We start from the raw sequence: 144179 nt of genomic DNA on the forward strand, positions 1-144179 counted from the left end.
TTCCTCCAAAAGTTTTCTTCATTCCTTGTGGAATCTAAGTTATTTAACACCCCCCCCCCTCCGATTTACCCAGGATATCAAGATATAAATTGAATGTATATGTAGGATAGATTTATTCATCATGCATGCTGATAGCTTCCTCTACTCACTAATACATCTCCCTGGGACTTATTACTATCTTACCCACAAACAACTAAAATCTCTCTCTCTCTCTCTCTCTCTCTCTCTCTCTCTTTTTCTTTTTTCACTTGAATGTTAACTTTCTTCTTTAAAAATTTAATTTGCATCCAGGAACAGCAGAATACAGCATTAGAGCAACATGTTGTGCAATCAGATTAACATATCATGATAATGGACACAAATGTCAACAATCCTAGGCATATATAAACAAGTTCCATTGAATCTGGTAGGAATTATTTTTTCTAAATAAATATGCTTAAGACTAAGCAAAGAGCTCAAGCAAAGTGAAGATACTTTTTCACAAATATAAAATTACAGCATGCAGTCAGAACTGAGGACAAATATGAGTAGAAATGTTTGCTTACTCCTTTCCCTCTTCGATTATTATTTTGAGGGGAGGAGGTTGCTCAAAGTTACTTCCTGCAAGCTGTTTCTCACAAGCTACATGGTGAGAGAAAATATGGGTATAATCCTGGTTATAAATGGGACATAAATCATGTAATACAGTTTTCAGTCTATTCCCAGAATCAGTCAGATGTACAAAGTGCTTAATGGGCTAGCAAATAAATTCTGCTGAAAGGTGTTTAAGAACTAGAGTTGTGCAAAACTTCAAAGGAGTGCTTCAATTCAACTAAACATCAACTGAATCATTCCATCAAAGCATATTTGTGAATCAAAGCAGGAAACTCTATTAAAGCAGTGAATCAAATCAGCAACTTCAAAGCATTTCATAGCCTTTCAAAGCACTTCACAGACTTTATGGCTTTTCTGTTGCATTGGGTGGGGGGTGCTACAGACAATATTTAATATTGCAACTTAATCCCATATATGAAGATGAAATGGAAGATCGAGATTTGTGACTTTGCCATTAGTAATTGATCAATGAGTTTTATCACCTTGTTAAATTTGCTACCTGTCAGAAAGCTCATCTGAAGCAACAAAGCTAACATTGCTTTTGAGTTTTATTCTCTTTTTCAGATCTCAGTCACAAAGAGAGTCATAACTTTGCTTTCTTTTTTGCTAATGTTATACTTCTGTGCCAGGATAGTGGGAGTTTATTCACTCTTTAGCATTTTGAACAATGGTATCCATTGGGTGCAGGATCTAATAGTCAAAATGACTGACACAGCATCAGAACCAGTGGTTGGATTCATTCTTTTTTTACTACTGGTTCCTTTTTTAAAAGTTTTTTTATTTTTTTAAATTTTACACATCTCTTCACGTGAGCAACATGATTACAGATTATAACACTTGTACATAGTAATATTTTCATTTCCATTAATCTTATATAATATCATTTCATATCATTCTCCATTTCACTCATCTTTAAATAAATTTACATTTCATATTTCAATTCATTAATTCAATATCAATATCATTTCATCCACGCATAGGTTTTCAATTCTTTATCCTTTATTATTTCCATTTTCAGCTTACCCTATTTTATTTTACATTACACATCATTATTATCCTAAATTTTCTCTAAGCCGATATATAATAAACAATCTAAAAAAAGTAAAATAAAGTCAATATTTTTAGAATCCACATGGTATTTTTCATTCCCCTACTTTAATCACAATAAAATACTCTCATTGTACACTTCTAATATCCATTAAATAATCAACTGTATATATTAAAACGTATATATTTTAAAGTATCTCCCCAGTAAATCACTAAAATAACTTCTTAATATGTCTAATTTTATCTTTACTTTACTTATAATCATTAATAATCATATTTTTTCTTCCTTTACATTTGCCAAAGTTTATCTATATTTTTAATTCATTTCCATTCCCCTGTTTTTAATCCTCCAAAGAAAGAGCTTTATAGATATAAAATCCTAAAATATTTCCCGGCAAGTTTTAGACTAAATACCAATATACATTCCCTTATAGAATCCCTAACCCTTATCTCTAAATTTTTCAGCTTTATTATTTCTTTTAATTTTAGCCAGATTTCCCTTTTCTAAGTTTCCCCAGTCTTTCTTCTTTTTCCTTCTGGTATTATTTTTATTCCTCTGCCTATCAGCCATGTTTTCCCCCACCCTTTCCAGTTCTCTTTTTGGTGGTTTCTTCTTATATAATTCCTTCTTCTTCTTCTTAGTCTCGGAAGCCTTATTTCTTTTATTTGTTGTCTCCGTTATCAATGTCTCTATTTTAAATCCTTTTATATCCTTTGGCAATGATCCTTGTTCTCCATATTCACCCTGGGCTGTTGTTTCCCTCTTCCAACTTATCTCTGAACTTTCTTTGTTCTTCTGCAAGCTGCAACGCCATTACTTTACTAATCACTGTGTCCAGAAACTTCATTCCTTCTTTTAACATATCTCTCACAGTTTGCAGCTCCGACTTAACTTCTTTGCTTATTTCTTCCATTTCTTTATTAAAGATCAAATTTTTCTATTATAGTCCTTGCCAAAAGTTTCTGTTTCTCTCACTTTCTCTTTCTTCTATTTTCTTGTCACAGTCAACCTCTAGCAGTCCCAGAATATTGTATTCCTTTATATTTTACTATAGTCCCTCTTTAAAAAAAACACTTCCAGGGTTGTTGTTGTATTAATAATCTTTTATTCCATTTCTTCTCTCTTTCAAATATTTATGCGACCAGTAATTCTCCATAAAAACATAAAAGAGGAAAATCTTTAACCATTAGGTGATGCTCTATATCACTTTCTTTTCAAAGTTTTTTTCTCTTTTCCGTAGTATTAATGTTAATTTTTATCCATTCCAAATAAGTCCAGCATTTTATCCAATGCCTAATTAATGTCCAATTCTGTATATTAGTTCAAATTTAATGTCTGATTTCATATAATTCTTTTATTTCCAGTTTTTCCTTTACCTTATATTTTCCTCTTACTCTCCATTCACCACTATCATTCTTCCAAGCAAGGACTCTTTCTTTCCGCTTTTCGGGGTTTTTAAAAAAAAAATATTCAAAGCCTTTTATCCAGTTACACACCACTCACCACTTCCACTTTTCAGCACAAACTTAGGTCCCGGCAGCTTCCCGTCTTCAGGGCGGACATTAAACTGCCACTTCTCCCTGTCTTCTAGGGGAGTAAATACCAAGCCAGGGAGGGGAGATGCAGTTCCCCTCAACCCATCAGGTGGTCTCCCCCTCTTCCCCCACCCCTACAAGGTGGGTCAGATGGTTCTGGTCCCTTGGGGACCCCTCCAACAGGACAAGCATGGATCAAAGCCATGCATGATCGTGGTCTCTGGTCCGTCTTCAACGGAAACGTCACCGGAAGTATAGTTTGTCCTCATATGGTAGCCTCTGGGTGGTGTGCAATGCCCACTTGCAGGTCTCAGAAGTTGTGTTCTACAACTTCCGAAATGTTTTTAATGTATGGCAAAAACCATATGGTTGGTCTTATACCTTGTTTCTTTTTTTCTCTTCCCATCATGTTGCACAGACATCTTGTAATAAATAATTGTAGGTACCAGTGGTGGGATTCAAATATTTTTACTACCGGTTCTGTGGGCATGGCTTGGTGGGTGTGGCAGGAGAAGGATACTGTAAAATCTCCAGTCAGAAGTGGTATTTGCCAGTTCTCTGAACTACTCAAAATTTCTGCTACCGGTTCTTCAGAACTGGTCAGTAACCTGCTGAATACCACCTCTGATCAGAACCCAAGTATGATTCTTTTTGTGTGTGCCTCACTGTCATACTTACGTATAAAGCAACAGACTTGATTCTAAAATAGCATCCACCATGGTCTGTTTTGACGTCTCCTGACCTCACATACACTTTTGAATGAATACAGAGTTAAGGCTCAGTAGTTTAATATATACCCCTGGAACAAGACTTACTTTGATACTCTGTATGATCAAGTTAAATTTAGGCTATTAATGTACACTAATATTTATAAGCCCTGGGCTAAATGTATATTGCTTTTAAGATGTACCGTATTTGCCGGCGTATAAGACGACTGGGCGTATAAGACGACCCCCCAACATTTCCACTCAAAATATAGAGTTTGTTATATACTCGCCGTATAAGACTACCCCTCTTCCGCACACCTTCCACTTTTGCACTTTTTTTTTTTTTGAGGCACTTTTGTGGACCGTGGAAACGAATCCCGTGAAGCCGAAAGGAGTAGCCAGCCTTCAGGCCGATGTAGGCGGGCCTCCTTCTCCCAGCTCCCAAGGAAGCGAGGCGCTCAGCGGCCTCCGCCGCACCGCCGGGCTCGCCGCACCGCCCGGCTCCGCTCAGGTATCCGGCTGGGGCTGTCAGGAGTTGTTACCACTGGCGTGGCTCGCGCAGCTCCAGTCCCATGTTGCCTCGGGAAGGGAAAGGCAAAAGGAAGAGCCGCGCGGCGCTTTGCAATGGCAGCAGCGGCTCCTGGTTTTGCCTTTCCCTTCCCGAGGCAACGCGGGACTGGAGCCGCGGAGCCGCGCCAGCGGTAACAACTCCTGACAGCCCCAGCCGGATACCTGAGCGGAGGCCGGGCGGTGCGAGCGGAGGCTGGGCGGAGGCCGGGCAGTGAGCGGAGGCCGGGCGGTGCGAGCGGAGGCCGGGCGGAGGCCAGGCAGTGCGAGCGGAGGCCAGGCGGTGCGAGCGGAGGCCAGGCGGTGCGAGCGGAGGCCGCTGAGCACCTCGTTTCCTTGGGAGCTGGGAGAAGGAGGCCCGCCTACATCGGCCTGAAGGCTGGCTGCTCCTTTCGGCTTCACGGGATTCGTTTCCACAGTGCACAAAATTGCCTCGGCCGCGGGCAGCCGCAGTGCTTCCCAATTACTATTTGCCGGCGTATAAGACGACCCGGCGTATAAGACGACCCCCCCACTTGGAGTCATGTTTTTCAGGGCAAAAAAGTCATCTTATACGCCGGCAAATACGGTAGTAATGCTACAAATGTCACTTACTCTGTGCCAGCCTTTTTCTCTGTCACCTTCCTATCTCTGTAGCATTCTCTCTAAGGCACTTTCAATGTGGCTCATTATCTATATGGACCTCTTACCATTTATTTAATGTAGGAATGGAGGACATTTTCCCTACCCATTCTCAGCCCATTACAAAGGCATCTTGCACCTAAGATCCAACTGCTGTTTTTCTGACATAGGTTGTCTTATGCCCTTTAGAATGGATGTTCTGCAGCACTTCACCCAATCTAGCAGCAGCCCAGCTCCAAGTGGTTGTAGCACCTGCCACATCTTCTTTCTGGTACCTGGTACCTGCCTTGGGTAGCCATTTTATCTTAAACTGCCAGGCTGCTAGATAATCTGTGAGTGGCAACAGTTATGTTATGTTTGGTTGTTGGTTTGAGCTCTGAGCTTGGCAATTTGGTTGCAAACTTTTCATCACCATTCAAGGAGATATCATCAGTGGGTTTTGAATTGTGCTTGTCTGTCAGAACACAGGTTTTTAAATACCTTTTTGTGAGATACAAATTAGTCTGAATGATGTTTGTCCAGATATTTCTGAGTCATGGTCTGATTTCCTACTGTTTGATTGGCTGGCTATTGTTGCTGGGCTATAGCATCACACAGACCGTACTTAAAAACCAAAGACTATAGCCTGGCAGCAACAGCCAGCCAACAGTCTTCCCAATGTAAGATTAAAAGTTACAATTAAAATGGGCCAAATACAAAGATTAAAAGGTAGCAGGTAGCACCAATCTATCCAAGTGAATATTCCTTCCAGGCTGAATTTAGCTGGAAGGTATCCCTATTAAATAAGAAAAGATATTTCCTCAAATATATTGCCATTTCAATCAGCAATGCTAAACAAGTGGAAAGGGCAGTTCAATGCTCCCTCTTGGAATGCCGATTAAGTGCACTTTCTTAGAATTCCCAAGGGTGCACTTTTGGGGAAGAAAAGAAAGGTTTTCCTACATAAAAGTCTCTGAGGGGAGGACTTTGTGCATCCTCTTCCAACAGCTGACTCTGTATGTGATGTTCTTGGAAATGAATTGCTCCTTGGGTTCAAGTAACTGCCTATGTGTTTATTCCCAGCTCAGAAATTGTTCTGGTGATATTTCTTTCTAAATGTAGGAACATTATTCTTCTGTTTATGTGAATCTGGACTGTTACCTCTTGCTTCAATGTTATGATGAACCTACAAAGTAATTGTTCTCTATTGTGTTGATTATTGTAGTATTGGAGCTATGGTGGTTCTATAAGGAGAAAAAAAATGTGGGAAGACGTCTACAATTTGGGAAAGCAATAGAACAACAGTACAGGGAACAACTATGCTACAATTTGGGAAAGCAAAGGAACAACAAATTGAGGCCTTCTTTCCTGCAGGAATAGCAAAGGCAAAATGTTGGGGAACCACCAAGTACATCTTTCAATGACTGTAATCCGCACAGAGCACCATTGCCAATTCACTGCAATTCAGATTAAAATGTTTGAAATTGGCTTAGAAAAAAAAACCACAGCAGCATGGGAGACAAGTTGTCTAGGATGCAGTGTGGAATTGACTTAAATGCTTTAGCCTGCTTCTACTGCCTGTGCTAATCAACTAACCGAGTATGTTACTTTAGTCAGACTTCCTGACCCTTATTTTACTAGAGGAAGATAAGATCATCCTTGATCCTTATTGGGACTGCAGAGTGGGAAAGGTTAATATTTGCATGCCTTTTCTTAAATGCACTTAGAAACTAGCACAATACTTTTCTTTTTTTATTCACACTCACTGTATTATATAAAAGGAGTCGGGGTTTTGCAGCTGTGAAACAATAAATTTCACACTACAGATTATTAGAAAAAGGAGTGGTGATAAAATTGTTCAAGCCTTAATGGTGTTATATAAATCTGTGGTATCACGTTTTTGGCATACTATATTTGTGCTGTAGTGCTGGAAAAGGTGCCAAAAAAGAGCAATAAAAATTAAGGTGTTGGAACAGTTTCCTTAACAAAGAAACGCTAAAATACTTAAGGCTTTAAAAATAAAAAAAAATTACTAGTATAATATACTAGTAGTTTATAGAAATAAAGATACATGGTGTGGATAAAGTGGAGATTTTTTTCCTCCCTAAAGTAGAACCTAGAATCTTCTGTGGGAAAGAATGGACAGCAGGATGCATAACAAACAGTAAAAAATATTACTGCACATATGATTTAATTGACAGATGTCCTGACATAATTTTTGATGAGGGCCACAAAACGGCATGATTCCCGAGGGATTAGAAAAAGTTTTGGATGATAGAATATTTGTCATGAGGATAATGTGTGGGGAGAAACTGTGAGGGATGCTATTGCATTCATGCCCTGCTTGGAGACTTCTGGGAGACACAAATTTGGTCCTTATGAAAATGCCATTTTTGATTAGCCATTGTGTATCCACTGCAGGATGAAGATCTATTCTGCATGTTTCCATCTAATACAGTCCTAAGCTTTCTACTACCAAATGGCCCACAATACTTGCTGATATCGTCAATCCATCTTGTTTTAGATCTTTTTCATGGATGCTCTTTTTTCAAGGTGGATCCATTCTATGACTGCCTGAGTCCACATTTAATCAGTTTTTCTTGGTATGTGACCAATTGTTACACAAAAGTAACAACACTCAAAAGTAACTCAAAAGTAACAACATCCACAAAACAGGAAATGCCAGATATCCTAGCGGAGAAAGAATCAAGTGCCATAAAATCAATGAAAAATGGCAACGCTTCAAGAAATGATTTTGTTACTGTTGAAATGGTGAAAGGTGGAAGTCACAGTTTACACAAGATACTAGCAAGATGCCTCAGAAAAGAAAAAATACCTGATGCATGGAAAAATGATGAAGTGATTCTTATATACAGGAAAGGGGCCAAGATGATTTAAAGAACTGTCGCCCAATAAGCCTTTTTTTTAGTCATCTACAAGGTTTTCATCAAAATCAGCAAAAGGAATATTGATAACATGAAATGATGCACAGCCAAAGGAGCAGGCAGGGTTCAGAAGTGGCTACAGCACAATGGATCACATCCACGTTGTTCAGCAAGTCATTGAAAGGCACAACAACTATGCCATGCCTCTGTGCATGGATTTCATTGACTACAAAAAGGTGTTTGACTCAGTACTCCAGCAAGCAATAATTAATGCCTTACTCAGCCAAGGTATAGACTCTGCTTACATAAACTTACTACAATCAATATAAGAAAAAACAATTGTGACAATTTGCTTTAATGATTTTAAAGTGGGAATCAACATAGAACGAGGTGTATGACAAGGCAATACAATATCACCTATCCTTTTCTCAGCCTTACTTGAAGAAGTATTTCACAAACAATACTGGGCAAAAGATGGAACAAAAATCAATGGCACCTATTTAAATCACTTAAGATTTACAAGTGATGCTCTTCTCTTCTCATAAGACCCAGAAGAACTATGCAAGAGTTGCACAAAGCAGGAGAACCATTTAGATTGAAAATAAATCTGAAAAAGAGCCAGTGTATGTTTAATAAATTTACAAAGTGTGTGTGTGTGTGTGTGTGTGTGTGTGTATCTGGAGAAGAACTAGACATAGTAGATGACTACATATGGCTTGGCCAATGGATCTCAATGGAAGGTGATACAAAACAGAAAATTAAATGGTGCATTAAATGTGGTTGGCAGGCATTTAGCAAGCTAAGCATAATTTTCAAGAACAGCCTCTTCCTATGTCTGAAGAGAAAGGTTTTTGATCAGTGTGTGCTACCTAGTCTATGCTGGTGAAACATGGACACTAACCTCACAATCAATACAAAAGCTATGAGTGGTGCAAAGTACCATGGAAAGCTTGCTCAGCATTATAAGACAAGATAGAAACACCTGCACATGGATTAGAGAACAAACAAAAGTGTATGATATCATCAAGAGAGTAAAAGAATGGATTGTTATAAACAGAAGTAAAATTCCAAAATCTATTAGGTTGTCTTCATAGGCTACATTAAGCCGTAAATTTGTCATTTTACATTTAAGCCTACATGTTCTAAAACTCTAGTCTGTAAAATTAATTCTTTATTCAGTTGTGCAAACCCAGAAACGTAGGATAATAAAATAAGCCATGTGTGATAATGTCATAGAAGAGTAACATCAGCTAAGACTCTTGGAAGGAAAAAGAATCAGGGAATAATTCAGCTTTCTACTAAAAAAAATATATTGTGATATTATGAATTTTATGAAGTTGAATGAATTTGTTTATTAATACAAAGTTCCATATGTAGTAAGAATCCACACAGAGATATGCTTCTTTTAGAAACACCATTCATTTCCACTGACTATCTTGCATGGAAATTAAGCCCTTATTAATTGTAACTCTTTTAAAACATCTTGTTGCTCAGAACTGGAAATATATATTGTACAGCATTAGTTTCTCACATTCTGATCCATTAAATGAATCTTTTCTCTGTAGCTGAAAAGCTACATTTTGAAATTAATGAGAACAAGGATGATTATAATCCTGTTAATTGAGAAAAATATCTAAGATACTGATTTGTATTTTAACTGCTATTTTCTGTTTGCTTATACCAATGTTCACACATCAGGAATATTCTTTATAGAATGATAAGCAGTCATTCAGAGTTTTGCTGTTCTAAGAAATCATCTTTCTGGGATTCAACAACTTGGTAAAAACATCTGAACAATCATTATTGATTACCAAAAACTTAATCTTCAAGTGTAAAATATGGATTCAGGATGTATTACTGCAATGAATACAAGCAAGCAGTTTCACAAAAGCCAAGCATAAAATTATATACCATCATCCTCATTTTAGCCATTGTCTACTCATTGCAGGATGAAGGCTTCTTCCACATGTTTCCAACCAATATGGTCCTGAGCTTTGTTTTGTCAATTGGGTCCACAATACTTGCTGATGTTTTCGATCCATCTTATTTTAGGTTTCTTTTGTGGATATTTTTTATCAAGTGGGGTCCATTCTATGACTGCCTTGGTCCACCTGCCCTCAGTTCTTCCTGCTATGTGGCTCAAAAGTACTAAAAAAAATTACTCAAAGTAACAACACCCACGAAAAAGGAAATATCCTAGTGGAGGAAATATCAAGTGCCATCAAATCAATGAAAAGTGGCAAAGCTTCAGGAAAGAGCACACAATAGATACAAACTCAAAGTAAACCGCACCAAACTTGATTGCAGGAAATACGACTTCAGCAATAGAGAGGTCAATGTCTGGAATACTCTACCCGACTCTGTAGTTTCTTCCCCAAACCCCAAAAACTTTAACCTTAGACTGTCTACTATTGACCTCACCCCTTTCCTAAGAGGTCTGTAGGGGCGTGCATAAAGCGCACCAACGTGCCTACCATCCCTGTCCTATTGTTTCTCTTATTCTTTTATTTTTCTTATATGTACCCATTTCATGTATTCACAACTATGTATACATTTATACTTATTATCTTGTAAACAATTGGCAAATCAAATAAATAAATAAATAAATAAATAGAAATGACTGTGTTATGGTTGAAATGTTGAAAACATTTGAGACGTCTCAGAGAAGAAAAAATATAAGACAAGATAGAAAGACCTGCACATGGATTAGAGAAAAAATAAAAGTATTATTGTGGTCTGCCAACAGCCTGTGGAGACAGCAGCTGAATCGGACAGTGGGGAAGAACATGGGCAAGTCCGGGAGTCTGGGGAGGACTTGGACAATGGTCCTGTATCCAATACAGAGATGGGGCCAGGGCCATCTGGGAGTTATGTGCTGACTCCGGAGCCTCCAGAATCTGACAGCAGCGAGTCAGAGGAACAAGGGGAGCCTGTTCCCAGTGTATATGTGCTCAGAACTGCCAGAAGGCAAAAGCAGTTAAGACAAAAGGGGCGACTCAGGAGTAAGACTTGGAGATGATTGCCCCTCCCATAAGATATAAAGGAAGTGCAAAGGGAAAGGAACCTTTGCAGGAAGCAACGTTGTTCATTCTAGTCAGAACAGTTTGGAACCTGAAAGCTTCATGGTGAATTTGTGCTCCGTTTGGTTTTGAAAGACTAATTGGTACTTTAGACGTTGGCAGCACTTCAAGGTGCGTTCTTATCAGACTTCTCCCAAAGAACTTTGGAAGACTTCCATGTGACTATTTATAACTGGTTGAACTCATTACGGGCTGTGAATGATGATAATTCACAACCATTGAACTAAAATAAAAGGGTTTTGGATTTAAAGTGTATTTGTTGGTGTTCTCGGGAAGCCTTGGTCAAAACAAGTATACGATATCATCAAGAGAATAAAAGAATTGAAAATCACCTATAGCGTACCATAAATCTGATCTAAGTTTCACAATTCATTTTAAGATGAATTCAATTAATTAGTATTATATGGGTATTTATTCATTAGATTTTTTAAATTCCATCTTTATGTTGTCTTTCTCCACAGGAATTGCCCTTCCTATGAAAGAATCCAGAGGCCAATAGGAACCCATCTAGATGGGGGCATGAACCAATTGATTTCCATGAGAGCCTAGTTTAACAGTTATGAACACCAGAGCTGAGGGGAAAAAACAGGTGGAATTGCAGCAGTTGGAATTGCAGAGTTTCTTTCTGAAAAATTGACTTTTTTCTGTTGTTCACTTCCTTCAAGGATAAAGTGTCTTGGTTTTTTCAATCTCTCATATAAGTCATTAATAAAAAAAATTAAGTTCAGGACTGAATATTTTGCTCTTTTCTATTTATTGAGGGTTAATTGATTGATTGAAAATTTTTATAGCCACTATTTGATGGGTTATAATCCTAAATGTCTTACAACAACATGTAACTCACAAAATTACACAATAACACTATATATCCCATCATAGTGCTACAACTTATTTTGGGTACTCTTTGGCTTTATCAGAATGCATGAGCATGGATGTCTTTTGTTCTTCAGGCATTTCTTTTTAAAAAATAAATAAATTTTATTCAGTTTTTCAGTTTAAAAACAAAAATCTCTTTTTAGTGGACAACATATTTCCGGGTGATCACCTTTACATACAAATATGACAGCAATTATACATTCATATATGGATACTTAATTCTATTATTACTTTTTCCATTCCAAATTTTCAATAAGGAGAGAAACAAACACATTAATTCTAACCTCTTTCATTAATCTCAATTGAAACATCTTTTTGTTTCATTTCAATTATTTCAAATACAATCCTTTAATATTTATTTTAAAAATAAACAATAAACAATATGTATTTGCCTAATAATAGTAATAGTAAAGTTACCAATGTCTCTCCTTGCTTTTAATAGTCTATATTAACTTATTAATTTAGCTGGTTCTTTAGTCTGTCATATTCCCTTTCCATTACACTTTTTTTTATGGATTCTAAATTAATAACACACACAAACACACACACAAAAAAAAAACAAGTATAGGTTTCCCCCCTTTTACTATTTTAAATGTGACACCTTCATAATTAGAATATACCTTTATTCCCTCATCTTAATTCCCAATAAACCATTAATCATTACATCTTTTCAATTGAATTCCGCAGCATATTTTCCCCTCTTAATTTTTAATAAGAGTTATCAGTATCTATATTACCCTATTTTCTAAATATTTTTAGTTGCAGAAATATTCTTATTACCCCTTGTCACCCTGCAGAATCCTCTTTTTAATTCATCAACCATTATCTCTGAAAAAACAATTTCTTTTCAACATTTTACTATTTCTGTATTTCTTTCTTTCATATGCCTGTTTCTTACTGCTCCTCCTCTCCCTCTTTTCCCCATATCTTTTCTCATTCCAATTTATATCCCTCTCTTTCCTTTCCCCTTTTCTGCTGGGTCTTTCTGCCTTTCCTGACTTCACAAGTATTCCCTCTTTTGATTGCCTTCTTAAATCTCAACTTTTTAACCCTCCTTCTTTCCCCCACTTCTTTATAACGTTCTTTGTTTTAATTGTCTATTTAAAATGTCTTCTCCTTGAGTTGACTCCTCCTCCTCTGAAGCTCTTTCTTCTTGTTCTTCAATCGCCATTTCCATTTTTTCTAGGATAGAGCAAAGTGATTCGCCTCTTTCCTGTAGTAATTCTCTCATATTTTTAAGTTCCATTTTTAATTCCCGAAGAGATATCATCATTACACACTCCTATATTTTATGATGGTTAAAGTCCACAAAGAAAAAAACCACTTTTACTTTCCTTCTTTCTTCTTTCAGTTTTCTAAGGTTCTCAGTTATTCCAGTCCAAAGTTTATACCAAAAACGTTTTCTTTTTTTTCTTTTTTCTGGTTCTGCTTTCACTTTCTAGAATTCTTACTTTGTTTCAATATTTCTGTAATGTTATATCCACACAAGTTCATTCAAAAACAGGATGCTTTCCCTTTTATTTGAACCAAATTTTTGTCAAGAGGTGACACTCTCCATTATACAAAGTCTTCACCTTTTTCCCCTATTTTTTTATTTAAGGTTTTTCGAACCTCAATATTCCAGCACAATCCCCCAGGAGCTTGCTCTTCCTGAGACCATCATCTGTGAACTATCCTTAAATATCACAATTCGATTCTTACTACGTTACAGAGCACCTGATTATGACATCGAACATGTAAACAAGCTAAATACATTACTAACATGGGCTGCATCCTGCCCATACCCTTTTATCTTTCTTGGTGATTTCAATCTACCTCATATTGACTGGACCCTAAATGATTGTACAACTGAAATCATACACACAACCTTCTACAATGCTATTACAAATCTGGGACTGGAACAACTAGTAACCAACAACACTAGACTAAACAACTGCCTCGATCTCATCTTCTGCAATAGTTTGAATTTAATTTACGGAATACAAACTAAAGAACCCTTTTCCAGTAGTGACCACAATATGATTGACTTTTGTCTCAACATACGTCCACACAAAAATCACCACAATGATGTAATCCCCAATTGTAACTTCAAAAAGGCAACTATGATCTTATACACAACGATCTCTCATCCCTTGATTGGCAATCTCTATTCACTGGATGCAATACTGTTGAAGACCATTACAACATATTTTTACTTGAAGTCAAAAGAGTCATCAAACTATATGTACCAACAACAACTCCCAAAACAAAACAAAAAAGCAGATTACCCATATCAATAAGGAAACTTCAATCCAAAAAGAGATCACTCTGGCGGAAAAACAAATCTGGTCACGTTGCCAATTTCAAAAACCGATACAAAAATTTATGCCACCAGATAAAGACCGAATGCACCAATTATCACATTAAACAAGAGGAAAACCTTCTAAGCACCAATTCCACCCATGCTTTTCACAATTTTGTAAACAACAAACTAAAAGACTCAAGGTCCATCCCTCCCTTGATAGGACCTGATGGTAAAGACTGCAACGACGACACCATTAAAGCCAACATCTTTAACACATTCTTCGGCTCAGTATTTGTAAACAGCAATGGATCATGCCCAGTATTTCCTAGCCGTACCACAGATAACAACAATGATCTAATACATATCGATTTCACAGAAGACAATGTTGAAAAAGCACTACGCAATCTAAAACCATCTCTATCTATTGGACCGGATGGAATATGTGCCTACTTCTTAAGAAAGCTATCCACTGCCATAGCCAAACCTCTAAGCATAATCTTTGAAAAATCTTTCAGAACCAGCTCCTTGCCTAACCTATGGTCACAAGCCACAGTCATCCCCATCTTCAAAAGGGAGACCCAAGCCTAGTTGAAAATTACAGGCCAATCTCCTTATGCTGCGTCACCTGTAAAGTCATGGAATCAATTATTAACCAATCCATCATCCTCCACTTAGAGACAAATAACCTACTCTCCAATAAACAATTTGGTTTCAGAAAAAAACTATCCTGTAATCTGCAACTCTTACACTGCAAAAACATATGGACGACACAACTCGACCAGGGCAAAGCAATAGACGCAATCTACATAGACTTCTGTAAAGCCTTTGATTCAGTGGTACACGACAAACTACTCCTAAAAATAAAATCCTATGGTATCTCTGGACAACTGCATAACTGGATAGAAGCATTCCTGGCAAACAGACAACAAATGGTCAAAATCGGGAGCGTCCTATCAAATCCAGTACCTGTCAATAGTGGTGTTCCCCAAGGCAGTGTTCTAAGACCAACTCTCTTCATACTCTACATAAACGACCTCTGTGATCATATTAAGAGCAATTGCGTTCTCTTTGCTGATGATGTAAAGCTGTTCAATACCACAGACAATACTGCTACCCTACAAAAAGATCTTGACTATGTATCAGAATGGTCAAACAAATGGCAACTTCAAATCTCAACAAATAAATGCTCTGTCTTACATATTGGCAAAAAAATCAGAAAATAAAATACAAGCTGAATAGTCAAGATCTTGTTGATGACCCAAGCTCTGTAAAGGACCTTGGAATACTCACCTCTAATGATCTAAGTGCTAGAGCCCACTGCAACTACATAGCCAAAAAGGCATTAAGAGTTGTTAACCTAATCCTACGTAGCTTTTTCTCTGGTAATATCACACTACTAACCAGAGCATACAAAACATTTGCTAGACCAATACTCGAATACAGTTCATCAGTCTGGAACCCACATTACGTATCTGATATTAGCACAATTGAGAAAGTCCAGAAATATTTCACAAGAAGAGTTCTCCACTCCTCTACTCGTTGTAGAATACCTTATGCCACCAGACTTGAAATTCTAGAACTAGAAAACCTTGAATTACGCCGTCTTCGGTCTGACTTAAGCATGGTATATAAAATCATACATTGCAATGTCCTACCTGTCAATGAATACTTCAGCTTCAACCATAACAACACAAGAGCACACAATAGATACAAACTCAAGGTTAACCGCACCAAACCTGATTGCAGGAAATACGACTTCAGCAATAGAGTGGTCAATGTCTGGAATACTCTACCCGACTCTGTAGTTTCTTCCCCAAACCCCAAAAACTTTAACCTTAGACTGTCTACTATTGACCTCACCCCTTTCCTAAGAGGCCTGTAGGGGGCGTGCATAAGCGCACCAACGTGCCTACCGTCCCTGTCCTATTGTTTCTCTTATTCTTTTATTTTTCTTATATGTACCCATTTCATGTATTCACAACTATGTATACATTTATACTTATTATCTTGTAAACAATTGGCAAATCAAATAAATAAATAAATAAATAAATCCAGTCTCCAATTTGTAAACTTTGTTATTATTATTCTTTGACAATCTTAAATCCAGCTTTATTTTATGCCTGTTTATTCCCAAAATATTTTAGTCCAATTTTGTTAAATCTTTAATTCCAGCTTCTTCCTTTCCCGGTTCGAAGCCTCGCTTAGCTGTCAAAAATATTTTCTTTTTTTTTCTCTGTCCCTTTGTAATTTCTCCGCTCACTTTTCTTTTCTTAAAAATTCTATGTTACCTTAATCCCGGGGGTTTAGTTGTATTGCCCAGTTGTCCCGGTTCAGATGTTATCCACTTCTTTCTTCCCTCCTGCACAAAGCTTAATCCAGCTGAGTCGTCTTCTTCGGGGTGGCCATTTTAGACCACTGCTGCAGTCGTCTTCGGGGGAAAAAACAACCAAGCCCAAGGGGGGAGATGCGGCTCCCCACAATCTGGCTTGCTACTTCCCCTTACTCCGCTGCCCCTCCAAGGCAGTTTCAGCCCCTAATCATAATAATTGGGGCTCTCCGACGAAAGAGCACGGACGATAGCCGCAGAGAGTTGCGATCTACCGTCCGTCAGTGAGGAGGCTCCGCCTTCTTCCCCATTCTTCAGGCATTTCTAAAGCTAGCTTCAACTACTGAAATCTTCCCATGCAGGACTTTAAACTATCTTGATAAGCATTATTTTATTAACACGTGAAATTAAAGCTAGTATGTGATAGCTTACACACTCTTTGAAGTTTTCTGTCTTTGGTATAGAATGATCTCATTCAATCTATTGGGCACTATGTTTTTTTCAGATTTGTTGGCATAGTTTGGTTAATCCGTCACATAGTTCTGTTTTATTGCTTGTTATAGTCCAGTGATGGCAAACCGTTTCGGCACCAAGTGCCCAAGCCAGAATGTGCATGCATGTGCGTATGTCAGAGTGCTGGAAACACAAAGACCAGCTGGCCGGTGCACACATGCCTGTTTTAGGGGTGTTTGGGGGGGCATTTTTATGCGCTGAGGCGCCCTTGAAGACCAGCTGGTCTTCGTGCACTGCAGAATAAAGGTTAAAGATGCATCAATTTAACATCTTGCCAGCCCACAGACTTTTTTTGCTACTTGATATGGAAGACAACGAGCATCTTGTTCTTCAAGGACCAGTCTTGCCAAACATTTTGCTATGCCTCTCTGCTACCGTTTACTTCGCTCTGCCCAGAGGTGGCTTCATTCGGCAAGCATGGGCCTAATCAACCACTGGATTTGACAGGAAAGAATACCAAAATGAACACTACAAATCTTCCTTGTGGGCGAGGGAACCAGGGACCAGGTTATCTAAAGGACCATCACTTGCCGGTTGCATCCAGCTGACTCGCTAGAGTGGAGACGGAAGGAGTGTTGCAGGTCCCGTCCCCTGAGGAGATACATCTGAACTGAAACCAGAAGAGCAGCTGGCAATGGCTCGCGTGCCCACAAAGAGGGCTCTGTGTACCACTTCTGGCATGCATGCTGTAGGTTCACCATCACGGTTATAGTCCATCAATTCTTTTAGCATCCAACTTGGCCAGAATGCTAATATAACTTCATCTTCTAGTACTAGAGGTTCTTGCAAGTAGAGAATATCTTCTAAGATATTATAAACATTGATATCTGTACCATGCAGAATTTCAATAAGTTCTTTCCAACTTTGATAGAGCTTCTTTGAATCTATTACTGTCTGTCCATTAGTAGATACCAGTACAAGTTGGAACCTCCTTCTGAGTTCAGAGATCTTTTGGGAAATCTTGGACAATATCAACAACTTCCATTTCCAAAGAGCATCCAGATCATTTCTCTCCTTTTTGCTTTTTTTTTTTTTTTTTTAATTTCACTGATTTTCTAGCTCACCCTAAAGCCTTGTTTTAAGTCCAAGCATTGGTTTGTCAATCAGGGAGAAATCCTTTTAGGGAATGGGCAAGCTTCACAAACTAAATTCTTCGACAGCAACAGAGTATTAGCAGGATTTATGTGTGGGCAAGGATTTCATGCTGAAAGGGTAGCCAGAAAAGGAAAAGGCTTAAAGAGGACACGATCTGAAACTTGACCTTTCTGCTCCCTCCGCCATTCTCCCCCCCCCCACCCCATCTCCTTCAGGTTTGGGAAATAGATCTGTTCCTCTCAAAACTGACTTGTAACCTGCCCTTAGGTCAGGTCACTATAGAGCACCAACAAGATCATCCAGAAGCTTGTGTGCGTGTTTCCAAGCATGTATGGGTGGGTGCATTTGGATATAGGGGGAAGCAAAAGGTGCACAGTGTTTGTCCTTACAGACAGTACAATCAGTCGCTATAAGAGAGAAGGGGCAATGATCTGATGGGGACTATGGAGTTTCCAAATGTTCATAGTGCAGTTGCTCTAGAAATGCTTCTTGTAGTCCAATCTGCAAAGAGACACACCACTGCTGTGCATAAGCTGCGGGAAGAGAAACAAGGGGGAAGCCTTGTCCTACAGCAAAACCAAGGTAAAATCTCTACATCTCCCTTATCAAGTGTTACCTTAGCAGAATGAGGGGATTAGGGAATCAAAGGAAACAAAGGTTGGGTTTTTTTTGGGGGGGGGGGGAGTTGTTTGTTTTGTTTTGGAAATATATCTGGATAAACAAGAGTTTAACCAAAAAGGGGGATATTACTTAGTCTTTCACTTTTTTCTTTCATTTTTATTCTTTTCTGCTAGTCTTTGGATAAAAGCTACAAGTTGTGTGACTGTTTTAATAGTGTGTAAAGCGGCACATGATTCTCTGTATCGCAATGCAGCTGGAAGCAATTCAAGCACAGAGCACAACAGAGGACTAAGTGCAAAGGAACTCATTGTGGCTACTGTTGCAAGGATTACGAATGCAGATAGTCCTAGCTCCATGTGAGATTTTATCAGAGCTACCGGATCGGCTCTGTAATTTTTTTTCTATATCTTTTTATCTACCATCTGGATTTTTGCAGCACAGGCCTCATAGTCCTAGATTTTATAGCATGAGATTCTGTACCTCTAAAGTATGATGCAGAAATCACCCTTAATTTGAAAACAAAGCCAGTGTTGGAACAGACTGAAATGGACAATGATTCAGTAATTCTATTTCCAGCTGCTGCTATAATAAAGAAAGAGAAGAAATATTTCATGTGCCTATATAAATAAGATTGTATTAGTGTGCATAGTTGTGATTAATAAAAGGGATATCAGAATAAGACATTTATAGCTTCATTCAAATCAAATGGTTAGATTGTGTTTTTCAGAGGGTATAAATTTTAATAGTGACTTAGCAGATTTTTACAGTTGTTGCTGCTGCTATTTTGATTTTGGAATTAAGCAAAGCTTGCATTCCTATTTGTTAGTTAATGGATAATACTATTCACTGATTAAGTGACGTGCCACTGAAGTTTATATAGATTTCTCATATTCATTTTACTTCATAATAACTTTCCTGGTGAAATAGTTTAAGGTGAAAGGAAGTCCAATCAACCAGAGAAATTCATAATTGATCAGAAACTGGAACCTAATTTTCTTTTCCTTAACCATTAAGTCACATAGGTTCCTAAACCTTGTCCTTTTATCAATCTTATTATGAATGGTACACGATGTCCACAGGGTACAGTAAAAAAATCTCACTTAAAAAACAGGAGAGCTTTTATTACAGAGTTGTGATTGCCATCTTGGCTTTTTTGATCATACCCTGTAGGGGTGATATGTGTTTAAAAAGAATTAAAGCCATGGGGTGATAATTCAGTGGTTTCACTAGAGGTAATGTTGCTGGTTTTTTTGTTTGTTGTTCTTATGAGAAGGGGAGGGGGAGAGACGAGGAGGAAGAGGAGGAGGGAGGAGGGAAGAGGAGGAGGAAGAGGAAGATGACAGAAAGAGAGATGGAGGGAGAGAGACTATTTGAAGAGTGGTGGCTAATTACACAAAGTGTTTATTTAACCTAACAGAGCCTTAACATAAGGATTCCATTCAGAACTGGACCACAGAACTGGTGGACGAGCATGCACACGCACAATGTTACATTTGTAAAAGTGGTGTGCACACATGAAACTATCCTCTTCCCCCACCCCACTTCTGCCACCTCTGCCATATCCACTGGTCCCCCAAGCTGGAAATGTTGCCTTAACATCTTTATTTTTAAGATTAACTTTGCAAAGTGTATAGATTTAATATTGTAGAATCACAGGAACAAAAGCACCAACAATTTGCTGCTGAATTTCAGCAATATAATCTGCAAAACTAAGGCTGGGACCTTGGGCTGGTCATCCTATCTTTTAATCTAATAATCTTTAGTGGGACTGTTCTTAAATCACCCTCATACAGTTTCAGACATGCAGTTGTGTATGATTATCTAAAACTGAGTAAAGTTTTGCCCTTTGTCACACTATTAAAACCAAAGCAAGGCGTCTTTCCATGCACAGTTAAAACAGCTGTGTTCTTAAGAAATCTTGTGTGATTGAAAGGCTTCTCCAGTTGCTTTTTTGTGTTTTGTACAAATATATTATCTGCAGGGCTAGACACAGCTTCTCTTGTGGATACAAGCAGAGGCTATGCACTCAAACATGTGTGGAAACAACTGGAAAATATAGACTTTTCTAAATGATGTGAGTGCTTTAATCGTTCAAAGAGAATGCTCTGCTCATGTTATCTCTTTCAAATTTCTTGCTTAGCCCTAAACATTTTTTTATCCACCAGATAATTCAATTGTGGAATTCACAGCCAAAATTATGTCAAAATGATAGCACTTGCATGAATGAGATGGCAGTCTTTGAATTTGATATAAAAATGAAAATAAATAAATGATGTCATTTGGCAAATAGCACATTATCTAGTGACATAAGTATTGATTATGGTGACATTTGTGACATGACAAGAAGATTCATGGCATAACAGGATAAATCAGAATGGAATAAAAGTGTGCTTACCTAGCCATTCCAGTGGCTGTGTAAATAACTAATGAAGAAAGGCTCATAGAATATTGTAGCAGAAAGATCTTTAGTAGACAAGTGAAGGGAATTGAAGCAATCGCCTAAGAATGCTTCTTTATTCTGTTTTTCTATTCTGCCAGTAAACAGAAGAGGAAGCAAAGTGCTGGTCTTATATAATATGAACAGACTCTGTGTTGGTTTGGGTCTGTTGTTTATAAAGAAGTGTAGTGTATCAAACCATTCTGATGTTCCGTCAGCAGCTGATTCAGCCATCACTCTCTGTGGTCTGCCTGGGTCAGCTGCAGCAGGCAGGATCAATCAAAGCATGCTAGGCTATGTGTGTTTGTTGCCAAACAAGGAAAATCCATAGCGATGGACACAGTGGAAGATTTTCCCTTGAGCCAACACATTACAGAAATGGTCCACAGGAAGATTCTCTTATTGTGCTTTCTTGCCAGCCTTTTGATTACAATAATAAAATCTAATACAAACTAAAGTTAAAGAAAAATTGAGCTTCAGGCATCAAGTCACAAGAAGTAGGTACCAAGTTCACCAGGAACATCATGCAAGTTCATTTCTTAGTTTGATTGTAGGGATTTACGTCAACTTCCACCACTTTGTAAATAGTTCCCAACAATTTTATCTGCATAATTAATTATCAGAAATCTTCATGTGCTTAGTAGACATAATTAAAATGCACCTCCTCTTTTATGACCTATTTGTGCAATTTGATTGTTAACCAAAGTCCACCGTTCAAAGAACTTGCCTATATTTGCTCAGCCTAGCACTATCACACTTTAAGGATGGTTTATGGTTTGTTTTTCTGTCCAAAAATGATACTTGGAAGGAAGAAAAGCAGGAGAATCCACCAATCCTTCTTCTTAATTTGACCCCATTAAAATCCTAAGGATTCCTTAGCCTTGTTATTGAGGAAGAATAGAAGTCAGCAATTAAAGTAGTACAAAATATGCACAGCCAGGACAGAAGAGCCATGTGGTCTAGTCACTAAACAAGGCAAATTTAAGAAGTATAATCCTCGACTATAAAAAAAAGTGGCTTACCTCAAAAGCAAATCAAATGTACTATTTTAATCAAAAATACCATTTTCCCCTGGTAAAATTAATAAAATAAAATTTATGCAATAAGTTTTGACTACCACACTAGTTGCACTAGTTGTTGCCATGCTTTCACTGCTGCCACACAAAATTTGGTTTTTGTACTGGTCATAGCATAGTTTGATCCTGAAAGAAGAGGATTAGCGTAATATACTTTTGACTTAGGATGTACTGTATTGCGTCAGGAGCAATATGTAATCCTTAAACAGATCCCCTTAAAAACTGCAATAAACAATGCATGTTGGATGGTTTCTATTTCCTAAGCTTCATAAGAACAAAGGTGTTCTGTTAGTAAGTGTTTGCTGAATCTGTTCTGTAATAAAGTCAATAGAAATATACTGTGCCTAGCTTTAAAATAAACACCTTTCTTAACACAGGGAAGTTTAACCTGTGTGGATTGCCATGTGCCTCTCACTGTCAGGGTGGGCAGTTCAGGAAGGGGTGCTAACTTTGGTTTGATATTCAGTATCATTCAACCTTTTAAGGACTGGTGTTTTTTTTGGGGGGGTCAAGCCAGATGCCAGATGAAAGCAAATCTGTAATGAGCACAGAGCACCCCTGTCTTTGATTTACTGTTGGTATCCATGATGAGAAATGATTGCTCTTCCAAATTAATAAAACCAGGCCATTAAAGAAAAATGTTACTTCCAGCCAATTTGTAATAACTTACTTCTATTTTGGGCACTCCTGTTCTCAGGTCTACCTACTGTGTCAATTTGGAGAGTAAAGAAGATGGTCTTGTCAGTGTATTGGGGGGGAGGCTGGCTGACAAGAGGTGAAAAATATGAAAAATATTTTAAATCCAGATAACATTTGGAAGTGGCTTAGGCAAAAACCAGGAGGAAGACATACAGCAAATCAGGTTTGCAAGGTTCTATCATTAGTATAGCCAATCTCAACAAAAGTAGTTTTGATGTCTTGATGGGTCTAACCAATGGGACTGACAACAATCTTGCAAATCTGATTGTATTGGACTTAAAATATGTTTACACATTTTTGCCCTTGCCACAGATCTTTCATAACTCTATCAAGGTCATCTTCCTTACTTTTTAAAGTTGGGATATAGCTGGTAGTATGGATCTTAGACATTTTCTTGGTGTAGACTCAAGAGTTTTTCTACATAAAAAGTCCCACCTAATCCCACAATTTTACGGATGCCATATATAGTTATTTTAGAAGAGTACTGTATTTAAGGAATATTATTGCCTACCCTGTTATGATCTTTGTAGATGCAGACACATTAGATCAGGGGTGTCAAACCAGATTTCATTGCCAGATACATCAGAGTTGTGTTTGACCTTGGGCAGTCAAGGTGGGTGTGGCCAGGGAGGGCATAGCCAGCTCAGCATCCCTCGTGTCAGGGACGCCTCTGGTATCCTGAGCACTCTGCCAAAGAAAGCTGGTGCCCAGGCTCTGATTTTGGCCTGGATGGCCCCCTGCAACCCTCTGCCAGTGAAAACAGAGCTCAGAAGGGCCACCCGCTGGCAGAGGCACTGTGGGCTGGTCCTTCATTGTTTCTAGGGCAGCCCCGAAGGCCAGATCCAGCCCTCAAGCCTTGAGTTTGATACCCCTGCATTAGATCATTTGAATATCTTTTCCAAGGCCTTCTTCACTACTTTACCAAGTGATACTCCATGGAATATTTCTGACTACTTGTTCCTTGCTCCTCCTTCCTGTTGGTGGTGGTTCATAATAATCAGAAACTGCCCACCACTAAATATCTTCATTGTTTATTCTAAGGATATAAAAATCCATAATATATATGAATTATTTTGCTAGCATGTTAGCATATTTTTTTACCAAGAAAACCACAAAGAGAGAAACAAGTCATAAAACTGAAAACAGTATTACAAATGTTATATGTCATCTGATTTGGCTCTTATTTGGCTCTTTGGATTTTAGGAGTAACCATTTTGTAATGAAGAGCCAGCTTGATTCAGTATGGTTGCTGAATAGAATACATTATGCAATATAGTCAACATTTAAACTATTCAATGTGTAACTAACTACTGTATATGTAGCTAGGTGTAAGTAGGTAACTTGTATAAACTTCAATAGTTTCCAACAGAGGAGGAAATGCTGCTCCAGGACTGATAAGATTGTTTGGACCTTGTACTTTTTCAGTATAAGTATTTTTAGCAGACCTGTGATAGTCAGGCAGCAAATTGTAACAGGCAAACCTCTCGGAGACAACATGGCTGAGACAAGGCCAACCCAACCCAAGAATAAATGCTTTTCCTGGATAATGGACATTGCAAGTAAGACTCCTTTTCTCTTTTCTTTCCCCCACCCCCACCCTTCCAAACAAATCTAGCCTCTTACTGGATTGGGAAGAGGACAATTGCATCTCTGTGGAGGAGGGAGTTCCAGCTATAGTAGAAGCTGGTGGAGTGAGAGGACAAGAATAATATTAGGAACAATTGTAAAGGAGACTTGGATTAGGTCACCAAGAATTGCTGACTAATAGCACAAACAGTCTTCTGCCATAGTTGACCAGTTCCTGGAAGCAAATGGAGGGATTAAAGAACTAAAGAGTCTAATGGGAAAACATATTAATAAGTTAGATGAAGAAGCAAACAGCAAAGCTCACATTCCAAAGCTTACCCATGATGTTTGGCCAGCCTGTGTGGACTGAGGGCCTCAGGGCAGAGAGGATGTGGTGAAGAGGATGGTCTTGCAGAGACATAGAATCTTACTGCAAGTTGCTAACACCCTTCTGTAGGTGGCATAACAGGAGAGTGATTTTGATCTCTCTATCCCAACTCTCATGCTGCAGGGTATATTCCAATGAGCTAACAGATATTTCTTGGCTCCTCCATAGACAAGGCTGCAAAAGAATATTGCTAACCTTTCAGAAGATTGTTCTGCATCAATGCTATTCAGACTTGAAACCTCCCTAAAGAAACTTTGTATTAGGCCAAGATGGGAAAGTTTGTATTTGGCCAAGATGGGTATTTCACACCACCCAAATTCAGTCCCTGTTAAACTGGGGCTGAGAACCAAGACAGTGAGGGAGGTCGACATCCCTTGGGAATTGCAAAATATTAATGGCCAAACAAACAATCCCTCAACTAACGTTAGAAGAAAAATAAGGACAATAAAAAAGAATATTTAACCTACACAATGGAAAAGTTCAGTTCATGGATGAGAGGAAGAGTTAGTCCACCAGTTTGCATACTCTTTGCCCAAGAGAACATACGAACGGAGATTGAAATAATTGGTCAAATGTTGAGGTCAACAACTAGTGCAACAGAAAGCTTGAATGTTTTGCTTCCTTCTGGCAGTTCCTATGTGGAATTGCTATCACGTCAGGCTTCTGAAAGCATTCAAGCCCCAATAAATAAAAAGAAAAGGTGCAAAACAAAAAGGAAAGGAAAGGGACATCTAACAGGACTTAACAGTACAAGTCCAAATTAACCATTCAGTAGAACAACTAGACAAGGAGAAGGAAAGCCGGAGTACCCGCTCACCTGAAGAAATGTCAATCTTAGAACAAAAGTAGAGGAACACTGGCAATCAAGATAAAGAGGAGCAACAAAATTTGCAACTCACAAGGAGAAATACCAAATCTCTCAATAACTGTCTCTATGGGAAGCATAGTTAATATTGACCAGCTCCAATGTCAAGTTGACATCCGGAATTCTTACCACCTAGCCAACCAACCAAGCCAGACCACCTTGCCTCCAGGAAACCCATTTCTGACTTCTGAAATCGGCATATGTGGGCCTGATTGTGGTAGATTGCAGGAGGGATAAAGAAATATAATTTTATGTCATTTTATTCTATTTTACATGTTTATGTATTAAATTATTGTATTTTATCCTATAACTATTGTTTTTTTATCCTATTCTCATTTTAAACTGTTTGCTTAGAATTTTATGGTAATATGTGCTTGAACCTGTACGTTGATATGGCCTATAGGCTAATAAAAAAATAAAAATATGTAATAGTCTCCAAGGTCAAACCTTGGCAAACCACCTTGTCACAACAAAAGCTGAGAAGAATCAAATTAAAGTTTTGCCAGTTTGCTTAAGATTAAAGACGAATATTATTACATTTTTACAGATCAAAGCAGAGTTCAAGAAGGCATAAGGCACACTTCTTATTCATTTGGAACAAATAATAGATGTTTACTACAAAGTATAAATATAAGCTGAAGATTCTCCTCTGCACTTTCTGTTAACAGAATGCCTTGAACTTAAACTGCAGGAGTTTCATTCACCTTGTTGTCCTCATTTCTTGATAATTTTTTTAACTTTCACATAAATTAGGTGTGACAAACCAAAACACTCAAGAGATATTTAGAAGTATTTTGTATATATTTCAGTAGGCATTTTTTTTTCTATCTTGGGAGCCATAGGATCTGTAAAGGCTTTTCTAACCCACTACAGATCTAAGGACTAAGATGAAGTGTAGTTGGAATGCCTTGATAAAGATAAGAATTTCCAATGGCAGATTCCTGCAAGTTGAATGAGAATCAGCCTGAAGAGAATATATAAGTAAGGAATTGATTAAGGAATTGGAATAATCTCCCAAAGGAACTTCTGGGAGAGCAGTGAATTTTAAGTGTGAAATGTATGTGGTAAGATATTTAATGATTTGAAACAAGAAACTAGAGATATATTTGTAAAGTAATGGCCAATGCTTTTGATGATTGAATTGAACTGAAACATGAGAGCCAAATGAGATTATTATGGTGATTTATTACAAATGGCCACTTCTTGGTTAAGAAATCGTGGCTTTCTATTGTCCCCAGGAAAGCTTGCAGAATTTTGAGGTTAACAAAATTAGAAATAAGATTTTACAAAAAATCTAGGAAGATAGAAAAAGAGAGAGAGGGCAAAGTAGGCAGGGGAGGGGAGGGGAAGAGGGAGGAAAGAAACAAGCAGAAATGAGAATTAAGTGCACTCAGTAATCATTAAATGTGGGGTATAGTTATGAGGCAACAATATACAACAGTTAGGTCTAGATCCTATTTGTTTCTACTCACCCAATTTCACACTACTTCTGTCACTTAATATATATATATATATTTCTTCCTCCAGGATGTGTTTTTTGCAAGAAACAAGTAATTACAACCTGCTCGCCTCAAGGTAGGTGGCAAACTATTCACAAATGAGTCGCTAGTTCCCTATGTTTCTGCAATTTTCATTCCCTAGAATAACATAAAAATTATGAAGCACTTGAAAAGATTTGGAAAGCAATAGAAAAGTCTGTAAAGGCATTATAATTCTGTTCATATATTCCACCTGAAGTGGAATTACATTTGTGTCAAAGAGATGGGGTTATGCTTCCTGATTTTATTCCATTAGTTCCCAAGCTTCTCTATCCAGCAGGAAGTTAACAGAGAAAGATCGTGCAAAATTGTATTGGCATTCAAGCACAAGCAAACAGAACTTCCCCTGGAATGGTTGCTGGAAAGATCAGGGCTGATAGATTCAAGTTCACCTTTTAACATATACTTTTTCCATTCAACATGTGGACAGTGGCCTTGTTACCCATGTTTTTAAAAAAATCAAAAGCTTGAAAAAAATCTTAAATTAATATGTTCCTACATTAAAAGGATTCCTTTAGACCTGAATTATTGAAGTAACCAAAGCAGGTCAACCTGGAACTGTATTTTCTGTTAGAAAATTTTTCTTATACCAGCTCATATCAGCTATGAATCTTATTTTAATGCAAATGGGAGAATTGTTTATCTTGATGAGACCAAAGACTCATTTAATCCAACATTCAGTCTCCATCCCTGATTTACCAGATGCCTGTAGAAAGTGTAGCTTCCTGAAAATTGAAGTGTCAACTAAAATTTGAATGGGGTGAATTTGTTGGACTCCTGACATGAAGAGTTGTAGCTCAGTGAGACATGCTTATAAACAATACTGGGTTCTATCTCCAAAATCTTAAAAAGAGCTGGAAAATACTTATGGTGGGAATCTTGGAACACTCTCACCAGCCATAGAAATCGATACCTGCATTGCCCAGAATTCCCAGATTTTGAATATATAAAAAAGTAGGATCTTTGTGATAAAAAAAGTAGGATCTTTGTGGGAAAACCAGGAACTGCATATCCAAAGAATGCCCAATGGGGGCAAGCTCTATTAACATTTAAAGAGGTCTTGAGGCAGAATGCTAATTGAAGCACCCTGATTTTCTTTATTTTCATTGAAATCAATAACTTAGTTGAAAGGAGGATAAGAGAACTCAAAATATTGATATTATTATTACAATAATTACTTAGTTTATCAGTTCTGCTAGCCTGAAGGAAACTTACTGATCCTACTGGTCAAACATTGAACCATATTTTGATGAAGGCTTTTTCCATTGATGGTCTGTGGTAATTATGTCCCTTAAAATATCCCATTGATAAAGAACTGTAATAAATGGTAGATTGTTGTATCTGCATTAGAGTTAGCAGGACCATCTTTCACCTTTTTGGCATTTTGAAATGTGTGTGTGTCTGTGTGTGTGTGTGTGTGTGTGTTTGTGCGTGCACCAGCAGAATATCTTTAAAAATTGCTCAAGACACAGTGTTAAAGAAAATTCTGGTCTATTTTGTGGCTGAATAAATGGGCAGATGATGCCTAGTTGAAGAGGAAATAAATTTTATTCTGTAAAAAAACAGCAAAAAAACAGCTGTGGAAGGTAGGCTACAAGGTTAGGAAGCTAAGGATGGTAGTACTTATAGTAACAAAGGGCTTTAATTGAAAAGTGTTGGACTTTGATGTGAAGTATTTTAGATATGTAAATTGACATGTTTCTTTCCTGGGCACAAGTGAAATCCATGTGAAGTCCAGGAGAGGAGGATCCATTCCTTGTTTTGTGGTGTGTGTGTGTTAAATCTCTTCCTTGATGTGGAATTTTATTAGGGGCTTGGTCTCAAAGTGAAGTATTGTGATTTCTTCTTATCTTGAAAGGGTTCCATTTTATGTTTGCTTGTCAGTGCCAGCTGATCTCCTGGAGAAAGTCATTTAATCAATTGCAGCCCAAGGGTCAAATGCCAGCAGAAAAAGCTTATTTTATCTATAAGCAGTTTATCTATATCTTTATTTGAGGTTGCTGATAGATGACAGGTGATATGTGACCTCATTAAGGGATGTGTGTGTCATAGGGGCTTTTTTGTTCCATTTGGAGGATATAAGCATTTTTCCATTTTGACTCTAAAAGACTCCTAATCCTGTTTGCAAAGAAAAGAGGGGCAAAGATATTGCACACTGTGTAACAAAAAGTTTGCCTGCATTTGATATAAACTTTATTGAGGCCAATGAGAACCAAAGATCAGACTTGGTAATACTGCACGCACTTTACCATAATTTTTAAGATTTCATATGCTTCCAAAATTGAATATGCTTCCAAATGGAATAAGTCAAAGCTATACATATCTATAATCTTGTTTCTTTTCTGGAAAGACGTACAAATGGAAAATAGTAATGTCTGTACCTTATATAAAACTCTATGTATGATAGGATAATTATACCTACTTACTGTGGCCAGAATTGACAACTGACCTTTATTCTCCTTTCCAATTTATGAACCTTCAGGCACTTTATTCTTTGTTCCCTGCTATCCCAATCGCCTCACACTTTTTCAGAAACCTTTTTGCCCAGGAAACAAATCTAATAAGCATAATTAAGGTATATCTCAAAGAGAAAGGATTCACCTGTAATAGAATGAAGGGGGAGGAATACCCTTTCCTTCTTCAAAAGAGAAGGAAGGACTGACAGAGCAATTACTTGGTTTCAGTGTTTGCAAAGGCACTACAAGAAATCCTAAAATACACCAGTAAATGCCCAGAGGCTCTCAGCTAAATTTCCCTGTTTGATGAGGAAATATTAAAGGCAAGGAAATACAGCTGTCATAACATGTTTTTAATTCTTGCCAGCATTTTATTCTTTGCAGCTCTATTCTGGGGAAAAAATGAGCTGGACTGAGATTGATCCTCTAATATATTTTTTATTGAAAACAAGAAGGTGGCATAGTTATATAAGAAATCAGTTCCTGAAAAGTAATTCTGTGTCTTTTAATATCAAACAAATCAACAGACAAATGAACAGCAATCAAAATAATAGAAAACAAACAGGATCTGAAGGAACTTTAAATAGTTGAACAAAAGGTTGATGAACTTGTAAAATGAATAAGGAGGCAGCACGCACTGCTGCTCACCAGCTGCCCAACCCCATGGCTCTGGCGCGGCCCTGGCAGGATGAGCGGAGGGTCCAGCGGGAGGCGCCGCTGAGCTCCGCCAGGCCGCGCCAGAGCCATAAGGGTTGGGCAGAGCTGGGAAAGTGAGCCACGGGTGTGTGCGTGCCTCCTCCTGCCCCTCGCAAATCTCGCACGGGCGGGCCGCGGCTTCCCCCACCACTCAGCAAGCAGGAGGAACCGGCTGCAGCCCTCTCCTCTGCAGCGCAGATGTTGACCTTGCGGGAGAGAGAGGGAGAGATCCTCTCGGCGAGCGCCTTCCCCCGCAGCCCTCCGCACGAAAGGAGGACCCGCCGGTAGGGAAACCGAGCCGCGGAGGCGCTCCGTGCAGGTGCCTCCAAAGGTAGGAAGGACGGGCTGGCGGGCGCTAACCTCGCCTGCTTCTCCCGCGTCGGGCTAAGGGTGGTGGCTGTTTCCGCTGCGAGCGGCTCCCGCCTGGCCTTTCTTTGAGGTGGAAAAGGTCACTGGGCTGAAGGGACCGGCGCGTCAGAGGCGCGCAGTGTAGGGAGGTCGGGAGGAACGGAAGAGGCCCCGGGAAATTAGCTTCCCCACGTTATGGGCTGCCCTCTCGGGCAGGGGAGGCTTTGTAAAATAATTCCGCTTTACCTTCAAAGCAAAGGGAAGACGGGCGGCAGCAAGGGAGAAGGGAGAAGCAACGGTGGAAGGTCTCCCGATATAAAGTGCCCCACCAACGCAGGCAGCACCGTATCTGGGCATGCAACAAAAGTACTTCCTAAGAGGCCGCCTCCGCCGCACCGCTCCAAGTGGGGGGTCGCCTTATACGGCAAGTATATAACAAACTCTATATTTTGAGTGGAAATGTTGGGGGTCGCCTTATACGCCCAGTCGTCTTATACGCCGGCAACACGGTATGTGAACCAGAGTTATTTTTCTGGCTTATGCCTGCATGTGTATCTATCTGTACAGGTTGCATCTTACTGTGAAAATCTATGGGGTCTTTGATGCTCTCTGATGATGTTACCCAGTTTGGATAATGAAAGGTCTGCAACTAAATAACAAGCTCAGAGAGCACCCAGGACCTCTCACTTAAATCCTAAAATACAAATATTCTCCTTTATTAGTACTGTGAAAATCTACTCACTATAGAGGGCTTTCATTCTCCCCCTTCCACTGTTTTCTTTATTGTTCAAAGGCTGGGATGTTTAATGACAAAGTGAGGTGGAAGAAGTGAATTACTCAATATTGGATGGAAGTTGTCTGATTGAACAGAAATTTACTCACACAAGTTTATGCTGCTGCCTAGTTTTTCCCAAGCTTCCTCTTTCACAAAAGTTGTCAAGCATATATCCCTGCCCTTTCCTGTAATTAAATGACCTCAGGTTTGGAGGTCACCTAGCAAGTTGCATTGGGGAAAAAGGGGTGTGGAACTGCCTTTTCTATGTATATTTTCACTTTTTGTATCTAAGGGATAACACATGTGTGTGCCCTGCAATCTGAAGTGTCTTTTCCAAAACTCAATGACCACAAAATTTTTATTTATTTTAGGAACCCAGTCAATAGAAGTTTATAATAGTAATTCTACTACACAGTTATTTGAGATCTCCTCTGAGAAAGGTAGGTGGCTAAAAACAAGTAAATAACCAAATAAAGTAAACAACCAAGCTCAGAGAGCACCAAGGGCCTCTCATTTCAATCCTGGGCTACAAATATTCTCCTTTATTGGTACTGTGAAAATCTACTCACTATAGAGGGCTTTCATCCTCCCCCTTCCACTGTTGTCTTTATTGTTCAAAGGCTGGGGTGTTTGATGACAATGTGAGGTGGAAGAAGGGAATTACTCAATATTGGATGGAAGTTGATTGAACAGAAATTTATTCACACAAGTTTGTGCTGCTGCCTAGTTTTTCCCAAGCCTGCTCTTTCACAAAAGTTGCCAAGCTCTTATCCCTGCCCTTTCCTATAATTAAATGACCTCAGGTTTGGAGGTCACCTAGCAAGTTGTATTGGGAAAAAAGAGGTGTGGAACTGCCTTTTCTATGTATATTTTCACTTTGCATGCTGTGCAATCTGAAGTGTCTTTTCCAAAACTCAATGACTACAAAATTATTATTTATTTTAGGAACCCAGGTGACAGTAGAAGTTCATAATAGTAATTCTACTCCACAGTTATTCAAGAATATCTCCTCTGAGAAAGGTATGTGGCTTTATAAAAACAGGCTGCCTTAGTAAAAGAGAAATTAGTTTAAATCATACTATATTAGACAGCTGGCATTACACAGTGCTTGTATCAGAAAATCCTTATTTTATATCTGCATATTGCTAAGAAATCACTAGCTGGTTTTAGCCAAACTACTCACTTTCAGCCTGAATTCCCCTTTCTGTAATATGACAATAATGACTTACTTTATAGACCAGTCGTAAAGCTGACAAGAAGTAATGTACGTGAAATGCTTTCAGTAATTGAGAGCACTATATAAATTAACAGTACAGTACAGCACAGAAAAGAAGCTGATTCTAAGCAATTCCTCCCTTTTAAAAATTTGGTTCTAAAGATTTATAGGTAGCCTATGTTTCCCAATTAAAGAAACGAATTAGCTTCAAACTAATTTGCAAATAGATTATTAGGGCTGTACTCCTTCTCATTAAGAAATCAATTCTATGAGATATGAGCATATTCTAAGTGGTCCGGGGGTCCCTGCTCAACCATCATGGATTTCGATGAAATTTTGTGTGAACATGCACACATGTCCCCAATGAACATTGGTAAAGTGTTACATTTGCCAATGCAATACTTGCACAGACATAGTCATTTGTGTGACCCCATACTGCAGCCTTCTACAGTATGACTGTGAGGTTCCAGCAACTTTGAGACATAATGTTGTTGACAGAAACAAAATTTGACCATCTTGTACAACTTTTTGTGCTCTATTAAACAAAATAATAAATACATTTTCATGAGCAATCTCCATCTAGAGCAAAGTTGGCCAAAAATATTGCGGCTCAAAAAAGGTTAAAGTTTGGCTTTTTATATTTCCCGAAGAAAAGGTATGATAAACGTGAAAATTTGTGCATAATCACGGAATTTCCGGTTTGTCGGCTTTGCGAGCGGTAGGGATTCGCGAAGCTGCACGATCCCTGCCGCGCTAGCCATTTTTGGGGCTCCGATCCGAAAGAGTGCGGAGCAAGGCTGCCCTGCAGGGGCAGCTGAAGGTAGGGGGGATCCGGAAAAGGGTTTGGGGGTGCTGCAGACTCCCTCCCTGGCTGGCAGAACCCCCTTTTACCAAGACAGTGCAGCGGCGGTCCGTAATGGCCGCCACAAAGAAGCCGGCAGCTGGGCAAGTATGCGCAGGAGGAAGAGGAGAAAGTTTTTAAAAGTGAAAGTCTTCTTGATCGATCCAGGACTCTAAGATATATTTAATTTAATTCCTGAAAATGATGGCTTTTTGGATGATTCTTTCCACAAGAGAAAATAAGCGGCAATTCTGAGGTGCTGAAAGGAAAGTTTACTCTCCCCCCCGACGGAATTAATAAATGGATATTGAGAAACCTGTTTTTTTTCAGATAAAACTAGCTTTTTGGGACAAGTCGGAAGGAAGAGGACAAAAAATATATTTATCTGGTTGGATTTTGTTGGAGGAGATGCCTTAAGGATTTGAAAACAGAAATAAAATCTTAATAAGGCTTCAAAACACAGATTTGAATTTTCTTTTTTCCTTTGTCTGATACTACCCCTGGAAGAGAAAGGGGGAATTTTGGCTTGGCTTGGATTGATTGAGGATTGTGGACTTTGGGATTGTCTTAGTTTTCTTTTGGAATATTTTGGTTGGTGTGAGAAGAAAGAGGGAAAAAAGAAAAGAAAAGATCTATAATGGCTTTTTCCTTTGAGGAACTGAGGGATGAATATGAGCAAACAAAAGCAGCCTGTAAAGATGGTATGGAAAAAGCTTTTCTATTTTTAGAAATGGCGTTGGTTAACTATGAACAGACAATACAGATGGAAGCAGAAGAACAACAAGAAGAAGATGAAGACGCCATCTTCAATGAATCCCAAAATTCATCTAAGAAAGAAGGAAGGAAGAAAGCGAGGAAAATGAAGGACTTAAGATCTAAAAAAACATTTAAGAAAGAGAAAAATATGATGCAAAATAAATACAATGATAGCAAACAAGAGAAAAAGGGAATACAACAGAGAAGGGATGCCGGCAAGACAGAGGTTAGAAGAAGGGGGGGTAGGAAGATTTGGTGGGGGAAGAAAGAAAGGGGAAAGGCGGAGAAAAGCCACAAAGTTTTAAAATTAGATGGGAAAAGAGGAATCTTTTTTAGGGATAATGGGTAAAGCATAAATTTTCTTAAAAAAGATTCTGCAAGGTACACAAGATGGTATTGTAACATTTGTATTAGAAATAGAAAATTAGAATGGCTTAAGAGTTAATAAGAAATTAAAATGTTGATTTTTAAAATGTAATAAAATATTGAAGGGAAAGGCAATGAGAATGCTATAAGATTTATTATTTAGATTTATTATTTAACTACGTATTTAGGAGGATATTATGTATTTAAACATTTTTGATTTTTTACTCTGTTTTTATTGTTACTAAAAGTAAAAATTAGTAGATAGAATGTACCAAGCAGAATCAAATTGGGTATTAGGTGTTATTTTAAATGTTAATCTAATTAATTTAGGGAGAGGATAGAAAGGCATCATACTCTGATTAGTGATTTCAGGAGAAATTCTTTTTTTTTTTCATTATAAGGAATGAGATAGAGGGATAATAAAGGATGGGCAAAAGATACAAATATAATGATTTAAATTAAGATGGATTGAATAAGATAGAATTATGAAGAGTGAAATGTGAGGAGAAGTTTATATAGAAGATACAGAATGGTAAACAAAATAGGTAATGATCTGTAAGATGAGCATGAATATAATTAAAGCCCATATAAAGAGAGGTACCTGGGGCCAAGTTACTTTACTAAAAGATTTTTTATATGTATGTTTGTGTCTGTTTATGTCTTTGAGAGTATTGGTGAAACCTTGTAGAAACATAGAAAGAGAGTGACGATAATCAAGTCAGAAAGAAATAGATGAAATAATATAGAAATGTATTGTATAAGATAAGGTTTTATCTGACTTGTTAAATCTATAATGGAAAAAGGTTCAAATATGTAATGGTTGATGATGATTTGTTTGTTTTTGAAATTAATAAAACTTGCTTAAAAAAAAAATTGTGCATAATCACTTAGCAACACAAGGTTTTCAAATATAAAATTTCATTCTCCTACTGCTTTTCAATAGTTTACAAATTGAATGTAAAATTGATATTTTCTGTAATTTTTATATTTTCAGCCCAATTTCACAAAAAAAGGCTGTCTGGAAACTCAGTTAAATTATTCTCATTAGAAACCCTCTAAAAAAGTAGGGTTGGTTTTTTGTAAACATCCAAATCTGACCCTGCTTTCTTCATAAAGATCAGCCAAGATTGATTAAATACTGCAACCTATAGATCCCTAATTTAATAAATAAGTTGCTTCCATTAAAGAAAAAGAAAAAGAAAACATTGAGTTGCGTAAGAAGTGCCTTTTTACTTGGCAAATTTTAAATGGACACTACCAAAAGCCCTTGTTCAAACAATACTGTTAGATACTTTTTATGGGGTAGAAGAAATACAGTAATTGCAGATATAGTCAACAGTAAATGTTTTCATTAAAAACTATCAGTTCAATGGAAGAATGATACAAAATGGATAAGATTATGATGCCTAAGCATTACTGACAATTCTCCATTTGGTCAAATCTGCTTTCACCTATAGTTAATGATACTTAAATTCATTATCAGTTTTTCAGATGTTGTATCCAATATCATAAGAGAAATTAATATCCTAGATTCCCCACATTCCCACAATAATGTTATTTATTGTAAGAGGAGAATTTTGAATTAATTCTAGCTTTCTAATTTTGGTCAATTGGACATTCCAATCACATCCAATTTATATTCAATCAATTTCTTGATGCTTTTCTATTGTGATACTTGATAATTTTAAAAAAGAGGTGGATAGATTGAGAGGGAGAGAAAAATATCAAACATTAATATCAATCTAAGTAAAACAATAGGCCCATTTCAGATGAAAATTTTGCAAAGCTATGACAAAAATAGTGATTATATGATCAACTCCTTGATATGCATACTCATGGAAAAGTATATGTTTTTGTCCCAAACACTGCTCAACATCTATTATTATCGTGGGGAAAGATTCTGTAGAGACTGTAATAGCAAAGAACTCCAATAGGTTTTTCAGCCTGGTGTTTTCTGGTTGTGTGCTACCAAATCTTCTACAACTTTCCAAGCTAGCATATTAGAGTATGCATTTTTCTGTCTATCCAAATTGTTCATTTTCTTTTCACAATTTCATAGGTTTTCAAGTGAAACCCCGCCCACCTGAACCTAAAGATCAGCACGGTAACTATATTAACTATATACTATATCCCATTTCTACAAGGCTGTGTAATTAATTTATATACTTTAGTAATTCAGCAAGTCTTTTTTTTAAGTTTATCAAAGTATCTCAGTAAATTATGGTTTAATCTGTTAACAGGAGCTGTAGAAAATATTGACTAATGTTTTATTTAAATTAGGAAACCTGGTCTTTTGAGCTTTTTTAAAAACCCTAATATTTATTAGAATGTTCCTCTCAATATATGAAATGAGCAGAAGTAATATATGCAGAAGAGGGAGAATTCTTGGCAGAGATGACCAATTTAAAGGTATATTTTTCCCTTTGATTCCCTCTAATTCTTTTCTGCTGGTAATGAACAAAAGTATGGTTCTCAGTGGACAAACTTGTGCTTTAAAAATTCCAGTGTTGACAAAGTCAGCATTCAAACTTTGTTCTATTTTGCTGTGAAATGGAACTCTTGGGATCAGGAAACTGGAAATATCCATTTTGGCCAACAACTCTAATCCCCTTCATTGCAGGGATCCAAACTAAAGTATCCCTGACAAATACTTGAACACACCCAAGAAATAGAAGATACCAACTCTCCAGATTGTTGACTCCTCTGATTCTGCTGTTAAAAATGTTTTACATCCCAATTTGCCAAATTAATACTATATCCAAAGTTTTTGGCCCAGGTTATCATTGTTTCCTTCACAGTTTCTTCTTTATTTATTTATTTTATTTGGTTGGTCAATTGGTTACAAGATAATAGGTAAAAGATAGTTTTGAATACATGGATACATATAAGAAAAATAAAAGAAACAATAGGACAGGGACGGTAGGCACGTTGGTGAGCTTATGCACGCCCCCTAGGTTTTCTTTTTCCAGTTTATATCTTAACAAATATTTATACATTTTGGTAATCATCTTTCTCTCTGGCCACTGTAAAATTTTATCCAAATCTTGTTGGTCCAAATATATCCCATACTGTTCTATGTCTTTCTTATATTTAGTTTGGAAGTGTAGGTATGGCCACCAATCTATTTGTGTTCCTTGTAACACAAGCTCCTGCTTAGATTTTAATTTTCCTTGTTCATCTAATAGCTCTTTGTGTCTTGTTTAGATCTAAAATATTCAGGTATACCATAGATTCCATGGTTGACATCCAGACTGGGATCTTTGTATAATGGTTTCATTTTAGTTTTTCCCAAACCCCTAGTAATGTACCTCTAATTTGATGTTTTCAGAAATACAAATGAAATTTGTTTTTCCCTTCCCACATGAACACGTGCCAGCCAATCTGCAGGGCATGTCCTTCTAATATTAACATTCTTTTATTCTTTAGATTTACCCAATCTTTAATGCATGTTGCTATTGCAGCCTGATAATAGAGATTCCAATCTCTCCACCACTTCATCTAACTTATTAACAAATTTGTTGAAGAGCTCAAGGATTGAATGTTATGGCACCTCACTCAGCACCTTATTCCAGTGTGATGAGGAACCACTGATGATCATTCATTGAGTATGATTTTAAGGCAGCTACATATCTGCTTAATTTCACTTAATTCAGTCTACTCCTAAGTAGCTTATTAATCATTATGTCATGTGATATACTGTCAAACACATTGCAAAAATCAACATGTTACATCTTTAGCAATACCAGAATTTATTTTTAAAAGATAATGCTAGTTTGATAACACTTGCATTGACAAAACTATGCTGACTTTCAGATAATTACTACACTATTTTCAAGATGCTTACAATCTGTATAACATCTGCTTTAGCATCTTCCATATTGAAATCATTCACTTCCATACCCCCTTTTATTTTTTCCAACCAACTTTTTCTGTATATTTGTCTATTTGTGTACCAGCAGAAAAATTCTCTGAACACAAATCAGAATGGGATCAAATATGGCAGGCACAGCAGAAAATGTCAGAAAAAGAAAAAAATGAGCTTGTAAATGGGTCAGTCCAACCAGGAACTATAGAGAACGTGAGCAAATCCATCATCAGTTCAGCCTTATGTCAAAGACTCTTGGGCAGTGAATTGGAATGGTGCCAAATATTTCCCCTTCTCCTGGCATTTGTTGCCTGCCCTGTGCTTTTTTGTGTACAAATATGGATAAGCACACAAACAACTGAGGAAAAAAGCAGAAGCATGCACACATTCATAGGAGGCCACACAATTCATTATTACACTAGAAAAAAAGAAAGAAAATGCCTCCTATGGCTATTTATTGCTGGTAAAGGAATTCCATGTATAATCTTTGTTTTCCCTACCTCGTTGCAGATAGAGACAACATCCACTGTCTTCCAGTTGTCTGGCATCTTACCAGTTTCTTGATATTTCTTAAGATAATACATATAGCTTCTGCCAGACCATCTGCAAATTCTCTCTATAATATGTTGCTGTTGCTTTACAGGAAACTCACAATAGCAACTCTCAAATCAAATGAGCTACCTATAAAAGTGGAAAAAAGTTCACAACTTATTGTTCATCTTTGAATTTTGCCTGTATTTAGTGGCAATAAAAAAGCTCCCTGATAACCCAGGAATGTATATTACTTACAGAAAGAATGTGAGACATTATGTCTTGAAGATTTAAACTTGTTCCAAATAAATGGACATTCCCCGATTATGTTTTTTCTCGATCTTAGTCTTCCCTCTTCCTCCTTCAGCCTGTTCTTCCCATGTGTCTGAGGGAAGATATAGCAATAGCACTTAAACTTATATACTATTCCATAGTGTTTTATAGCACTTTCTGAGTGGTTTACAATGTCCATATATTGTTCCCAATCTATGTCCTCATTTTGCTGCCTTCAAAGGAAGGCTGAGACAACCTTGAGCCCATCAGAGTTAACTTGCAATACTGCATTCACCATACCCAGTTGTGAATGAACAGAGAGTCAAAACAGGAGTTGTGTGTTTCTGCCTTTTATTTCATGTTAGGTTTGATTAGTTAATTTTTAGTTTGGGTTGGCAAGTAGCATTTGGCCACTTTCTTCACTGAACAACTGTTACAGTTATTTTATTTTTATTTTGAACATGCCTGAAAAAAAAAATTGTCTGTGTGTTTGTTAGCCTCTTTTGCCAACATCAGCTGTTGGCTTGGTTACAAACATGGCACAAGCACTGTGGATCACAACTACAGATTCAGTTGCATTTTTATTTTTTAAGACATCACCAGGAAAATAATTTTGTTGCTTATTTGTCCATTCCTAGATTTTCAAATTATTTAAATGGTGTGATAGAAACACACACACACACACACACACACACACACACACACACACAATATTAATCATTACTTATGGTTAATTTAATATTTTCTTGAAAAGAAGTCACCAGAAATGGAAATTTATAATTTAGGTTTATTTACATCTGTGTACAGGCTGAGCAAAAGAGAATTTTATAGTATTAATAATAGATTTCCATTTTCCACTAAAGAAACCAAAGCATTTAATGGTAAATATCAAACCTTCCCTTTATTTTTCCAGTTCTATTAAATATGAAAAGAAAAATAGGATAGTCTGATCTTTTCTGTTCATTAATCATTAGAAGATGATGGCCAAATTTAATTCATGCAACAGCCTGAATAAGAACTTTAATTCCCTTTAATTCATTTTTCAATGGAATAGTGACTACTTGAAGTCAAGAGGTAAGATTTTCGGGTGCCGACATAAGAAAGTTGCACTCAGAAGCATCTGTAGCCATCAAGAGAGACACAGCAGAACGGTCGCTTGAGGCTCATTCAGATTAACCCCAAATCATTTCAATATTCTCAAGACTAATAACTTGTCCTCTTCCCTATACTAGGCTATAAATCTTTCAGATTACAAATGAATTCATTTATAAATGAATAATGATGTAAAAGACTACCATACTCCCTGTTGATTAAAGTTGCCATTGAAATTAAAAATAAACAGCAATTAGATTTTTTTAAAAAACCAAAGGCCCAAGTACATTTCCAACTAAAAAAACTTGCAACGATTAAAATAACATAAGCTTTAGCTAAAGCTAAAGACTTTTTCCCTGCTCTATCTTTTACACACATACATACAAATGCTTTTGTTTCTCACAAAGATACAACTTTCTTAGATCTTCTACACACACACACACACACACTGTATTTTTGATGTACATTGACAATATGCTCTAGCAGCTACAGCCATCAGATTTGTATTGCAAAAGTCCAAGGACATGCAGAAAATGCTCTTTGCCATCACCTAAGTCAGTGTTTCTCACTCCCAGTGTGGACTTCAGCTCTTGGAATTCCCCAGCCAGAAGCCTGGGAGTTGGAGTCCATGCATCTTAAAAATTGCAAAAGCTGAGAAACACTGACCTAGGAAAGAGCATTTTCTTCATGTCCTTGGACTTTTGCAGTGAAAATCTGATGGCTGTAACTGCCAGAGCATTATAAAAAAAGAGACCATAGTGTCCATCTGAAATTTTGCAACCCAAGACAAAGAAACAAAGCAGATTTTAAAAGGCAAACAAAAGTTGAGTCTGTCAGAGGAAAGAGATGGATGGAGAGCAACCTTTTAAAAAATGTCTGGATGCTGTTATAATTTCAAATGCTTTGCAACCCTACAGGAGACCCAATGTAGAACTTAAGAGAGCTTTTCATGTCCCTAACCTTTCCCAGTGCTACTTCTGTAGAATTAAATTCCTTTACATTTGGTGTATGTTTTAGTTGAGATAGAAAATAGTAAGATGGATTTTTAAAACTGGGATAGACAGTGCCTGCCAGAATTTGATGTGGCCTTTGTTTGTTCAAATGGAATAATGTATTCATTTAACTAGCATATGGCATTATCATACATGGACTAGTAATATATATTAACATTTCACCTAGATTAGTAAAACACAATAAAATACAATTGTTGAAAAGATCTATGTTCAAATACCAATATCTAGGCCATCTAACCATTTAAGTGCAGCATAGTTTATATTTTTTTAAAAACACATTACTAATGCACCAGCAGCCTGGTACAGAATTCCAGCTGTTGATGGTATCTTTATATCATTGAATGATTTCTTGTGAATTCTGCTGCTGTTTTGAGCCTTTTCAGTTATAGCCTGACAAAGAGCAAAACAGACCACCAGTTTAAAGAAAGACCAAGCTCCCAAATGGTAAAAAGTAATTTTCAGAAATGTGCAGACTAGGAACCTCTTAAATGCATAAAACTGCTTTACCTCTCTTTAGGTTACTGAAATAGCCCTCTTCCGTAAAAGGCCATATATACAAACAAGCTTATTAAAGAGACAGATGCCTGGTGCTGAGTGTTGGTTGAGACAGACAGATGGCTGCTCAGTTCATTAGGCGGCTCACAGGTCCATCTTTTCTTGCTTGAAGTTTTGCCTTCACTCACTACAGCCTAGAAATGAGGTTAAATCCTAAACTATCCTCCTGCATTTGCTATAGCTTCTGACACAAATCTTTTCTTTGGCAGCATCTGTCCTTCCCTGTAATCTCAGGTACAAAAGAAAGTTGTCTCTCTAACTGTATATATGGAATAGTGTAACTCTGGGAAGCTCCAATCTGAAATAGTGTATTACTGCAGTTTGCTCTACATAGGGCTGTCACCTGGAAATTTCTGAATAAATTATCTGAGTAAAGATGTTTGAGAATATGGAAGTTCTCCCAAGGAATATCTCCACTTTGAAAATTGCAGTGGTTGCCAGGTGATTGTCAGCAATCCAAGGTGCTGAAAGCTCTACATATCTCAGGATCAAGATTTCTGTAGGACTGTCTGTTCCCCATGGGCTCTGCCTGTCCAATGAAATCAAATATGGCAAACCTACACTGGCTCTTTTCTTTTAGGAACTCCATTTACCGAGCCCAAGGAGTTGGAATAGATCTTCTAGATTTCATCCTGCTATGTTTTAGGGAAACCATTAAATCTAGGCTTTTTAAGATAGCTCTGGGAGGAGGCTTTGTGTTAGTAGGGCACTCCCACTTCGTAGTATATTTGGATGGGGTTTGTTGATGAGCATAGTTTTCTTTGCAATGTTTGATTACTATGCTTTTTGCTGTTACTTATATTATTTGTTATACTTACCAAAATATATTAATAGTTAATATTTTATTTAAAGCAATACAAACTATTTGGAGTTCATTATATAGGAACTGCATATGACCCCCAGGTACTATTCAACTCAAATGAGTGTTTGCTAATGTACAATCTTTCTTAAAGATCAACTCCCTCCCATCCACTCCAACACATAACCATTTTTTAATTCAGTCCAAATTTTTGGTGATAGATAAAATTCATATGGGAGGACTGGGGTTTTAGGACAATTTAAAGTTATTTCACAAGATCACAAGATCTTAGGAAAAAAACATTAAAAACTCATGATATGAGATAATTCTCAGGATGGCTATTATCTAAAAGTAGCGTGGAACTTATTTATTTATTTATTTATTTATTTATTTGATTTGCCAATTGTTTACAAGATAATAAGTATAAGTGTATACATAGTTGTGAATACATGAGATGGGTACATATAAGAAAAATAAAAGAAGAATAAGAGAAACAATAGGACAGGGACGGTAGGCACATTGGTGCGCTTATGCACGCCCCCTACAGACCTCTTAGGAAAGGGGTGAGGTCAATAGTAGACAGTCTAAGGTTAAAGTTTTTGGGGTTTGGGGAAGAAACTACAGAGTCGGGTAGAGTATAACTCTTAACTTAACTGTTGGATTAGATTATGTGTGTTTTTACAAGTCCAACACAGGTTGAGTCATGCATCAAACAAAATCCTTGCTACTCAGAAATAAAGTAGAGTAACAATCAGACCAACAATCAAATAAGCACTACCCCAATCAAGAATCTGCCAAAGACCCATCAGTAAACAGCCCAACTAAAGCATGTCTATTATGACCACTCCCACTCAAACAGACAGGCAAGACATCAGAATATAAACTGACAGCAAGCAGCACTCATTATTAGCACTAATGTTGTTACCTAGTTAGGGTAATGAAACATTTGCAAGAAAACAAGCAAATTCAGAGGGCACCAAGGACCCTTCACAAAGTAGAGCAGTTAGGTAAATAAGAAAGCAGAGTCCCTGCCTTCTTTATAAAGTTGTAGAAATCACCTAATCTGAGCAGTAGGTGTTTTCCTACTTCTGTATCTACTCTGTATCTATAGTAGCACTTACTTGATGCAATACTGACTTTATACTAACATTGTAAGACATAACTCCCATCACCTGACTCAATTCTGCTTAGCTGACTTCTAACCTGAATAAATATGAATGATACTATTTGCAGACAAAATCTCACAAGTATGTCAGCTTGGGAGCAAGTTATCTAATCTGTTTTGCCCTAAGCAAGGCCACTGAACAAGAAACTGCATATATATTAAGTAGAAAGCAGTATACATTTGCTTCACTGCTCTTATTGCCAGATTGACCCAATACCCTTGCTTGGTCATATTTGTGCCTAATTCTCTGCTATTACTGCTGCATCTTTAAGACTTGTTAGTTGTGTTATTTAGGATTTTACATAACATTTTATTGTGTTAACATAATACAGTGAGCTAAAAAAAACCCAACCCTGAAGTATAGAAGCCCTTATTATCATTCTAAATTAGATTTACTAGTTTGTTGGCTTGTTCTTTCTAGAATAATTAAACTAGGGAGATCAATTGCAGAAGAAGGTAGGGCTTCTGCATCCGGTCATCCTAATTATTCCTGATTGCATGTTTATTTCCAGCTTATCCATGGGACAAATCATGCTTAAAATCTATGCCTTTGGACCTGAAGCAATTTGAAAAATTGGATGCATATGCAGAAAAGGTAAATAAATTCTGAAAGTAATAACAGCATGCCTCAAATATTAGTATTTACTGCATTGCATAGATTCTGGTGTTAATTATTTCCAGCAACATTATCGAATTCATGTGGAGTCTAGTTATTTAGTTTTCTAGCTATTTTAAATTATGCTGTTGTAGTTATGCTAACTGCTTTATATATACAATATATTGTTTTTTCAATAATTGTGTTGTATGTCCAAATTAGTAGCATGTTTGATAGTTAGTCAAGAGTTATAGAGCTGCTAATAGCCAAACTGATAATCCAGATACTGCAATCTATTGGTTGCAATCTATCGCTTCAGACAAGTTCCACTTGAACAGAATATAGTATACAAATGATCCATCTGAGAGCTTTACTGTATCTGTATTTGTGCACCCATGTTGTACCTTCTATTGTATACTGATCTCATTCTTTCACAATTATCTTTTTTTTAAAAAAATTATTGCTTTTTAAAACAAACATAAACAAACAAAACATAAAAACATCAAGTCATCTTCCATATATATACATACAGTGTGCCGGTTGGTTTACAAATTGTTTTGTGCTTCCATTTTGTAGTCTTCAATTACAATTACATTGTATATAATCTCGTATTTTCAATCAAATATTAAATACATTAATATCATTATTAATCAATCATTTGACTATACTTTTATTCATTCATGTTTTACAAAATAATCATATTTTACTTAATTTGTTTTATGACAGCTAATATTATCATCCCAAATGTATCCTAGAATCATTTTGTAGATATAATAAGAAAAGAATATATCTTTATATATTTATTATTTTCTAAGAATCTACATATTTCATTACCATGTTTTATTTTCTAACATTGATAGAATAGATCCCAGATTTTATAAAATTGTTTATCATCTTGTTCTCTAATTTCAAATGTCAATCTACTCATTTCAGCACTTTTTCTTCCTCTATGTTTTGGAATCTAAGATAAAATTCTGATCTGTCCATCTCCCATCTCAGCATACCACTTTTATCTTGTTCAACCACAGTTAATCTGTTATCGATGTCTCCAATCTTCTTGTCTCTTTGTTTATCTTCTTCTTCAATTTTTTGGAGTCTCTCATCATACTTCATCATCATTTGTTGGATGTTCTTCACTTTTTCATCAGTTTTCCCTGTTCTTTGTTCAATGTTCTCTATTCTCTTTTCAATATTCTCTGATCTTGTTTGAATATTTTGAATTCCTTGCATAATCATCTGCAGGGTCACTTTTTCTTGTTCTTTTTCTTGCCTTAACATTGTCTGTATTGAACGTTGTCCTCCAGATGGTGGAGAGGAAGAAGTAGAAGTTGAGGAACCAGGAGCTGTTAATTTCCTACTCATTTTGAGCAATTCAAAATCTTCAGGTTCTTCTAGACCTTAATCCAATTGTGAAACAACCAATTGCAGTTCCAAATAAAAATAGTAGGAAAAAAGAAGCCAAATAGTAATAATAATAATAATTTTAAAAAAATTTCTTCAGGTTCTTGTATACCTTAATCCAATCGATTGATTAGATAACAGTAAAAATTCAAAAATGAAGGAAAAGACCATAAACACACACAAAAAAGAAAAAGTTGTAAAATCCTAAAAAAGGCAGAAAAGTGAAGAATAAAAAACTAAAAAAAAGAAAGGAAAAATTCTTCAGGTTCTTCAACACCTTAATCCAATTAAGAGGTCTCAAATATAAAAGGATGCATAATAGAAAAAAAAAAAGAAGGCCAGAAAAGTAAACCAAAAAAAGACCAATATGGAAGGTAGATGGAAAGACAAAAATACCAGGAAGGGAGAGAGAGAAAAAGGCTACTCCCTTAAAAAGAAAAGGAAGGGAATCATTAATACTAAAGCTTTTCCTTTAAAATAAAAAGCAAGCGTAGAAATTTAACTTCCAAAGACAAGAAAAAAACAAAGACAAGTTCCAAAGAGCCAAAAATCCAAATAGCTATTACAAAAAGTAAACTGATGAGGAGGGGTAGAACAGCTTAGAAAAAATAAAAAGAGCACACTGCACTTTATTTAATTATCCAAGGCTCTTGTTATAACTCTCTTCTCCAGAGACTTATCACCTTTTCTTTTCCTATAAGCTTCAACACCAGACTCCAGATGTTGATAGAAACCCAGAAGAGCACCTGCAATAATACTCTCCCATGCTCTTCCCCCTATCTTATCAAACAGGCAATGTCCTTGAAAAGAGGTCTCAATTCTTTCTCAGCTTTGTCTGGTCAAAAGAGAAATAAAATATTTCCAAGCCTCTAGTTGGCAGTGTTACAAAGTTTCTTTTGCTTTCACTTTCCCCCTCCTTTTCCAAGCAAAATATAATAAGAATTAATTAAAAAAAGAAAAAGATATTTTAAAAAAATAACTAAAAGGGAGTCTCTAGCCTAAAATATTATAAAGTCAAAAAAGAGAAAAAGAAGAGATGAAAGAAGAGAAAAGAACCAGTCCAGTGTCAAAATATAAGATATAAGTGTAGAAAATCCAGCAATGAGAAAAAAAAAATTACTTTGACATTCCTGTTTAAAATCGCCGCTTAATCACTTCTGTCAAAACTTTTACAGATTCTTGCTTTTCCTTAGGGTGTCCTTTCAAATGTTAAAATAAAGAAAAAGTTCTCACCAAACCAGCACACATTTCGGAGCTGTCCCAACTTCAGCAGCTTTAATGGCTGCCTCTTTGCCGCTGGCAAAAAGAGTTTCTCCTGGATCTACCAGGCACTTTGCAATATCCCTGGGATCGACAGGATGCGCTCTTTACATTCACCGTCTCTTCAGGACGGTTTAGATCCAAATGGACCGTCCAGGAGCAAAGATATCGGCAGCGATCTCAGACCTCCGAGATCGCATGCCGTATCGTCGCGACGCCAGCTCCGCCCTCTCTTCTTTCACAATTATCTTCAGGAAGCCATTTCCACTTCTTGAAGAAAATGCAAATTTATTCTAGTCCAAAATGGTAGCCCATTGTATTTCCATTGAGAAAAACTGCTCAAAGATACCTGATATGCATACTATCTTGAGTGTCCAGTTGCTTTAGAAGTATGAGGCAGACAGAATAAATGTCCCATTGATGGATCCTGGCAAATGGTGATGCTGTCTAAATGGGCTGATCTTTTCCTATAAAAGTGAGCAAAAAGTGTTTATAAGAGCTGAAGTCCAGCATGTTTTACATAGATCATGTTAAGAAAGACATTTTTGAAATATATGAGTTCTGATCTAATTAGGTAAAACATCAACCATTTCCCAATCATATTGCTAAATTTTCAAAATAAAAGAACTATTTGTAGAACAAGCTAAAATTATTTTCCCATCTATCCTTGCATAGACTGCATTGACCATCAGCAAGTCTTCAATTTCTCCTATCTTGAAACTAGAAAGCTGAAGAACACTGTATATCAGCCTTATCTGTTAACAGTACACAATAGGAAATTTCCCTGCTCTCCAATTTCTTAACTGAAGATGCCAGGACCAAACTTAAAAACGTTTGCATTTGTGTCATATATTCTATCATTTTGCTAAGGCATTTCCCCTAGACATTTTTCTGATCTTCTTCCTTAAGAATTTTCAAATTTGCATCCATTTTTATCATTAAAGTCGTAAGACTATAGAAGCTTTTTAAGAAACATCTCAAATCTTATCAAACATATTTAGTTTTCTTCTAAATTCCTTAGATGTCTCACTCTGAGGGGACCCTCCGAATTTATTTCCACTTTTGCAAAGAAAATCACATTAGTAACTCAATACAAGTTGATAAATATTTATTACAAATACATTCATAACCCAAAATAGATGCCAATAAAAGGAGAATATCTGTAGCTCAGGATTGAAATGAGGGGTCCTTGGTACTCTCTGAGCTTGGTTGTTTTCTTGCAGACAATGAAATATCTCCAAGAAAACAACCAAGCTCAGAGAGCACCAAGGACTCCTAACAATGAGATACTTCTCACAAATGAAGATGATATTCATATCCCAGGATAATGTTGCAGGATTCAATCTGGGCCAATCATCAGAACCAGATTCTGAGCTTTCAGACTCGTTTTGGAGTCCATCTTCAGGGAACATCTCTCTAGCAGAGTGTGTGCTGTTCTGTGTGTGGTATTTATATGGTGCCTGTTTGTGGCTTTTTAGATGTTGATTGGGGTGTTGATGTCTGGTTATTAAGTCATTGGCTGTTGCTTGCTTGTGCTGCCCAGCCCTCACATTGATAAGTACTTGATAAGATGGTGGTAAATCAGCACTCCTGTTGACTAATGAGGGGCCTGTTTCCCAGGCTTCAATCACTTTCCTGGCTGTTTTTGTGCCCACTCACCCAAAAATCTTAGTAGTTGCAAATGTTAGTATAAGTCATTGCAGTGTGAAGCTACCAATGAGATTGAGTTGCCTTATCTGCCTTATCTGACTTATACTAGTAGTATAAGTCATTGCAGTGTGAAGCTACCAATGAGATTGAGTTGCCTTATCTGACTGCTCTTGCAATCTGATGGTTAACTTCACCCCTGTCTGTCCTATATAGTTACAGGGGCAATCCATGCAGGGGATTCATTAGTTTATATTGGAAATATTTCCCACCTCCAAATGATCTTTACAATGCATAGTTTGTCCTCATATGGTAGCCTCTGGGCAGTGTGCAATGCCCACTTGCAGGTCTCAGAAGTTGTGTTCTACAACTTCCAAAATGTTTTTAATGTATGGCAAAAACCATATGGTTGGTCTTGTACCTTGTTTCTTTCTTTCTCTTCCCATTGTGTTGTGCAGACATCTTGTAATAAATAATTGTAGGTACCAGTGTGAGATTCAAATTTGTTTACTACCGGTTCTGTGGATATGGCTTGGTGGGTGTGGCAGGGAGAGGATACTGTAAAATCTCCAGTCAGAGGTGGTGTTTGCCGGTTCTCCCAACTACTCAAAATTTCCACTACCAGTTCTCCAGAACTAGTCAGAACCAGCTGGATACCACCTCTGGTAGGTAATCATTCTGCTTACTTGACCGAGATTGGATCCATGAGATACTTCTGATTATGCAGCTTCCAAATTTTTAGAATATAGTCTTGATCAGCCAATAGAGAAAATTACAGATTAATAAAATATCTGCTTTGGCCTGACAACTAAGCAATTCTGGCTTTCAATAAATATACATTGTGAAAGAAAATAATTGACTTGTAATCAGTTATAGTTACTCACACCTGAATAAACTGTACACATATAACAGTAAAGTAATCTTTCCTAACAGTGTCTTTGAAATTTAAGACATGGGTGGCAGTCAAGTACAAGTATAACAAGTCAAGTATAGCAAGAGTAAGGGAAACCCTGCTCTATCTTATACTTCAATGTTTAATGAGGCTCCTGTACAAATATATAAGCTTGCCCTCTCCCTCCAGTCACCCCTAAAATTATCCTAAACCGAACTGTGAACTTTGGTGTTTTCTTTGACAGAAGGAAATCAATTGTGTGTGTGATCAAATGTGCCTCTGTAGAGTCACTTTTTCTTGTTTTTTATCTTGCTTCAACATTGTCTGAATTAAACATTGTCCTCCAGCTGGTGGGGAGGCAGAGGTAGAGGTAGAGACGCCAGAAGATATGGGTTTCCTGCTCATTTTAGATGCTTCAAGACCTTCAAATTCTTTTTAACTTTTAATCCAACTGGTAGAATAGACAATTATAATCCAAAATGGAAAAATCCAATAGTAAAAAGCCTGATGGCAAAAAGGAAAAAGGAGAAAGAGAAGAAGAAAAATCATCAGGTTCTTCTAGACCAGGGGTGGGCAAACTTTTTGGCTCGGGGCCGCATTGACTTTTAAAATTTGACAGACGGGCGGGTCAGCACAAGATTTTTTGGGAATCGCCCCCACCCTTTCCCCCTCTTCTCCTCCTTCCCCTCCCCTCGGAGGCCCCTGAGTCAGGAGTTGCTACGCCGGCGCAGCTCTCGCGCGGCTCCAGTCCTGCATTGCCTCGGGAAGGGAAAGGCAAAAAGGAAGAGCCGCGGCGGTGCTTTGCAACGGCAGCAGCGGCACCGGAGGCTCAGGCTCAGCGGCTCCTGGTTTTGCCTTTTCCTTCCCAAGGCAACGCGGGACTGGAGCAGCGCGGAGCTGCGCTGGCGGTAGCAACTCCTGACAGCCCCAGCCAGACACCTGAGCGGAGCCGGGCGGAACTGCCTGTTGCTGCTGCCGGAGCACCGCCGGGTCGCCTCAAGCAGCCCGCCAGCCCGCCGGGCTTCCCTCCGCCGCACAGCTCGGGGCCAGGCACGAGCACCCGCGAGGAAAAAGGAAGCCGCAAGTTGCTGGGAAGTTGCTCGGGTGCTGGGAGCAGGCTTTTAAAGTGCCGCCGAGCAGGACCGCAAGCCGGGAAATGGGGCACCAAGGCAGGGCAAGGCTCCACCAGCAGCGGCCTAGCTTTAGGTGGCTCCAAGCAGCCCGCTCCAAGCAGCCCGCTCCAAGCAGCCCGCCCGCCCACCGGGCGGAACCCTTCCAGCTCCTCGGCCGGAAGACGCTCCCGCCTGCAAACTTTGCCTTTGCAAAGTTTAAGCCTGGAAGCCCCGGAAAAAAAGGGGATCGGCGGGGACTCACCTTCGGAGAGGTCGCACTCGAAGGTGATTTCAAACTCCCAGCCGAGGCCTTTGCAAAGTTCTTCTTTTCTTTCCTACCCGAGAGCGCTCCGCACTGTTTTGCAGCTTTGGGGGCCACGCGGCGCAGGGCAATACGCCACGCCCAGCGATTTTTTTTCAGGGGCGGGCGGATTGGACAGACCAACGGGCCGGATGTGGCCCATGGGCCGTAGTTTGCCCACCCCTGTTCTAGACCCTAATCCAATTATGAAGTAGTCCACAATAAAAAATGAAAAATAGAAAGAAGAAAAAAGAAAAAAGCCCAAAGATAATAATAATAATTAGAAAAAAAGAACAAAAGTAAGGAAAAAAAGAAAAAATTCCTTCAGGTTCTTCACACCTTAAGCCAATTTAGGAAATCTCAATAATAAAAAGGAAAAGGCAGAATGGTCCAAAAACATGGATGGAAAAAGCAAAAAACCCCAGTAAAAAGAAGGAAAAGAAAAGAAAAATAAAGAAAAAATTCTGAGGCTTTCCCTTTAAAATAAAAAGCAAAAATAAGAGTATTACTAAAATTAAAATTTACAGAGAAGCTGGTACCACAACTGAAAAGAGATAAGAAAATACACTGCACTTTGTTTAGTTGTCCAAGGCTCTTATTATGACTCTCTTCTCCACAAGCTTCAAAGCCAAGCCTCAAGTGTTAAAATGTTGATAAGAGTCCAGGAAAGCACCTATAATAATATTCTGCTGCGCTCTTCCCTCTATCTTATCAAATTAAAATGTCCTTGAGAAGGAGTCTTTTCACAGTTCTCTCCAATTCAAATAAAATATTTTCAAGCCTCTAGTTGGCAGTATTACAAAATTTCCTAATACACTCCCCTCCCCCAGCCAGAAAAACATAGTTTAAGTTGAGAAAAAAGAGAAAATATTTACATGTGTATATATATAAAAAAAAAAAGAAGAAGAGAAAATAACCAAAGGGAGCCTCTGTCCTAAAAGAAAATTAAAAAAACAAAAAGGAACATAAGAAGTAAATATATATATAAGAGAAAATTCAGTCTGGTTAACTACAAAGTCACGTTAAAGTCCAGTAAAAAAAAAAAAGTAAGAGAAAGAAAAGAAAAAATCCAAGCCTCAATTTGACGTCCCTTTAAAAAGCGCCGCTCATACAGTTTTGACAAAAAATCTCACAGGTTTCTTCTCATATTCAGAGTGTCCTTTCAAATCTCAGCGAGTTAGCAAAAAAAAGAAGTTTCTCACCCAGCCGACACACTTTCACTTTCAGCCTCTTCCTTTCCGGAGCTGTCCTGACTTCAGCAGCTATGGAGGCTGCCTCTCCGCCGCCGGCAAAAGGACTTCTCCCAGATCAACCAGGGACTTTGCGATGTCCCTGGGGTCCACGGAGTGCGCCCTTCACGATCACCATCCAGGGGCAAAAATATCTGCGATCTCGGAGCCCCAAGATTACAGCTGTATCACCATGACGAAGCTCCGCCTTCTCCACCGTGACTTTACAGATGATTATGCAAGGAATCCAAGATCTCAAGATAAAAACAGATACTATTGAACAAAGAACAGAGAAGACTGATGAAAAAGTGGAAAATATTCAACAAATGATGGTGAAGTATGATGAGAGATTCCAAAAAATTGAGGAAGAAGGTAAACAAAGAGAGGAGAAGATTGGAAATATTGACAGCAGATTAACAGTGGTTGAACAAGATAAAAGTGGGATGTTGAGGTGGGAGATGGAGAGGTCAGAATTCTATCTCAGATTTCAAAATATAGAAGAAGAAAAGGGACAAAACTTGGCTGCGATAATGATAGAAATGTTGGCGGATGCTTTGGAAATTACAGAGGAAAAGATGATGGATGCAGTAGACAAGGTATACCGAGTTTATACAAGATATGCGATGAGAAATAACTTACCAAGGGAAGTCCATATCAGATTTACTAAAAAAATCTATCAAAACACAAATATTACAAGCTATAAGAGAGAAGACGTTGAAATACAAAGGCAAAGAGATTGTGGTTTTAAAACAAATACCCAGAAGAGTGAGAGAGATGAGAAGAGAATATCGATTCCTGACCAAAACGCTATTGAAAAAGGAAGTGAATTATAGATGGCTGATTCCAGAAGGATTAATGTTCACGTGGCAAGAACAGAGACATAGAATTGATTCAATTGAGAAAGCAGAACTTTTCCACGCAGAATTTTTTGGAAGGAGAGAAGAAGAGGCAGAGAAAGAGGTCTCATTAATTGAGTTTCAAGAGGAACAACTGGAGACTGAAAAAGAGGAAGGCGCAGTAGGTGGACAGGTGGATAGTAAAGAACAGCGTGAAGTAAGATCCACAAGAGCTGTTAGACCTAAATATAAAGCATAATCATGGAAGAAAAAAAATTGATTACAATGAATATAAATGGACTCAATTCAGCTGTTAAAAGAAGGAAAACCTTTCATAAATTAGAGAAATTAAAATTTGATATAATTTGTCTACAAGAAGTACATATTAAAAAACAACATGAACAATTGTTAGTACAGCCAAAATTAGGGAAAATATTTACTTCTTTGACTCAATGTAAGAAAAGAGGAGTGGTTTTATACATTAAAGAGGCCATCCCAGCAAAATTGATTTATACTGATGAAGACGGAAGAGTATTAATGGTGGAAATAATGGACAACAATATAAAAATACTCTTGATTGCAATTTATGCTCCGAATGATAAACAAGAAGAATTCTATAAAAAATTACACACGAAAATAGCTGGACTGGACTATGTTAATATAATTATGATGGGAGACTTTAATGGAATTGTGGACAATAAACTGGACTATATAGCAACAACAACAAAGCAAAATAGAAAGACTCTCCCTAAATCCTTTTTTAAAATGACAGACAAATTAACCTTAAAAGACATTTGGAGAGAAAGAAATGTTAAAACTAAACAATATACTTTCTATTCAAATAGACATTTATCATGGTCCAGATTGGATATGATTTGGATCTCAACAGAATTAATATCTAATATTCAAGAAACAAATATTGAAACAAGTACTTGGGCAGATCATAGCCCAATGAAAATTAAATGGAAGGGACAAAAAAAAGATCGAGATGGACATTAAACAATACTATCTTAAAGGAAAAAGATTTTACACAATGGATGGAGAAAGAATTGGCTTTTTTCTTTAGAGAAAATAAAAAAGAAGATACTTCAACACAGAATGTTTGGGATACAATGAAGGCATATGCTAGAGGTTTGATAATAGATTATATAAGAAAAAAGAATATTAGGAAAAGGCAAGCCACTAAGGCCTTGGAAGATGAGTATAAAAGACTTGAAAAAGAACTACAGAAAACGCCACAGAAAAAGGATATTAAATTGAAGTTGGACATAACTAAACATAAAATGAATTAATAGAGAAAGAAGAAATGGCACAGAAAATTAGAAATGCTAAACAGAATTATTTTGAAGATGCAAATAAACCAGGTAGATGGCTAGCATATAAATTGAGAAAGGAGAAAGAATCAAGAAAAATATTGAAGTTAATAGATGACCAAGGCCAAGTTTGTTATGGTAATAAGGAGAAAAAGGAAATTATTCGAGACTTCTATGGGCAACTATATAAACAAGAGAATATTGATGAGGAAAAAGTCAAACAGTATCTACAGAATGCTAACCTACCTAAGATATCTAAAGAGACTGAAGAAATGCTAGAAAGCAACATAACAATGATGGAACTAACTGAAGCACTCAAGAAACAAAATAATGGGAAAGCACCAGGTCCAGATGGGCTTCTGGCAGAATTCTATAAAACATTACAAGAATCATTGAGCATTCCATTGCTAGAAGTTATGAATGAAGCTATGTCAAAGAAGATGATACCCAAAACATGGTCAGAGGCTTATATCACACTTATTCCAAAAGAAGAGGCTGATCCACTGCAAATTAAGAACTATAGACCTATTTCTTTATTAAATGCAGACTATAAAATCTTTGCTTCAATTTTAGCAGAAAGACTTAAAAAATACTTAAATAATTTCATTCATCCAGACCAAAATGGATTTCTGCCAAAGAGACAAATTAGAGACAATATGAGAGTAATCCTGGATACTTTGGAATACTATGAGGCACACCCTGAAAAGCAAATGGCTTTGATATTCCTAGATGCTCAAAAGGCATTTGATAATGTGAACTGGAGATTTATGTTATTATTATTGGAACAGATGGGTTTTGCCAGAAAATTTATTCAAGCAATAGAAGCCATATACAATAAGCAGACAGCAAAGGTAATGATGGAGGGAGAACTTACAGACTTTATTAATATAAGAAAAGGCACAAGACAAGGATGTCCCCTATCTCCTTTGCTATTTGTATTGACTTTGGAAGTGTTGAATAGAAATATTAGAGATGATAAAAGCATAAAAAGAATGAAAATTAAAAGGAAGAATTTAAACTGCAAGCCTTTGCTGATGACTTAGCTTTTATTTTGGAAGATCCGTTAGAAACAGCTCCAAAGTTATTGGAAAAGATAGAGATATATGGTGAGGTGGCTGGTTTGAAAATAAATAAAGACAAAACAAAGATTTTGACAAAGAACATGCTACTAAGACAAAGAGAAGAACTGGCAGACCTGTTGAAAATCCAAGTTACGAATAAGGTCAAGTATCTGGGGATATACTTGACAGCAAGATGTAGCACATTAAAAGAGAATAATTATATTAAACTTAAACAACAGATAGCTTTAGATTTGAAGAAATGGGAAAATTTACAATTGTCATTAATAGGGAGAATTTCAACAATCAAGATGAATATTTTACCCAGAATCCTATTTTTGTTTCAAACAATACCAATTAGGCTCGGAAAAGACTATTTTGAAGATTTAAATAAAATTATGCTGAAGTATATATGGCAAGGTAAGAAAGCGAGAATAAAGCTAAAACTTTTGCAAGATGCTAGAATTAGAGGAGGTTTTGGCCTGCCCAATTGGGAATTGTACTACCAAGCTGCAAATTTGATGTGGGTCAAGGAATGGATAACATTAAGAAAGACTAGATTGTTGACACTAGAAGGTCATGATTTGCTGTTGGGTTGGCATGCTTTTTTATGGTATAAGGGAACTAAAACACAGGGTTATTTTAGAAGACATTATATACGGGAGTCTTTGTGGTTAAACTGGGAGAAGATAAAAAGACAATGTTATTTGAAAATTCCAGTTTGGTTATCAACTATTGAAGCATTTTCCTATCCTATAATTTATAAGAAGGAACAAACAGTTAGATATGGGGAACTATTGGATGAAAAGGGTGAACTTAAATCAATACAAAATTTAGAGGAACAAGGTATAAAGATGAATTGGTTTTCATATGCGCAAATACATTCAAGGTATGATGAAGATTCTAAAACAGAGGGATTTTATGATAAACAGACTGATCTAGATAAGATTTTGACAGGTATTGATGAGAAGGTGATTAAAAATTATACAGTTATTTATTGGGAATTAAGCTAGAGGAAGAACAAGTTAAAGAAACTATGATTGTTTGGGGGAAGAATTTTGGATATGGGATTGATCTAGAGAAATGGCAAAAATTATGGTCTCAAAATTATAAAATGACAATGTCAACAGCATATAAAGAAAATTTGTATAAGATGTTTTACAGGTGGCACTTTCCCCCGACAAGAATAGCAAGAATATTCAAGAATAAATCTGAAAAATGCTGGAAATGTCATCAGATACCTGGCTCATATTACCATATGTGGTGGACTTGTGAGGATGCTAGAAAATATTGGAAGAAACGTATAGATTTGAAACTGCAGTTCTTTTTATTGGGAATCTTACCAGATACATACAGTAAAGACTTGAAATATTTGATTGTAAATGTATTAACAGCGGCTAGGATTGTATTTTCTAAAAATTGGAAAAATGAGAAAATACCATCGCAGGAAGAAATTATTAAGAAAATATTGGAATGTGCTGAGATGAGTAGATTGACATTTGAAATTAGAGAGCAAGAGGATAAACAATTTTATGAAATTTGGGATCTTTTCTATCAATGGTTGGATGACAAAGTACAATAATAGAATATTTAGAATGTTAGATAGCAAGGAATATCTTTGTTTTTTCTTTCTCTTTTGATATTTGATATCATATCTATAAAGTGTTTTTAGGATAGATCTGGTATGATTATATGATTTGTTATAGAATAAACTGTTTAAAGTATTGTTATCTCATAAGTATGAATGATTAAAAGTATAGTCAAATGATTTTCTAATAGCGATATTAGGATATATAAGTTTGGATTGACAATATGAGTTATTATGTTTATTATGTTTATTATAGTTATTATGTATATTATGTTTATTATTATTAACTGTAATTGAGACTACGAAATGAATGCACAAAACTGATGAACCAACCGACACACTGTATGTATATAAGAGAGTTGATGTTTTTATGTTTTGTTTGTTTTGTTTGTTTGTAGAAAATCAATAAAATTGTTTTCCAAAAAAAATGTGCCTCTGTAGCAGCAGAGGGGAAGTATTTTGCCAATTGTTTTCCCAAAAAAGGTCTAGAAAATAAAGGATTGAACTCAATTGGATCTTATTGTCTTCTTTCTGACCATGGACCTAGCAAATAGAGATGCATGGACTTTCTGAACATTAGGGAATGAAAGCCAACTGACTGTTGGTTTCAAATTAAGACAATACCTTACTATCTAACAACCTCAAACTACAGGTGAATGCCAAAAGCAATGTGAAAGAATTAGTGGAAAACCTGCTCCGTGTAGCACATACTGACCTGGAGAAAGTTAGGGCCATTTGGATATGGATAAGCCACCACATAGGTAAGCAGTCTCTTTCTATGAAATGTGTGGGTGACTCATTGTTTGCCTTGTATTTATGCCTGCTATTGTGTTCTAACAGCCTATAATGGAAATATATGACTGAGGGGTTCTCAACCCTTTTTTGCTCCTACCCCCTTTTGAGACCCATGTATTTCTGATTGTCTTGGGTTCTTTTTTAAACTACACCAAATATGATTGACCTATACTCCAAAGGTCTAAAGAGCACTGGAACCAGGACTGGTGGTTTTTTACATATATGTCTGTAAGTTTTGGGGAACTGTTGTATTTTGGAAAAAAACCCAAGATATATAATTGAAATAAACAAATACGTGTGCTTCCTATTGCCTCTATTTTATCCTATAAAGTAGGTTTTGACTTACAACCATTTGTTTTAGCCACTATTTGGAATTACAACAGCAAAAAAAGTTTTTAAAAAAGTGACTTATGACTGGTGATCACACTTACAACAACTTCAGTATCCCCATGGTCATATGATCAGAATTCAGGCACTTAACAATTGGCATGCATTTCCAATGGTTGCAGCATCCCTGTGATGACCCGAGGTGTGGCACAAAGGCAACAGTAAGATAATCAGTAGAAGTCTCTTCATTAGCTCCAACTTTTCCCCCAATGTCCTGGTTACCTTCTGGCTGGAGAAAAACTCTCCCAGGAACAGCCTTTGGCTGCAGAGAATCAAATCCAAAACATGGCAAAAAAACAAACAAACCTGTAAATATAAGTCCAATCAAGGCAAAATGAGGTAGTCTGGCAGGGCAGGAGCAAGAGTTCCAGATGTGAAGGCACAGCAATAACTCAACATGGTTGAGAGAATGCCAGGAACCCAGATAATCAAAGTCAACAAAAGATAAACTTACGCCCAGCAGCTGCTGCACTCACCATGCATCTCTTAATAATAACAGATAATAACAGATAATCAGAGTTGGAAGGTCATCTAGTCCAATCCCCTGCCCAAGCAGGAGACCCTACACCATTTCTGACAGATGGGAGGCCAATCTCTTATTGAAAGTTTCAAATGATGGCGCTTTCACAACTTCCGAGGACAAGCTGTTTCATTGGTTGATTGTTCTCACTGTCAGAAAGTTTCTTCTTGTTTCTAGGTTAAATCTCTCCTTGTTCAGTTTCCACCCATTATTCCTTATCTGGCTTTCAGGTGCTTTAGAAAATAGCTTGACCCCTTCCTCTCTGTGGCAGCCCCTCAAATATTGGAACACTGCTATCATGTCTCCCCTGGTCCTTCTCTTCACTAGACTAGCCATGCCCAGTTCCTGTAACCATTCTTCATATGTTTTAGTCTACAGTCCCCTAATCATTCTGGTTGCTCTTCTCTGTACTTTTTCTAGAGTCTCAAATGTTGTTTATAATGTGGTGACCAAAACTGGATGCAGTACTCTAGGTGTGGTCTTACTAAGGCTTTATAGAGTGGTATTAGTACTTCCCTTGATCTTGATTGTATCCCTCTGTTAATGCAATTTAGGACTGCATTAGCTTTTTTGGCTGCTGCTGCACACTGCTGGCTCATATTTAGCTGGTTGTCCACTAAGACTCCAAGATCCCTCTCACAGTTATTGCTATTGAGCCTGGTTTCACCCAGTCTATATGTGTACATTTGGTTTTTCTTGCCTAAGTGTAGGACTTTACTTTTCTCTACATTGAATTTCATTTTGTTAAATATGGCCCAGTGTTCTAGTCTGTCTCCATGTGGATCTTGAGCCTATCTTCTTGGGTGTTGGCAATTCCTGCCAGCTTAGTATCATCTGAAAATTTGGTAAATTTCCCTTCTAATCCCTCATTATGTTGTTAATGAAGATATTGAAGAGTACTGGGCCTAAGACAGAACCTTGTGGCACCTCACTGCTTACTTCCCTCTGTGTAGACTTAGACCCATTAAGGACTACTCATTGAGTATGGTTTGTCAGCCAGTTGCGAATCTATCTGGTGGTGGTGCTACCTATCCCACTTTTTTCTAGCTTACCAAAAAGTATGTTGTGGTCTACTTTGTCGAATGCCTTGCTGAAATCTAAGTATATTATGTCCACAGTTTTTCTCTGGTCTACTAATTTAGTCACTATGTTGAAGAATGAAATAAGATTGGTTTGGCATGATCTGTTTTTAACAAACCCGTGCTGACTGCTAATTATTACTTTACTTGTTTCTAGATGTTGGCAGATCTGTGTTTTTTTTTATTATCTTTTCCAGTATCTTCCCGGGTGTTGATGTTAGGCTGATTGGTCTGTAGTTTCCTGTGTCTGTTTTCCCCCCCTCCTTTTTTGAAGATGGGAACCACGTCAGCTCTTTTCCAGTCCTCTGTAGTTCCCCAGTGTTCCAGGATCTTTTAAACTCTATTCCCAGCTGTGGCTAATGAAGGGAATCAGGGCCCTTTCCTCCACCATAAGCCATGAAATCCACGTTGCTCTCTTCTCCGTTCCTCCCTGCGTACCCTAGGATGAAGAGGGGGTGGGCCTGGGTCTTCCTCTGAATTCCCTCTCCCTTGTTCTACCTCTTCTCTGCTCTGCCCAATGAGACTTTGTCCTTCCCCAATTTCCTCCACAGCCAACGGAGCCACATTCCCACTCCCTGTCAGCTGTTCAACTTCCTCGGAGTCAGACTCCGACAGGGGCATGACAATCCCAGCCTTACATGAGTGCCATTTTTGGCCTTCCCAGCCAACTTCCAACAAGCAAAGTCAATGGGGGAAGCCAGATTTGCTTGATGGCCATGTGATCCAATTAACAACTGTGACAAAAAGTTCATAAAATCAGGCACAAGTTACTTAACCATCACCTTGCTTAGTAACAGAAATTCTGGTCCCAATTGAGGTTTACCATACTGCCATTGGGGAGAAGATTCAAATAGGAAGGAAGGCAAAACAGGTGCCTGCAATTTTTCTAAGCAGCCTGCTTTCCCAGAGGCTCCCTCATAGTTACTGTTGATATTTATTTATTTATTTATTTATTTATTGAACAAATTTTTATTAATTTTTAAAGACATACAAAACATACAAAAATTCAAGACATAAAAACATAAAAAATCTCTTTTCTGAAAGTTGCTTAATCCCGGGTCAAAACTCTTGGTACAGACACACATTCAAATTCATATTCATTTTACATACCATTCCATATCTTATTACATTTTCATTTTTCTATATAGCTTCTCCTTTCTTTTAAATTTTCTCAATTTTATTTTATTTATCTCCTCTCAATTCAAATCATAATATTTATTCTTTGTCTGTTCTATTTCCAACTATCCATTTATCTTTCTTCTTAAAAGAAAAGAAAAAGAAAAACCTTCTCCTGTACACTGATTGGAGTATGACGCCTATGTCTCTTTCCCCTATATTTATAATACTTGATTTAAAGTACATAACTTACATTGGGATTCTGTCTGGTACATTCTGACATTATACAATATCATCAAAACCAATACAAATCTATTCATTAATATTAATATTTATTCATATCTTAAACATATAGCACATTTCTTATCAATTAGGTCACATATTTCTATGGGAGCACCTATTTGCCATATTAATTCCATCCCCCACATTGCATATTATAAATCATTATTACATTACATGTTCCCCTCTCCTTCTTCAAACCTCTCATTTCACGAATAGTTTCACTATTATAACATAGCCTAATCATTGGTATTAACAATCATTTATATCTTTAGACATTTTACACATTTCAATTTATTATCATACCATTATGGGAACACTTCTTATACTTTCCAAAATTATTCCCCCCAACATCACCGATCTTAAATCATTATTTCATTAAAGTACTCCCTCTCTTAACAAAAATTTCACTAAATTATACTAAATATTTATCACATTTTAAATTACATATTATTTCCAATCTTCTATAATTATTTCTAAATACAAATATAAAAATGCAATCTTATGTACCTTTCTAGAATCCCTTTTCCAATAAAATATATCCATTATCTCTAAAAATCTTTTGTTTTTTTGCATTTTGCTCCCCACCATTAAAGATTCTCATCCCTTCCTTTCTCCCTTGCTTCTTCTTCTCCTTATTCTCTTTACCCCCTTGTCTCTCCACCTCCCTTTTATCCTGTTTTCCCTCTTTCTGTTGTTTCCTAACACGATATCCTCTTTTCAACTTATTCTTCTCTTTTTGGATTGTTTTCCCAGGTCTTAAAGTCTTCTTCTCCTTTTTCTCCTCCTTCTTTTCTTCCCCAACCAAAGTCACATGTTCTTCAAAAATGGCTTCTTCTTTATCCTGCTCATACGATTTTACATAAGCACAGACCACCATTTCTATAAACTGAAAAAGAGTGCCAAAGACATCTTTCCCTTCTTGCTTTTCTCTTTCATATTTTTGATGTATAAGTTCTAGTTCATCCACAACTGATGCCATTGTACAGAGAATTTTTTTTTCAAAACAACCACCCAAGTGCTTTTAGTCTGAGATAATTCTCATAAAATCCAAAGTCATCAAACAGTCCAATCAGCTGATTCTTTTTAATACTTTCTCTTTTTCCACTTTCTCTTTTTGGGATAAAGTTTGATCACAAAGTTCTCTTTAAAATATATCTTTAGGAAGTCTTATTGCTGTTTAATAGCTCTTTAAAATTAACTCTTTAAAGTTTTAGGCAGTCTTCTCCTTATTTTCAGGTTGCTCCAATTTTTATTTTATTTTTTTCCTCTCCCTTCCCACTCACAGCCAAAAAAAAATTCTTCTTCTTTTTTTTTTCCCCTTTGAATATTCAGAAATCCTTGCTCCTTCAATATTCATTTACCTCCAGAACAGATTCCCGGATTTCTCTTATGGTTCCACTGCTGTCACGTTAGGGAGGAGAGTGAAAGGCAAGAAGAAGAAAAAACTTACTCTTTTGAAATGTTCGCCGCTTGTATCTTTCTAGAAACAAAGTATCCTTAGCAGCCTTCGAGGTTACAGGAACTCTCTCTCTTAACTTTATCCCAGTCAGAAGCAACTTCCACAGCTCTTCCCTCTTCCTCCAGCACAAATCTTACCCAGCTGCTGGCTTCTTTGAGGCGGCCATTACTGACCGCCGCTCCACCACCTCAGGAAAAAGGGGTTATTCCGGCTGGAAAGGGGGTCTGCGTTACCCCCAAACCTCTGTCCGGATCCCCTCTCTCTTCAGCTGCCTCTACAAGGCAGCCATAGCCCCCAGACCTATTTAGATCGGGGGCACCTTGGCAGCGAACGCGGCAGGGATCGCAGAGGCACGAATTCCTGCCGCTACCAAAACCGCGCAAAACCGGAAGCCCTGTTGATATTTATTGTAAATGTATTCTAATTTTCAATTATTTATGCTGCTGAAATTAGCATACAGAGCGAGATGAGAGAAATGTGATGATTTGATCACATGCCTAGTAGAGTGGCCTTCTCAGAAACTTACTGTGGCCCCCTATAAATGTGGCATGATCCTAGAAGGGAGAGCTCATATGGCTATTGCAAACAACTGATCTAGAATAATTTCCTTCTGGGCAAAAATATAGCTAGTATCATTCACAGGAAATATCTATCTTAAGATACTTTTCCAAGAATTGCCTAACATCAGGAAACATATAAAATACTGCTTTTCTTAGATATTCCAACTTCCTTCTCTCAGCTGTTTTGCAAAACTGACAACTATTTTTTCCAGGAAAATATTTGGAATAATGAGTTATGGAAAAATATGTGTGAAAAATCAGGAGAAATGTATACAAAAAGCATATGTGTAGACTAAGTTGAGCTGAAAACTTAAATAAAACTTATTTTACCAGAATTAAAGGTATCATTTATTATTAGAGTAAGGTTGAAAAACTGGTAATCTTGTACATTTTAGCTTTTTATCCATTTGCTGTTTAAGGTACATATACATGATCTACCTTGGAACAAGTACTGGTAGGTGTTAGGGATATACACCCTAGCAGAACGTGCAATGGCAGTCTAGCAGACAGGTAGATATGTGAGACAAAAACGTTGTAGTAGCTTACACTCAGTAAGACAGATACACTGTGCAAGTTAAATAGTTTTTATTCCAGCAAGAGTTATAGTATAGTCAAAACAGTCCATATGTCATACACTAAGTTCAGTCAGTCCGGGGGTTATTCAGTTTGCAAAGTCCAGTGTTGAAAAAGAGTTCATTAAACTTACAATCAATCAGTCCAGTGATATATCTCTTTTGCAGTCAGAGATATGAAGAAAATCAAACCCCTTTTCTTCTCTCAGCAAACACGCAGTTAGCACCATCAATTCATCATTGTCAGCATTCCAGTAAAAGCCGAGGAAACAGTGAGCTCTCTTGCTCCCTCTTATGGTGATTTTACAACCGCACCCAAAAACTTGGTTTACAGTTTAAAGTGATACACACACTTAAACTCACTAACATAGTTTATATATTATTTTACTCAAACTAAGTTAGGTAACCATGTTATACCTAACAGTAGGTAGTTCTAGAGTACAGAAACTTTTATAATTTCATATTGCTGGTTTTATGTATTACTTGTTCCATTGTTCCTGCAGAATATGATGTCGTAGGTTACTTCAATACAAAGAATGTGTCTTTAAATCCCCAAGATGTCCTGCAGAGTGGAAAGAGCATTTGTGCGGGGTATGCTAGCCTCTTTGAAGAAATGTGCAGGTACATCAAGTTCTGAAATGTTTGGCCATATTCAGTTACTTAATTACCTATGTATCTATTCCATTTCTATTTACATGTAGCAGGAATCTGAAATATCATTTTGAACAATGGTGGGATTCAAAAAAATTTAGTAACGGTTCTGTGGGCATGGCTTGGTGGCCGTAGTGTGGCTTGGTGGGTGTGGCAGAGGAAGGACACTGTAAAATCTCCACTCCCACCCCATTCCAGGGGGAAGGTTACTGCAAAATCCCATTCCCTCTAACCTGCTTTCCAACTCCATTCTCCTGTGCAGGGCAACCAAAGAAGACCCAGCTGATATGCTGGGGCTTGGGACGCAGAGAATAGGTGGGAGCAGGGCCAGTCAGAGGTGGCATTTGCTGGTTTTCCGAACTACTTAAAATTTGCACTACCAGTTCTTCAGAACTGGTTAGAACCTGCTGAATACCACCTCTGATTTTGAACCTATGTTGTTGAATGGCAAGAAGTCCTAAAAAAGTTAATTTTGCTTATCATTCTTTCCCAATATAATTTATTTTGCACCATCTGCTGAAACTCACATTGTATTAACATAACGGCAGATGTGAATATTTAGTTAGAAGAGGATAATTTAGTTAGAAGAGGTACCGTGTTCTTCTCAATATTTGAAGGTCAAAATAAAGTCTGAAGGCTATGGAACAGGATTGCCTGCAAGAAAGAATTATAAATCTCCACCCACTCTCCATTTTATGTGTAAGGCAGAAGGGTAGAATTTGGGCATGCAAGTTAGTGTATTAAGGAAGAGACCATCTATCCATACATAGGAGTTTTCTAATAATTTTATTTTATAAAATCTAATTGATGGGAGCTCACCTATTTTGAAGTTAGGCCTAACTGGAAGTAACTTGAAGCTCTGTATTTCTATACTGTCATCAGATTTTTAATTCAATATTGAACAAGGCTTTCTTCCAACACAGTCTTTATTCATTAGAAATAAACATATAATTAATAATTGACATCCAAAGTCTGGGAATATATTTACAAAAATATCTCATCAAGGCAAAATATCTGGCATTAAGAAACAAATTATGAAATCTCATTTAAAAAAACATTTTGATTAACTGAGTAAATGAACTCTTGATAAAACCTGGAATTACCTGGAAGTTAAATAATTATTTAAAACAAAATGTGATTGAAGATGCATGTTGAGGTGTTAAAATTCTTACTATATTAATAACTCTAACATTTACAGGCATGTTTGACTGTAGCAGTGTGTTAACTAAATAGATCTATATTCATATTTTACCACAAACATTCATATGCAGCCAGATCAAGCAAAAGCTCTCCATGTGTATGTGTGTGTGCGTATAATTTTTAATTAATATAATAACTTATACATATAATTTTTTATGATTGTAAGCTGCCCAATTACCTTGTTGGTAAGATGGACAGCCAATAAATGAATGAATGAATGAATGAATGAATGAATGAATGAATGAGAAATAAATTCTTCAAAATCTCCAAAGCAGGGACATATTGGGACACAAATAAATGCAGAAAAACCATAAAAGACAATTATATATTTTCAACAGGTTGCATTTTCATGTCTACTTCTTACTCAGTATGAAATTTAGCAATGTATTAATAACCTTTTCTTGAGAAATAAAATTGTGTGTTAAATAGAACTTTCCCCTTGAATTGAGGCAGAACTGGGTTCTGCCCTCATGATCTTATTTTAAAAAAGGTGAAATGGAGCTGCTCAATTTTTCTTTCATACCAAACTTTAACAAATGGCACTTGAAACTTTATTCCTTCTGCATGTCAAAGTACTTGTAGTGTCACCCATCTCAAAAAAGGAAGGCATATGGACGAGAGCATTGCTTGATCCTGGATACTATGACATTTGTGAGGTCAGCAGAATTCTAACTGGGGTCATTGTAGAATGTCACCCATAATGACTACAGAGTACTGACAACAGTATCATGCTTAATTGTAACCATAGTCTATAATTGTAACTATAATTGATTGTGGAGCAAATTCAGATAACACAAACAAATTTCTCTTCTTTTGGCCATTCATTATGTAACAGTCAATGGAAAGCATTAACTTGTCCAATTTAGTAGAATTTAGGTGAAGAGTATTTAATGTCCAGACATGAGAATAATCTTTTCTCCCTAAGATTTTGATTATCTATTACATTTCCTGATGTTTAAAACTCTTACAGATTTTAGCTTAAATGCTGAATGAAGTCCAAGAACATTGACATTGTGATGGTAGGGTCTTTGCTGAAACAGCTGCTTGATTTGGCAGGCCTGCAAGACAACAGTTGGGAGACAAAGAACAGTCAGGGAGTATAATAAATTTCCTGAAGAATCTGAGCCCGAGCCCTAGAAAGCAATTTACTGCCTTGTTCCAGTAATTGGTAATGCAAAAAATAGCTGTGGAAAATACAGGTTTTCCAAGACACCATCAACTTCTATTGTTGACGTAAATATTATACATTTCCTTCTCTAGCTCATTATAATACTGGTTTGGTTTGGTTTTTCAAAAAACGTTTAACTGCCTGTTTGCCATTTCAAACAGAAGATGCCCCAAATTCCAGAGCTTTGCTGACTCAGACAGCTGTCTAGATTGGCAATTCTACAATTTGCTACAGCAAAGTTAATTGACTAAGGGCAATGCTAACTGGCAAACAAACTACCAGCTTGGCAAAGGAAAGTGGCAATGGGCGAAAATGTTTGTATCTCAGCAGTTTAATCCTAAAGCAGTTGTGACTCTAGCAGTGACCCAAAAGGCGAGATTATAGAAAAGAACCAGCCATACAGCCAACCAACCAAGTGACCATTTGCTTCTTTCATTGATTATACACACTTATCTTGTCTCCAGCTACATGGTTTATCACTGCCAATTGTCTCATTTATCCCCTTGCCTTGCTGAAATCTCTCTATCTCTCTTGCACTTTCCACAGGCCTTTGTAGTTTTGTTCTCTCTCTCTCTCTTTTTTTCTATTCTCAATTTCTTTTATTCAGCTGTAGTAACCAAAACTGTCTACAGTATTGAAGGGAAGGTCATGCATGCCATTTATGTAATATCATTGTAATTTGTAGCTTTTTCCAGGTTATTTTCTATTTCCCTTTGAAACACAGGGTAACTTCTTATTTGCTTTTAATCATCTCCATGCACTAAGCAGATGCTTTTACTGAACTGTCTGCAGTGATTGTATCTGTCCACAATCAATTCCAATTGTTTCTTTCAATCTATGTTGCTGCAGATTTAATTTCATCTACCATTCGCAAGCTACTGGCTTTTTTAAGAGCTGAGCGAACTATTCCCATCCCTTTGCTAGTCACTAGTTTCTTACTGATGAATGTTTAACAGTAACAAGACAAAAACTTAGGTTAGGTCAATTCTACACATTTCTGCACAATTCTTCCAGACTGTGTCATTCTTTGGCTTTCCACCTTGCTCCTCCATTAATCAATCTGTATTTCCTGGGAACAGAACATACACAATCCTGTGTGGGATTGTTGGAGATTTTTGTTCCCCTGTTGATTTAGGTGTGAGTTGTTTGTTTTGTCATCTATACACCTTTGACTTTCTTCAAATCATTCTGCCTCTGCAGACTATGACAGGAACCAGCTTTGAATGGATAGATCAGATACATCAGAAACCTAGCCAGCCATATTCTACTTCAGCTGTAGCATCCATAATACTTGCAAAGATAAGCTCCAGGGAAAGCACATTATGATGATCTAACTGGGATGTGGCATGTCAAAATGAATATATTGTATTTATTTAAAGATGTGAAGTGCATCTTTGCATGCTGCACTTGAATTCTTTCACTATGTAGAAAATTGTTACAATGGAAAAGGTTTATAACATATTAGGCGATCAATATGTAAAGTAACTAGATCACTTTCCACCAGAGCCTTTAACAGATTATTGGACTTCTTTTTTTTTTCTTAAAAACAAAACAAAAAAGAAACACAACTTGATGTCAACCATTAATTTTCACATATGCAAATCTTTAGGAGCAATTGAATGATGCATCACAAAATAGTGCCAAATTTCTTAATACAGTAAACGTATCTCCCTGCAGCAACATTCTACCTACCACACGAACAATATGCATGATTGTACCAACAATAATGCAAGAAAGGAACCATCTTCTCAGAATGTTGCATGGAAATTAACAATGATTGTAAAAGAATGACACTTTTCCAAGGTGCACATCTTTAGTTCCTGAGGACTCATTCTTATCTTCCCTCAGAATTGCAGGGATACGCTGCATGAATTTATCTGGTTATGCTAAAGGCCGTGGTTACAAAGCAGGACAGACCTTTAAAGGAGACTCCAACCATGCCTGGAATGCAGTTTACCTTGATGGAAAGTGGCATTTGGTGGACAGCACTTGGGGGAGCGGCTATGTTGATGAATGTAACAACACATTTACCTTCAGGTGCATGTCTCTGGTTCTGGTATGCTGCTGGGGGTGAGGATGGGGTGAGGGCAGGGAGTAATTATGTACATTGCCAATAACATTATGACCCCTCTCTTCTTGTTCTAGATACAAGGAATTTTACTTCCTCACCCACCCTGCACTCTTTATTAATGATCATTTCCCAGACAACAGCAACTGGCAGCTACTCAAACCAACTGTGGCATTCAAACAGTTTGAAAAGAACATGAAGTACCACAGTAACTTTTACACGATGGGACTGCTGGTGGCCCATCCAGAAACACCTATTATTCAGACAGGTACAATCATACAGCTTCTTGCCCCATGCAAGTATTATTATTAGATATAAGATTTCCAGCTTTTGGCAGAGAAAAATTACAGCAAAATTTAAAACTGAGGGTGATTTTAATTAATTTTAAAAGATTAGCTTGGTAGAACTAACCTATGGATCTCAAATTTCTACAGTCATACTCACTTTTGTACTTATGCCAAGTATAATTTATGCCAAGTTCAAAATGCCACTACATAAGCCATATTTGCTTTTATCTTGCTTCAGAATGGTGAGCAGTTCTACTGTATTATGCTAGTAATAAAATAAAAACACACCAGTCCCCAAACTGAAATCTCCCTAACTTCAATCCTGTTGCTGTTTTATTCTGAATTTGGATATGACAGAGGTTTTGAACAATTTCTAGCCACAATATTCAACTACAATATACTCTTTTTCATTGCCAAAGTGACAGACAGCAAAGCTGAGTTCAGATCACTCTCTACAAGCTTTTTGATTGATTTGCATTTCTCAATAATAAGACATATTCTAACCAACTTTCTTTATTTGCATGTTACAGTAAATGGAAAAGTCACAATAGTAGTGGAGGGCTCTTCTCCAATGCTGTTCATGACTGAACTGAAAAGGGCAAAAGAATACAGCCTGATGACTTTGAAGAAGAATGGGATGAAACTAGAACTGTACCCACAGCAGATGGGGACTCATGAACTCCAAATCTTTGCCAAATCGCCTGAAGGAAGCTATGACTTCATCCTAGAATACATCATTGAATGCAGTTCTATAGACACTAATGTTTGTTTCCCAAAGGAACTCAATCAACCAGTTGGGCCCAACTGGTTCACAAAGAAACAGGGGATCCTCAAGCCTTCACAAAAAGGTCCAGTTATTCATACTAATGATGGCTGTTGTAACCTCAGCTTCATCCTCAGTGAAGACTTGGACATTTTACCCTCATTGCGTTCAGACAGCATAAGCCCTAGTAAAGATGTAAGAACACGACATATCTTACAACAACGACAAGGAAATCAAATAAACTTTAAGATCCATCTTCCACATGCTGGGAATTTTGTTTTCTGCATTTTTGCTAAAAAAAAGTCAGATCCTGGTAACTATGACTATATCTTTAATTACCTTATATGTTGTCCAAACACTAAGGTCAAATGGCCAATGTTCCCCCTGATGTATAGTGACTGGGCAGAAGACTATGAATTAGTGGAACCTCTGGCTGCATTTCTACCAGCCAACTGCAACATTAAGTTCAAACTTAAACTTCACAGCATTGCCAAAGCATTTGTTAAATGTGAAAAAGAATGTCCCTTGTCTCTTAGTAAAGATGGCTACTGGGAGGGATCCTGTAGTACTTCTGGATGCAGAGAGATATATGTGATGGTGTTGGAGAATACAAACCACAACTACTCATATATTTTGAAATATGAAGTAGAATCACAGTAATAGGCCACTTGAACTTTTCCCATCTGCCCACATGCACAATATATGATCTAACTATAATCCATTTCACTCTGAATAATTTATTTTATGCTGTTGGATGACAATACTCATGCTACTAAAGCAGCAGCAAAATAATTTAACTTGATCAACCCCCATCCCTTGAGACTTTTCACTGATGTTATATGATGCATGAGGTTTATACAAAATGTAACTTACTCATTAAAAACCAAGCAAAACCTTTCCATAAATAATTTCAACATTACAAAATTATGTAGGTACCCAGCATATAAAAAAGCAATTATACATATCTTCTCACCCAACTTGCCATAATTTTGAGATGTGACCACTGATTCGGAAAGGATATGTTCAACATTTTCACATATAATAAAAGAGGACTGTGGAATTCATATTGGACCAAAAAAAAGACATTTTTTACTGTCAATACAAAAGTGGCGAGACTTGGAAGAAACATGAAGAAATATGCTTTTACAAGAGTATAATGTAAGCTTTCTTGTGTACACTTCATTGTCTTACAAATATAAAATACTGAAAAGTTTTATACTAGACCTTAAATGCAATTAAATGCTCATTTTTACTCACCTAGTGAATGTTTTTAATAAGAATCTCTTATCTCTATGTAATTTAAATAAAAAAAATATTTACTTTGGGAAACGCTCCTTCCTGAACTACACGCTGAAGTACTTCAGGATAACATAAGACAAACTAGATCAGGAGTCCCCAACCTGTGGGCCATGAGGGGACTGAAAATCGGCTATGGAAATATACGTGTGCATTCTCAAGTGTACGAGCAGTGGCAGGCGTGCACGCACCCTGCTCATTTTAATGGAGCTGCGCACGCACAAGTGCGCTTTTCAGCCACTTACACAAACCATCTGTTCTCATCCTCCCCAGTCCGCAAACCCTGAACAGCTGGGGAACTCTGAACTAGATTACTACATAACTAAATACAAAAAGTTATTGTTGAAACTAGTGCTTTCTTTATATAGAAATTCTTTTTAATCTATGGTTTTGCTGAATCAAAAATAAATGAATGATACAAATTATTCAATCCATTGTACTTTTAAACTAACCACATTTTACAGATTTCTTTTTTTAAAAAATAGCTTCTCTAATGAAATATGGTGCGGAAGCTTATTTAAAATTATCCTGGAATGTTGCAATTTTTTATCATTAATTAATTTTTGATTATATGTTTCATATATAAGAGAATTGTATAGGTTCCTTGTCTCACCCAGAAAATATTAGCAATTTATTTTACAAATGCTACTTATCTTTCTACTGTTTTATTATAGTTGTGCAGAACTGTAGATTCACACAAAAACCTCGTCAAATAAACAATTTTCATTCTTTGTAACTTAAGCATCATTAACAGACATTAAAGTATTTAAAGAGACATATTTCAAGTGATGAAAGCCAGTAGACCCATTTGTAGTTCACGTTCTACAGATTCACAGGGAAAGGCCAGATAATCATTGCCATGGGAAAATATCATCATTTGTTTTCAAACCGGTTCTCACTAATTTAACAAGGATTTCCTGACCTGACATTCTTCCTTCAATTTGAACAATTTGAAAAGCAAAGAATTTGTGCTATGTAGAAATTCTGGGACTTATCTTAAAACACATTTGGAATACACCAGTCAGGAATGTGGTTTTTTAAAACTATAATGCTTGGTGCATAATCACAGGGCAACCTAACTTTGAAGAGTAATAAGCACAGCAACCTAACTTTGAAGAGTAATAAAACCCTATGTAGAAAACAACAAATATAATTTGAAACTCATTAGATGAGAATGAGAGTATTAAAGGTAGGCAACATTCATTTGTCAAAGTCTTAGCTTAAAAAAATATTTCAAAAAGTTCCTGCAGAAAATAATTCCGGAGGGATTCATTTTAAAGATTTTGGCTCTTTGCCAATGATTTTCTTGTATAAACGAAGTAGGGAAAGCATATAAAGAATTCCTGGAATTCTTTCCATCTCCATTAACAATGCTGACCACTCTTATTTTTTTATCCTATGAAAGAGGAAGCACAGAAAAGGTTGTTTATGAGCTGCTGAGTCACATGACCCACTGTTCAATTCCTCTATCATTAGGGTTCACAAGGAACATTTTCTGGATTTTTGTTTCTTCTATAGCCTCATCATATCCTGTCAGTGTGTGTTTGTATGTCTCTGAAACAAGTCTTGATTCTTGGCAATTGCTTAAGCACGTCTCTACAGTTTTCTTGGCAAGATTTTAGAAATGGTTTGCCATTACCTGGTTCCTAGGACTGAGTATGTGTGTGAGAGACTGATCCAGGATCATCCAGCTAACCTTGTGCCTAGGTTGTAACTTGAACATAGTCTCCCATTTTCTTAACTATCACATAAAATGGCCGTTAGCCATGTCTAGCCATCTTTATATCACTTCTTGCCAAAATTCCACTGGACTGAAAAGAAGAAAAGGGCTGGGTTGTGTGGGGCCCAAGGTTATCTCCTGTTCTAATTCTGACAATATACTCAAATCAGTTGTGATGCATGAAACATCTTAAAACAGCAAGGATGACTATTATGTATGCCTTTCTTTATTTCTTTTATGCATGTCTTGAGAGAGAACTGCAAATACTGTTATTTGCCAATGTAGGATTGGAAACAAGTTCTAATTGTTACATAAATAAAAGTAGGCCAAGAAGCAATTTGATGTAAACCTATCAAGGAGAGAATCAATCTAGAACTAAGGAGAAATTTTCTGACAGTTAGAAAAATTAATCAGCAAAACTATTTGCCTCCAGAAGCTTGGGTGCTCTAAAACTGGAGGTTTTTAAGAAGAGCCTGGACAAGCCTTTGTCTGAAATGGTAAAATGGTTTCCTGCCTGAGCAAGGGGTTGGACTAGAAGACCTCCAAGGTCCCTGCCAACTCTTATTCTGTTAAATACAGATTATTCTAGAACAAAAGGGAACTCAAGTGAAAAAAAACCTGCTAGGTATTCCAGATTCTCCATAATTTCTTTAGTTCCCCTACTCCTCCTCCACCCATTTTGCTCAATATATTGCATTGCAATACCCAGAGAATATATTCCAATCTCTTCTGGGTATTTGAAATCCAAATAAAAAAAATTGGCTCAATATTATATTATGATTTTCAGCAGAAAGATCACCTAACATTTATTGGTGGAGAGAGTCAGTTTGGGACTTGTTTTGAGGAGTCAAGTGTGGAAGTAGAAAATATTTATCTGTTTCCATTTCTATGTTGCTGAGATTGCTACAAATGGTCCTTGGGTTATAACCTCTTGTTCAGTGACCACTCAAAGTTATGAATGGCAGTAAATAAGGAGGACTTGTATTTATTTTGAAAGCGCAAGTAACTCATTCATCTACTTTCAAATTTTAAAAAGCACAAAAACCCTAGTGTAGGACTACCCTAAGGATTTTAATACCGGTAGTGAGCCCAGCTGTTGGATGCCATATCCTTTTATTTGATGAGTGGGTATATTACTAAACAAGTATGTTCATTACACATTCCATGAACTTATGGCTTTAATTACCAATTACATTATTAATGTATAACTTCATTTCCAAAATATTTTAATATGTAATATGCATACCAGGCTCAAGCAAAATAAAAAAATTGTAGTTATTAAAAGTCCAGGTTTGAAGATGAAACTCCCCTTCAACTCTATTAATTATAAATTGTTAACACCATCTGATTATTCCAAAAAGCATTCAACATTCTCATTCTCTGTCCCAGTAGTGACAGATAATAGTTCACGTCTACATCAGTTATTCAAGATACATCTTTTTCCACATCCAAGTGTTGTTATAGTCACCACCCGCTCAAGTCCAACAGTTTGACACTATAATGCATAAGCTACAAGCTGTTTTACATATATTTAAGCAACCATATCCACAATTTGCCATAAATTATGACATAACATCAAGAATTCTAATCTATTAGCAGAGTCTTTTAATTTTTAGCTACTAATCATTTGAGACAGACTTCTGGCCAAAATTAAAACTGTTTCAGGTACTTGATATCACTACTGTGACAACTAATTTTCTGAGAAACAACTTGAAAACAAGTGCTTTTCAAGAACATAAAAACTAGCTGCTTAATTCCTGGAAAATACATGTAATAGCAAATGCATGATACCCAATTTAATGCAGTGGTTAAAGGTACAGGGCTAGAAACTAGAAAGCTGTGAGTTCTAAGCCTGCCTTAGGCATAAAACCAGCAAAATGGGCCAGTCATTTAATCTTTGCGATAGGAAGGCAGCTATTGCAAACCACTTCCAAAAAAGAAGATTGCAGGCAGTAGTTGCCAAGAGTCAATATTGATTTGAAGGCACACATACAGTATACACAAAAAACAAAGGCACAAAGAATTTATCCTTTGGGATACATTTGGGATTAAATAAATCAGGTTTTAGCTTTAAATTATTTGCACTATAGAGGGGAATAAATGATCCCAAAGCACTATTTTGTTTCAATTTAGGTATCTGTGCACTCTCTACACACACACACATATTGTATATAACAGTAGCAACAGCATATATACCGCTTCATAGTGCTTTACAGCCCTAAGCAGTTTAATCAGCATAGTGTTTGTGTGTGTGCACACACACACATACACACACTTGCTATGACAACTAGGTGAAATGTTGCATCATAGGGCAAGAATTTTTGAATCAATGTACCTCAAATGGGCTTGCTTACAGAATGTGCCAAAATTCAGGACCTCTGGTTCCATAGGGAATGAAATCTGGAGAAGTCATGACTGCTCCCAGTGCTCCTGACTGCCACTGCACTGCTGCTACTGTGGTCACAAGATCTCCATTTTCAATGTTCTGTGACAGTTTCTCCATCACTCCGATAATCCCAGCAGCAGCCACTTACCTGTCTGCTGAGAAGACAAGGGGACATTTCCGGTGCTCCCTGCCAGATTCCCATAAGGAAATTCAATGGAGAAGTCAGCAGGAAGTTGGTGGTCACTCCTATTCCCACTGCTTTTTTCCCACCTGTAGTCATTCTGTTTCTCAATTTAGGTAAGGAAATATCTTTAAAACAATGACCCAACGGGGTTGTCTAGTTAATTAAAAAGCAAATTTATATGTAATGAGCAAATAGCTCTCTTTAATTTAAGACAGAAAATCCATATGCTATTTTTCCACTGTAAAATAATATTCTTTAGAAGTAGTGCTTTCTCCCAACTTATTAAATATACAGCTGTGTGAAAAAGTCCTGCATGCTTTCAGTTTTAAGCTGTATCTACATGTTTAATCAACTTTTCACTCATAGAAACAACGCAAAATTAGTACTTTGATGCAAATTTCTGTAGTCGGATGGAGATGCATAATTTTTATTAAAATAACCAAAGTCTTTTTAAGGTTATGAGTGAGTTTATGTGCTAAAACAAACACAACTTGAATTTTCAAGAATGTGAGGATCGAAAGTAGCTAATCAGCAGCTTTGGCTGACCAATCAAAATGCACAGAGGCTAAATCTATGAGCCAATCAATGTTGTCATACTCTCTACTTATAAATAGGCATGAAAAGCATCGAGAAATTTAATTTAGCTCTGGCTGCGGGCAAGGATGAAGGCCTTTGCTTTCACCAGTACTGAGTAACGGCATCGCATCATTGTGCTTCATGAAGAGGGTTACTCCTGTACAAAAATAGCCAAGAGAATGAAGTGCCATCGCACCACAGTGAGCAGAGTGGTTGAAAAATACCAAATAACTGGTTCAGTTGATGACAGGCTCCACTCTGGAAGACCAAGAAAGTCGACAAAACGGCAAGATCAGGCTCTGCAACACATTTCGATGGCTGACAGGAAGCTCACCTCACCTCAGATTACAAGAATTTGGGGTGAAACATGTGATGTAAAAGTGTGCACAAGCACAGTGCATTGCAGACTGCTTGCCAGAGGGCTCAAAGGCTGCAGGGCTCGAAGTAAAACTTTGCTTATAGACACTCACCACTCTCGTCGACGTGCATGGGCCAAGAAGTATGCCAAGTGGACCAATGAACAGTGGGCAAAGGTCATCTTCAGTGACGAGAGCAATTTCTACTTGACTGGGAATCAGTGCAATAAGTATGTCAGAAGATTTCCAGCTGAAGTATGTAGGTCATCCTGCCTGAATCTATCTGTGAAGCATCCACTGCACATGATGATCTGGGGCTGTATTGCTGCTTCTGGTATTGGTCGGATAAAAATCGTGCAGGGAATCATGAATTCCAAGTAATATGTTGAAGTCCTGGAAAAGACCATGCTTCCTTCAGCTCAGCAACTTGTAGGGAAGGACTTTTACTTCCAGGATGACAATGCTCCTTGTAATCGAGCCAAATCCATCCAGCAGTGGATGAAGAAGCAAGTTGTTCGACTCCTGGATTGGCCAACTCAGAGCCCGGATTTGAACTCAATTGAGAACTTGTGGCCAGGATTGGTTAGCAAGAAGCTTCCGAAGACCAAGCAGGAGCTGATTGAATCCATTATTGCAGCCTGGCACCACATTGTCACCAAAGATCACATGTGAAGGCTTATACAGTCTGCCGAAGCAATGCCACCTGGTGATAAGCAATAAGGGCTGGCCAATTTCATATTAGTAACCATGTTTGGTTAACTAAGTGGTCCTTTTCAGGGCCACAAACAATAAAAATGTTAACAAAACACTAGCATCAGCCTTAGTAATTGCAATACGTATACCACTGGGTATGCATCCGTTAATCTGTTTTCATAGTCATTGTAAGCATGCATTGTAAGCATGCAAGAAAATTCACAATCCCCATCCAAACAGAACCAAATTGTAAAAAGCTTATGCTTTTCACTTAAAAACTACCAGTATTTATTTAAATATAACAATATTTGCATAGCAGTTAGCATAAAATATCATAAAATCAATGGCCCATCCAAAAAATGTCATAAACCGTAAAGCGTGCAGGACTTTTTCACACAGCTGTATATCCTATTTTAGCCAAAATTTAATAAAAATCTAAGTGATTCAGATAGATATACTAAATGCTTGAATCAAACAAGGTTACAAAACTAGGCAACTCTCTTTCAGCAATTCAGAGACATAAAGAGTTCATTTTGGAAAGAAAATGGTATACTTCCTCGATTTTCCATGTAAGGAAACTTCCAGGGAGAGAAAAACTCCCAGTTGAATGACAGAAGCTTTAGCTTCAACTTTTTCTACAGAATATCTTCAGTCACAATGCTTTAATGGAGAGTTTAAATAGAAGTAATATTTTGCAAGAGTTACCTAAATTTAAGTGGATTTCCCTAGGTTCCTTTCTCAGAAAAATGCATTTTTAATTATATATGATTGGATAATTTCACACTCCAATTAATTAAAATGCTCAGTGTTTGTTACGAATGTAAGTCACCTAACAGTTATTTGGGTTGGAAAATATATAAACCAGGATAGACATTTTAATACTGTCTCTTTAAGGGAATGATAAAATTGTAATTGGGTGTGGTTCCTCAAACGGCCATAAGATGGAGCCAGAAACCTGGCTTGTCCTGTTCTGTTCTGGTGTTTCTGAAGAGTGTTGCCATTCTCCATTTTTCCCTATTGACTCTTATTCTTGGATTTGATGTAAGTCTGTTACTAAACTGTTTTTGATACTGGACTTAGTTATTGGATTATCCCTGGACTGAAAACTGACTGCTTCAACTGTGAATGACTTGGACTGTTTTGTTGAAATTTGCTTAAATGTTTATTGGAAGTAAAAACCTACATTTTACTATACAGTGTTTCTGTGTGCTGTTTGTGTGCTATTCTTCACCACTCTCACTACATCTCCTTGTGTGTGCTCATTCTCCAAACAGGGAATTACCTCAACAGTGTTCAAATCCTTCTATTTTTACAATTCTGTGCTTCCAAATATATCTTTCAAATATGTAAATGCCACCCATACACTCTTCTACTTGACATAGTTCATTGCAACAATGAGATGGGAGGCATATAAACTTAATAAACAGTTATCAAATAATCCAGTTCAAACAAGAAGTGTCTCTGCTCTCTTTGAGTTCATGAGTATCATCACAAAATGGTATTGGGAGCAATTTTTTAAAACACCCATTTCACAGAGTTGCAATTGGTAGAACTAACAAACAAATAACTTGCCTAAAAATCGTAAGCTCAGGTATCTTTAAATTTTCCCTCTCTGTTCCAGGACCACTCTGCCTTATTCCTGTTTTCTTTTTTTCCCCAAGTCATTCCAGCAGTTAACTTTTCTTAAAACATATCGTACAAAAAAAAAATGTTCGCTTAGACTAGGGCTGTCAAACTCACGGCCCGCAAGCCAGGTGCATCACATGCTGACCATGCTCATGCCTGGTTTAGCAAAGGGGGGGAAAGTCACGATATGTCACACGACACTGACGTGATGATGCAAGTTTGACACCCCTGACTTAGATAGAAGACAGAATACATGGACTCTTGTTTTTTTCTCTCAGGACTGGCTCACAGCTTTCCTAGTGGCAATTATGCTTCCCACTTCTTTCTCCATTGCCTCTCCTCACTATATTGAATTGCCTTCTTTGGGTTACACCAGCATCTCCTTAGTTATCTCACAGCTGTTCCCAGGTTTCTTTACTTATCTAGCAGAGAAAATAGGACCATTTGTTCATCTCAGTCCCAGGGAACAAAGAAAAGGAAGCCAAACTTCCTACCTACAGATCCACTTAACATTTTAAGAAAATGTAAAATAAGTCACAGTAAATCACAATTAGTTTATAAGACAGTACTGTAATTAAATCTACAGAGCACTTCACCACCTTCGTCTATCTCCCCCTTTCAGGGAGTGTGTCTCCAATGATAACTGAAGCAATAGGCATTTGTTTTATTTCTTTCGGGATCATTATATAAAATACAACATTGTGGTCTCATATAAGAAAACATTGAGCACATTAATTCTGCTGGACTGAAAATGAGTTGTTCTTCATGTCCAAGAAAATGCTCTGTGTGCTTTGACAGCCATTATTTACCATCCCACCAGAACACTACAAATCAAAATTTGTGGGGTTTTTTTTTTTTTTTTTTTTTGGGGGGCATACCTTCATGCTGAGTATAATTTCATACTGTCCATCAGTGTCAAACTAAAGTATTGGCAAAGAGAGGCATGAAGCCATGAAAAGCAAATTTAGCAAGCAAAACAGAAGCGTTAGACAACTGAAAAGAGAATGGAATTACATAGAAATGGCACTGGAAAAACTATTGGAGCAAGGATTTCTTTAGAGTTATTAACAACACTTCAGCACTGTAGTATTTCAGTAATCTCAGATCTTGCCACCAAATATGCTACACTATAAAGATATGAATATTCTTCACAAAAGATATTGTCAAAAATTACTATCCAACAGAGAAAAAAGCACGCTAATGTCATTATGCTGATAAACATGGGAGAAACCACTGTACAGAGCAGATCATGAAGATTATATATTTAATAGCTTTCTAATTCTACTTTTAAAATCATAATCGCAATCTGAAGTTATAATTTCAAATATCCAAGAGTAAAAATCTAAAAGTCTTCACTTCTTTGAAATGTCACTGAAAGTAAGATGCTGCACCTGGCCATTGAAAACTTGGTATCTTACTGGTAATTTAGAGAAAAAGAATGAGTTGAAAATATGAAGAGGTTATGCTTAGTTTCTTAGCTTTTGCCCAAGGACATGCTTCAAAATCTACATTTCTTCCTGAAGCTAAACAATTTTTTAAAAGATGTTTGGCATACCAACCATCCTCCCAAATTTGTTCTTATGTTTAGGAACAGCTGTGCAGTAGTTCATAAGACAGCTGTAATTTAAGTTAAACTGCTCCTATGTATAGGTGTTTATTACTTATACTGAACTTCACTTTTTGAATCAACATATATAATAAAACATCTCTTCATGACAGTTATTTGACCATATTTTTTCTACAGCTATGAAAGTGCACAAAGTGCACATTACTAAACCATTAATTTGATGTTTGGTGGAAACTAAAATCCACACAGAATATTAATAAGAAAACCCAAAAAGCAAAATGGCGTTCTCTTTTCTCCTTTTCTCAAGTCACTTTTTTTATATTTATGGTACCTTGGAAATAGATAGAAAGTTAATATTCAAATAATAAGCCGTATGGTTTGTATTCATATTAAAATAAGATAAGTTTCTACATAATTTAATTTCTGAATACACAGACATAAAAATATTTACTCTCCTTGGGTGGGCAACACCATCCACTCCTGAAGCTTGCTCTTTACTTTAGGGGAGCAGAATGCTATAGGTTAGTTAGAAATGTTTTCTGTAGGAGCGCAATAACTGTAATCAGACAAAGTATTTTGCTACAAACAAATTTCATTTCTTTGATTTCACTGCCACTGAAATACAGAGACAAAGAAGCAGAGAAACCTACTTCCAGAGGGCAATAATTGTGTTTTTCTTCTAAAGAAAGCAGCAAATGAAGCAGCTCTTCAATTCACAAACCCCAAAACAGTTACTGTTGGTGTGTAAACTGTTGTACTGTCCTTTCACTTTCCTTTTTCAATTCTTCAATATGTGTATCTAAGCGTTCTAAAATATGATGGGACCTTTCTTCTTCTTCTTCTAGGAACTTTGCAGCAATCACATCTACATTTGCGGTAGGCAGAGGACTCTAAAAAGAAAATATGTTCAACAAGGCTGTGAACCAAAAAAATCAATTTTAACTTAATGATTATTTTTACTATTTAAACAATGAAAAGGAGAGAACTATACTACCACTTTCACAATGTAATTTCAACTCTAGCTGGTTTACTAGCTCCAGAACTCCAGAATAGCTAGGCCACAGTGATACACATCTTACTAACTTTACTCCTAGATTACTGCAACATGACGTACAACTAATTCAGGAGACTGGACAGCCACTTGTCAGAAATGGTATAGGGTCTCCTGCTTGAGCAGGGGGCTAAACTAGATGACCTACAAGGTCCCTTCCAACTCTTTTATTCTATTTTTTTTCTATTATATTCTGTCCATGTATGTCAATCCTTGCCAATTAGGAGATCTTAGGAGGCACTGTTTGTAGTGCCAAAAGGAAATGTTATAAAGCATTACCATAAGGAGTGGTTGTGGCACTCCTTTGGTGAAGCATGTCAAGTATCTAGTTATTAGCTAATTTACATGTACTTTAAACTTTATTTGAAGCATTTGCCTCTGACTCCTATATTGTTTGTACTTTATTGCATTGTATAGCTTTTAGTTTTGTTACTTTGTATTTTGCACATTGTTCTTAGTATTGGATACAGAGAAATAATAATAAATTGGAAATCAGAAGGCAAAGCTTCAGTTCTGCACTGAGTACAAGAATTTAACTGCAAATGGAATCTCAATTTAGAAGCTAGATACATAAATATCTACATATTTTACAATATATATATATATATATATATATATATATATATATATATATATATATATATACACACACACACACACACACACACACAAACCTGTACATGTAAATAAATGTGTGTATATGTGTGTGTGTGTGTGTGTGTGTGTGTGTAAAGCCAAATCACTTAAATGGCTACTTTATTTGCATTTATAATCTGAATTTTTGACCAAGATTGAATATTTGGTTGCATATTGAAAAACATTTATTGAAAATGATAACTATCATTTGGCTTTTAAGGCATCTAGGTTTAATTTGGATACATACTCCTAGATCTGAAAGTTTCAGTGGAATATGTAAGACTGACTTCTCAAGCCTTTTAACAGCTCCTCCATAATTACTGTGAGTCCTTAGCAACCATATGACCTTTGAAAACTGAATATTCAAAAATCTTACTAGTAGTTCATAATTAATCCTTACATTCTTCAGTTTATATAAATATTTATATTCTATGCATTTTTGTACATGAATTTGCTTCTGATAGTTAAATTAACAGTCAAACAACTAGTGACATTCCCAGTCATCCAGGTCAAGGTTGTCTCAAAGGTGCTTTGTCAAGAGGCAACTGGAGTTTCTGGACATTTTGCTTCTCATCTAAGAAACTTCTTCAGCTCTGACTGAATGGTGGGGAATGGAAGGATTTATACTCCTTGCAGAGAACTGGTCATTTGCATTCTTTTAGCAAGTTGTTAAGGCCACCTGGATGTTTATCTGTGTCATCAGGGTCACCTGACGGGTATGGAGCCTTTTTGGAACTGTTGTAAGGACTGTGTTGTAGATCAGAGATGGGAGATGGCATATTCCTCCCCCTCTGTTGAGAGAGGGCTGTTCAAGTTTGACATAGATGGCCTCTTTGACCCCTCTTTCAAACCAGTGGTCCTCTCTGTGGACTTTGCTGTCTTCAAAAGAGTGGCCTTTGTCTTTTAAATGCAGATGGGCTGCTGAATCTAGTCCTCATCTAGTCTTCAAAGAAAAAAACAGAAAGTCCAGTTGCCTCTTGGAAAAGCAGCTTTGGAACAAAAAGTTAAACATACCAACAGTTAAAGCACTCTGTATATCTATCATGTTTTAGCACTCATTCCAGCAGTCCCTTCCTCAGCCATGCGTTCTGTCCCATATTTTCTGCTAAATTCAAAGCTAATGGCAAACTAGCACCAGATTTACAAGTATTGTTCCTCAGCATTTAGAGAACTGCTTCCACTTATTATAGTTGGGAATTGGGAATTTATGGTTCTCATCTTTTTTTCATTTCTTGTTCCAGTCAATGCAGATTGAAAGGGAAATAGCATGGCATTAGTGAGTGAAAATATTTCAAAGGGGACATACTGAAATGAATGCGAAACCTCACAGATTATGGTATCATCAGAAAATAGTATATCCTTTACAATCATGTATTATGCTTACCAAGGGTAAAAAGTCTTTCTCGTGCTCTCTTGATACCGTGTAAGAAAATTCTGGATCTTCACAGAGCAAAATGTCTGATCTCTCAAGAGATTCATAAGGCAAAGATTCAACACTGTTTGTTCTATGAGGTAGTCTAACAGCTGCATTAGAAACAGGAAGCCTTCTGGATGGAAAGTATTTTGCTCTCTGGAGTTCCTCCTCATAATGTTGAACAGTCCTGTCATATTTAGCTTGAAGTGCTTTCATTTCTTCCTCATGCTTGTACTGCAGATCTTGCATTCTCCTGTAAATTTATTAGAAATAGTATGTTAGATCCAACAGAACAATGATTTTTAGCTTAAAATCTGCAAAAATGTTTAGTGGCTGAAATCACACCCAGAAACTACATGAATGCAATATAATCCACAGCAAATTTAAATGTGATTTCCCTCTGTGCTATTCAAAAGGCATATATTACAAACGCTTCTACCACATGAAACTGACTTTTACAAAACATGAGAGAAAAAGAGAGAAGAATATCTCTTTTCAAAGTTCTTTCTGTTTGGCAACAATGTAGAAAAAAATAATCAAATCTCATTTACATTTAATAAAATATGGGAAATGGCTAGAAATTATAACAAGATTTTGAAGTACTTCAGCATTTTAAAAAAAATCAAAATCTAGTATTTGTTAGGCTTTTAAAAAAATCTTCATTTTAAAAAAATCATATAAATTCTTACTTGTTTTCTGCATTTGTTATCTCAGTCACCTGATGCTGCAATTGCTGCACAATATTGTCATATTTGCTCTGAGAAACCCAAGACGAAGCTTCCAAGGTAGTTCTAGTTTCTGCTAATTCTTTCTGTAGTTGCTTATTCTGAAGTTCCACTTTATTTAAAACCTTATTATAACTTTCCTGGAATTCCGCAAAGGAAGTACTTTTTGCCTTAAAGCATAGAAACACATTAGAAATATTTTTTTTTGTTTAATGAAACTCAGTTGCTTCTAAAGTTATTTTTCTGTTTTAGAGATTTAAGAAATTTACGAGTCTTTTATTAAGAAAGAACCCCATTGGATGTTAAGTCAATCACAAAATATCTGAATCATCATCTGACCTAATCAAATCTACAGACCAAAAGTTTCCCTTATTCATCTCAAATGAATGTGAACTTCAAAACCACTTAGTAGATCAGTCACAAATCAATGTGTTAAACATGTACCATATTTTTTGCTCCATAAGACACAATTTTTGTCTCCCAAAAGTGGCCGGAAATGTCTGTGCATCTTATGGAGCAAATATTGCCGAATCCCGACCCACACACCAATCCCCATCCTTTGGCCATTTTTGGCCTCCGTATGCCCCATTTTTTTTTTTTTTTTTTTTTTTTAAACAAGTTTTATTAATTTTTAAAACACACAAATTGTCATTATTCATTACATGTTTAAACCTTTTTTCATTGTCAATTTAACAAGTCAGATAAATTATAATTCTGTTTTAAACCATTTCCATACAACATACCAAAACCTCTTATTCAATTTCTCTTTACTTCTCTTTAGTCTTATTCAATATCATTATTATTATTTCATCTGTTTCTTTCTGACTTAGTTACCATTATTCTCAATCTATATTTCTACAATTTTTAACTAATTCTCCCCCCAAAAAGACATATACACACAACACACAAAACATAAAAAAATCTTTTTGGAAAGTAACTTGGACCCAGGTGTCTCTCTCTTCATGGACTTCAATTATATTCATGCTCATCTTACATATCATTACTTATTTTATTTACCATTCTAAGCCTTCTATATTAACTTCCCCACATATTTCACACTTCTTACTTCTATCTTAATTAATCATCTTAATTTGAATCATTATATTTATATCTTTTGTCCATTTTTTATCATCCCTTTGTCTCATTCCTTATAAAAAAAAAAAGAAAATAAGTTTCTCCTGAAATCATTAATCAGAGTCTGATGCCTTTCTATCTCCCCCTAAGTTAATCAAATTAATCTTTAAAATAATATCTAATACCCAATCCGATTTTGCTTGGTACATTCTATCTAACTAATACACCCAACATAATTAAGTACATAATTAAACAATAAATCCAAATATTAAAAAAGATACTATAATAAAAATTTTATAATAACATCAATACCATAGTCTTATTAAACTCTTTAATTAAAACAATATTCTAAACCTCCCCTATTATTAAGTTTTAAAGCCAATCATTTTTAAACATTTTAACATTTTAATCTCTTATCAACTCTTAAATCATTACAATACTACCATCTCATCTTATGTACCTTGCAAAATCTTTTTTTAAAAAAAAAAATATACTTTATCCATTATCCAAAAAAGCTTCTTTTTTTCATTTAATTTCAAGACATTGTAGCTTTTCTCCACCTTTTCCCTTTCTTTCTTCTCCCAACAAACCTTTCTACCCCCTTCTTCTAGCCTCTGCCTTGCCAGCTTCCCTTCTCTGTCGTATTCCTTTTCCCTTTTGTTTACTATCATCATATTGGTTTTGCACCTTATTTTTCCCTTTCTTAAATGTTTTTTTAGATCTTAAGTCCTTAAGTCCTTTAATTTTCTTCTTTTCTCTTCTTTTCTTTTCTTTCTCTCTTCCTTCTTTCTGGATCAAGTTCTGAGATTCATTAAAGATGGCTCCTTTCTTTCTTTCTTGTTCCTCTGCTGTCTTCATCTGTTGTAATGTTTGTTGATAATTAATAAGCGCCATTTCTAAGAAAAGGAAAGCTTCTTCCACACCATCTTTACCATTTTTTTTTGCTTGTTCATATTCTTTTCTTAGTTCCTCAACAGAAAGAGCCATTATAAATCTTTTCTTTTCTTTTCCCCTTCTTTCTTCTTACAACAACCAGAATATTCAAAAGAAAATAAAAAAAAAATAAAACAGTCCCAAAGTTATCAGTCAGTCCAAACCAAGGCAGAATTCTCACTTTCTCCTTCTGGGGCAATATCAATCCAAGAGAAAGAAAGTCCAAATCTGTTTAAAATCTTATTGCAATATATTCTAGTCTTCAAATCCTTAAGGCATCTGCTCCAACAAATCTTAGCATACAAATGTTTTCTTTTTAATCCTCTCTCTTCCCACTCATCGCTTAAAATCAATTTTCACCTAAAAGAAATAGGTTTCTTAATATCCAGTTATTTATTCCGTAGGAAAAGAGGGAAAGCTATCCTTTCAGCACCTTCTGTATGCCCCATTTTTGACCTCTGTGTGCCCCATTTCGGCCTCCGTGCATCCTGTTTTTGGCCTATTCAGGCGATTCAGACCACTGCTACTGATCACCGCCAAATGGCAGTGAGAATGGTGAATGGCGGCAAACGGCAGTCACGATAGGTGGCAACGATTGGTGGTGATAGACAGCTGTAGCAATACCCACCAAAAACGGGATGCGTAGAGACCAAAAATGGGGCACACGGAGGCAGCAATAGCGACAGCAGCGATCAACGATTCCCAGTGCCTGAACAGCTGATTGGCTGTATTCTGGGAGATTGATCTAACCGCAAATCAGCTGCTCGTGCTAAATCAGGCTGCAATAATATGCTGAATCTGACCAGACTCTTTGGTATTTGCTGCAAGCATGCTAGCCAGATGAATACCAATGGATGCTGGGAGGCAGAGGCAAAAAAAAAATTTCTTGTTTTCCTTCCCTAAACCTAATGTGCGTCTTATGGTACAGAGCATGTTATGGTGCAAAAAATACGGTATACAGTGTCATAATTCAGATCCAAAACAATGAGACTGTTCTCTGATTACTAAGGATACTCAAAAACTCCTAATACGCCATTTAGTAGAAGCTATGATTAGTATTTGTCCCATATAAAAACTTAAATTAACCATAATGACTGCAATGAATCTAAAAATCTTATTATGGACAAAGCCAAACAGATGCATAAACACAAATTAACATAATTTGCATAAACACATAACTTATAACTGCTTGCCTTGAGCAAAAGAATTTCTTAATTGTCATTTCCGTTTTGTTTCTTCATTGTTACATGGGGAAACGATTAAAACTATTGGAGTTAGTTTCTGTATCCTAACTCATTAAAATTAATTTTCAAGAACTGCAATTTTTTTCTCGAATTCAAATAGCTCATTATGAATTTTCAAAAAAAAAATCCTTGTATAATTGTTAATTTTGTAAAAAGTATATTTTTTTATTCTGATGTTTCATTTGATACAAAAAAAGCTAAGTCTAGTTTCATTTTATGCCAGATAAAAAACATTTGTAAGGTCTCATTCTGTTATGGAGTCTCTGGAAAAAATATCTTCACTTTATATAGAAATCAAGAAGGCAGCACTATGAACTTGCACTGACATCTAGTGGTCATATTAAATAAAATAATACTTTATTTACTTCTTTAAAAAAAATACTCCACAGAATATATTGAGAAACAAATTTCCTAATCAACTTTATACCCCACTATTACTCTCTATAGTAGATGCACACAGTAGTTTGTTTTTGGGGAGAAAAATTATCTAAACATCTTCAACTATGTATAAATGTTGCATAAAATTGTCTATACAACAAACCATCTAAGCAACTCAATGCATCACAGGAAATAACAGAGTTCAATCAAAATATATTCTACCTTCTGCAGCTTCTCTGACAGATGGTGATTTTCTTGTCTGAGGGCTTCCAACTGAGACAGAACAGCCTTAAGACATAAATTTATTTTTTTTAATTGTTAGTATAGATTAGATACAAGAAATAAATGGTCTCTTGTCTATACACTTATCAAGCCATGTGGACTTTCGTATCATAAATTATTTCAAGTATGAGAAGCCAAACTTGCATATTCTGAAGTTATTAATTATATTTAAATTTGAACAAGTGTTACCAAAAACAATAGTGTACAATAATGAAACCAAAAAAACCCCAAGTCTCACATTACTATTTTTAATTGAACAAGTTGTAATACTATATTATAAAATATTGTAAAATTCAATAATTTTACCTTGTGCTCTATTGTTTTTTGCTCTGCTTTTTCGATCTCTATTTTTAGTTGTTGCTCTAAACTTATAGTAGAACCCAAGGAAGAAGCAATTGTGATCTCACGTTGATGCAGTTCCCGTGTTAGCTGGGTAACCTCAAGCCTCATTCCTTCCAATTCTCTGCTGTGGCTTTGCTCTTTATGGGATAGCTCTTCCTTCAGCTGGACAGAATTGGATACAAATTTGCAGGTCAACATTTTTTGTGATAAATCATCAAGCATATTAAGTAATACCAATTAGCATAATTTCCTCCCGTTACCTTGCTAAGGAATCATACTGCAGCAATGTCTCAGAAATCCATTTATTAAGTTACAGTTAAAACATTCCTGTCTGAAGTTGGAGTATTTATCTGGAATCCTTGTATTCAATCAAATAACACCTAATTGACGATTTCCTGTATTTTCCTTGAAACCAGCGAACAACAGTGTACAAATATGACCAAGTAAGGCTGCTTTTAGAAAACAGTTTGAATTGCTAAAGATCTGCAGCTTAGGATACAAATTCAACAAAAAAAGAACAACCTCCTAAAGCCATTCATAATAAATACCAGCAGCTCTTACAAAGTTGGAATGATGGGTTTAGTATAAAGCTGTCAACCCTAAAATTCCGAGTATGGCTCAAAGAAACGATGGTATCTTAAGACAGTACTCTCAACTCCTCCAGATTTTATACATTATTCCTGCAGGACCATCATCCATCTTGGTCTGAGATAAATATTTCATATAGACTGTAAGAGAATGTAAGACAGAATGCTTACATTGCCATATGCAACTTTCAATGGGCAACTTAAGTTCAATTTAGATGAAACAGTCATTTTAACAAGCCAATCTGCTGGAACATGAACAAACTTAAGCATTCCTTTTTCCCCCGCCTAATGCCCACAAACATTTCAATAGGTCTTAAAACCACAGCCTCATGTGAGATCAGAACTAAGAAACTTGAGTTAACAATTAAGCCATTGCCTCTGAAATCAGCAATGTGAAAGAAAAAATACTAAACAGATAAATCTCATACATTTAAATTTCTATACATCACAATTTAAGCTTGAACTACAGTAGGTATTTTTATTTCTTGTGATGCTGGATTGAATGAGTAAGTGCAGCTTCATTATACTGAGGACATAACTTTCATCTAAACAAGTGAAGATGGCAAATACTGTCATATACCTCAGCCCTTGACATTAATACCCATAACGATTTTGAGGGATGGTTAAATTTGAAGCCTTCATTCAGAAAACAATGAAGAGCTATAAATTTAGGGACAGTTCTTTTGTGCTTTATTTTTTTCTTTCTTTAGGTTGATTCATATTCAGAATTTGTCTCAAGTTGAGAAAAAGAAAAACAAAAGACAAATATACCAGTAAAAATAACATAGCATTTGATAGAAGGTATCAGGTGGTATCTAACACAAAACCGTCCTTAACTATATTTCTAAGCATACTCTCTCAACTTCCATCTTCCATTTAATTTCAAGCTGCTGCTTTACATTACTGACATCTTATTGTGCACAGATATGCTCAGTTTTAATTTTTAGCCAAGGCAGATGACTTTCTCTGTCTGCAATTCCTTGCATTCAACTATTCTTCTGAAATTTTGGAAATTGTGCTAAAATTATAATGATACGAGACATAAGGGAAGTTCTTGTCATTTTTTTAGAAATATTCTACAATAGGCACCTTAGACAGTCCAAAATATAAACAGATATTAGTCTGTACTTTCTATAGCTATCTAACTTTACTTACATAACCTGAAATGGAGACTGGGCTATTTTCCATAAATAATTTACTTTTAAAATGGAAAGGTCATCTTGCAGCCATGAAGATTACAATAATGGAAGCAGTGAGTATTTTAAGTTGCAAAGAAAATAATCTTAAATTCTGGATCATCTTCTTCAATATAATTCATCCTTCCTTTTTCAGTACCCTTTAATGATAAATTGTTTCTATGTCTACATTTCCACAATGTAAGAAATTCCATATTGTCCCAATCGGTTTTAACGATATCTAAATTGGGCATTTTAATGTATTTATTTGTACATGAGATCCACACTTTTTTTATCTCGGTCTTGGCTTTGCACAGCTGTTCTTCAGTTAGTCGAAGCTCCAGTAACTTCTCCATTTGCTCTTCAGATGTCTGGATGCACTTTCCATCTGGAGATCCCAAGCTACATGCAAGATACATGCAAAAATCAAAAAGATACAGAAAGATACATGCAAAAATCAAAAGCAAGTAATTTGTAAGCAACATAATGCCAAATTTAACAAATCCAACATATTTTTGTTTCATAAGGTTTTATTAATCTGAACTTGATACATATCTAGTATTTCACCCAGCACTAAGGTTAACAATTCAACAGAAGAAAATAAAAATGTGTAAATGGCCACTGAAGATGTGTATCATGATTTCTATATTTTCTTTTTAAAAATGAAGAAATTTTTGAGGTCTTGTACCTGCCCTCAAGTTGAATCACTTCAGCACCATCAAACTGCTGGCATAAATGTTCCTCTAATTCTGTTCCACCATAGTAGTTTCCTTTGGCTACTGTATTCTTTTGCAGCTGCCTAGACAAAACAATTTAATGCTTGAAGCCTTCTAAAAAACAAATATTATTATACCAGTTGTACAGGGATGCATTTCTGTAGACACTCATAACATAGATGAAGATGGCAATGTGTCTTTAAAATAACTTTAAATATTTATCAAAATTATAATAAAAGAAATTCTACCACAATACTACATCAGTAGGTATTATCAGTCAATGACATGATAACATAACCTCTTACCAATCATCTTTTTAAATTATTATCTTAACCTTAATTGTCGCTGGTCTTCCTAATATTGGAACACTGATTTAAAACATTTTATTAGAACATTAAGGGAGCTAGTTTGGTTTAGAGATTAGAGTTTGGATTAGAGCAGGAAAACCTGAGTTCCAGTCCTGCCTTATGAAGTTATCTGGGTGACATAGAGCCATTCAGTCTCTCGTTAATTGTCCATGTAGTTGTTGGGAATCAAAAGTGATTTGAAGTCTCACACACACACACCAAGTGAGATAGGATATTACTTTTTAAAATGAGGTGGGTGGGTGGGTGAATCTCGGGGCCTAATTTTAAGGAAAGAGGAAAGGGGAAAATGGGGAGAATTACAAAAGATCGAGAAGTGGAAAGAGTGATCCCCTCTGGGCTTTTGGTAAGAGAAATCTTTCCTTTTCCTAGTAGACTCATATGCAGGACAAGAGAGAAAAAGAGACCACATGAAAGGATGCCCATGCTACCTACTGGTTCCAGTCTTATCTCCTTTTGGCAGCAGTTCACAACAAATTTAGGAAAGATGATGAGCTTTAACAATACTTGAAACTTAATGAATTCAGTTAGGTTGAAATTTCATGCATGCACTGGGCAGCAACACACATTCTTACCACAGCAAAAACAGAGTCTCAGAAATGTGATTCAGAATGCATAAACTAGCTGAACTGAGAAGTTCGAATCTAGAGAAACTCAACAGCCAGAGGCACATTTTCACATTATAATAATGCACAAATACATTTTGATAACTTTTCATTATATTTGCTCTACAAGAATATTAAGAAAAAGTTCAATTTGCCAAATAAAATTATACTAATTTTCTATAAAAACTGTTGGCTTGCTGACTTCTCTCATACAGTTGTATTGACAATCAACATAAAGGAAATCCATCTGTTTTCCTACTAAAAGAAATATGAAAATATTTTAAATTATGTTATAAATCTATGTAATCATATTTTCTCTTCCTAATTAAAGAATAATGATAATGCATAGCAAACTAAGTTCAATATTTTCCTCAATATTTGGTGACATACCTGATAAAAGTTTCTTTCACATTAAGAGTTTCAGTCAGCTTCGACAATTCTTTCTGTAATTGTTCATGATAAATCTGTAAATTCGTGATGAAGTCCTCCTGAGACAGCAGAGTGGCCCTGAGCTCCATCTTTTCATCATGAAGAACCTTCAAAGGAGAAAATGAAACTCAACCAGAAATAAATATAATGTATGGGATTAAATTTATCTTTCAATAGAGAATACAATCCCTTTCTTACCAAACCATGTTTCCTACTTAACCTCAATGGAATACTCGAAACAAAGTGGCTAAATAATAACATCCCAAGTAATTACTATTACACACAATATATTTATTCAGCTTCCAAGCAATTCATTCACACACCTCTAGGGAGTTCCGAGAAAGTTTCAGCTCGTGTAGAAGCTTTTGTTGTTCTGCCAGAATCTTCTGGTTAGTATCAGTCAAATCATCTACTCTTATGTTCAGCCTCTCCAGTTCCAATTCATTGGCACAAATAGTGTCATTGGCTCTTTCCAACTTGCTGGCTAAATGATGGATTTCAGATTGGCTTGCCAGTTCCACAGATTCAAACATTTGCTTCCTGCTGCACAGTTGAGTCTATAAAGTAGAAAGCATTATTCTGTTAAAATTAAGCAATATCTTTCAAGACTAAAAATTAAATTGGATGCAAATGTTACATGTCATTCTATTTTCCAACGTGAGAGGATTTTTTTCCCAAAGCTTATAATCCATTGTAGAAATAAGGAATTGTGGCTAGAAAAATTTCTCAGAGCGACTCAAGATATATTTAACTCTATCAGATCTTTAGCCAGCCCATCCAATTAAGAACATCATTCTACTAGGCCAAGGAAAAAATTGACCATCTTCAAGTTCCATTATCTGCAACTCAGTTTTGGTCCTTAAAAAAAAGTTCAAAAAATGAATCTCAAAGATTGATTCTCAGAAGTGTTTTGAGAATTTCTGAAATGAAGGATGGCATCAGGTATTTTTCTAGGCTTCCTGTCCATGAGATATTCAAGTGCCTCCAAAGCAAGCAGAACAAAAGTCCAAGTCAAGCTAGAAAAAGGGTTATTATCCCTGTAAAGGATTCAATATCAGGGATAATGAGACATCTGAGGCAACACTCTTTATTTTTCCATGTGAGCAGTACTGTAGATAAGAACTGATACATATTCTGGCTGATTATTGAAAACAGCCAAAATTTCTGGACTAATTCAAAAATAAAAGTTACTGTTACAGGATTTATTTTAAAGGCAGGAATATCGCATGCCATTTTTTATTCTTGCTCACAAATGTACATTTTTTTCCTCACACCCTTCATCTTTCAGTTCTACTGCAAAACTGAGAAAAGCAATGTGTTTGGGCTGCAGAACAAGCAATCAGAATTTAATACAGCACAGAAGGCTGACATGGCTGTGATCTATCAAAACAATAGAAGTTGGGAGAGCACATATGTGAGCTGTAACAAGCTAAAAAATATCAGAATATTAACTCAGAATATTTCGGTTATATACCACATGCATATTTTGTAAGATACCTATACTACTTATGAAAATCATCATTTACATCTATCACCTATACTGCAGCACACTATCAGATGTTTAATTGCTACAAAGCTTTTAACAAAATAATTTTATAATCATACTATTTGTTTTCTCACCCAAAACATTGTTTTTGGACTTAATAGTAAAAAGGACCAGTGCCCATTATTTACTGAACAGATTTTAGATTATTTCCTGACTATATGCACAGTGGTGCTTGGAAGTTTATCAACCTTTTTGAATTTTCCATGTCTACATAAATATGACCTAGAACATGATTCTACTGTCTACACAAATAATAAAGCTAGATATAGAGAACCCAATTAAACAAATGAGTCAAAGCATTATGCTTGTTCATATATTTATTGAGGAAAATGACCCAAAGCTGTGTACTTATAAGCACCACTTTACATACTGAACAGGACAGGATTATACCACAATGGTTTCCTGAATAAACACTTAGGATTGCCATAAATTATTTCCCGGTCTTCCCGGCAAACAATTCAACTTAACTGTACCTGAACTAGCTCAGACTTCTCAGCTAAAGCCTTTCTCTGTGCTTCCAATGAAGCAACTTGCTGCTGGTACTGAAGGCGTTGCTTTTCCCAATCTAAAGACTTTTCATGGAACTCCTGGAAAAGATAATGACTATTTATTTACAATCTGGATGCTTAACAGTATTCTGGAGTTCCTTACAATATTAAATTAAATTATGATATTAAGTTATTGAATATTATTGACTACATAGACTTAACAGTTGTTTTTAAGGAATTAACATTTTGCTTTCCAAAGAAACATTATAAGTAGCATATACCTTGCAAGTATGGCATAGCAAAATCTGTTTCAGACACAATGCAGAAGAATTAATGACAGGAAGATTAAGAACAATTTGGATAAAAGAGTGGATGTTGCTAAAGAACAGAAAGCTCTTGAGGTTAGAAAGATATAAACTGATAGTTGAGTGGCATGGATATTTGTGATGGCATGGATCTAAGAAGCAGGTGGCTGATCTCGCAAACATAAGGTCTCTGTCTATTTCTTCAGGCGCAATAGAATCAAACTGTTTCCAGACAACTGGGCAAGACTGTACCTCTGTCATCTCCCCGGGACCTATACCAAAGTTAGAATCCACATTGGAACTTATATGTAGGAAACATAAGAAAAAAGAACATGTTGGTGGAGGATCATGATTAAATATACTTTTTTTAACTGAGCAATTATGCAAAACTAAGAATCATTGATTTCAATTGGACTTATACTGAGGTAAAGGTCTCGTACTTCCAAATTTAAAATAAAGATCTTGAGATTTTTCCAAACCTATTCACATCTATTTGAATTTATAAATTCTGACCAAGACAATTTTCCCACCTACCTCTAATTTCTTGGTCAAAATCTTTATTTCAGAATGATCCTCCTCTTGGCTCTTGGAAGATTGCCTAGTTCCTTTTAACTGTTTCTTCATCAATTTTTCATAACTTCTCTTCAACCTAGCTAGCTGGAAAAAAGAAAATAGTTTTGACAGCATAAATACTAAAATACATTTTTAAAACACCTAGTCTGTTTTCAATGACTAGAAAATTCATATTTATAAATTAAATTAAGGAGAACTATGAATATTTCTGAAATGTTGCAAAAACTAAATGGACTGATAGTCAAGAGTTCTTATTATGATTTTGTTTCACTGAAATGTCCTTATTATAACAAATGCAAATTAACCATCTTTCATTGAAAATACAGTAAAGAAAGTAAATATCTGAAAATTCCAAACTGAACTATCAAATCACGCATAAACAAAAGATCAGGAAAAGAGAATAGAAATGGAACAAGATAGTTTAAAAGTTTTTAAAAAGTAAATAAGGAAGCAATATTGCCAATAAACTGAATAATGTTATATTTCACTTCAAACAGTATGTATACTTCTTTAAGATAAGGATTTTTAATAAAATCAAATTAGCCTGCTATAAAAGAGTTACACTGTTGATGGAAAAGAAGGAAGTGGGCATTGCACAAGGATTTCATTTTTATCGTACAGATCAATAAGCATAAACAACCAAAGCAACTTGGGATACTACAAATAGAGATATAATTATTCTTATAAGTGAAAAATACCCCCATTATTGGATTTTAATTACTATTAGGGCTATATGTAAAGATATACAAGCTGCCTTTCATCTGACAGATATGATTATGAAGAAACCCACTGGCAGTTCTGCTATCTTTCAGAGAGCTCACCTCATTTTGGACTTTTGTTAATTGACGTTCATATTCTATAGTCATCTCATGATTCAGTTGCTCCATCTCATCTAATCTCTGGCATAATCTCTCCATCTGGAAGATAATAGTATAGAGTTTAATACAGAAAATTCTATCTGAGAAACATTACTTGGACAATGGAATGGAAAAACAGCAAACCTATCAAGCCACAGAACTAAATATATAAATATTTGTCCACACAAATAACAATCCAGCAATCCAAAGAGTCAGAACTGTAAATTAGTAAAGCAGACCGTTTTACTCTCCCTTCTTCTACCCCATACCACTTATTTGCCATGATAAGGAAATTAATAAACAAGGTTATTTTCTAAATAGAAAGTAAAACTGAACCAATCTTCAGACTCATTTGCTGATATGAGTAAAAGTAATTGTCCATATTTAAATAAGAGATAAACAAAACTGGTGGGACATTATCATAAATAAGTCTTCCTATAAATTGTAACAACTATTACCCACTGCAAACATACTCTCCTAGAGTCAAGATGTACAAGCAAGGGGTTGCTAAGAAGTTTCAGGTATTCATAATTACAATCTGGACCCACTTTACTCTTTGTAGAAGTAAGTAGCTCAATATCAAAATTGTCTTAAATTTATTCGTGTTGGCATTGCCTAATTCAGGTGCTCTGATATTTTAAATATATTGGAGAAAGGCCTAAGAGAATAAAACTTAATTTAAAAACTGGTTTTCAAAAACTAGTGGTCTTTCACATTACTCTCTTAAGGGAAAAATAATCAGATATCATTTTTTATGAATCGATGCACCATAATGTAGTATTCTCTTTAAGAAAGGATATGCGACACTGAACTTTTCTATGCTATCAATTTATAGCCAAAACACCGCCCAGTCACTTTCAGTCACAAATCTGATAATAAATAAGTATCATGATCACATCCAAACAAATCACCAAAGGCAAAATGTATATTGCTGCAAGTCTCACTATAAATCCTCATATGAAAAAGTTCTCAGAGTCCAGTGCCCTTTTTGCAGTCTGAGAAGAGATTGCATTTGAGATAGAAAAATAGTTTTCTTAGCTATTGGTGTTATGTTCTTAATCTTTACAATATTTTATCAATGACCCGTTAAATGAATTTGACTATAAAGTGTGAATCAAATCATGATACAATAAATAACACATAAAACCTTTCAATAGAGAAAGAATGGGAAAAACAGATGTTAAAAAAGTAATGGTGAATCCACCACTTTAACTATGGCTAGTGCATACACTTCATTTGACAGCATTTTTACTTAGGGACCAATCCCTTTAAATGACCTCCAGAAAAGTTTTAAAGATGTGTTTCAATATCTGTTGTAGAATTTTTCAGAAAAAAGGTAATGTCCATTTGAATAAAATGAAAATTACATAAGTTCATAGATACCTCTTTGCATTTCTCCTCTGCTGCATTTTTGAGGGAGGACAGCTCCTGGTCTCGGAGTTCTAAACAAGACTCCAAAGCCTGAGTTTGAGTATCCCACTCAGCTTTTTTGTGAGCCATCATAATATCTATTTGCTTCATCAATTCTTGCAGCTCTGCCTCACATGAAGTCTGGAAACTTCTGCTGTCAAGAAAATAGATGGCACAATAATCAGAAAACTGATATCAGGTAAGCAAACCTTTCTTTATTTTTTATTTTTTTTTGTGAGATCAGCCCCTAGCCATTGGTAATATTCTGTAGCCAGGCTATGTAGCAGATTTAGATTCTCATTCAAAAAGATGCTTCAGATTATACAAAAATGCAAACATAATATACATCCATAACTTCTTAAAGCAGCTGTACTTTTTCCTGGTGTTGTGCAGCTACATAGAATAAGTATAGATAGTTCTTGTTTAACGATCACTTGTTAACAGCCATTCAAAGTATCACAAAGCTGAACAACTGGTCCTTGTAATAGTGGCTGTAAAGCATCTATAGTCATGTGATCAGCATTTGCAGTGCTGGCTTCCCAGAAGCCAAGTCAATGGGGAAGCCAGCGAGAGATTGCAAATGGTGATGTGGCATCACACTTAATGACAACATGAGATTTGCTTAGTTGGATGTGTCAGAACTGCTATCGCTAAGCAATGCAGTCATATGATATTGAGCTTTGGGGGAGGGAAACTTCAAACCTACCGAAGACAAATGGAAAAGATAATTTGATAAGAAAACACAATTACAGTTAGTGGAAATGAATGTCTCAAGCTTTTCAAAACCTTGACTGGAGATTTTGGTTCTTTCAAAGCAAAGACATAGCAAACACATAAGGAAAAACATTCTTTTAATAAATAGAAAACAATGTACAGTGTAATTCTACTCAAATAGAAGATCTAAAATGAATGAACCAACTGAATAAATTCAAAATGCAGCTAGTACTTTATATCAGCAAGCTGACAACAAAGAGGAATAGCATTTTTTCTTTTCCTGCTTATTTTCGATTATAGACTTTAAAAAAACCCTCTCATTGCATTCAGTAGAAGAGAATTTGTATAAAACATTCACTGCTCAAATACCTTAAGCATATCAGAAATGTTAACTTGCAACAGTACTGTCCTAGAATCTGTGAATTCTAATTGTGTCCCAGTCTTGCCCATGACACGATACTCATTTTTACTTCTACCAATGTTACAGCATTGACATCAAAATGTAAGAGATTCAGATTTTTATATAGGCTGAATAAGGACATTTAAGGTCCAAATGTGATATCTAATATCCCAGTAAACCTAAGACTGCACTTTTGTGTTTTCAGGTTCGCTACAATAGTGGCCTCCAACCTTTTGAGCACCAGGGACGGGTCCGTGCAGATGGTTTTTCTGTGGCTGAGGGGGCATGATTTTGCGTGCTGCCTGCATCCCACACACACATGGATGGTGCTTCACTCATTTGCACAGCCTAATTTCTGATGCACCACAGACCAGTCCAGGGGCTGGAGACTCCTGCTCTACAAGACAGCAAGGTTTTTTTTTATATTTCTATAGTGAAACAATTATGCACCTACTTCATTAATTACTCTAAATAAGACCTGGGCATTTCACAGCCCCCAATTCACATCTGCTTTTTAGTTGACCCGGTCCGGCTTGCGTGAGGTCAATCAGAAATTAAAAATCAAATGTAAATAAGTGCACTGCAAGGAACTGGAGAAGCAAGTTGGATCCAGCTCAGCACAGTTACCATGACAGCATTTGCACAAAGACAAATTCCTTGTATGTTCAATCACACTTGGCCAATAAAGAATTCTATTCTATTCTATTTCTATTCTACTTCTATTCTATTCTTTTAGTTGGCTAGTGGCCATAAGAGGGCAAGGAAAGCACTTTTTTCTGCACCAGCACAGCACTTGCCTCTCACCTGGAAGAGCCTCAGGAGTTAAAGTGATGGAGTTTGAGGACATCAAATCAGCTTATATTGGTTTGGCACTCCACAACAGTCTCAGTTTCTCATGTAGCCCCTTGGAAAAATTAATTACCCATCCCTGTTCTAAATTGTACTAGGTATACAACAATTTAGAATAGGTACACTCAATCTCTGTATACCTCTCAATTCTGATGCCCATACAGTGTTATTTTTTCATTATTATCAGAACTATCAGTATAATTATATATATTTTTCTGAAACTGAACATAACTGATGTATGTGTTCTAAAATTAGAATAACATAATAATTATGCTTAGTTCTACATAGCTAATTCTCAAGGAGAATTACTTTATATGGAGTGCACTTAAGTGCACATTAAGATGGCTTACATATCTCTCTGTAATTAGCCTGAATTAATCTGTACAGCAACTTTAAAAGGTAAGTATAGTACTACTGTTTTAAACACCCTTTGCAGTTGCTTTTAAATAAGGTATTAAGAAAGAAGCAAAAATATAGCTGTTTCTGAATTACAAAACTTTCCTAAGTTTATTTAAAATAATACTGAACAACACCATTGTTAAATTGGTTTGCTTTAGTAAAAAGGGATACAAATTATAAATGAATGCACTTTTCTTTTTCTCAATTCAGAATTTTTGTATTGGAATGGAGAAAATCACTCCAAATTGGTGCATTTAATAAATGTGGATATTTTACTGACAATTTGGTAAAGGAGATAGCTAATATATTTTTGCTTTTATATCTAATATTATTTTAATAACATTCTCAAAAAATAGAAAATACACACCTGCCATGTCTTTGGGTTTGCATTTTTTCCAACAATGCCTCCATCCTGAAATCACTTCCGTTAAAGCAGCTAGGAGAAAAATGAAAATTGTGGTACAGTAAGCTATCATCATTTCTACCCCTCCTATCACACTAAGAGTACACACACAGTTGCTATATGCTCTACAATTAGAAAAAGGGAAAAACACTGAAGAATTACACAATTTATAGTAGTTGATAGTTAACCCTTCAATAGCTTTACAGTCTAAATATTGGGAAGACTATAACCTATAGTCTATAAACTAAAAATAATACAAAAATAAACTAGCAAACAACATTTGCTGAAACTTTACCTAAGCAAGCATTATTTCATACTATATTGTCATAGTATTATAAAATTAAGGATTCTAAATAGCTTTAAAGCTATTCATAAAAACATATTTGTTGCAATTATTTTTACTTTGTGTCTCTTTTTCAAAACAGGAAAAGGCATCACCCACCCCAAAGCATGCATTATAGTTTATTTTCAGATTGAAGAACTACAAATTACCCAGATGTTTCTTTTAAGAAATGTTGATGTATAGATTAAACATCTGGACTAGAATTATTTTCACATACACAACAGTTTTATTGTATTTTTACAGAAAAACTCCCTATTGATACTAAGATTAGAAACCTGAGATATCAGGGGCAAGCATACTGCCTTTATAAGACTGCAGACTGGTTCACAAATTGACCTAGCAAAATTTAGCATCTAACATATCCCATTGAAAAATTGCACCACATGAGCCAAATACAGAAAACACCTAACCCTCATTATTTGTGGGGAGCCATTTATGTTAGGATTTTGCAGATATTTAAGATATTTTTACTGTGATTGTAAATGTTATTGTATATATTTTATTGCTTTTGTATTTTAACTGATCTTAGTTAATTATTTCTTCATTTTGATTGTTGTTGGATTGTACCTTTCTGAAAGGAATAATTTGGTTTGTACTTTAAGTATGTAAAGAATCCACTGAAAGAATCCATTGAAAGTCTTATCTGAATACTGGAAAGATCTTGCATATCTGCTCCCTTCACCATAGAATGGCTATATTTAGTCAGCTATATGTAAACCAGCCTGGACTGCTTAAGTTTGCCAATAAATTGTTAAGACTAACTACTAAATACTTACTCCTTAATAAAGTATCTTAAATTCAGAATTTACCTGAAAGTTGCCATCTAGTATTTAATACTTAATATAAAAAAGACATCATTCCATTTTTTCAGATTTCTTTCTTCTAAAGTCCTATTTTCATTTCTATTAAGGCAAAAAAATAACACATAACAATAAGAAGCTTGCCTCTTAGATTTAATAAACAGTTTCAATTTTTGCTATTTTATTGTTCATATTTTTCTCCATTCTTCTCTCAAACCTAAGAATCACCAGATTAAAAATTCACCAATGACATTTCCTAAACTATATTTAACAGCAAATTACACTTTTGACTGTATCCCCAGTGTGCCTAGAAACATATTCAGTCAGTGGTGATTGGTGCATATTTATTTATGGTATTTCCTATCAGACTATTAATGTAGCAACTTAAAAAGGTCAATGAATAGAGAACATGAGGTGATGGGGTAAATAGAATTTAAGAGTTAGTAAAGACCTAGCACATCATGGCAAAAAATATCATCTAAAGATTCACAATGATTAATTGAACTGCAGCTAGTTTAATTAAGCTTCCAATAACTGCCTAAATAGGTACCTTCCTTTTTGAAGTAAAATTGAAGATTATTTATTTATATATACCCTGTCCAAAACAAATATCTCCCATCTTTTTTCCAAGTGCTGATTAGCCAACCAACTAGAGTGCAATTTTGTTACAAATTATTAGAGAACCATCCTACATTAAGTATTACACTGATACTTAAATCCGTGAACTGAGGCTTCCTCCGATATGAAAAGAAGTGCATCTTGATTTTTATTCAAAACTTCAAGCTTTTCAAATAGGACCTGCTCAAGTATCTGTAAAATAGGATCTCAAATTATTTTTAAAGTCTGCATTGGGCCTTCCTACCCTGCTTAGAGAGAATACTCTAATACTCTACCTAACTCTGTGGTTTCTTCCCCAAACCCCAAAAACTTTAACTTTAGACTGTCTACTATTGACCTCACCCCTTTCCTAAGAAGTCTGTAGGGGGCGTGCATAAGCGCACCATCATGCCCACCGTCCCTGCCCTATTGTTTCTTTTATTTTTCTTATATGTATCCATGTATTCATAACTATGTTTTTACTTATACCTATTATCTTGTAAGCAATTGACAAACCAAATAAAATAAAATAAATACATAAATAAATTCTAGTCTCATCTGTTGTAAAGAAAAGTAGTTGGGCAAAGACCTGTAAATGAGACATGGGGATTGAAAGACCGCATTCGCACGATATATTTGCCCTGAGTCACGGTTTATTCATTTAATCCAATTTTCCTGGATTCACATAACACGTTGAACGACAAAGTAACCCCACCGGCTGGGTTCGCATCACAGATGCTACAAAATGAGTAAGGGCGAACCGACAAGAGAGGACTAAGAGAATGGAAAGCAAAGCATCAGAAAGGGAGCCAACTCGGCGGCCAATAACTGATGCCAAATATTCAGAGCACTTCAGAGACATAAGGTTCCCCGCCAAAAAGGAATCGACGAAGCGTACAGACGACCAACCCGCACACCAACACCACCTTCCCCTGAGTCCTTCCGTTACCTCCAAGCCGCTCCGAGGGGAAGAATTGCGACCGCCCCCCCACCTTCCCTCCGATCCTCTCTCTCTCTCTTTCTCTATGATTTACGCCTACTAGAACCGCTGCCTGTGACGTCACGTCCTTTCGTTCCAAAATCGCGGAACGGCGGTGTACAGCGCGTGCTGCAGGTGTGGGTCGAGGCGTTGGCGTTGCGAGGCGAAAGCAGAAAGGGAGGGGGAGCAGCGGTGAAGTAGGGGTGGGGCGCGCAACAGAAGGCGGTCCCGAAATAGCCCCGTTTGGGGGGGATGAAGTCGAGATGGATAAACGTTAGGCTTCGTATAGGGGCAGGGAAACTGTAAGAATGTAGTCTGTAGAGATTCTCAGTCATCCAGTCAAATATTTTTTCTTACATGTAGTTACCTCCTTTTTCAGGAGGCAACTACATGTAAGAACGTAAGTGCTGCTAGTTTCGTATGCCAGGAGAGTTTTGAAGGTCCTCAAGAAAAATGAGACGTGGTTGTGTTTATCGATAAGTACTATTTATCTGTAAGTTATACAAGCAGCCTTGTAAAATAAGTTATTTCTTCATTAAATGGTATTACAATCAGCCCCTGCAACAAGACACTTGAATAGTGTGTGTATATATATCCAGATAATTAAAAGGGATGGGAGGTTAAGAAATACTAAAATAAAATCAAGCAAGCGGTCTGGACTCATTAAGATTTTCAGAAAGATGCTGGCAAATTCGGAATTCCTAAGTATATTGTAGATAGGAAAGTGCTGTGACAGGATATATAAAGGTTAAAGAGCAGAAATATCTCCAGATGGATATTATTTAATGCTATCCATTATGTATACCTGTATTTTCCCTTCATAATAGTCTTTTTAAATGAAAAATATTACAAGTATTGATAAAAACACAATTGTCATATGTTTTGTTTCTGTCATACTTCCCCCCCCCCCTCCCTTTTTTTCCCACTAGTCTCTTAAAAGCTGCAATTAAGACAAAAAAATTGCAGGGCAAAGTCTCAAAAGTATATGAAGCAGTGAATATATGAAAGTTGCTGAAATTCAGAAAAAAACAACCATTGGAAATGTCCAAAAATCTGTATTGGTTCTGTTTGTCTTATTTAATAAGTTACATTTAATAGGGAGAAGTTCAACACCAATTTTGAAGATTATACTAAAAACATTTTGAGAAAAGAAAAAGCACTTTGCAAAATGTTGCCAAAAAGTTTCTTGCAAACTAACTGGTCTACTAAAAGTGGGGTTAACATGATATGTAATATACAGTTTCTCTATACTAGATTTTTAAAATATATAGGTATAATACGATCACTGCTGATTAGCATTGGAGGGATCTTGGTGTCATATATAGTCTATTAAAGCAATGTATGGCTCAGGAAGCTCATTTATGCTTCTAAAATTGTAAAATAAAATAATGAATTTTGACTTTTTAGGAAGAACTCTAGCTTTATCAGATATGGCAGGTTGGCAAGGGTAATTTTTTAAGGACATTGAAATGGATTCATATTCATGATGTTGAAGAATTCATTCAAAATATGCGTCCCCAGCAATTATAAATTGTCTTTATATTTTAAAATGAGAAAATAGACCAATATGTTTTTGTATGGTCAAGATTTCATTGGAGGTTGATTTAGATTATGTGGTTTCTTTTTACTTTAATCCTTAGTTTCTCTTTCCTCCTATATTTAGTTTACTTTACTTACAATAAAGCATGAAGCTTTTAAAATTATAAACAAATTATTATTTTTGGTTCATCATATTTCACTAATTTACTTTTTAAAAAATACATTCCCTTCACTTTGATGGATTTTTTTTGGCAATTGGGTATAAAAGAAGCAGTAGTGTGTATGTGTATGTATATGTATAAATATTTTCTTTCATAGCCCTTATTATAAACTGCAAAAAATGGACAGTGAGGTACAAAGAGATGGGAGAATTCTAGATTTGATTGATGACGCATGGAGAGAAGATAAGTTACCATATGAAGATGTGACAATACCTTTGGTAAGTTCCTGGATAATTAATATATTTTTCCCATTTATTTTAGAACATTTTCTCAGTTTCAAAAAGCTTTCAATGAAGCTTTTGCTAATAATTTTATTTAAGCCCTGTCAAGAATTAACATTCCAAAAGCCTGATAAAGTTTCTGCCTATGAGCAGAAAGGCAAGATATACCGTATTTGCCGGCGTATAAGACGACTTTTTGCCCTGAAAAACATGCCTCCAAGTGGGGGGGTCGTCTTATACGGCGAGTATATAACAAAGGTCGTCTTATACACCGGCAAATACATTGTTGTCACTCGGTGCAAGAGACGGGGACGGAGCTCCGCAACTTGCGAAGCCCCTTCAAGCCCAGCCGGAGTCTCTCTTCCTCCTCCTCCCCCACCCACCCACTCCGTCGTGCGAGCGGACAGGCAGGCTCCAGGCTTTGCCCCCATCCCTCACCTCCTTCCATCCCCTCCACCCCCCAGTGGCAGAAACTTCGCCGCACGTGGGGACGAGTGGAGGGTGGGAGAGCAGCGACGCAGCTCAAAGCTGAGAAAGCGCCATCCTTGCTTTTGTGCTTCGGGAAGAGTTCGTGTTTTTGTTTTTTTGTTTTTCTCCCAGGAATGGGATGCTGCTCGTGCGATTTTCTTTGGGAATTTTTCTCTTCCCGGTTTCAGCCTTTGCTCGAATCCCCCCCGATTCACTTCTGGAAAGGATGCTTGTGTAACTCTTTTCCTAAGCGTTGCTGGGGTGGGGGGGGGCAGTGTGCAGCGTGAGCGAGAGGCTCTTTTTCTTTCTCCCTGAGCGCAAAACCGTCTGCCTTCTTCTCTCTTGGATGGACCGAGCAAGGCTAATAAGATAATAATAAGATAATAAGATAAGATCCTAAGCGCGTTGTGGAAACAGATCTGGATCTCATTGGAGAAAGGTAGCAAATGAATGAACTGGGCTTTTGGCAAGTCTCGGGGTAGGAACTCGACGCTTTCTGGAAAGTTAGTGAGCAGGAAAATAGACATCCTTTCCGCTTTCTCCCAGCGTGGGTATTTCATTATCCCTCCCTGTAAGAAGTAACAACCACAAAGCCAAGGGAAAAAACGATGCGCAGGAAAAAGCCACAGTAGGAAGCAAAGATTTCTCCCCCCACCCTCTCTCTCTGAAATAATTAATGTCGCAATCAGTGTGGTGCACCCTTGGAGACAAATTGGTTGGAGAGGTAGAAAGATATTAAGAAACAACTCGACTGTTTTTCGTCCAGTTTTATTTTTATTTATTTATTTTCCCCTGAAAAAGCAGATTGCTCAATGGTGTCACAAAGAAAGGGAGAGGAATTGAGTGCCAGCCTGAGAAAGGCGAAGCTGCCTCTCTAAAGCATTTTGGTGGCTTTGTAAGTTTGGGGGAAAGGGCGGGGTGTCAATCAAGAATTATATCCAGAATACCCCAAGTGTTACAACTTACCGTATTTGCCGGCGTATGACTTTTTTGCCCTGAAAACATGCCTCCAAGTGGGGGGTCGTCTTATACGGCGAGTATATAACAAACTCTATATTTTGAGTGGAAATGTTGGGGGCTCGTCTTATACGCCCAGTCGTCTTATACGCCGGCAAATACGGTAAATAGTACAAATATTTATAATAAAACTAAAGCAGCAGTGATGCAGCTGCTGTTAATACAGATACATGCAAACGTAATCTTACAGATACCACATACAGTTCTTTTAATATTGTCACCTACCTACTTTATAGCTGTTTGAAATGTTTTTAATACAAAAATTGTTAAGTGATCTATGTTTAAAGGGGAGAATCTAAGTGTTAATTGAGAAATATGTGACATTTATTAGCATTTATTTAAAAAATGGTCATTCTCTGCACTACTTGACTCCAGGAAAAGAGCATTTGATTTAAGGAAGTGTCAACAAGCAGGAATGGAAATTATCTTTCCTGTTTCCCAATAAAAACTGCTTCAGCAAATGAGGACGTGGTTTGGTTTCTGTTCATTTGCCATCCTATACCAGTCCTAAAATTGTTTTACTTAAAACAAATCAAAGTAAAAAATTACAAATCATAAAGCAAGCAGAGCAATTCGAGATTGGGTGGATGCACATTTTTATGCACTTTTTTAATGCAAATTTAAAAAGTGCATTTAAGAACAAAAAAATCAATGTTGGTTTTATAATGGTAATATGAATAAACTATTAAATAAAATCACAGCAAGCAGACAAAACAGCATGTTTTCGTAAAATTGTTTCAACTGCATTATTAAGAACCATATCTTGTACTATTGTATATTATGTACATCAGTTGTGTTATTTTTATAGCATGAATATATTAACCATAACATCCAAAGAGTGATAAAAAGGGCACAAAAGATCAGCGGATGTTCTCTTCCTTCATTGGAGGATTTGTACAACATGGGATGTAGAAGGAAGACACAAAAGATCTTGAGAGACCCTTCACATCCAGGCCACTCGTTGTTTGAGATCCTACCATCAGGAAGACGATATAGAGTGCTGAAAGCCAGGACAAGTAGATTTAAACATAGCTTCTACCCAAGTGCTGTGATCAGGTTAAATGCAGAGTTATGAATCTGGTGGTCTTAACATATATATATCCTGGTTGTATAGTTTTTAACTGTTAATTGTTTCAATTTGTTTTCAATTGTTATTTGTATATGTCTTTTGATGTTGTTCAGTTGTATGTTGTGAAAGAGCACCTTATTTCGTTGTTCTCAGGTTCTGAGTACAAGACAATAAATTTATCTTATCTTATCTTATCTTTAGCTTAAGTGTATAATGGTTCTGAGTACAAGACAATAAATTTATCTTATCTTATCTTATCTTTAGCTTAAGTGTATAATGCAAGAACCTATTTTATTAACCCTTCAAGTTGTACACTATTGACATATGTATCAGGTAGAGTCAGTGTTATGGAACTTTTAATTTTACCATTTTATGAATGTTTCTTTAATATACAGATAGTCCTCGATTTACAGCAATTGAGACCAGAATTTCCATTGCTAAGCAGTATCATCATCATGAAATATAACTGCATCAGTTAGCAATGGCAATCTTCATTGGCATGGCTAACTGAATTCCATGGTCCAAGGCAACTTCCTACCTGTTTGTTATAACCAAAGACAATGGGGAAGCAGGAGAAAGTTGCAAGTCCCAGGCCCACAGGCAGATAAATGGCTGCTGCCAAATGAGGAGTCGGTGTGGGGGAGGGCCAGGGAGGGGTTGCACAAGTGGCCAACAAGAGCACAGAGCGTCGGGGATTTGTATGGGACAGAGAGATTTACCACAATGACTTGTGTTCTTCCCTGCCATCTTCTGCTTGTATTTTTTGAGGAAGCTAGTATGGAAGATTGCAAATGGCAGTCATGTGATTGCAGGGCACCTGACAACCAGTCATAAGTGCAAACAATTGCTGAGTATGCAGATGACAATCATATGACAGCAGGGTTGCTGGGATGGCTGCAACTCCAAGTACCAATCAACCACTGTTCATTCAGTGCCGTTGTAACTTCAAATAGCCACTAAATAAATTGTTGTAAATCAAGGTCTGTATGCTATATCGTCTGAGTGGTTTATTTTCAGTATCTATGGGGAGAAGGAATTCATCATTTAATAAAACAAGGTGATATAACATAGATCCTGAAGAATCAATAGGATACTCAATGTAATAAGCAAAATTTTAATTACAAACTTAATTTCCAAATGCCTAACATTTGAGCCAATAAGCTATTAACAATTGCATACTCTTATGCATGGTGCACTTAAAGATATTTTAGGTTTGTAATTAAAAATAAAATATTGCTTACTTTCTCATTTATAGTTTTTTGTAAAAAAAAACCAACCCACTGATTATTAGTATTGAAAACAGAGCTTTTTTTCCACTGAAATCTATTGTTTCTTTAATTATTCAGTGATGTTTTTTATTTTCAGAATGAACTTCCAGAACCAGAACAAGACAATAGTGGAGCAACAGAATCAGTAAAAGAACAAGAAATGAAATGGACTGATCTGGCTTTGCAGTATCTTCATGAGAATATTCCTACAATTGGAAATTAATCTGTATAAATTAGCATAATAACCAATAGTCAGTTTTGGTTTGCAGTCTTTTGCCTTGTTGGTCTTGTTTTGTGATAGCTGATACTTAATTGTTTTAATTAAACAGTTGCTGAAAAGGCACTAAAGGTATTTTGTAGATCCTAAGAGATTTCTTACATTTCTCCAAGTGCTAAAGATTTTTCTTGAAGTTTCCAGCAGAGGTCGCAGAAGTACAACGGTTTCCTTGAGTATGAATTGTTGTTTAATCAACTTGTAATATATTGCAAAAATTCTATAAGTTTGCAGTTCTTGATTTCAATAAATTCTTATTCGTAGTAAATGCATTCTGTCAAAATGTAGGCAATTCTGCTAATAAAAGCTTTTTCACTTCATATTTTTAATGCCATCTAAATGATGGATTGAAGATACTCAAAATACACATTACCACACATTTCATTTTTCATTTTCATTTATTTATTTGTCAAGCGATTATAAGATAACAGGTATAAGTATAACATAGTTATGAATACATGAAATGGATACATATAAGAAAAATTAAAAGAAACAATGGGACAGGGACAGTAGGCACGTTGGTGCGCTTATGCATGCCCCCTACAGGCCTCTTAGGAAGGAGGTGAGGTCAATAGTAGACAGTCTAAGGTTAAAGTTTTTGGGGTTTGGGGAAGAAACCACAGTCAGGTAGAGTATTCCAGACATTGACCAATCTGTTGCTGAAGTCATATTTCCTGCAATCAAATTTGGTGCAGTTTACCTTGAGTTTTTATCTATTGTGTGCTCTTGTATTGTTATGGTTGAAACTGAAGTGTTCATTGACAGGTAGGACATTGCAATATATAATTGTATGTACTATACTTAGATCGGACCGAAGGCGGTGTAGTTCCAGGTTTTCTAGCTTCAACTATAGACAGGGTTAATACACTGGAAGCCAAGAGAAGAATATTCAACCTTTTTTCTATCTACTGATTTTCTAGAGCATTTCATTTCAAATGTATCATCACACACTTTCTGAATATACAGATATGTTCATAAGGTATATACTCAACTATAATATTGTAAACAAGAACAATAGTGAAAAGTCAAAGTGAGGTCATTTAAGTACTTTGTTGCATGCTGCATTTCTTAAAAAGTTATACTAAAAAGTTTATTCTAGAAAATTGGACCTTAAAATAACAACATTGCATCAAGCTTGTAGAGAATAGAGGTTCTTGGTGAGATTCTTCACATGATATGAAAAATCCAGAAACAAAGCCATTTCTACACAAATTTAGTGTCACTATTAAGACTTCAATCAGTAGTCTTTGACTTACTACCAGAACTAGGACGAGAACACTTAAATTGCATGGAGACTAAGATATAATTCTTTTAAAAATTCCATATTGCTTGAATTAACACTTTAACTGTCTACTGAAATGGACCTCTAAATTTCTTCAAGAAGTATAATTGATTACTAGAGAAAACCTCCCTTTTACTTCTCTTCATTTTTTTGTCCAAACCCCAGTAATATAATACTTTTATGCAGCAGCTTATAGCTGCAGTTGGGTTGATAGCCAAAAATGAAGAGGTTACTATTTTGGGAGGGAATTTTTTCTAATTTTGCTGATCAACAAAAGTGTACAAGGGTCACAATGTACAAAAGAGAAAAAGAAAAAAAAAAGCAAATTTATGTGTATTATATGTGCCAAAAAATTTCTGTAGTAATCTATTTGATATAAATATGATATATGTTTGCTAATTCAGGATGTCTGGATTGTAATAATTGATACCATGATACTGAGACAGATCCTGAGCCAATCAAATCAGCAAAAAATAGTTTTCTTAGTTTGGAATGCAGCCACCAACTTTACTTGGCCCCTGATAGCCCGTTTTAGCTTTTAAGGCTGAACTGAGAGGGAAAATCAGGTTATGGGTCATGACCTCATAACTTGTCCATATAGAGCAAAAACACAATTTTATGTGATATCTTAATACAAGGAAAGGGAACCCATTTTTTAAAAACATCAGTTATATCACACATTGTTTTATATATAATATTAGCATTTTAACACAAAATTAAATTGAATTTGCCCTTAATTGTAGAAAATACATTCTTTGGTTATATTATTAAAGACAACATATTCTCTCTTAACACTTGGTTTTTATTTTTTCAATTGGAGTTCTAGGCAATAGACTGTGCTTTAGGTACAAATATCTCCTTAGTGAAATAAATCTCTGAAATATATTTCAACATCTTGTTTTCTATTAAATTACAATATGCATCCAATCTCAACTGAAAAAGACAAATTGTTCAAAGTCAAATAATATTCTTCCGTCATTTTGTCCAAAGTACCATTTTTTTCACTGTTTGAAGGCAGAAGTAAAAATACTACTAAAAAGTGATAATAACATTTTCTGCAAGCTAGTACAATAGATACTAAAAAAATGCCTCATTCATTATCTGAACAATTAAAATAGATGTCCTTCAGTCTGGTGTCCTATAAATGCAATGGGCTTGCAACTCCATAATGGTCATTATGCCAGAGTACCCTAGAGCAGGGGTCCCCAACCGCCGGTCCGCGGACCAGTACCGGTCCGCGGAACAAGTCTTACCGGGCTGCTGGTTGCTGGGCGCCGCCATCTTTTTTGATAAAAAAGTGCTTCCAGTGAGCTTTTCCGGGTAGAAAGCCATTTCTACCGAAAAAGCTCACCGAGCGCTGGCGCCGCCATCTTTTTGATGAAAAAGTGCTTCCGGTGAGGTCACCGGAAGCACTTTTTCATCAAAAAAAGATGGCGGCGCCCAGTTGATGCCGGTACCGGGCCGCGGCGCCCAGCTGATGCCGGTACCGGGCCGCGGCATAAAAAAGGTTGGGGATCACTGCCCTAGAGGATCCAAGACACCAGAGGTCCCCAGACTGAGAAAGTTGATTTAAAGTGTTTCATATCCTACTTGCGCTCCATCTCCCCAGTAAACCTTTCACTTCCCAGGTTTCATAGTTTCATAGTATCCATGGTTTAAACCATTAATTACAACAGGAAGAAAAAAATAGTCATTTTCAAGTCACATAGCAATGGAAATTATTAATAGTGTCAACACTAGTTTGACCTTCTGGTTAAAGTATAGAAACAGACAATGCATCTGAGAAGCCATCATTTCAAAGAGCACAATAGATACATATTTTACGTTAAGGAAACTGAATCCAGGGCCAGATGTGTATGTCACACTGAATCATAACTATCACTTTAGCCTAGCAAATTGGATGGATCCAGACGGTATGATTAGTCTACAGTTGCAATTTCATTCATTGTGCAATTCAGGAATCTTAGTGCCTTCTATGATTAAGATAATGTAAATACATTGTGAAAACATAAGTGTCTTTATGAACAATCACTTCCATAGGATATGAGGGAACCACTATAATCATCTGACTGCAAATGCCCAATTCTAATTCATTCCAATTAACTGATGCCTAAGATGCTGGTGAGTAAATAAGTTCATTCAATTTTCCATTGTATTGAGTTTCCCAGGATCAGGCTTCTTATATTTCATGTTTCCGTTCTGCTTTTGCAGCTTCAGATTTTATTTTCCTGCATGACAACATCAGCAACAATATATTCATTAGGTTTAATCTATTCCATGTCATAAACATCATTAATATTCCGAAAAAACTTCAGCTCTCCTTGAGTAAAATGTTGAACGCCATCCAACCTTAGGGGCTCATCATCTGTCACTACATCATCAGTCACTTTTTTTCCCTATTTGCATGATTTTCCTGTTAAATCAGGAGTGATTTGGCATTGCCTTCTTGTGCCCATATTAAATCATACCTTGCCAGGGGACTGAAATTATCACTAATTATATTGCTGCTGCCAATATAGATGATTGCTTGCTTTAGCGAAGCAACTGGAATGTCTTTGTACAGATTGGGTGAATCTGCTGATTATGTACGTGAGTGTATGTACACATTTTTAATATATACTCTTACAGCCACCATCACCACCACAGTGAGCCACAGAGTGTATGATGCCAAACAGGATGTATTCCAATGTCTCTAATGCTCCCTTAATTTCTTCTCATTGTAAAGTGAAAAACTGAATTGCCGGGGAAAGAGTGGAAAAGGCTTCAGTTGTCTTCTTTCCCTCATCTGCACTCATTTTTGTCATCTTTATGCACATATGTACCCTCCACATTACTAAATGTTTAGATATGTTTTTATATTTTGGGAGACAATTTAAGGAGCAAGCTGTTGTTGGCAACTGAGACAACATTGGAATGTTAATGTGGACCATCTGGACTACTTGCTAATGTTGAAATATTAGTGTGATGTGGTAATTTTGGAGTCTATGCCAGAAAAGGGAAAATGCGCTGTTGGTACTTTTTGCCCTAAAATCCAATAAATAATTAATATATTATTTAAGACTCCATAGGAAAAAAATGTATGATGTATATGTACATTGGGGGAAAGTGAAGATGTACATTGATTCCCTTCTATCCCTGTGTTTTCTTTGGAAGCGAGCTGGGGGAGGTAATTTTCCAAGGAGATCTTGAAGTATGGGGTTTGTTAGGCATGGAATCTGTATCTCCATAGAAACTGGCCATGAGGAGAGAAACAAATAGAGGCGAAGGAATTTCAGCATTGCCAGACAGGCATCAGTGAAACAAGAAAAGTTCTCTTTTAAAAATGAAAAAAAAAAACCTATCCAAGGAATATATGAGGGACAGAAGTGCTACTTATTGCTGGGAAATCAAATATGAGGGTAGGAGATTCTTGCTCTTCAAAAAAAAAGTCCAAACTCTGCATTACTTTATTTATTTTATTTTATTTATTTTTGTCAATTGCTTCAAAAAAAAAAGTCCAAACTCTGTCATACTTTATTTATTTTATTTATTTTTGTCAATTGCTTACAAGATAATAGGTATAAGTAAAAACATAGTTATGAATACATGGATACATATAAGAAAAATAAAAGAAACAATAGGACAGGGACGGTAGGCACGTTGGTGTGCTTATGCACGCCCCCTACAGACCTCTTAGGAAAGGGGTGAGGTCAATAGTAAACAGTCTAAGGTTAAAGTTTTTGGGGTTTGGGGAAGAAACCACAGAGTCAGGTAGATTATTCCAGACATTGACCACTCTGTTGGTGAAGTCATATTTCCTGCAATCAAGTTTGGTGCAATTAACCTTGAGTTTGTATCTATTGTTTGCTCTTGCATTGTTATGGTTGAAGCTGAAGTATTCATTGACAGGTAGGACATTGCAGTGTATGATTTTATATACTATACTTAGATCGGACCGAAGGCGGTGTAGTTCTAGGTTTTCTAGGTCTAGAATTTCAAGTCTGGTGGCATAAGGTATTCTGGAACAAGTAGAGGAGTGGAGAACTCTTCTTGTGAAATATTTCTGGACTTTCTCAACTCTGTTAATATCAGATACGTAATGTGGGTTCCAGACTGATGAGCTGTATTCGAGTATTGTTCTAGCAAATGTTTTGTATGCTCTAGTTAGTAGTGTAATATTACCAGAGAAAAAGCTATGTAAGATTAGGTTAACAACTCTTAACGCCTTTTTGGCTATGTAGTTACAGTGGGCTCTAGCACTTAGATCATTAGAGATGAGTATTCCAAGATCTTTGACAGAGTTTGGATCATCCACAAGGTCTTGACTATTCAGCCTGTATTTTATTTTCTGATTTTTTTTTTTGCCAATATATAAGACAGAGCATTTATTTGTTGAGATTTGAAGTTGCCATTTGTTTGACCATTCTGATACATAGTCGAGGTCTTTTTGAAGGGTAGCAGTATTGTTGGTGGTGTTGAATAGTTTTACATCATCAGCGAAGAGAACGCAGTTTCTCATTTATGGTCATTTATGTAGAGTATGAAGAGAGTTGGTCCTAGAACACTGCCTTGGGGGACACCACTGTTGACAGGTACAGAATTTGATAGGATGCTCCCAATTTTGACCGTTTGTTGTCTGTTTGACAGGAATGCTTCTATCCAGTTATGCAGGTGTCCAGAGATACCATAAGATTTTAGTTTTAGGAGTAGTTTGTCGTGTACCACTGAATCAAAGGCTTTACAGAAGGCTATGTACAGTAGATTGCGTCTATTGCTTTGCCCTGACTTAGTAAGGTTTTTATTATTATTTTCCTTTGCAAAGAGAAAAACCACCCTAAAACATGCTTTGTAAGAGATTCTTAACTAAAATACAAACTCTTAAGGAAAGAGATATTCTCCAAATCTTTACACCCTAACTTTTGTCAGAAAATATTGAAGACAAGTAAGACTGTGTCAAATAATCTAGAATGGCAAGAAAATAATCCCTTAACAGAAAATATTGAAGACAAGTAAGACTGTGTCAAATAATCTAGAATGGCAAGAAAATAATCCCTTAACAGAAAATTAAGATGTAAATAGAGTATAAACTGGTGGTGTATCATAACAGTGCTATGTTGTGATTTTGAAAAGTACCTAAATGGCAGGAAGAAGATGGTCAAAAGCTTAGTAATAAAGATATTTTATACTTGTCCCTGTTTTTAGGCATTTGAGATCCATTTTCATATTATATCCTCTTTCTTCCTTAATGGACTCCAGAACAGTTTGCCATCTCATTAATTATATTTTCACAACAAGGATAGGCTCACCAGAAAGTTATTATTGATTATTACTCGACTATTATTGAGTAATGTCCTGGAAGATTTCTTGGTGATCTGCAAAGCTATAGGCTCAGTTTTAAAACAATACTCTCTTAGACTGCTGGAAAATTCATTTGGTGGGAAAAAAGAAAAAAATAGATAAAGATGTGTTTAGAAGCAGTCCATTCTTCAGTCCTTAGTGTATCTCTGGTTTTGCACTTGGCTCTAACTTATAGAATTCAGGGTTCTAATGAAACATTCATACCTATCCTGCAATTCATTTTCAGTGTAAGCAATATTTAACAAACACAGAAAAGGAGTAAGAATCAGTAAGAACAGAAATGAAAGGAAGAAGAAAATAAAACAAAGCCAATTCTCAGTTGTATCAACAGTGTTCATTATTCTTTCCATATCCTTGCGTCCTTCCAAACCATGCTTGCTTTCAATATTTCCATACACCACCTCATACATGTCTATTTGTAGTTAAATTTACCTCTTGTCTAGGTTTGAGGATCTCATCAGCTGTATTCATCCATGAATTTCTGAATCTTCTCTTTCCACTAAAACTGGTCACTTTTCTTTCATTTATTATTTATTTATTTAGTCAGTCAGTAAGTCAGTTAAATTGTACGGCCACCCATTTCAGAGTGACTCTGAGCAGAAAACAACCATTGTGGTTAGCCGACAGCAGGTGTGGACAGTGGAAGAGAGCGAGGACTCAGATGAGGGGCTGGGACCATCAGGGAGTGGACTGCTGCCTTCAGGGATTGTGGGAGCTGGCAGCAGTGATAAGGAGATTCCTGAGGAGCCTGTGCCAAGTGTTTGTGAGCGCAGGATGATTCGTAGAACAGCTGGAGCAGCACAGGCGACTCGGGAGTAAGGATGCAACATAATGGCTCCTCCCTCCAGGGAATATAAGCCTGGTTTCAAAAGGCAAAAACGTTCTAAGGACTCAGCATTGTGTGTAGAGACTCCAGCTTATCTGAATAATTCTGTCAAGGCTTTTCTGGTGGGATTAATTGGCTGCAAGCCATCTTTTATCTACAAAGAAATTATTTGTAGATTAAAGCTGTGAAAGTTTGAGTTGCTGCATTTGTTTGAGATTTTCTTGCTGGTAACAGGGTTGGGTCAGAACAACAACCTTAAAATAAATTAAGAACAAATTTCATCATAAATACATAAATATTAAAATACCAGGCAACAGAACCTTCACACATTCAGGGCTCAGGCTTGGGTATTTATTTTCTTTGTGATGTGATCATCATTTTTCTCAATTCACTTCATACTGACCAAACCACTTCAATATGGCACAGGTCATTCACTTTTCTCTTTTATCCATATTTGTTCATCTTCCATTCATTCCTCAGCCCATCTATTTGTGTTTTTACTACAAACACTCTTCAGAAATCCAGTCCCACTGCAATCTACTTTCATATTTGTTCACACAAACAGAATGCTCACTTTCTATTCACCCCTTTCTTGCTTTTATGATAGTATTGATTCCTTAATACTGCATCAATTACAATTTTTTCAATATTACCATTTTCCACTATTGTCACATTACTTCTTTTTCTTACTTTTTTTGGTCTTCAACATTAACATAGCAATTTTTGATGCATCATTATTTCTGTTACCCAAGTTATAAAAAAATTTCTTATCACTATTTAATGTTATATCATTTTTTTTCTAAACATGTATATTAAATATACTTATGAAATTTTGCCTGGGACATGGTTTCAAAGAAAATTGATTTTTTAATCTCTTATTTAACCATCAGCACTTGTTAATTTGTGTCAAGCCTTGGAAGGGCCAAGGGCATCATTGTTAGGCTGCACTTTAAAAACTTTGTTTAGTTTTACTGATTTTCTATACATTCATTCCTTAATGAATGAAACGAAGCAATGTGGAACAATTCACTTTCCCTGAGAAGTCTTATACATCCAAAAAAAATTCTATCTTTGCTGGTGTACTATCTATCACAATTGCTGAACACTTATCAAAATCTTCAATTTTGTCAATAGATTTGTTTACATCATAGGTTTTACTACTTTTGTGATTGCATTAAGAGAACATACTTCAATTAATTCTTGCTTGGAAGAAAAATCTTCCTGAGTCATAAGTATAAATATCAAAATCTGGTTCACATCTTTTTGATCAGTGCTATTGCCAGGACATAATGAAAAATAGGAACTATTTTGAACAATGCCAGACCTTGTTTTTCCCATGTCAATACCCTTTCTGTTGGAAAAGCAATACTGATTGAAAATGTTCAGCAACTCTAGTTTTCCCCATTTCTCTTTTCAGCAGCATACATTTTCTTACACAGGTAGTCCTTGGGTTACATTCATTTGTTCAATGACCAGTCAAAGTCACCACAGCACTCAGTGAGGGGGCTTATGATGCTCCTCAGAGTTCCAGCTGTTGCAGTGTCCCAACAGTCATGTGATCTTGGGGACAAATTCACAATCACAATGTTGCAGCAAGCTATGGCCATGTTATCATGATTTCTAATAGCTCCTACTAGCTTCTCACAAGCAAAGTCAATGGGGAAACTGGCAAGAAGTTGGAAGTTATTGTCACGTGGCTCCTTACTTAACAACCCATGTTCCTTAAATAATTCTGGAATTAACATTGCTAAAAGTTACCTGACATTGTACTTTCTGATTGTGTTGCTTAGCAATGACAATTCCAGTCCCAATTTCCATATAAGCCAAGGGGTACCTGAATTCCCATCTGAAAAGTTGGGGTTTTTTTACCTTAACAAGCTCAAGATAAATCAACATATCAAGTATACTAAGCTTATGTTTGAGTATATTTATTTTGCTAAAATTACTGTTTGCTTGTTTGCTTTTTTCTTCAAATCTCCAGTCAACACATTTAGAGATTCCCTTCATATTTCTTATATTTCTGTTCATACATGGTTGAATAATGCCTTTCCACATTATATTCCTTGATCACTGATATGAGTCGCATACGCACCAAACATTTTCCCCAACCTTCCTGATAGGCTCTATTTTGACTTTCAGTCTTATGTTTCTTCACACTCCTTTTGATATACGTCATAAAGCTGAAGCAATTATCAAAGACTTATAAAATAAATATTATCCTATCTTGTGAGAATCTGCACTAATAATGATTCTCTCTGAGGTACACAGTAGTCACAGAGTTGCAAACATGGAGGGAAACAGAGAAGTTAGGCTGGCCTTAAATGTACAAATAAGCCTGTAGTGTCAGAATCAGTAACACAAATTATATTTTAAAAACAGAGTTCGGGGTATTTTATTGTTGACTGCATTGTCCATTAGAGCTATGATTATTTCATAAAATAAAATTCAACATGTCTTTACTAACAATATTGTAATGAAATAATTGATATTTTCATAATAACTTCACAAAATAAAGCCACATAGTTCTGGTAGGTTGCCAGTTGGACACTCCTTCTAACAGCAAGACATGAATACTATTGCAGGAGTGAGTTTGTGTAGCATATTTGTGGTATATTCAAGCTGAGTTCCACTCTATGTTAGAAATAACAATAAATGCAGCTATTTGTAAAGTTGGAATGATGTCCTGATATTTCTTTTTCATTCTTATATCTTTGCAGTTTGTATTCGTTTTTAATTTTTTTCCAATTACAGCTTTTTAATAAACATTTTTGTAAAAAGAATGATGTTTTAATGCTCCCAAATAAATATTTTCACTAGGCTTAAGAAGGAATTTACATAATATTGCTCACCAAGTCATTAAAGAACTGAAGTAGTCTACATTCCTGTCAAATTAGTCAGAAAATTGTGGCTCCTGAATAAATGCTAACAGCACATCTTTGTACCTCAAAAGATATGAGTTATCTTGCTCAGAAGTGGTTGAAAAGCTCTTTCTAAGCAGCATACAGGATTGCCCATGAAGAAAACATTAAATCTCTCTGTCCCCTCCCTCACTCTTCAGGGCTTCCATATGCTGGTAATATTTTTCTGGGCTGTTTAGAAAATGGTAATCCTATGGATCCTTTGGTATGCCTGGAATGTTTGCATTTCCAGCTGTGTATGTGTATGTTTTAGGCATGCTGGAAAAGGAAGAGCTTCCTAGTCATTTAGCAAAATTATACTAATGGTACCAGTCTTTGGGTTTGTTTGTTTGTTTTTTGCAATCCGCAACAACATGTTCAGAAATTGAAAATGAGCATTTAGAAACTTTAACAGCAATTAATGGCACAACACCCTACTGGTTTGCATAAATTAAAAATACAACGCTATGGCCCTCCACCACAGGTACAATAGCTTGAGAAGCACTGCTCTAAATTATCTTTTGGCATTTTATTAATAAGGATGTAATGAGATATCTAGTTGAATACTTCATTGAAATTTAGGTACATTATGTCCATGGCATTCCTTGATCTGTAAAGCTCTTTTAAAAAGAGATAAATTTAATCTGACATGACTAACTTTTGTTAATTATTGCCTTCGCCCACAAGAACTAAATACTGTACATATCCATAAGTAAACCATTTAATAATCTGAGTGGGATCCTCAGTGCTCTCAGAGCTTGGTTGCTTTCTTGCAGAAGTTTGATTACCAAACTAGGTAACATCTTCAGTGCTAATAGGGAGTGGGGTTTGAGAGCATAAGGACCCGCAGATCAACTCTGAGGTATCAATATTCTTTTCTATCAATATTCTGAGGCAGAACCTGGCCTAAAATAGATATAAGAATATAATTTCCCAGATCCTTCTCCTTCCCTTTTTGTGGAAACAAAGACAACATTTATGATCATTCAATCTCCTGGGACTTCCCCAAATCTGTAGGAATTCTCAAGAGAATTTAACAATTTTGTGGCCACATCTACTAGCTCCTTTAATGATTATTCTAGCCCTGGACACTTGAATTCATTTAAATTGGTTACATGTTCTTCTTGTTTCTCTGAGCTACAGCTCTTTCCACCAGGAGCACAACAGATGGCAACTTGTTTCCCTTCTAAGAGAAGAGAGATGCAAAATGCAAAGTGTAACAGTCTGCTTTCTTAGCATCATTGTTGCCGTTTCATCCCATTCTCTTCACAATAGATTTACAGTCCCGTTACCTTTTCCTTTGTTTCTGATGTAAGTAAAGACCCAGTGTGGCTGTTTGGGGGCATTTCTTACAAGCCTTAGTTCAATCTGAGCGTTAGCTTTTCTTAGGATTACCTTGCATCCATTATCAAGTAATAATGATATTATTTCCACATACTTGATTTTTGAGAAATACAATGTCACATGAGAATATTTGGTCATATTGGTCTTCTTAGAAATGCCTAACAGTTACATAATTTTTGGGATAGACGAACAACTGTTGACCCAACTTAAATCTTAAAATGCTCACTTAGTCTGCTTCTTTTCCAGTCTTATGTTGGTCCCACTCCTATGCCCTTGTTTGAACTTCTTTTAATTGTTCTTAAAGAATAATTTCTTTTTCAGAACTGTTCTTACCTGTCTAGAAATAGTGGAAATACTGCAATATTTAACAACAACCTATTTTTCATATCTTACAGAAGAGCAACAAGCCATGCTGAAGTGCTCTGACTTTAATTAGGGAATATGAATGATTCAGCCAACACTATGCTGTCATACCAGTTAGAGAGAGTGAAGGCATGCTTATAGATTGGTGTAATTATTGATGAACAAACTTCATTTCTTCCTTTGTGTATCTTTGGAAGAGCATCCCTGTTTACTTTATACAACTGGAAACAATTTTACCTACACATTAAATGACTACATGGCAAACAGATGCAAAGATTTTGATCCATACTCCTTTAGGTTTTATTTCTGAAGCAGGAAGCACCTGTAAATTTATTTTGAGATTGAATATGATGACTTCTTCAGAACTGGAGGGAATTACTCTACACTTAATACAATGAATATTTTCATTCTATGGCAAACTGCTAAATTCAAGCTCTTTGATGCAATGGCAAGAAGTATTCTCAAAAACATTGGCACTACTGCTACCATCTCTATCTGAATATTGTTAATAAATAGCTTATTGCAAAAACAAAGAGTTTTTGTATGCTTTTCAAAAAGTTGTTTTGAATGGGTTTTTTTGTTTTATTTTATTTTTTGGAATAGCAAAATACAATTAAAGTGCCAATTTCTTAATTTTCTAATGAAGACATGTTGGTACTTATGTAATACAACAGAGTGATCAGTCTGATTAAACACCAGGTTTGTTTAAGAGACTAGGGTGGTTAAGAGACTTGGTTGGCAGGCCTAGCAATAACTTGGATTTTTGCCACACCAAGCTGGCATTTTCCACATAATGATAGAAAAGTTACACATAAATTGGAATGATTATTATGTTCCTGATTATGCTGTGCAGCCTATTTCTATTGTATAAATGTTTGCCATACATGGACAGGTTATGTTGAGAGGGAGTAAACAATCTCTCTAGGTACATTCCCTGCATCTGTAACATTCAGGCTACTGTTCTGGAATGTTACACAGACAAAGTAGAGCTTATTCTTTTCAACAACAAAGAAAGTAAGTCCTTGTTGTTAGTAAAACCCTATATATCTCATTTGACTCTCAATGTGCATGCATATAATATTTTTATTCCTAACATAAGACATGGATCTTTAGAACTAAAAACATATCCAAGACTAATAGGCAAAGCACTCTTATACAAAGCACAGAAAAAGAATTATAAATAGCATGCTAAGCAATTTTTCTTCATATTCTTTTCACACAGTCATTATTGTCATATTTTTGGGGGGGAAATACTCCAATAAAAGAGAATATTTGTAACTCGGGCTTGAAATGAAGGATCTTTGGTGCTCTCTGAGCTTGGTGGTTTTCTTGGAAAACTAAGTATCATCATCAGTCCTGGGAATCATTCCTCAAATCAAATTAAACAGATTAAACAGATAATCAGAGTTGGAAGGGACCTTGTAGGTCATCTAGTCCAACCCCTGCCCAAGCAGGAGACCCTACACCATTTCTGACAAATGGCAGTCCAATCTCTTCTTGAAAGTCTCAAGTAATGGCGCTCCCACAACTTCCAAGGGCAAGCTGTTCCATTGGTTGATTGTTCTCACTGTCAGAAAGTTTCTCCTTAAATTTCTCAGGTTAAATCTTTCCTTGTTCAGTTTCCATCCATCATTCTGGCCTACAGGTGCTTTAGAAAATAGCTTGACCCTTTCCTCTGTGTGGCAGCCCCTCAAATATTGGAAGACTGCTATCATATCTGCCCTGGTCCTTCTCTTCACTAAACTAGCCAAGCCCCGTTCCTGTAACCGTTCTTCATATGTTTTAGTCTCCAGTCCCCTAATCATCCTGGTTGCTCTTCTCTGTACTTTTTCTACATCTTTTTTATAGTATATACAGACCATTTACTATCTTTCCACCATAGTTTGCACATCTTAAAATTTCTTCTGTGTTCTATACTTTCACCATTTATGTATAAATCTGTCTAACAAATGCTGGAAAACATTCAAGGTCTCAGTGAAGGATGTGGCATTGTCTGAATACAAAGTACATAGACTTTACATGCCCCACCATGTTACTGTAAACATTCCTTACACGTTTATTCATAAATATATTACACAATTTAGAGGATATACATGTCCTTGTCTCTTCCCTGCTAGTATTGAATCATTTGCTAAGCATTTCATTCTTACATATTTCATTATTCTTTACTTCCAACTTAAGATTGCTTTTACTACATTCAAATTCCACATTCACACAGAACTTTCCAGAATTCAAGCCAATTCAAGTTTCCTAAATCAGCTTTCTGTAAATCACCAAAAGTATAATGTGGTCTTTGAAACCTTCTGTCCATTCTCAATTTTTAAGAAATTGAAAAAATTTCAAATTCTTGTATCCCATAACTTTCAGTCAAAATTCTGCCAAACACCTTCCCAAACACTTTTATCAAACCAATTGATAAATCAATTCCCCTACAATTTAGCATTCTGTAAGTATAGTGATACACTTATAGTATTTTTCCAATTGTGAATCACAGATTCCATTTTGATACATACATTAAATGTTGCACAGCCATCCTGTAGGAAAATACATCCATATTACGCCGTCTTCGGTCTGACTTAAGCATGGTATACAAAATCATACATTGCAATGTCCTACCTGTCAATGAATACTCAGCTTCAACCATAACAACACAAGAGCACACAATAGATACAAACTCAAAGTAAACCGCACCAAACTTGATTGCAGGAAATACGACTTCAGCAATAGAGTGGTCAATGTCTGGAATACTCTACCCGACTCTGTAGTTTCTTCCCAAACCCCAAAAACTTTAACCTTAGACTGTCTATTATTGACCTCACCCCTTTCCTAAGAGGTCTGTAGGGGGCGTGCATAAGCGCACCAACGTGCCTACCGTCCCTGTCCTATTGTTTCTCTTATTCTTTTATTTTTCTTATATGTAACCATTTCATGTATTCACAACTATGTATACATTTATACTTATTATCTTGTAAACAATTGGCAAATCAAATAAATAAATAAATAAAATATTTTATCATAATTTGTCCAATTATACAGTGTATTCCAGCAGCCTTGCCAATTTTGACTTCCTTTCTACCACTGTTTTCTGAGACATTAGCATATATAGCATTCACTGTAGTTCCACGCTTTGATATATCACTGCCATTCCCTTGTTTCACTGTCTGTGTATGTGCACAGACATGCATACACACACTTTTGATTCAATGTTATCTTTATCTATTCATCTATTTATCTATCTATTTCTCTATCATCTTGTATGCTGCGTATCTTATTGATTTTGACTTTTGCCACTGTGTATCTATCATCTTGTATGCTGCCACTGCCACTCTTGACTTTTAACATACAAGCCCCTACAATTTTCTTGCCAACATTTTTCAGAAGCACTCTGTCCTCACCTTCTTCTTAGGGCTGAGAGAAGGAGTAAGGCAAGAGGAAAAAATCATAATCTCTCAGTTTCTAGCCTGGTGCCTTTAACTATTACCTCAAACCAGCTCTCCTTCCCATTGAAATATCTAAATTATTCTATCCAGTATTCTTTCACATCATTTATCTGAAATTATTTCATTACTTTTATTCTTAATTCCATGCAGTCTGCTAGAAGTTTCTTTTTCTTTTTTGTAAGGCCACCCAATTCAGACGCTGTGGCATACAGCTTAACAAAGAACCAACCAGTGGTCAGAACACTTTCCACCAAATCATATAATATTAAACATATACAATATAGGTAGCATTTGCTTAATCATAATCATTAGGTCTTGAATATCCATTTGTAAGAAATCCAGTCATAAAGCATGATGTCATGTGACCTCATCCCTTACCAACAAGCAATTCTGGCAGTCCCTATTGCCATCATTAAATAAAGATCTTATGGGACTGTGATTTGTGACTTCCTGTCAGCTGCCAACAAGCAAAGTCAATGGGGAAGCATTTGGCGGATGGCTCAGAAACAGACTATGAGATCTACAGATGGGTTGAGAAGAGGAAGAGACTGAGTGCTGTGGTGCTATGCCAGAGTGGGTGGCAGTAGGCTGCAGTGGCACATGAGGACAGGCGGATGAGGGAGTACAGAGGCACCATGCAAGTGGAATCATATAGGCCTGTGCAATGGAGTATGAAATCTACTATCACATAACACAAGATACAGCAAAGAAATGCTTCTGTATAAAAATTCACTTTTGCAGGCATGAACTCAATACTGAAGGCTACATCATATATCATCCTTAGCTGCTCATGCTTGCAATTTATAGGCCAAAGCAAGAACACAATAATTTGTTTGGACAAAACTTTTCATAGTGTGCAACCATTCTACATTAATTTGAATTACTTTTAATATAATTCAATATTCCTCCGTTTCATGGTTGGGCAAAACTGTTCTTTAGTTGCATTTGTCAGATTTCCTTCCTTGCAATCTGGACTGGAAATTGTGGATCCAAGAAATGAAAAGCCAAGACTTCTGATTAATAGTATTTCTTAGAAGGAAGGTAAAGCTGCAGCTGCAAAATGCCAGCAAGAACTCTACTTTCCATTGAGGCTCCTACAAAGGAGGATAGGGCAGCAAAACTCCTAAAGCTTTCCTCCTTTTTATGCCAGAGAATGTCTTTCTCTTTTCTGACATAGGGTCAGTTTCTATCTGTTCACTGTCTCGATAACTCATAATTTAAGGATGGTTTGTAAGTAGCTTTTTAAAAATCCATTGTAACTTCTACCTGTATAAATATACCTCAGTTAACAATCACTTGTTCTGTAACTGTTTGAAGTTGCAACAGTACTGAATGAGTGGTACTTACAAGTCTTTGAGGTCCTGGCTGTCACAGCATCCCCATGGTCATGGGATTGCATTTCAGGTGCTTGGCAACTGACTCACACTTACAATGATTGCAATGTTTGCGGGTCACCAAGATCATCATTTGCAACTTTCCCTGGAGGGGAAACTGGAGGGAAGGTCATAAGTTGTTGTTGGTAAGACACTCTCATTGCTTTTTGTCCTGAGAAGCCTGCTACAGAGTAGAGATCCCAGGGATTCTACTCTGTGAAAAGGATGTGAAATAAAAAAAAATTGGAATGGCAATTCCAAGCAATGACAGATGCAAGCAGGAAATCATTTCAGAGTAATGTGTTTCTTGACTGGGCATGACTTCCTGGAGTATACTAATGGAGCTCTCTTGTCCAATTCATTGTCCCTGGTTCAGTTTAGGGATCAGGGATTGGGGGACTGATTGATTTGGTAACAATGAAAGCAGCAACAAAATGCTCTGACTCAAATACTCTTTCTCAAACTCAACCTTTCCTACCAGTAAATAATAACTAGAAATAGGACAGTTACAGGTCTGGAGAAAATGCTGTGTATTATCAACTATATTTAGGACTGGTATTGTAAACCATTTATTAGCTGAATGTGTAATAGGACATGAATTAAAAATTAAACTAAGCCCACAACAGGACAAGCAACTGGATAGACATCAGCCAAGGCAGCAAGAGGGAGGCTGGCAGCCAAAAGTTATTATCAATTTCAATGAAATGGTAAGATTGTTCTGTGGCCAATGTTAATTAGGATGAGGTAGGAAGAGCATTAATTTCTGCTTTCTCTGATTGTTTTTTCCTTTCTGCTGTCCCTGATTTTCTCTCTATTTGCTTTTCCTGAGAGTCAAGAACCAAATGATGGAACAGATGGACACACCCATACCTCCCTTGCACCTTCTGGGAAAAACAGAGTCACAAACTGTCCAAACGCTGTCTATTTTTTGTCTGCCTTTTACTTACAAATAAGTCAGTTGACTGGAACATGCATAAAAGGTTAAGCAACATTATGAAGGAGTTGAAATACCTTCCACATGCATAAGTATATTATTATTCAATCAGGTAGGCATACATGCAAAACTTTAAATTTGAGTCATCGAGTTGCTCAGTTGTCTCTTTCGATCTTGGTTGATCTGATATAAAAACAGTAATGCTTTGTAAACCTTAACTAGTATCTTTCACAATATAGGGAAAGGTTAATATTTGCATGTGTAATATAGAGGAAATAAACAGCCTTCACATGCAGCATAGTCTTGGTTATGTAACAGCTGTGAACAAGAACAACATGTGAATTTCCCCCAGAATTTTCCTCTGGGGCAAGAGTTACGCTATAGTAACGCTATAGATATAACAATTTTGTAACACTATAGATATAACAATGGGGAAAAACCTGTCATGTGCTGTATTAGATAAATGAGTGAAAACATGTCATTAGAAGTCTACTCCTTGAGAAAAGATTTTATATAAAGATTTGAGAAAACTAGGAGAGGCATGTTTTTCCTATATATGTCTGAAAAAAGGTATATGCTGAATATTCCAATTCAGAGAGACTTAGCAAGAGCAAGAAACTGACTGTTTTTCTACTCTTAAGAAATAAATCATTACTAGAAAAACATTTTATTTCAAAAACATGAACTGGGATAGTAGATCTGGGACTTTTTTCACAGTCCCAGATCTGTGCTTACAGGTCTCATTCTCCCTATCATGACTAGCAACCAGCTGCAGGATGTAATAAGGTATATCCTGTCTGGAATACTGCAGAGGAAATTCCCTCCTTAGTGTTTGAATTTGAGAAATGTGCACCATGTGCCCATTGTCCTGAGATGCTCTTCTCAAAACAGAATGTTGGTCCATACCTTAGGAAAGTAGCAGAATTGACTGCAAAAGTTCTCATCTATTGCACATTGCAGGAGATTGACCAGACTCTAGAAACTTGGTGAACTTGCATGCTTCCAATGACGAAACCAGTTGGAAAAGAAGGCATTTTCAGAAGTTACACTCTGGATTTCAATCACTCTTCACCTTTGGTGGAAATATTATTAGGAGGGCAATTTATCTCTTTTTGACTGGTTGATATCCTGTTTCTTTACCCCCTCCTAATCATGCTTGGACAACAAGCCTCTTTGTCGGGATGGGTCTTTGAAGATGTATGATTTCCACTGATAGAGGTTTTCTATAAGCTGCCTCCATTCCTCCACTTAGACAGTTGGAGAAACTCCAACTATCACTATGTTCTCTGAGAAGTGAGGTCATGGAAGATATGTTGGGTATTGCCTTCATAACAGGATAAAATAGGATTAAATTAAGAACATGTCTGAAATGAAATAAGACTCTTCTGCAGGGTCACAGAAGGGGGAAGTACTCTGGAGAGTACTGTTAATACACATAGGCTGGATCTCTGAGTTCCTTTGGCCTGTATAGATGTGCTTTCTTTAACTATACCTCCTGCTTATAATCACTGAAACTTAATGAGATGAGTTACATAGAGCACCTCAGAAAATAACATTCTAAGACATGAACAATAGTAATATGTTAAAAATTTGTTCTGATTTGCAATTCCTGAATCCGTCAGGCATATGTTTTTAACAGATGAAAGCCGCATTTGAGCCTTAAGCGACAGGTAGGGCTCTGAGTGTGCAAGATGGGGCAAAAATTAAATTTGGTTTACCTTTGTTTATAGCTACACTTGTTTAAACTTAATACAATGATATCAGATATTTATCTTTCCCTTCCCATCACATTAAATATTACGTTTTGTTAACAACATTTGGAACTCTTTGGGATAACACCCATTTCTCAGGTTGTACATCTCTGTTTCCATTCCTTACCATTCTTTTTCTTCATTTTTAATTTTGGAGGCAGGAACCTCATTAATGTTCTTCTGAATTCATGCTTCAAAAAGCAAAACTGGACAGTGCTGCAGAACCACAATCTGTAGCATTGGAAAGAAGCAGAAGTTCAGCTAAATTTCAGTTTCCAAGTTCCAGGCATACTTTTATGACTTCTATGATGATGGAGCTATATTTTGAGTCATAAAAAACACTACCTTATTGTATATGTGAAACTTAAAGTATCCCACAAAATAATCATACTGCTGGGGCTACATTCCTGCATTTGAAAAGTAAAAAATATACATTACACTGTAATGTTACACCAAGAACAATTAAGATCTTGTCTCTGTTGGTCTCTGTCTCATCTTCGAGCTATGTAAGTAGTGTGGTTTTGCAGAAGTGGCATTTTTGGCAACTAGAGAATGTTACTTATATTGCCAGCATTACAACTGGAATGTGCAGTGTGAAAAAATTCAGAGAGTTCATGTCTATCATTTGGCAAAGGGATCACAATATATATCTGATATAGCACATGAAATAAGGATAGAATAGCATTTTGAATGGAAAGTGACTTTTAAATGAGATATAAATTTATTAATAAATCATACCCTTCTTATGCAGGAGACATAAGAAAGATCTTAAATTGGAAGCTTAATTTTACAAGTGCATGGGTGATGGAGGAAAAAAAAGTATAGACTTCTTCAATTATGTTATTGGCTTCCCTATGGATGTACAAATAGACATCTTTGGGGACTGGGGACCATACTTAACTCTTACGCAAAGTAAACAGTGCTATAGGATTTTCTTGAGATTTGGGTGAGTGGAAGTGTTATGAGGGTTTACAACAGAGGTGGTATTCAGCAGGTTCTGACCAGTTCTGGAGAACTGGTACCGGAAATGTTGAGTAGTTTAGAGAACCAGCAAATACCACCTCTTACTGGCCCCGACCCCATCTATTCTTTGCTTCCTGAATCCCAGCTGATCGGCTGGGTCTTCTTTTATTGCCCTGCACAGGAGAACAGAGCTGGAAAGCAGGGTAGTGGGGTGGGGAGGGAATGGTATTTTGCAATATCCTTCCCCTGCCACGCTCACCAAGCCATGCCCACAGAACCAGTAGTAAAAAGTTTTGAATTCCACCACTGGTTTACATGATAATTTTCCATATATTTCCAGTCTGAAAATAGTAGAAAAGGAAGCTATTATTACAGCAATTGTAGGTTATTTTTTATCAAGTTGTGGGAAAATTTAAATTATTTTTAAATTATTTAAAAGTAATTTAAAAAAATTAAAGATAAAAATATTCCTTTGTATATTTGGACTCCTGGCTTCATTCACTTCTAGGGTCTCTTTTTGCACAATAGTAGCTACAACTATCAAGCTGATGGAGTTGTACATCCTTATCATAAACCAGCATCTTCAGAGCACAATCGCTGGATTCAAATATGGTGCTAAGGCAAACCCAAATAAACCATGGGGATTGTAAAAATGTGTAACTTGACTATAACTAAAAGTTCTGATAAGTATGATCAAAGGTTATCAGAACTGTCTGTGGTAAACACACTCTGGGCCAGTCCACATGTTGCATTAAATGATAATACCTCCATTGCCTATATCCATGGTCCGGGGTGGGCTTCAAAAATTTTAGCAAAGGGTTCTCTGCCTGGGTTGCTGGGTAGGCATGGCCATGGTGGGCGTGGCCTAGTCAGCCTCCTGCACCATGGTGGGAGGGCACTTTTGCCCTCCCTGGGCTCCAGAGGTTTTCTTTGAACCTCCAAGAGGGTGAAAACGGCCTCCCGGGGCTCTGAAGTCTCTCTGGAAGCCGGAAACAAGCCCATTTGCAGCCTTCCCGAAATTCCAGGAGGCCCTATTTTTTGCCATCCCCGAGCCTCCACGTGTGCCCTGCACTTACCTGCATCCAAAATGGGCTGCATGGGGACTCCTGGGAGGGGAGGTGGAGAGGGGTGGACTGAGCTGGCCAGGAGTGGGATTTGGGGGTCTCTGAACTGCACAGAATCTTAGTTAGGGGCTCTCCCAAACTCTCAGCAGCCCACCCTTGCCATGGTCCCCAAATCTATAATTTAGTTAGCAAAACTTTATGTTTGGCTCCGTCCACTTGGTTAAAAAAAACAAACCTAAAAAAACATTAGTTGGTATGTACTAGATAAATCATTTTGTTCTCTAGCTCAGAGGTGGCCAAACTTTTGGACCTCCGGGATCACCAAACTCATAATTTTAAATCGCGCGGACCATTAATATGAATCCAGCATGCCGCTCGCTGAAGTGCCTGGACTCCCACAGACAGGATGGGGTCCTTCAGGCACTTAGCTTGGCTGCCTGTTTCTGCAACCTTAAATACTCAAAGAGTCATATGGACCCGTTTCCCAAAGAAAAGAAAACACCAGGCTCTCTCATCTCTCCCTCCCCCTCTCTCCACCCCTCATCTCTCTCTCTGTCTCTCTCCTTACATTTCCCCTCTATCTTTCTCCCCTTTTCCCTCCCTCTCTCTCTTCCCCCCTCTCTCTGTCCCTGGGGGATAGGGGTGGGGGGAAAGGACACGGGTTTGCTAGGGATATTGCAGGATTGCCCCACCTCTGTGCCAGCCATCTGGTCTTCAGCACGTTGCTCGTCGGCCTCCGGACATCAGATTTCCACCACCCAACACCAGTTCAGAGGTTCCTTTCCCCCACCCCTACCCCCACCCCTTCACAGGCCAGGGAAGACCCGGGAAGGGCTCCGATGCTGCAATCTCCTGCGTACTACCTTCCTTCCCTCAGTCCATCCACTGCTGGTATCACCCCTGTTGCAGACACAGGTGCACTACGGCCCACCAAAATTTTCTCACGGACCACCAGGGCTGCAGCCCACTGGTTGGCAACAACTGCTCTAGCTTATCCAGATAAATGGAGCAGAACCTTCTATTTACATATCACAAAATGGCAGGCAATTTATATAATATATTGTGCACAATCACAATCATACTGTAAGTAAAGTTGGCTGCATTATTTATAAAGCACAACAGATGTACTAGAAAGAATCCAATCTATTTAATTTGGAATCATTGTGGATACAAGTTTAAAAAATTCAAATTCTGATTAGACATAACTTTGACATTCCAAGTCTAATCTTCCCAAAAGATTGCTTTAAAACAGGATAACTGATTTCCCTAGAAAAAAATTATCAGAATTAAATAGTAAGAGCAACTGCATCATTTAAGTACTTTCAATCATCCAACTAAAAATGCTGGCTAGACACTATTGGCCATGTGATAGTTAATCAGCCTTTAAAGAGATCCAGATGAAGCAAGTTTTATGGTGTTAGAGCAATGAATGAAATGATTTTTTTTCAGATGATAACAAAATATTGAGCTGTGGTGGCGCAGTGGTTAGAGTGCACTACTGCAGGCTACTTCTGCTGACTGCTGGCTGCCTGCAATTTGGCAGTTCAGATCCCATCAGGCTCAAGGTTGACTCAGCCTTCCATCCTTCGGACGTGGATAAAATGAGGACCCAAATTGTTGGGGGCAAGAGGCTGACTCTATAAACTAATTAGAGAGGGATGTAAAGCACTGTAAAGCGGTATATAAGTCTAAGTCTATTGCTATTGCTGTTGGCATATATTAAGCTTATCATAAAAGATTTGCCTTGCTTTTGCTGGAGAGAAACTTTCAAATTCCATAAGTAGTACAATATTTAAAAACAGAAGTACAAAATTCAGAGGGGGGAAACCATAAAGCAGAAGACCACTTTCCCTTACTTTTCCTATCCCAGACTGAATATTAGAGTTGGACACTTAAATCACATAATCCTAACCTACACCTGCAATTACAGCTATAGTCATGTTGAGACACATAACTTATTTCTCTTTCCCCCTTCTTGGGACTCAATGCACACATCAAAAAATGTTGTCAGTATTGTCTGGCTTTTTGTTACTGCACTAGAATTATCAGACTTCTGACATGCTACTATTTGATGTGGTCTCTGATGAAATATGTTGCAAGATTGACCCAAGCACAGAGAAAAAAAACCTTGCCTATGTATTATATCCTACATCATAAACCTTCTGAAAAACATCTGCTTTTATGGGTTCTGGCACAAGATCAAGATTCAGATGAAACTAAACTAAAAACTAAACTTATAATGGACTCCATAATGGACTCCATAGTTTCAACAACAGTTTCTTTATTCCATCTTTCTACTTTGTCTGTTATCAAAGAGTTTTTGAAAGCTTCTACATGCTAAATTCAATTCAGTTTGTTTGTTTTTTTAGTGTAACTCAGAGGCTGCAATTTAGTGCCCATGGATATGAAATCTCTGGGAACCCAGACGGTTGTCTGTAGCTTCCCTACAAATATTATGATGGTAATTAATATATATATCCAAAATCTCCTACTATATCACACAAAAATACTAAAACCTTGCAATACAGTTGATATTTCTACACAATATATTATGAAATTGCTGTCCTTTGTTGTTTTTGCTTTTGATTCTGCATACGTTTTTCCTAAGACTTTTTAACCTCTATGTGAAACTTAGGGGGAAAGTTTTCCAGGGATTTAAATGTCATCAATATGCATATGCTACTCCACTTTAGCTTTCCTTTCCATCTACCATGGAACCAGGTCTAGAGAAGGACACTGGGCAAATGAATTAAGACCACTGGATTTCTCTGTTCAGCTATTGTGAGTAGTGGTCACTCAATTCGGTAAAGGTTGCATTCCCTTAAGCAGGAGTGATAAATCTTTAGTGAGCTGGAGATGCTCTTAACATGTTTGGAAGAGTACAGCCTTGTTCTTTAAGCTAGGAATAGACAGCCAATAATCACACACTGTTCCCACTCAACCATCATTTTTGAATTCCAAAATTCCTCCAATTACAGTAAATGTTGGTAGTATATCAGCCTTAAGGTTAGACCAGGTGAAGACATACATATGATAGAGATTACAGGAATGTTCCTTACTATAGTAAGGTAGAATAACAGAATCTTAAAAGACTATCCAGGTTTCTCTCTATCCCATTTTATATTAAACAAAATCAAGGCAGACTTATTTTGAATTTCTTTCTTGTGCTTTCTTTTTTAATCAAGACTGTATAATCTTTTTTTTTCAAGTCCTTCTTAACAGTTCCTTCATACCTTCCCCTCTTAATGGCCCCTTAATAGTTTCTCCAAGGTCTGCTTTATATTCCTTTACATAGTGTAATTGCCAAAAAGGAAGGAAATTTCCTTTTTTTTAATTTTTATTCTTTAAAAAACAAAAAATACAAAAATCTCATTTCCATTAAGTTATTGTGTCATTGTATATACATGTTTCTTGTTTTGTGACTATACATTATTTTTATCTTTATTTTTCACCCATTCGAAACACCTCTCCCATATAGCATAGTATTCTTGATCATCTTTGCCTTTCAGTTCCATAATGAATTTATCTAGTTCAGCACGGTCCATTATTTTTTGAATCAGAACTTCATCTGGTGGTATTTTATCACTCTTCCAATTTTGTGCTAAAGTCATTCTTGCTGCAGTTAAGATGTGTACAATAAGGTATCTTTTATCTTTACTCAAATTCCCTATAATCATACCTAATAAAAATGTTTCGGGTTCCAATTTCAATTTATATTTTGTAATCTCAAAAAGCTACCTCTGAATTTTCTTCCAGTATTTTTTGACCTCTATACATTGCCACCACATATGGAAAAACGTTCCTTTCTTTTGTTTGCACTTCCAGCATTCAGGTTTCAAGGTTGGATACATTTTCACCAGTCGTGTTGGTGCTAAGTGCCATCTTCAAAACATTTTATATTGATTTTCTTTGAATGCCATCAACAAAGTCAGCTTCCAGTTCTTGGTCCAAGTCTTTTCCCACTCATCCAAATTTATATTATGACCCACATTTCTCGCCCAGGTGATCATTGATCCCTTAACAATTTCCTCCTCTAATTCCACCTGCAGTAGGTAATTATATGTTCGTGTTATAAATTTTATATCCTTGCCTGTCAAGATTTGGTCCAATTTTTATACATCTTTATATATCCCTAGCTCCTTTACATCTTTCTTAAATTTAGTTTGAATTTGCAAATATGCCCACCAATCTAATGTTATCCCTTGTTCTTTTAGTTTATCCAGTGTTTTTAATTCCCCCTGTTCATCTACCAATTCTTTATATCTAATCATTTTTTAATGTCCCTTGTATTTGGATATAATATAGCTTCCATAGGTGAGGCCCAGTTTGGTCTTTTCAAATAATGCTTTTTTAATTTTCTCCCATGTTTGTAAAAGTGAGTCCCTTATCAAATGTCTATGGAAATGGATCTTGTTCTTTTTATTCCATAGAAAGGCATGCCACCCAATTTGGAGGTCATGACCAAGGAAGGACATTTTCACTGTTTTATGGGACCAATAGAAAATCCTAGCCATATATATGATGCGGTCCTTCATCATGTTAACCTTAAAACATCAGGCTCCCTCATTGGGACTACTGTTGGATTCATCATTATCATTAGAAGCACTGTGCCTTTGAGTCAATGTTGACTCAAACATTGGGCAAGTCCCTGAAGTTTACTTAGCAAGGTTTAAGACATGGCTTACCATTATATTTTTCCTAAGGCTAAGAGAAAATGACCAGCCAAAGGTCACTCAGCTGTTTTTGTATTTAAGGTGGGACTAGAACTCAAAATTCTCCTGGTTTCTTGCCTGATGGCTTAGCCGCCACACCAAACTGACTGTCATTATTCCCTTCTTGTAACCTCTAAGTTGTGACATTACACATATGTGTATCTGCCTTTGAAACCATGTTGGAAATTTCAACCAGTAACTAAGAGAAAAATTATTCCTTGACTAATTTATAAAATCTTACAGTACTGGTTCCTTATAATCAATTCAAAATATTGATTTAAAAAGAGTTTGGAAACCTTTAGTTAGCTTTTTTCATATTAGCAACATATTAATATATCATATTCAAATACCATTTTAAAGTTCAATAAATATATCACTATATTCAATTGTTGGAATTAAAACTTACAATCAAGACAGTATGGTTAACTACCAGAAAATATGTTCCATGATAAAGTTTGGATCTTTCTGAATAACAGTTTACATTCTGAAAGAGTCTGGGTGTGGAAATACAACACATTTATTTTAAAGGCATTATTTTGGTGGAAAATAATGAATAGAAGCAGGCAATATAAAGCATATAATCACATACTTTGTCTTAAATGGACCAGAATATAAATTTCTACCAGATGCGCTTACATTTTTTGTAATACTGTAATATGCCAAAGCTTGTAGGAAAAATTAAATCATGGAATGAATCTGCTATAAAAATTCCTTCTGAAAGCCCCTTATGATTTCATCAGCTTCTGGTATCTTTTTCACAGGATAACATCACTGAATTGTTCCTAAACCACAAAAATGTTTTATTACAGACTTGAAGTCAAACACCAATTCTACCAGTGAATATGCACTTCACCTCTCCAACAAGCTGCAGTTTAAAAGTCTGGTTTATGCTTGGAGAAGAGAGAGGGAGGGAGAGATAAAAATGACTTGGCACATAATCAAATCAAAGAAATACAATTATAGATATAGGTCCATTTTATTTTAGGATGTGACTATGTATAACGGAAAGTTGACCTAAGCAGAACCCTTTGAGAAAATTTTTGAAATTAAGTTCACTTCTTGAATATTGATGATTGCTCATTTCATCTTTGTCCCAAAATCTAGCCAGACCAAAGCTGACAAGGAAAATTGACTTGAATGGCTAAGCTGTGTGTCACAAAAGGAGGTCATGAGTTCCATATTTTGCAATCTGCTTTGGTTTCTGTTCTGACAAACTAATTCCTTAAATGGTTTGACATCTGACTAGTTTAAAATCTATAAAGCAACTATTATTCTCCCCTTTAAAAAAAAATCCCAAACTCAAGTATTATGTTAATTAAATTACACTCCAACGAATTCTAGTTCTCCCTGAATAGTCTCCTGTATTTTCCAGCTAAGGAGATGATCACAAACACTTCAATTCTTCAGTTCTAGATAGGAAAATAACGTGTAGTAATCCTGTGTCATAGAAGCCACATTAAACCTAGGGAAATGGTGTTCTAATAACACCACAGCAGATGACAGCATTAGAAATTCAAGTTGAAATAAAAGATGATTGGACATTAAATAGAAAAAGAAGTTTCCTAAAGTTATATGCATAGATACTGGGTCGTCTGTTCCTACCTGTCCCATAGATTCTTTGGACTTGCCTTTCAGCACCATACAGGATGAACTTCCTCAGATTATTCAACGTGCTGAATACCAGACTGGTTTCACTGGAAAACCAAAAAGGATTTTGAAGATTCCCTCTTCATCAATCCATACCCATTACCAGAAGAAAAACAACACCCTATGGTTTATAGGTTTCAGCTATAATAAGATAGGAATCTTCCGTCAAGGTTTATTAGACTGTCTCAGTGATCAGAGCTACAATCTTGTTAAAGTAATGTCTACTTTGCTACTTTGTTCCTTCCTTCATCTCCCAAGGATTCTATCATGCAAGCAGATGAAGACTTTTTCATTAAAAAAAAAATCCTTGTAAAATTCTTGTTTAGGAGGAAGGGAGCTGAATTATTTTCTTTTTCGGTCCTGTTTTATCTTACTCAGTCCAAACTGATCTCCTTTCAGTTACATCTCCATTCCATAAATAGACCTGAATTTCCAGGACTTCACAGTCCATGTTGATAACAATTTTGGTTGTTTGTTTTTGCCAAATATTTATTCCAGCATGGATTATCTGTAATCTTGCTACATTTTAGATAGAATAGATAGAATTATTTATTGGCCAGGTATGATTGGACACACAAGGAATTTGTCTTCGGTGCATAAGCTCTCAGTGTACATAAAAAATACATTCATCAAGCATCATAAGATATAACACTTAGTGATAGTCATAGGATACTAAATAAGCAATCAAAATCATACTAGGAAACTAAATGAAACAATATAATCGTAAAGATACAAGCAACAAGTTTATAGTCATAAGTAGAAGGAGATAAGTAATAGGAAAGATGAAAAGAATAATAGTAGTATATTCTTAGTAAATAGTTTGACAGTGTGATGGGAATTAGTTGTTTAGCAGAGTGATGGCTTGAGGGAAAAACTGTCCTTGTGTCTAGTTGTTCTGGTGGGCAATGCTCTATAATGTCATTTTAAGGATAGAAGTTGAAGCAATTTATGTCCAGGATGTAAGGGGTCTATAGATAATTTCACAATCTTTTTTTGACTAGTGCAGTATACAGGTCCTCAATGGAAGGAAGGTTGGTAGCAATAGTTTTTTCTGCAGTTTTGGAACTTGTTTTGAAATATCCTTCTTCTAGACCAGTGATGGGGAACCTTTTTGTTGTGGTGTGCCGAAAGCACACCGCAATGTGGCCCGCCCTTGCACATGCGCGCACAACACTGCCGCCCCACCCCCTTACCTGTGCTGCACATGCACACCTCCCAGCTGATTTTCGGCTTGTTTGAGGCCATTTTCACCATCCCAAGGCTCAAAGGAAGCCTCTGAAGCCTCGGGAGGGTGAAAAATGGGCTTTCTGGAAATACAGGAAGTGCCCATTTTTAGCCTTTAGAGAGTCTCTGGAGCTCGGGGGAGGCCGTTTTCACCCTCCCAGAGGCTCAAAGGAAGCCTCTGGGGCCTTGGGAGGCTGAAAACGGGCCCATTTCGGCACTTCTGGTATTTCCGAAAAGCCCAGTTTTCAGCCACCTGAGGCTGCAGAGGCTTCCCTTGAGGCTCGGTAGGGCAAAAATGGCCTCAAATGGGCCAAAAATCAGCTGGGAGGTGCGCGCATGCACAGTGCAGGTAAGTTTGGCTGGGGCTCGCGTGCCCGCACAAATGGCTTTGTGTGCCACCAGTGGCATGCGTGCGATAGGTTCGCCATCATGGTTCTAGACAATCGGCACACTTTTGTTTTGGTCCATCATAAGAAACATTGATCACCAGAACTCTTATTTTATTTGATTTTTTTGTAGATGCAGCTGCATCCTCTCTGTTCTTCACAGATGCCTCATCCAATTTCCTGTTCCCCAGGATCTTTTTCAAGTCTACTGAAAGCTTGGAGCTTTTTTCCTGTGCAAGTGCCTAAAAGCTCTTTCTCAGTTCCAGTACTGCAAAATATCTTCTGAATTTTTTGTTTCTGGTTATCTTTTGTTGGCTGGCCTTTGTCCTTTGTTTGTAACTGCTTACTCTTTATTGTACTCTATATTTTTATTATATTTTTTTCTGATGTATTTTTTTCTCTTATTGTTTAAGCATTTGTTTATCATTTATCTTTGTGGTTTGCTTGTGTACATTTGATTCTTTTTCTATTATTATTTTAAAAGCAATAGAATTACTTTAAAAAAATCCAAAATATTACATGTTGAAGTTGAAGATTCCTATATATTTAACTTCCCTTGTTTTAGAACCCATTTTTTGTAGTCAGTTTTCTGTCTTCCTTGCCTCTTCTTCCTGGATTCAATTGGCAAACTTATTGACTTAACTTGCTTAGTTAGGGATGGAAACAAAATTGCTTTAGACTATTGGGGTTGTATGTTGTTGAGGAAGGTTACTTTTCTCAAACCAGCTACAGTTGATTGGAAGAAGATCAATAGCAACTTGGCTAAGACTTCAACATTGTTCCCCAAATAAATCCAATAAAAGAAATAGACATGTGAAGTTCCTCACTCCTTCTAAATAGCAAATGGAAGATGGACAACAGAGGTGAAAAAACAGCAAGCAGTGTGGGAAATGCCTAAGTGGTTGTTTTCAAAATCAAAGCATTTTTATTAAGGGGGGGGGAAGCAGTTTGCATTAATGGTGACACAAAGCTGTACTTATACAGACAGAAAGACACACACACATACACACAAACACACAGGCAAACTGTTAAACTTCTTTCCATTTGCTACCTTAGAGGCTAGCGTGGGAATTGCAGGGAGGAAAACAGAGATGAGCCAAAGTATCTGCTGATGCTGTGGCCACTTACACCAACTTTGAATCATATAAATGCACTTGCAAAAAACAAAGCTAAAATAGTAACAGTAACAGTATAACTAAGTTGGAAGGGACCATGGAGATCTTCTAATCTAGTCCAACCCTCTGGTCAAGCAGGAAACCTCTTTCAAACTCCCGGCCCGCGGGTTGGATGCGTCACATGCTGGCCATGCCCACACCCAGTTTAATGAAGGGGGGAAATCCCGATACGTCACATGATGCCTCTGTGATGCCCTGAGTCTGACACCCCCTTGCCCTATACCATTCCGGATAAGTGGCTGTGTCCAGTCTTTTCTTAAAAACCACCAGTGATGGAGAACCCACAACATCTCAATGCAAGCCATTCCACTGGTTAATTCTTCTCAAGAAATATCTCCTTAGTTCTAGGTTGGATCTTTTCTTGATAAGTTTCTTCTCATTACTTCTTATTATATAATGCTTTCTTGATCATATGGATGACCAAAATATCTGTATAGATTTATGAGAATGAATCCAGTAAGAAATATCTACATTAAATAAATCTACAATGTAGATATACAACTGATACAACTATTGGACAAAATATGTTCTTTTATTTTGTCATATGAAGTGATTATTTTTACAACTACTTTATTTTCCTATAAATCTGTAATTAAATGTGTTATTTGCTCTAGCTCTTATCAAACATATGATTTTTCCATAATTGCTCATACATGGAAATGTAGCAGTACACTATTTATAACTGCACAGAAGCAATTGCCTCCAAACTTAAATCATGCTAATGCACAATATGAAAAAGCTGTAGATTTTCCTTTACTCTTCCTTCAACTCACATGAAAGTATTGAAACCTCCCATTTTTATGTAACCATGCTTTACCATAGATTTCTATAAAACAAGCCAGTTTCAAACATGAAGACTGTTTGAAATAACTATAGTTAATGATGACCAGAATTCAGGGGTGGGATTCTACCAGTTTGCACCTATTCGCTAGAACTGGTTGTTAACATTCTAAGCAGTTCAGAGAACCGGTTGTTAGAAGAAATTACTGGCCTAATCCTGTAAGCAAGGCAGGAAGGAAACATTCTGGTGTTGCTTACAGAAACTGCCTCTCTGTTAACCCTTATTACATTCTTGGCAGGACTAGACTTCCTGTCTCAGGAACCTCTCTGGATTTCCCCCCCTCCTTTGCTGATACTTTCAACTTTGACCATTCAAAGTTACAATGGCACTGAAAAAAGTGACTTATGACCGTTTTTCACACTTACGACTGTTGCAGCATCCCCCGTCATGAGAGGCCAGGCAAGGAGATGTGTGCCTCGATGTGAGTGATATTGAGTTGGCCACACCCAGCCAATAACATGACCACCAAGCCATGTCCACCCAGTCACATGACCACCAAGCCACACCCACCAACTAAGCCACGCCCACAGAACTGGTTGTTAAAAAATTTGAATCCCATCCCTGCCAGTTTAGATAACCCAGCAAACTGCAGTGAACTAAAACTAGGATTGAAAGTATCACCTGGAAACAGCTCTACTGGCCATAAGCGATTGGTCTCACCCAGTAACCTTGCAAGGATTGAATGATATTCTGAACACTTTCTCTTCAAATACTCAAACCTAATCATCGTGTGTATTCTTAGGACACTATTTTGGCTTTCCCTCAGTTATTAATAAAATATACCGTTGCAACAAGAGCCCAAAAAATAACTGGGAGAAATATTTTCCTCCTGATTAATTTCCTTCTAAAACTTTTTTTTCTATAGCTCAAAAAGAAAAAAAGAAAAATCAGGCTGGTTTGTGAATGATAAAATTTCTCATTGCTTCCCCCGACAACCCCCGCCACCCAAACAAATGCTTCTGCCCCTTGCTTGGGGATCCTTTAGTCTTTTCAGGAGAATTTGGTTTATTGTGAAGCTGCCAGAAAATCCCAAGATTGCTGCGGGTGTTTGCTCGTTTTTTTTTTTAAAGGTACTGAATACTAGCTTTATAGAACGCATGTTTAATGTTCCATGCCTAATTAGCAATTTTGTCTGCACCTGCCCTGTCCCTCTCTTCCACTGCCACACATGGACATCCTTCTGGCCATCTGCTGTCTCAAAGCCTTGCAGACAGCAGCAGCTCTGCCTCTGGGACAGGAGCTCTATGGATACATGTGTCTCTGGGAGAAGAGTTAGAATACAAGAAGGGGTTTCTTTCAGCTTCTGCTGTCAGTGTCCTTGAAAACAGCGGGAAGGTTGAGTGCCAGCCACATTCTTCTGTGCTGTGCCCAGGGGCTTTTAATGTCCTGAGAAGTAATCTGAGCTGTTTCTTGGCTACTATTGTTAGGTGATAACTATTCACAACATACAGGAGCTTTTGTTAAGTCCTGGGCCATTTTGCCAATCCCCTTCCTTCAAAAACAAGGAAGCAACTTTAAAGAATTAAAAGCCTGATTCTCACATTGTTATGGAGGCAAATAACATTGAAATTGTTTGGGGTTTACCCCAGCTAATTTTTTATTGGTTTTAAAAAATAGTCTTCAACCAAAAATATATCTACCTTTGTTTATAATTAGACCATAATATTAATTCCAATCCTGTACATTCCATTATATTTTTCTTCAGAAAATGCATTAAGAAATATACAGAAGATTCAGTCTTATAAGAGTCCCTATGGAGAGTGCAGTTAAGACTGGGTTTATTGCATTTGGATTGGCCTAAACTAAATTTCCCCTTTTCACTCAATTGAAAGGAAAAAACAATCTCCGTGCTGGCTATTATTTTAGACCTGTATTTTTAATTATACTGATCAAAACAACAGAGCAGATGGCCTTATATGAATCTACTGCTCCCATTTTATTGATATGACTAGGTCAATAAATCCAATAAACTGCTTTATCTGATTAATGTGAATCATTGGAACCTGTAGCAAAATATAAGAATGTGGAATGTATGACACACATGCAGTGACATCATCAAACCAACCCTGCCCTTACTTACTTGCATCCAAATATCTGTTACAAGTACAAACATTGTGGAATTTGCATGATGATTTAATGATATACAAGTCCCTGTTTGCATATTATTATGGCTCATTGCAGACACCATTAATTCATAACCCAGTCCAGTGATTTAACTGATAACTATTCGTGGGAATATAAAAGCATGGAAGCAGCAGATACATATAAGTTGTGAAATAAGTTGTGACATTCCTTTGCAAATATGCTTTTATACAATAAAGACAATTCTAACATAGCCAATTAAAATTATTGGTTATCCCCTATTACATGAAGATTAAAGCATTTGTTTTACTCCCAATCTCTGTGACTTTTAATTGGAATTGATTCAATTTCTGTGCTTAAGCATGGCAGGGAAATATGGATCTGCTTTTTGAATCAACAAATACTGTTATGCATGATCAAATGCAGCATCAGGTCGAACTGGGCAATTCTATTCAAGGAAAGATAAGTACAATAGCTTCCCTTTTTCTTGGAGTTTTTCCATGAGTGAGCTGGGAAGATAGAGTCAGTATTAGAACCTTTGATAAAGTCGCATTAATTTTCATGATGTCATGTAGGCGTTGGTTAAGGATCTGCTCAAAGATTTTCATTGTGTATAAGAGGCAAATTCAAATTGGTTGATAGAGCAATCTTTCAGGTCACCTTTATTCTTGAAGAGGGGAACTGTGATGCTTGTAGCCCAGTCAGCAGGTACGTATCCAAAGTCCACAATGGTGTTGAAGAAATACGTTAGCCAATTGGCTGCTTTGCTGCTAAATTCCTCCAGCTTCCAAATGTCTGCTGGTAGGTCATCAGGGCCTTGTGCTTTTTAAATTCTTCATGCCATAGGTAGTTTGGGTAACCTCTTCCAGCAAGATGTATAGGACTGGGCCATCATTGGGCAAGCCATCAGGCAAGTATGCAGATTTGATATTAGTCACTGAATTGTTGCTGCTGGCATTCCAGAATTTTGTGTTTGTTCTGCAGTCACCTCTCATCTTTATCTTTCACGCATACATAGTGCTCGATGTCTTGTCTTTCCTTGGCATGTTTTGCTTGCTTTTCTTCATATCTAGTTGTTTCTCTAAGTTGCAATAGTGTTCAGATCTGACCTGAGTATTTTTCTTTGCCACTCTTCTCACAGTGATGTAATTTTGCCAGTTTGGGTAAAATTGGTCTTATGTGTATACCAGTTCTTATAGGTCACCTTCTGTTCCTGTACTTTTTTCTGCCCTTGTTCAATCCAAAGCCATGA

At 36.6% G+C, this 144179-nt stretch overlaps 3 protein-coding genes across 14 annotated transcripts; 2 read left to right on the top strand and 1 right to left on the bottom strand.

The window, feature by feature from the left end:
• The first annotated feature begins 18383 nt into the window (after positions 1 to 18383).
• KY (kyphoscoliosis peptidase) lies at positions 18384 to 71907 on the top strand. The gene is made up of 11 exons (XM_087964920.1): positions 18384 to 18692; positions 27290 to 27337; positions 31947 to 32015; positions 32521 to 32595; positions 36814 to 36858; positions 44560 to 44642; positions 57932 to 58040; positions 64553 to 64670; positions 68917 to 69105; positions 69214 to 69404; positions 69954 to 71907. The coding sequence occupies exons 1-11, from the start codon at positions 18545 to 18547 to the stop codon at positions 70844 to 70846; spliced, it is 1968 nt and encodes a 655-aa protein (XP_087821046.1). The 5' UTR covers positions 18384 to 18544; the 3' UTR covers positions 70847 to 71907.
• On the bottom strand, positions 65609 to 103311 carry CEP63 (centrosomal protein 63). 10 transcript variants are annotated; one of them, XR_015749457.1, is made up of 17 exons: positions 103180 to 103311; positions 101643 to 101735; positions 100455 to 100523; positions 97699 to 97879; positions 96280 to 96375; positions 95420 to 95542; positions 94566 to 94679; positions 92870 to 93103; positions 92508 to 92653; positions 91120 to 91230; positions 90719 to 90833; positions 88634 to 88831; positions 88268 to 88333; positions 84381 to 84586; positions 83662 to 83944; positions 81241 to 81480; positions 65609 to 66958 (listed from the first exon to the last, which is right to left on the bottom strand). XR_015749457.1 is itself a non-coding variant. In XM_087964911.1 (16 exons), the coding sequence occupies exons 2-16, from the start codon at positions 101654 to 101656 to the stop codon at positions 81322 to 81324; spliced, it is 2112 nt and encodes a 703-aa protein (XP_087821037.1). In that variant the 5' UTR covers positions 101657 to 101735; positions 103180 to 103311; the 3' UTR covers positions 79574 to 81321. The 10 variants fall into 10 exon arrangements, 8 of the variants coding, with proteins under 8 accessions (XP_087821037.1, XP_087821036.1, XP_087821042.1 ...); XR_015749458.1 differs by lacking the exon at positions 94566 to 94679; XM_087964911.1 differs by lacking the exon at positions 65609 to 66958 and having other exon boundaries at positions 79574 to 81480; positions 97699 to 97876.
• ANAPC13 (anaphase promoting complex subunit 13) lies at positions 103266 to 109554 on the top strand. Of its 3 annotated transcripts, none has more exons than XM_026691259.2 (3): positions 103266 to 103344; positions 105067 to 105187; positions 109110 to 109554. In XM_026691259.2, the coding sequence occupies exons 2-3, from the start codon at positions 105089 to 105091 to the stop codon at positions 109233 to 109235; spliced, it is 225 nt and encodes a 74-aa protein (XP_026547044.1). In that variant the 5' UTR covers positions 103266 to 103344; positions 105067 to 105088; the 3' UTR covers positions 109236 to 109554. The 3 variants fall into 3 exon arrangements, with proteins under 3 accessions (XP_026547044.1, XP_087821044.1, XP_026547174.1); XM_087964918.1 differs by having other exon boundaries at positions 103274 to 103401; XM_026691389.2 differs by lacking the exon at positions 103266 to 103344 and adding an exon at positions 103555 to 103702.
• Positions 109555 to 144179: the final 34625 nt, after the last annotated feature.

Source organism: Notechis scutatus, chromosome 4, assembly GCF_049901735.1.
Source record: "Notechis scutatus isolate UNSWTSFEM ecotype Mainland chromosome 4, rNotScu1.2, whole genome shotgun sequence".
Taxonomy (NCBI): Eukaryota; Metazoa; Chordata; class Lepidosauria; order Squamata; family Elapidae; genus Notechis; species Notechis scutatus.

Coding starts and splice junctions, on each gene's coding strand:
- KY (XM_087964920.1), top strand. CDS start 18,545: ATGGGGACTATGGAGTTTCCAAATGTTCATAGTGCAGTTGCTCTAGAA. Junction 36,859..44,559: donor TGAACCTAAAGATCAGCACG/GTAACTATATTA, acceptor GTTTATTTCCAG/CTTATCCATGGGACAAATCA. Junction 44,643..57,931: donor TGGATGCATATGCAGAAAAG/GTAAATAAATTC, acceptor CTCAAACTACAG/GTGAATGCCAAAAGCAATGT.
- CEP63 (XM_087964910.1), bottom strand. Junction 91,231..92,507: donor GTGAAAGAAACTTTTATCAG/GTATGTCACCAA, acceptor TGTTTTGTCTAG/GCAGCTGCAAAAGAATACAG. Junction 88,832..90,718: donor CCAAGACCGAGATAAAAAAA/GTGTGGATCTCA, acceptor AATTCTGTCCAG/CTGAAGGAAGAGCTATCCCA.
- ANAPC13 (XM_026691259.2), top strand. CDS start 105,089: ATGGACAGTGAGGTACAAAGAGATGGGAGAATTCTAGATTTGATTGAT. Junction 105,188..109,109: donor AAGATGTGACAATACCTTTG/GTAAGTTCCTGG, acceptor TTTTATTTTCAG/AATGAACTTCCAGAACCAGA.